We start from the raw sequence: 137089 nt of genomic DNA, 5'->3' as shown, positions 1-137089 counted from the left end.
GTTACGTCCTCAGAGCTGTTTGATCCACTCAAATCACAGCTGATCAAAGGGGCAGTTTACGAGAACAAAACACTGGGTGACTTCCTCCAGTGGTGCCAGAGGCAGCCCTTTGGAGGCGAGATATAAGAAAATAAGAAATTTTTTAACTGCTGAGTGTCTTGGCTCCTCAGAATAGCAGCTTCTGTGGGACAGCCCTGCTACATGGCCCAGGCAAGAGCCCCGTGAGGGAAGCTCCAAAAAAATATAACTGAGATATGTATGCTCTGATAGATAACCTGATTTCTCTTCTAGACACATTTAATAAACTGTGAATTCCTATATTTCAGGCTTGTGAGCCAGCTTGGCTGCTGTAGTAACTCAGAAGTGAAAGCCCTCAATTGCGTATCTACTGAATAAGTGTAGAGCAAAAGTCCAATGGGCCCATCATATTTGGAGTTTGCACATCAGCTGGGAAAGGAAATGGCAGAAAAGTGGTAGCCAGCCATGATAACCCCATTCCCTCTATTTCAATGAATGCTGTGTTTTTTAACATAGGACAATGCTCTCAGGCACATGGTGGGATTCTTGGGGTTGTCCTGGGCAGAGCCTTGGACTTGATGATTCTTGTGGATGACTTCCAACTCAGGATATTGCCTTTGTGATTTAATTATCTTTAATTATCTTCTGCTTGGTCAGCAGAAGAAAGAGATAGATAGTGATGGCTGTCCTGCAGCAATAAGCATGCAGTGGTGACCACACATTGCCATCCTGCTTGAGACATTGAGAGTGTCACCAGGAGGGAAGAAGCTTGTCCCAGGTATGTGCTGTCAGGCTGGACCTTGGCTGTAGACTTCACTGTGTTCCCTGTGCTGGGTGACCCTCCAGAGTTTCTTGATTCTTTTTTTGACCTGTCCAGTGAATTGGGAGGTTTGCTGATAACAGAGATTGTGCTGATCATCATTTCTGGAAGCTGGAGCATCCTCTGGGATGGTTGCACCGACCCTGATGGTCAGGAGTAAGTGGGATAAATGGGCTTTTCAGTGGAATTTTGTGTAGGAGTGACTACCACTCCAAAGGCTGCTCAGGTGGAGCTTAGGGACGTTTCTATGCTGGTCTCTGTGTTCCCAGAACATCAAAGGCTGAAAACTTAATTTCTTGTTGCATGGGAGTGGGAGGAGATGGGCAGAGAGTGGAAAGTCACCCAGGGGTGGGAAGCATTAAAGAGGGCTGGGCAGAGGGGTGCTCCCCACCCAGCCTCCATGCTCTGGAAAAAGCCTGCTGCCCAGGTAGAGGAGGAAACTGGCGGTGATGATGTGCTCCGGATGTCACTGTGCAATCAGGGAGGCTATTTAGAGGTCACTAATTGATTAGGGCAGCCACAGCAGGAGGAAATTACTTCTAGGAGAGACAGAAAACCACACTGCCCAGCCAGCTTTGGAGAGGTCTCAGGGAGAGCAGAAAGTCCTGAAACAATCAAAACACTTTGGAAAGAGGCATTTCTCTGCCATGGTGGTTGACTTGGGATATGGCCTGGAGAGAAGCTGCCCACCTGCCTGTGCTGCTTTTGGGGACCCTGGGGTATGGCAGGGCTGTTGGTCTGGGAAGCCCCCAGAGATGCTGGTGGCTATACTCGGTGCTGGGGCATGAGATGGAGCTTTTGGCTCTCCCTGTAACCATCCCTCAAGAGACTTATTATCTCTTCTAAGCTCCATTTCAGAAACTTCATCCCCAGGAAGGGGGGGGGGGGGGGGTGTCTCAGGATTAATTAATTAAATGCTGATGAGCAGAATGGACTCCAGCTCAGAGAATGCCTTAAATGCCAGTTGATGTCCACCCAGTCAGGATGCTTTTTTTTTGTTTTACTTCTTGAGACACACAGATGCCCTCCAGTCAGAGGCTGACCTCACAGTTGGCCATTGGGCTACTCAAGCCAGAGCATCTCAAATGTAGCTTTTCCTTACAGCCTGGAAGATGCCAAGTTGATCTCAAGAATAAACCTGGGCACTGTCCTGTGCTGTGAGGAGGGAAGAGCATGTTTCCTGGAGGTGGTGAAGGGACATCCCAGTCTGCAGGGGTGAGTAGTGGGGAGCTGGTCCTGCATGCTGGGACTGCCTGAGGCGAGTGTGCTGAGCTGGTGAGAGCTGCAGGAATGCACTGTCTCCGAGTCTGCTCGTTTGGAAATGGTGCTCTTTTCAACGGTTCTGTTATCAGATGGAGCATTTCCTTCATCAGTGTTAATATCCATGTAGTGAAACAATGAAAGGGCTTCCTATCAGTTCCAAATAGGACGTGAAAAGCTCTCAGCGTTAAGAGTAGAGGATGCTGGAATAGGGCAATGGGAAACGCCTGAGTCACTGAAATGCCTCTTTGATTCCATGAGGCTGATATGTTCAAAAGGGAAGAAGAAAAAAAATAAAAAGAGAGAGAGCAGAGCTAGTTAATGATCTACAGGACAGAGAACAGGAAGGGGCAGCAATTGCAGCATGGGCTCTGCAGAGGAGAGTCACAGGGGGATGTCTGGCAAAGGCTTTGGAAAGTAGAGAGTGCAGCAGGGAACTGAGCACACTGAGCTGCCTAGTTTGTTTTCAGAAAGAGGGAAGGCACGATGGAGAAATCCTTTCCCAGCCTAACCCTGTAGCCCTTATCCTGCTGCCACTTGGCCAGTGTGTGCCAGCTCAGTGTGGGATCTATCAACTGCAAAACAAACTTTCAAATCACTGTGATTTAATGGTGCCCAAAGCACTGCAGATTTGGACTAGGGGAAGGAAAATACTGCTTTGCAAAGCATCCAAGGCCATGAACACACTGCTCAGAGGATCTGACACTTTCCATCATCTCTTGTCCCAGCAGGGGGACATGCACAGCTCTTGTGGCAGAGCTGTGCCTGCTATCCTGGGGCAGAAGAGCAGGATATCCCGAGCCCACAGAAATCCCTGGCCTGGAGTAGGGCAGGCAGCCAGGGCAATACACTTTCTGCTCTTTTCTGGAACTGAAGGTCTCCCTGCCTGTCCCCACTGGCCAGGAGTAATCTCAAGGCCACCAAACAAACACAGGGGCTGTGACCTGTGCCAGGTCAGAAGCTGTGGGCAGCATTTTTGTTGTTACAGGAAGAGCTGCAAATATTTCAAACATAACCTGTTTTCTCTCTCTGTTTTGCAAACCAACCCCAGTTGCCTGCAGGCAAACAGCCCACTGGGCATAATGGCAGCTGCCTCACTGTTCTCAGGGGAAATTCCTCAGTGGAATGAATTGGAAATTGTGGAGGTCAGACTTGCTCCTTCATAGTGGTAAGAAGCCTTGGCCATCAAAGGTCAGGAAAGAGCAAACCACACAAAAGCAGGTTTCTCCCCAGCCTGAGAAGCACCACTGTGGCTGTATCCAAGGCTGCTCCCCGTGCGGGATGATGGAGCAGCGCACACCCTAAATCATTCCTCTCCTGGCTGCATGGCCACAGGTGGGATGTGTAGAGCTGTGCAGGAGTTCCTCAGAGCCCACCTTTCAGGGCTGTGTCCCACCCCTATCATGCCTTGCCCAGGAGATTCACCTGTCTCCCTGTTTTCCTCTCTCCACGGGGCACCCAGTCCCAGGGAGACCTGTCTCTGGGTGATGTGCAGCACACACCACCACAGCTCCCATTTCACACAGGACAGGGCTGCCCTTTGTGAAGAGCAAGAGGGAGGTGATGAAAAGCTGGGGGGAGACGCGCAGAGGCTGGAGGGAGCCCAGCACCGGGGCAGGAGCAGCTGAGGAAGGCTCACACACAAAGGGCCTTCACACCTGCAGGGCGGCAGGGCGCTGACAGGGACAATGACACCACTGACAGGGGCTCGTCGAGGTGCTTCAAGTAAAGGCAAGCGTCACGGTGACAGGAGACAGGGGCTTGCATGCAGAGGGGAAGGCAGCTGCTGTGGGCATGGGTGGGGACAGGGACAGGTGGAGGTCGGGCACTTGTCTCTCCTCCTCTGTGTCTGCCTGTTCAAGCCTGGACAGTAATTTGATGTGAATCTACAGCCATGCTGTGCCCTCGGCTTTCTGTGCCATTTACACCCAGGACTGCAGGTGGGGCTGGGTTCTCTGAGAACCAGTGTGCAGAATTCAGGTGAGTGCTCAGCAACGTTTTGTCCCCACCACACATGGGTGAGTTCCAGTATGGAGTTGGGGTGGGCACCCATCACCAGAAGGGGATAAGCCCCAGCTACCAGCCCTTTCCTTGCAGTGTGCACCAAACCTCACCACTTCTAAGCCCAAAATACCAATGTGGCCCAGCTCTTGCTCCCCAGGAACTGGGGGTCTGGTGCTGTGGGATTGCTTCCTCTCACTGGGGTCCTGGGTCCTGCTCCCCTCTGCCTATTGTCACCGGTGTGGGGACGCCTGTGATCACTTCTTACACATTCCCCCGTGCATGGGGTTGAGCAGGGATTAGGGGTGCTGGAGAAAGAGGGTCCTTGCGTTAGAGAGCAGGCTGTAGATATGAACGTCCTTCGTGTGCCTTTGAACAGCTTGGCGTCCCGGCTGCTTTGGGGACAGGCAGGCCGGGGCTGATCCCCGGGAGCGCCAGGCAGCTGGGAAAAGCGGGCGGATGGTGCCCTCCGGCGGCCCCGGGGCCGGGCTCGCCGCCAGCCCGGAGCGCAGCCGCTGCCGGGGACCCCTCAGGCTCTGGGCCAGCGAATCGAGATATTCCTTCTGTTCTTTTAGTCTGTAGGGATGCTTTCCCTCCTCTGATCTCTGCTTTTCCCTGGCTCCCCGTTGCTGAACTCCACTCCCTGTCCCTCGGTCCGGGGAGATGCTGTGCGAGCATCAATCTTCTCCTGTGCTGTGGGGCCAGACCCCTCCCTGGAGAGGAGCCATGGGGTCCCTGCAGCCCCAAGCTCTGAATCGCCCCCAGGATCCTGAGCCTGGTCGGCTCCCACTCAAGGGGTGGTAACAAACCCCAGTCTTTAGGCTCAGGAAATCTGGGAATGATCTGGTTCTGGGTGGGCAGTGAAGGGTCTGTAAAGGGATGGGGTGACCTTGAGAACAGTCTGGTGGGATGGACACCCCCAGCGTGGGCTCTGTTTGGTGTTTGGGTGTCCCCATTGTGGCTGCTAGCACACCCAGCTTGGGCCCTGAGTGGACCCAGAGTGTCTCTTTCCTGTCCCAGCTGGAAAGGGCTGGGTCCCTGACAGTTTTCCTGTTTGGGTTACACCCCACAGTTCCCAAGCAGCCTGTCCCTCACAGGGTGGGTAGGGAGGGCAGCTCCCCTCCTGCTGCACCAGTGCCATGCAACAGACCTCCTACAGAAGGAATGGAGGAATATTTGGGCTGGGCAAATTAGCCCCCTCTGAGGTCTGAGCAGCCCAAGAGCCCATTATGAGGCTTTCTGAGCAAACAGCCCTTGGGTCCCTGTGGAAGGTGCATCGCCAGGTGTACCCTGACACTACCCAGAGGAGGAAGAGCAGACTAGGGCTAAGGCTGGATCAGTGAAGAAAGCCATGGAGCCAGCCATCTTTTGGCAGTTTTGTGTTCCCCTTGGGATGCCTTTTGCAGCAGCAGTGTGCCTGGAGCTCTGGACTCTGTGGTTTTCAAAACCCTAACCCTTGGTGTAACCCTTTCCCAGTGGTGGTTTGGAGGCACCTTTCCCCTCCAGCTGGATTTGCTGCAGCAGGGATTGGTGTGGGGGTGCTGGGTGCCCAGACTCCCCCCCAACAGGCTTTGCTGGCTTGGCCACATGCTCACACCAGGCCAGCGGTGACAGATGTCTCCTGGAGCTGTCACAGGATGACAACAGAGTACAGAGCTCCCTGCCCTGCCCCACAGATGGGCTGAGGCAGGGCCGCCTTCAAAGCAAAGCGTGCATGTTCCTCAGCCTGCTGGGATTACAAAGTTAAGGGCTGGCATTGTTTTCCCAGTTTCAGAGGGGGTGGATAGCAGGCAGGATTAGTCTGGCAAGGCTTACCAATGTGCTCAAAGGGGCACAATAGGACCTTGAAGAGAAGAAGCTGCACTGGTGACAGACAGAGAAGCGTCTCTCAGCAGCCTCTGCCTCCTGATGCAGGCAGGATGTGCTCAGAGCAGGTGCTGCTGCTTTGTGGCTCTGTCTCTGCCAGGACACCCTTCCCGTGTGCCCCAGGACGCCCCAGCACCACTGGTGCTGTGGGCAGGCAAACAGGGCACAGGCCTCTCTGCAGGGGAGAGAAGAGAGGATTGGGAGTGGTGATCTGAGTACCTCTGTGCTGCTGACAGTCCATGAAGCTGCCTGTATTGTAGGCCAGATGTTTGCTTTTCCATTTCTTGTTTTTATAAATTAGATTTGGCTCAAGAGGAACAAAATTCCCTTTTGGACTCGGGGACTCTGACAATATCTTGGAGCAGGGGGAGCCCACCATGGCAACCAGCTTTTTCCCAGAGCATCGGTGTTACACAAGGCCATCAGTGCCATCTAGGAGCTCTGGAGACCCCTGGGATGATGGGACATGTGTGGAGACACCAGGAGAGCCTGGGAAAAGGGGGGACATGCAGGTAAACAGCTTATGTGTGCCTAGGGGTTCTTTATTTTTTTAAAATCATTTGCAATCAGGAGCAATTGGAAATTAAACCCGGAGAGCACAAACCTCCTGTATTCCTTAGCTGCTTCTCCCCTGGGCTTTCCTGCCCAGAGACCCACATCAGCACTGCAAGTGCTGCTCTGTGCTTGGTGCAGCTGTGGAAAGCGTGGTCACAAGGGAATTGGCAGCCTATGCAGGCAGCCAGCACTGAGATAGCACCTTCTGCCTCAAAATAGGTCCTCTGTGGGCGTGGGTAGGGGGCTAGGTCTTCTCAGGGGGCTGGGGGCAGGGGTCAGGCAGACTGGATGCAGCTCCAGGAGTGGGGCTGTAGGGAGGGTATTACGTGCAGGGTATTGTTTCCCTGGGGTGACTGGTGACATCCTGAGCAGGCACTGGGCAGAGGGGAACATGTGTCCCCTGCTCTGTGCAGGCCCTTTTATGCTTGCCCCATGATCTTCCTTCTTACGGGATTTTTGCTGACGTGTCAGTAACCAGCAGCCAAATCTGAGTAGAAACATGTACCTGAACAGAGCTGCAGAGGTCAGCAAAGCAGTGCCAGGGGCATTTACTGCAGCACAAGGAGCTGCTCTTTCAGTCAGCTGCAGTGATTGCCTGGGCTCCTTGCTGAAACCACAGCCTGGCAGCACCAGCTTTTGTTTGTCTGTGATAACTTATTAGCTCTGATAACTCGTTAAGTGGCAGGGAACTTGAGCATGTGCCATCACTTGCCTGGCCCAGCTCTGCCAGCATGGGTCATGCATGGGCTTGGCAGCATCCTGCTCTGGAACAGCCTGTGCCTGCTGAAGGCAGGTGCCACAGGTGCACCCAAACTGTCACCACAGAGCCTCTGCCGTGCTCACGGCCTGCCACCTGCTGGGGCACTCAACACTCATGCTCAACACTCCTCAGGTTTCCTATCCAGGATGACTGTCCTGGAGCAGAGACACCAGACTCAGGCTTGTCTCTCTTTGGGGTGGCTGCAGGGGCTCTGGCTGTCAGCATGGTCCCACGGAGCAGCCGGAGCATCCGTTAGGCTGCGTGGGGCTGACATGCCATGTTTGTGAAACCCAGCACGCCTGCGGTTGACCAGAGCGCTGAAATAAGCCCGTCCGGAATTGGTGCGCTGCTCTGTATCCTGATGTGGTGAGCAGCTCTGACTGGGGAGGGTGGGGGCAGCCCCACGGGGGTGACTGGTGGCAGTGGGACTGCAGGAGCTTGGCAGCACCGGCATGAGGACCACATGCAGGGCCCCGCCGGCACCCGGAAAGCTCAGCCAGGCACTAACGGAACTGTGATAAAAATGAATGTGACCAGGACAGCAGTGCAGGGGAGATTAATGTCAGATTGTCAGAGGGGAGGAAACTCAAGCAGACAGCACTCAAACAGATACTGGAGCACATTCTGGGGGGGCCAAAGGGGGTAGATGCTGCTTTTCTCAGCATTGCTGCATCTGCAGGTCTGCATCCCCCCCTGTAGCCTTTGAGGAGAGAGCAAGGGACAAAAGGTTTACCTGAAGTGTGTCTACCACACTTGTCAGCCCTGTCCTGCAAATCCTCCCACCTCTGCAGGCAGGGGACCTGCCCCTCTGTACCAGCCTGAACATGAATATCAGCACTGCTTGCTGCCTGAGACCTTGATGTACATCTCCTGTGGGCCCTGCCCAGGCTGGGTTTCCTCTGCTGCCTATCAGCAAAGCTTTGACTGTGATGGGGGCACTCCCTGCTGCAAGAAGGTGCTTCTCCGTGGCTCTGTGAGGAGCAAAGCTCCCCTCATCACTGGTATCAGCTGCTCCGGCCTTGCTGGTTGTTCATTGTCTCCCCCACTGCCTGGTCCAGGTATCACCACAGCTTCTTCGGGACCCCACATCTTCCACCCATGCAGCTACAACAGCCTCCAGAGGCCTCCTGTGCTCCTCCACCTTTGGTGCACTGGTTTTCCCCCTGCCCTCCTTGCTGCTCTGTCTGATGACACGCTCTTTCCCACCTGAATGAGACACTCCATGTCCTTACCTAGCCTCCAGTGTCTCACCTTCCTCCCAGTTCCCATCTGTGCCCTGGGCACTGTGTATGTGTCTCCCAAAGAAGTATCCAAGCCCCTTAACACCTGCCCGTGGTATCATGCCAAACAAAAACCTCACTGGGACAAATCAGAGAAGAACAGCCCCAAAGCAAGACTTAAGTAGTTACAGGAGCTGGGGTTCAGTGGGGCTATGTCCACCCTGTTCACAGCTTTGCCCTATCTCCCTCCCTCATCCATCCCATTTCTGCCCTGCATCCCTCTCTGCGTGCCGAGTATGGGGTTCAGCTCCGTGCTGGCTGAGCCAGCAAAACCCCTGGAAACACCAGCCCAGGGTGGGCCGAGGCAGGGGAGTCAGGTTGTCCCTTTGTCCCCGCGGCGGGCGAAGCGCGGGCCTGCAGGGACCCCTGGTGGCAGCCGGGAGCCGGGGGACCTGCGGGGCAGCCCTGCATCCCGCGGGGCTGGGAGCGCCTGCGTCCTGGAGCGGCAACGAGGGCTCCTACCTACAGCATCCCCCGAGCAGCCGCAACTCTTGCTCTTTTGCCGGAGGAAGCAGAAGGGGAACCAAGGACTTTTTTTCTCCCCTGGGCTGGATGAAGAGTCAGGGAGAGGCATTTTCCATCTCAGTACCTTTCTAGTCGGGTTTCCTTCTTCCCTCCTCGCAGGTCTGCGGGGCAGTGGGGAGGAGAGGCTGGCTCAAGCACATGCTCCTACTGCGAAGATGATGCGTGCTCCCGGCTGTGAGGCAGGAGGTGGGCAGTGCCAGAGTGGGAGCTGACAGTCCTGGGCACAGACAGCAGGGCTGGGTGACATAATCTTCTTCCATGACCACTCAAGGGTAAATCATGTAGGAGCAAGGTGTGCAGTGCCTGTCTGGGCTGTCTTGTTCCCTCACTACCTGCATTGGGTATCCGGGGATGCTGAATGCACATGATAAAAATTGAAGTCCACTTCCAAGTCATCAGTGAAGCGTAAGGATAACAAATTTTGGCACTGCCATCCAATAGAATTGTTGCCACTTCATAAAGCTGCCATGTGAAGGCGCCCCGTGGCACAGTAACTGGTGCGTCCCAAAGGTAGCAACAGCTGCTGCCTGTCCTAATTCTCTGGCATGGGAATGTCCCAAGGTGAGTGCAGAGCTGACCTAGGACCCCGCGTGGGCCGTGCAAGCAAAGGCAGGGGGCACTGCGGGCATGGGAGCCAACAGGGCTGGGGTGAGCAGGGAGGGCAGGCAGGGTGCAAGCCCAGCTCACTGCCCCTGGGATGGGCATCCTCCTGTGTTCCTGGCTCCTGCAGCTGCTGCCCATGCTCTGCACCCATTACTCACAGAGCTGGTGCTGTTCACAGGGTACTCTTGGACTGCTGGATGGGATAAAGCCAGGAGGATTTTGGATCCATGCACCTGCTGGAGAGCTGCAGCCTCATTCAGAAGTGAGTGTCATTCATTCATCTGGATGATGAGGAATCTGTCAACCCCTGTAGTTTTGTCTTATGAGCTCCTTTTCAAACAAGCCAGGTGTTATGTATCCCAAATAGCACCCCCTGATATGAAGGATCAATCTCTCAAGGACACTCAGCTAGGATTCTCACTCTGATGCTCTGGTTGTATTATTTCTTTTTAGCCTTAGCACCTCAGTAATTCACCTGCCCAGAATTGGTACTCACTTGGTCCTCCATTCCTCAGCTCACACCCTGTTCCACATCATGTGGATGTGCTCTTTTACACCAGCTTCTCTAAATTCTCCTCATCATCTCTCTCTGAATGCCTTGAGCTTGTATAATCTCCCTGCTTGCCAAAGAGGCACAAGAGACACCACATGAGAAGTGTGTTGGTGTGCACATTGAGCAGCAGAGAAGTGTGGTTTTGGCTGCCTGAGACCCTGAGCAGCTGGATCTGACTGAGGACACCATCCTGCCTTTTAATGGTAACAGCCCTGGGGGCTGGCCCTGAGCTCCTCACTGTCATTTCCTTCACCAGTCCCTATTTCTCTTTGCACAGCAGGTTTACCAAAGAGGTGCCGAGCATCTCCATCACCTTCCCCTGCCTCTTCAGATCCCCTGCCACTGGGATGCTGCTCTGTGGGCAATGAGCATGAACATTTCACCATGGGAGGGTATTTGGTAAGCCAGCATCTCCAGACCTTGGTCCAAGCCCAGCAAGGGGCAGTCAGGACCAGTTCAAGAGTCAGAGGGCAAGAAGTACCCATGGTCCTTTTGCTTGTGTAGCTGGCTGAGACCAAAATGTTGTCCTAACGACAAGTTCAGGCAGAGCCTTGCACAGCCACCCAGTAGCCTTGTACAGTCAGGAACTGTGAAGGACAGGGGCACACCACCAGATTGTGCCTCCAGCAGCTGGATGTGGCAAGGTGTGGTGGTCAGAGGCACAATGACATGGAGGCAACCAGCAGAGCCTTCATGCCTGAGCCAACAACTCCCCTGCTGGAGAGGGACCCAACAGAGTGTGCAGTGTGGCTCCTGCTTCAGCTGTGAGCTCACAGCTTCTCTGCTCTCCACCTCTCAGCTCCTCTCTTTTGAGTGTCCCATGACGTGCTGAACTCAGAGCGGAGGGACACTCTCGGGTCGCTCCTTACCGGGCTCGGCGTTCTGCAGCCCGCGCAGTCGGCTGAGGCAGCTGCCTCCCTGCTGGCCGAGCGAGGCTCTGCACCTCACGGCTGTGCCTCGTGAGCCACCGCCATGCTCAGCCCTCGTGTCCCCATGGCAGAAGGATGCTCCCCATCATGTCCAGAGCCCCTAGCACAGAAGAGGCTTCAGGCTGGGCACTACAGAGAGCCACAGCAGTGACACAAATGGAGGACATCCCCTGACACCACAGCCATCAAAGCTGGCTCTGCCATGGCAGGCAAGGCCCACGCTGACCCTGTGGTGCTCCTCCAGCTTTGGTGTGCGTGGCCGCTGTCCTTGGGAGGAGGACAAAACTCAACAGTGCAAGTTGGAGCCCTGCACAAGATGGCAGTGGGGCTGGGCAGGGAGGATGGGGGTCCCAGTGAGCCCACCATGGCCCCAGTGGGGTGGGCTGCCTTGGCTGTGCCTCCAGACCCTGGAGCAGCCCCAGAGGAGCTCCCTGTGCCCTGAGGACGTTTCCTGTTTGCTGCCCGTGCTGAAGCATCGGCCCTTCAACCGCCACCAGTCCTGTGCTTCCGGCAGGGGCTCCCGCCCGGAGCCCCCCTGCATTATCAGCTCACCAGATGCCTTTTTCAGGATACTGTGGTAAAACTGCGCCGGGCAGGCGCTGTCATTTGGGGTTTTCTCTCATGTCAGCTTTGAAGACAAATTGGACGAGGAGGAGCAAGAAGGGGGGAAAGAAAAAATAATAAATTTAGGCCAAAAAAAAAAAGAAAGAAAGAATGATGGTTGCCACCATCCTAGGCCAGAGCTGGCCCACGTGCCGGCGTGGCAATGGGTCCCCCAAGCGGTGTGGCCAGCAGTGGCCAGGGCCAGGGCAGGTGGGGGTGTCCAGTAGGGCAGTGCCACTCCCCTGGCACTGTCGGCCTCTAGTGGCAGTGGAGGCAGTGAGGTGTCACTGCAGTGCCCTGGGCCTCATGGGCCCCGCCAGCACCACGGGGATCTTCTCCCATCCCTCTGTGCACTGCCGCCCACTGGGACGTGTCCTCATCCCAATGCTGCTGCCTGGTAAGACATGGTCCCCCTCTAGGACACAGAGCACCTTGCAGTGGTGAGGGAGCGGGTGCTGGGAAAGAGGGTATGAGATATCCCTTACCCTCTGCCAGAAACAGCTCAAACTGGCCAAACCAGTCTCTGGGCCTCTGGTCCAAAGCCACCAGATGGTGCTGAGCAGCTGACAGACTGGGTAGACTGGGAACCAGACAGCATTACTGGGGATGGAGGGAGGGAAATGGTGAAACAGGAGATGGGAAGTCTTGTCCTTCCATTTGTGGAGCCTGGCAGGGAATGCTCACCAGGTCCGCCATGGGGATGGGGTACCCAAGGCTGTGGGCCCCACTGCAGGAATGGTCCATGGACAGACCATGGATGCTGCTGACCCTGAGGACTTGCCAAAGCTCCCTGTGCTGGTGCAGGATGTGCACAGCTGTGATGAGGGTTTGCTCCCTGAGGCTGTAATGCAGCAGGCAGCATTAAAGCATGACTGCTTGCATGGCACTTGGCATGTACTCCAGCTCTGCTTCCTGCTGAAATGGCAGGGTCAGGTCAGCTGGAAGAGATAAAACAGGTTTGCTTTTGTAGGTGCTCCCCCAAGGCATACAGGGACAGGGCAGCCCCAGAGCCAGCCACAGACCTGCAGGATTTGCTCTGAGTTAAGCCCAGTGATTTTCTTTTGTTGGATGAAAAATAAATAAAATGTGGTTGGTCCTTGCAGAGCAAAGGGGAGGTGTCAGCATGGGGAGGGGAGAAAGGGTCCATGGTATGAAAATAGTACTGGGCTATCCCCACCCACAGAGGGTGGATGAGGGGCTGGTTAGGGCCACAAGCTGTGGGTGGGAGTTACCAGGCACTTAATATAAAACCTGTTTTTTTTCCAGCCCTTGAGTTTGAACATTCACTGAAAGATGGGTTGGACCTCCTGGGCTGGTCTTCAGGTCTAGATTTTCCCTTGGAAGACTGTAAACAAGAAGTCAAGGAGGGAGAAGCTGTTCTCTGGCTGCCTGGGACCACAGGAGAAGCTGTGGGTATCACCCTGGTGAGCAGGGGAGGTGTAGGAAGGTGGTGGGAGCAGTGAGATGTCTGTGCAAGGCAGGTGGCTGTGCCGTGCTGGGATCTGAAATCATGGCTGCTCGCTTTCACCAGCAAATCTTGCATTTGTGTGGTTTCCTTTTCCTTCTGCTCCGCACACTTTTTTTTCTTCTCTCTTAGTTTTTTTTTTGCTGCAGAGGCAAATTTCAGCCCTTCCAACCTTTTGGCTCCAAACTCTGCACAGGAATACAACTAAACAGGAACTCCCAGACGGGCTCAGCTTTAATTACATGTGAGATATTAATCTGCTGGAGGGTCTCAAGTGCTCCTATATTTGAGGCTTTCCTTCTGCTGTTCTGCAATCCCCCTGGCAGATGCCTCCCAACTCCTAACAACCTCCCCAGGCTATTTTTTCTGAGCAGGATCACAAGTGAACTTTCTAGCTTGGAAAAGCTTCTGTGAAGAGCAGCGGAGACAGTCCTTCAGCAGCTCCCACCTCTCTCTTGAAGGCCTGGCTGTTTTTGAAAGCAGCAGGAAAATGGAGATGGTTCTTTCCACCAGCTTGGGATTCCCCCTGCCCACAGACCTCAGGTTAAATGGCACAAATGTGGGTGAAAGGAACAGGAGCCCTTATGCCTGGATTCCCTGGTGGCAGTGCCTACATCCCTGGCCAGTGTTGACTGTGATGCTTTGGAAACCTGCTGGCACCAGTTCCTCACACTTGATGACCTGCCAAGCCTGGAAAAAATAAAGGATATCCTTGCAAAGCAGCAGCTGGAGTTCAGGGAGATCCCAAAGCCAGGCAAAAATGGTGCCAGCAAGGCCAGCCCTGGCCAGGGACCTGCTGGAGTGGCCCAGGTGGCAGAAGCCAGCATGGTGACAGTGGCTGGAGGAATAAAGCAAGCCCCACCTGAGCCACATGGATGAGAGACTGAGCTCCCTGACAGTTCCATTTGGGCTGCCCTGCAGTAGCTCCTTCCTGTCCTCAGTGGGCACCTTGGGTCACACATTTGGCAAGGAACATTACCTGGGCACATCATAGAGCTGAGCAGGGAGATCATTTGAAAACCTGCTTGGATGTATTTACAGTTTGTAAATCCCAACCATGGGAGAGAGATTTTGAAGCCAGATCCCCCAGAGCTGATGAGGAAACAGCAGATAAACAGGTAACAACTTTCCTAACCCAATAACCCTCATCCCTTGCCCCACCCCATGGGCTGGAACCTGCTCCTTTTAAATTTGGCAGACACAAACAGCTAGAGCCCTAATTGGTCCATTTGCTGCATCAGGTGTTGCTGCTCTGCCTCTCCCCTGGCTCCTGCAGACCCTAAGTTCCCGGTAGGTGCTGTGGTTTTTACTTTTTTTCTCATTTATTCACAGTAGTAAATTTGCAGGAATCTAGAAATGGCCCAGGTTTCTAGGTCACTCAGCTGCAGTGTGTTTGTTAAAAGGTTCCCTGATGTATGTGCTGCTGCAGGAGCAGCACTGGGGCAGAAGGGGCTCAAGGGAGCAGTGTGGGAGGCACATTCCCCCAGGGAGGGCACCAGAAAGGAGCTGTGTGGAGAGCAGTGAGGCATCACTTCTGCACTGTCTGTTTTATTCTCAGCCTTAGGAACTGGGGCAGCTCTCTTTGGGGACCTTTCCAGCTCTCCTTTCTAGCTGGGGCTGCCTGCATTCATCCTGTTTTTAGCTACTGTCTTTGCAGGCGTGATTTCATTAACAAGCAGTATCTGAAGCTGTCCAGTAGCTTTGTAGGCTGAGGTGCATGCTGATTGATCAGATCCCCTTGGGACAGAAGGACACAGGCACTGTCAACCCCACAGAGCTTTCTAACAGGCAGCACAAGCTCCACTGTATCCTCAGGAGTCTGAGCTGTGGCTCCAGCCAGGCAGAAGTGGTATCTTCTGAAGGGTGGCACTACTTTTCCTCTGCTGGGAGAATGGAGAGTTAAGGGTATCTTTGGGATCACCAGTTTGATCCCTCTCCTCATCCTCTGGACCCACCTGCTTTGGCTGGGTGCAAGAGGCCAAAGCCTTGTCTGGCTTTGGATGTCTCTGGTACTCCCTGAGTGTGGTGTGTGCTCTGGCTCGATGGATTAATGACAATTTATTTGATTTTAGCTATTTGCAGCTGGTCAGGCAGGACTCACTGTCTCAGGGTGCCCCATAGCACCTGCACAGGGAGCAGAGAGGCAAGGATTTAGGCTTGCTCACTCTGCTGCCAGGTGAGGTTTGTGGGCATGGCACAGAGCTGGCACCTGGTGGCAATGTGGCAGGTGCCTGGGCTTAGGGCTGCTGCAGAACACACCTGACTAACAAACCACTTTGGAAGCTGTATGGTCTGGGGCAGAGGGCTTTCCAACTAACTGTACAAGGAGAAAAGTATCCCAGGAGAGGATAGAGACAGATTTTATCTCAGATAAAAGAGGCTAGTATGAAGCAGAGACTAGTGTGTCTGTGACAGACCTGGGCTGTGTAGGTCCAGGACAGAGGGGCAGCAGTGCAGGCAGCCTGGCAAAGGGCTGGAAAGTGTCTGCTGCTTGTGCAGATCCAAGCACAGGGCTTGCAGGCAGCACTGAGCCCTAGGAGCTCTATTTGCCTCAAGCCAGTGTGCCACACAGAGTGCAGGTACTGTGGCAAACCTTCACTCCCCAGCACTGCCATATTTGGCAAAGTCTCCTCATGAGCTACTGCTATGTGGGGCAGCCATGTGCTTTGCCTGGACTGCAGGCAACCTCCAGACTCTCTGCAGAGTCTGCTTCCCACAGGGAACTGCAGGTGCCCAGTAGAGAAGGCTACACACCACCTACCACCCCTGCCCTGCACACGCACCCACCCAGGGGCAGCTGCCACCACCTGCAGTTCAGGGCAGAGGGACACAGCCCTTTCTGCCCTTCCGGGCTCTTCTGTATGAGGATCTCTAACTATGCCATGCAAAGGCAGTAGGGGAGAACATCCTGCTGTCCCTGCAGCCATGTCTGGAGTATTCAACAGTGAGCCAAGGCAAAGATGCACAGGAAAAAATCTTAGGAGACCAATATTAGCACGGGATTGCATACACCTCCCAAGGTATCTAAGTGTGAGTAAGGACCTACATGGGCAGCACAAGTGATGCAGGGACTTTTGTCACATGCAGCACACAGTAAGAGGATGGCAGGACAGGTTCTGTTGTTTTCTCCCTGTAAGGGTGTAGGTGCATGCACATCCCTGGGGAACAAGGGCTTGGCCTTCTCCCCTGAGTAGGTCAGGGCTATGTGAGGAGGCAGAGCTCTGACTTCAGGGCACATAGGAGGCAGGAGTGGTCAGGGCTGAACTCTGTTCCACAGGGAACTGCACTCCTGGCCATGGACAGGACAGGGCCACCCAGCCCCTCCACCTCCCCCCAGCCCAGTACAACATGTAGACACAAGGCAGTGACTGTTTTATTTCAAAGTAGAACAAAGGTATCTTTTATTCTTTCCAGAGCTGAGAGATTCAGCTTTGCCATAAGCGTGTCTGTGCTCAGACTGGCTCCTTGTGTGCGTTTACTCAGAGCACATCTATACAGGGCAAACCAAAAGCAGGAGATGTTTCATAACTTGGCTGAGTCTCACCTCTGGTAAAGAAATCCCGTTAGCCAGCCAAACACGCTGGCTTCGTTCCTTGCACAGCACGTGCTGCCGAGCAGACAGGCTCTATAGAAAAATCTAAAAACAAAATGCACTTTCAGACATTCCACATTGTTTCCCCTAATTTTGTTGGGAGTGAATTTTGGCTCCAAGCGTATCACTCTCCTCTCCCTTCACACCTCTGCAGTTGCTAAAGCAGAGTTAGAGCGCATCAAGGATGTTGTCGATTTTGGAGACCAGGTCCTGGCGCTTGTTGGAATGCATCTTCTCGTTCTCGATGTACGTGTCCTTCTTCAGCTTGCCTGCAACCAGCCGCTCCGCCTCCACCGACGACTTCAGCACCAGCTCCTTTACCTGGCCATCCAGCTTCTGAATCTCACTTACCTGGCAGGGTGACAAACCCAGGGAGCATTAGAGGAGACAAAACAGAACAAAACACTCCCTACAGTGAAGCTGGAATAGAAAAGATGGCAGATGATAGCACTGACCTCATCTTTTGCTAAGTAGAAACATCTCCGATCCCTGAATGCTGCTTCTTGAACCATCACATTATGAGGAATATTCCATGAATGAGTAATTAAGGAGTGCAGATAAAAAGGCCTCCAAGGACCCAGGAGCCATAGTGGCAAGAGACCATGAAAGAGTATTTAATGATGGATTTTAAAGGCTTCAAGCTAAATCACAGCTCTGACAGCTGGAAGCTGTGTCCCTACATCTAATGTTCATGGTGTGTGTGAGGTCTGCAATGACAGAGCTACTCTTTGAGTTAAATAACAGATTAACCAAGGTGGCTATTAGCTAAATGGATCTCAGAGACTAAAGTGTCCCTCACCTGGGGTTAAGTGGCTGTTTCAGGTAAGTGTTAAAATACACTGAAAGGAAGGACAGTGGGTGTGTGCTCATTGTGCCGTGGCTTTCAACATGGTAGAGCAAAACACCCCCAGAGGAGCATCATGTTACCAAAATCCTGTCAGCACGAAGTGTACATGTGCAAGAAAATAAGAGATGAGGGAGAAGATTTTGGGTTGACTGGTGTGAGTAGTAGAGTCAGAACTGTTAATTTGTTGATAGTTTCCATTTTTTGCTTAAGTGTCACTGCCATGAGCTTGATGAGAAGTATCAGGACTGTGTTACAAAAGCATTAACCTGTACAAATGCAGCTGGTTCAAGGGCTGCTTAAGAAACAGCACAAGCAACTGTTTACCAGCAACACTTACATGGCTGCATAACTGAGATTACTGCAAAAATAAGTTTTCACATACTCTTGCAGAGATCAAGCCATTTTCAGATGGAAAAACCCAACCTAGACTGGCTGCAGAAACCTCCAATTAAAACTCATGCAGAATACTTGACAGAGCCAAGAACAGGACAGCTTATAAAAGAAATCTTAATTTCTTACTTTATCACATAAGTCAGAGCCCTCTGTCTTCAGTTTAGACTGCAGAGAGGCTATTTCATTAGTCAGGGCCTTGTGCTCCATCTCCAAAGACTTTTTGCCACTGTTGAGGGTGGAGATGTCCCGTGACTGCTTATATTTATTCACTGCTTCATCAAAGTGACGGTACAGCCCAAGCCTCTTGTTCACCAGAGTGAGCACCTGCTCTGTGATGCAGGCAACCTTCATCCTGGCTTCAGCAGCTGGATCCTGCAAGAGGACGGGGGGAAGATCAAAGCAGACATATCTCTGACCAGCATCAAGCCATGTGCAATCTGCCACAGGACTGTTATAAAAACTGTTCCCTCTCCAATTAAGTCAATTGACAGTAATTAAGTGAATGGTGCAAGTGCTGATTAGGGGAAACAACTTTCAGGACTCAGTCAAGCCCAACAAATAGTTTAACAGTGAAAACACTGCAGAGAGAGAACTGCAGACATCCCTTCTTCTCAGGGGGATTCCTTTTTACGCAGCAAGCAAAACTCTAGTTAGCTTTATGACACCAGATCAGCCCTACAGGAATAGGGGTCAGGTTGAACAAAAAACAGGACTTCAAACAACCAGTAAAACACTGGAATGGCAGGAACATTCAGCAAGAATTCCTGGTATGAAAAATCACCATCCAACTGGTGAGAAATCTGCTTATATTCCCACAGGGCTCTTCATCATACAGACCTTGGTGATGGAGAAATCCAGCCTGACATAGACAATCACAGTGAAGAACAGGATGTAAAAGGCTCCAACTACCAAGAGAGGCTCTTGCAGCATCAGGATTTTGTTGAAGGTGTAATGAACCTACAAGAGAAGTTCCAAACTCTGAGCAGTGCCCCATGTTACTGCAGGGTTTACTCCTCTCAGGCAGCAGCAGAATCACCCAAGCAGTCCAGTCAGTGTTTATTTCTTAGGTGCTTTGACTAGCTGCTGAATTTAGAGGAGGTACAACTGCTCAGAGGCCACACTCACCACGATGTCCTGGATGTGCTGTTCCACCAGGTTGCTCTTGTGTGCCACAATAACAGGACGTCCAAAAGTGTCCAAATATGTGTAGTGAAGCTCATCTGAGGCACGATTGATTTCATAGGGGCTGTCCACATGGATATTCCTGTGGGTAAAAGCAGGCAGTCCCATATGACTCTATGGTGTTTGAGATGATGTAACCCAAGACTCGTCTGGGCAGTTGTAGCCTCTAGCACAAGGTAAATTACACAGTTTAAACAATGCTCTACAGGGAAGCAAAGCTGTTTTCCAAGATCTCCTCCATATGCACAGTCATGGTTTTGATTCACTGTCCCCAGGCCATTAGAGCAGACTGGAGAAGTGCAACCAACACAGCACTGTCTGCAGTAACAAACCAGGAGGAATCACACTTACTTGGCTCCTTCTGGAAGGACAATCTTGACAGTCAGAGAGTCTGTAACTTGCTCATCAAACACATGGTCAACAAACCTCATCTTAAGGGCATACTGATCACCTAAAAGTGAAGAACAGAGAGTGGTTACAGTTCCTCAGAGAACCAGGGACAGCCTTGAAACTCAGCTTCCACTGAGGGCAGGAGAAAAATTTGCATGGATAATTGTGCAGCAGGGGGCACTAGCTCACTCAGATATATTTTAACCAGATGTGTACAAAAACCTGAAAGAAGCACAAAAAAGGTAGATTTGCATAGTCTAGAAAAAAATAGCTGGCAACTGTTGTTGCTAAGATCCTGTGTACCACAGCTTTCAAATCTTTTCTGTACAGCAACTACCTTCAAACACACGGGAGGATGTTTTTTATTCCCTCCCCCCTCAGCCACCCACCAAGATTGTAGAGGTATTCGTAGCTTGGCAGGTTATAGCCAATGATGTAATGGGTTTTCCAGCCCCCAAAAAGCGGGAATCGGGGACGGATCTCCATCTCCACAGAGTCATCCAGGACAAGAAGGTGGCTGGTGGAGATGTTCCCAATTTCATCTCTGTAATAGACGTCCTGAGCAGCAGCTGGGAGAATGGTCTGTATGGAGAGAAGCAGCAGTTAGTGCATCAGAGGGGAGTTACTTCCAGTGAAACTGGCAAAACCAATAAAGGCTGGTAAGCATTGAGAAACTGTGCTCCCACATGAGACATGACAAAATGGCCATTCAGCTGCACTGAGTGGTAAAATTGTGCTATTATAAGCAATCCCACAAGTGGCCACCAGCACTAAAATCACTTGGCGTCCAAATGAATGTGCTTTCTCCAGCTGAGTTTCAAACTCCCCAGACAGCAAGGGATCATCATGCCCACCAGGACAGCAATTCCCTTTTCACTCCAACTTGCTGCCCTAGTTGACTGGGCTTGCTAGCTTTACACTCAGCAAAATGACATTTCTGTTTGGCTGCACCACACTAGAGAATTACAGCAATCGATCCTGAAGGCTACAAGCAGTGAGAAAGGTTTTGGTTCAGATGAGAACACATAATACCTTTTACATCTGGCTAGCAGAGCCACAACTTTAATTCCTGTTGAGTGCTTTGTGAGCAAGGAATGAATGGGTGAGTTTCCAATTAATACTGTTCAACATGAGGAGGATATGACAGAGAGGCAACTCTGAAAGTAAGGGGGTGGGGACAGAATGAATGACCCTTGCACGGTGGAAAAGCCAAAACAGAGATCTCAACATTAGGAGTAAGGGATTTAGAGGGTTCCTGAGACTGGAGGAGTGGGAGTGTGGAAAAACACCACATGCCCTGTTACATGCAGTCTGTTAGACCAGCAAATGCAATAAAGTGTATAACCTCTTAATGCTGTTTCCAAAAGCTATTCCTATGCAGCACAAGCTTTCTCTGAAAATAGACCAGAGCTTTAATATTCCCTTATTACTGAGATATGGTTACCAAACAAAAGGCAAAGGACAACTGCAATTTTTTTTTCCTCTTGGGATCTAAGAAAAGGGGAAGTCACAGTTATAAAAATACATGTGCAAAATGTCAACCTTAAAAGACTTGACAGAAGAGATCCCACTGTCTGGCTGTCTCTGGTAGTCATATCTGGAGAAAGGCCCTTTCAGCACTGCTCCCGTGTGCTTTAAATCAACCGTCTCTTCAACAGCAATGTTACCCCAGTGAGACACCTCAATGACTCGTGTCATGCTGGTGATGGTCAAGAAGGGACTGTTATTTTCATAGTGTACCTTCAGAGTGTCCTAACGAGGGAAAAAAGATAAACTGTCAGATCTAAAGTAAGTAGCAAGCTCCCCCTCACAATGATCCACTCCATGTGCCACAGAGAACCCTCCTTGGCAGATGCATGTGTTCCTGGCACACAGTTTAACTCACAGCTGACCAGTGATTTCTATGTGAAAGCCTCTACTTCCCATCCTCCATGTCTGGAAGATGCTCTCTGCAGAGCCACAACCCCTTTGCACAGAAATTCACCTGGCTGTATGGAGGGATGTCCTTGAAGGGGCCATATTCAATCGTGTCCTCAGTGCGGGAAGGGTTGCCCAGCTTGGTGTAACTCTCCACGTTCCTGGAGGCCAGCTTGACACGGGTTGTCTGGGTCTTGGTGACGTATGGTGAGTAAAAATAGTGATTTCCTTCAAAGACCACAAACTGCTTCTCACTTTGGGTGATGTGGGTGGGATAAGGCTGCAAGACGTGTGTGAAAACCATTTCAACAGAGAGACGGACCTTGGCTCCTGGGGCCAAAGGAGACGGCAGCTTCACCGAGAAGAATTTCCCACTGGAAGGGAGAAGAATAGGTATGTCACGTGGGATCGCCCTGGAGAGAGCATTCAAGTCCACCCATTGCAACATCCCCTGGGGACAGGTGACCATGTACTACATGTGTAATGTGTGATTTAGGCAGGTATTTCACTTGCTCCTCCAAGACATAGAGATATCTTGTCCCAGCAGGTGTGATTACTGTGCTGGGGAAGCAGCACAGGCTGAACTGTGTCCAGGCACGGTTACAGTCTTTGCTTCACAAAAAACCACCTAGTTCCCATTTGGGAAGAGGAATGGTGACATACCCCTCCCTAATCCTGCATTTATAAAGCTTCAGCGAGAGTTTTTTTCTATTCTTCTCCAGATGACAGGAATGATCTGCATCAAAGGAAGCATGGGCACAAGTCCACAAGACAGATCACAAGCATCTTAAGCACCTGTTCCCACAAAATCTATTAATTCTCAGATTTTTGCCCACAGGATCTGAAATAAAGGAATGGCCGGAATGGGAACAAGGTTTTCGACTGAGGTTCTACAGAACAGACTGAGACTCCACCAAATCTGTAATGATTTGGACTGGACAGACCGAGGTGATGCCAGAAGCACACATACTTCATGTCATGCGTGGTGGCCCAAGGGCAGGATCACATGAGACATCCAGCCATGTCAGAAGCCAAGGTCTACCCTGGCATCACAGCTACTGTACTCTTCAAACCCAGCTGCACTGTGCTTTTGAGTCACTTTACAGGCACTGCTCACCTCTCAGCTCTCATGGCTCAGGAAACAGCTGCCGCAGCATCTACAGAATATTTCAAACTTGGCAGTACAGAGCCTGATGCAAACAGCAGCATCCTCTCTCCTGGCAGCAGGAGGAGCCTGTGCTGGGCCACGGTACCCAGCACTCTGTGGTGCTCTACACACTGCCACAGAGCACTAAACTCTATGCAGTCACCACTGCCAACCGCCTGAGAGCTCAGAATGGAGGAATGGGTAAGAGCATGACCAAATACTTCTCTCACCTGGTGTCCCAGGGGGCCAAGGCATTACTAAATGCACTGAGTACAAGAGATTGAGCACAGCTGAAGAAGAAAACACTCCTGATCTCTAGGTGCGTGGAACTGGGGGAGTATCTCTGCTTCACTGTGAGGACAATTATGAACCCCTCCATGCATAACTCTAGGTATTTGTCTTTAGAGGGTGATACTCACCTTTTTCCCTTAACTTTGGTCTCTTTCACTTCCAAGGCGTTCTCCTCCTCTTCCTCACCCTTCACCTGTTCCCAAGCAACATATGGGATCAGTGTGCTGTGTGTTCGTGCCCGTGTTCCCTCAGCCTGGTTCCCAAGCTGACACAGTCACCATAAGTTGCACAAATGAGAATATTGATCAAATGCTTTTGTGATTTCCCTTTTGACTGGGGAGCGAGCAGGCCACGGGGAATATGGCTTCACCCATCAAGGTATACTACAGAACTCTGCATACAGATATAGTATAGAGAGCACTGTATGTACCTCTCTCTGCCGTATGTAGAGTTTATCTAAAGTGACAGTACCTCTGGGACTAGGACAGAAGTACTGTCCTACTGCTCCTCCGACCCTCCTGCGGGTAAGGGCCGTGCCCCCCGTCCCCGCGCAGCCTGGGGCTGCCAGCCCTGCTCCGTCCCTGCTGGCGGCGACCCCTGCCCAGCCTGACGGCGTCAATTGCCCCGCTCATCGCCTCCAGGCCTCCCACCTCCGCCCTCACCCCGCGACACGCACCCTCCATTCCCGGCCGGCTGCAGGATCCGGGAGCGGCGCTGAGGACCCGGCAGTGCCGACGTGTCCCTTCGGGCGCAGGGCCGGGCAGCGCCCGCGGGCCCCCCGAGCCGCTCCCCTCGCTCACCTGCACGCCCAGGTGGGCCAGGCGGGGCTCCAGCCCGGGCTCCAGCGCCAGCAGGAAGGTGGAGGCGGCCGCGCCGCCCGGCGCATTGGCGAGGCTGAGCTCGGCCGAGATCTTGGCCAGGTGCGTGCTGAGGTCCAGCGAGCGCCGCACCTCCTCCAGCACTAGATCGGCGCTGGCCCCGGCGGCCGCCAGGCAGAGGAGCAGCAAGCGGCACGGCAACCCCGCCATGGCCGGCACACCGCGCGGGGAGGGAACAAGATGGCGGCGCCCGCGCTGTACGGGCACGGCACAAGATGGCGGCGCCCGGTGGGGGAGGAGGCGCGCGATGGCGGCGCCCACCGGCGCTGGAGGCCCGGCCCCCTCCTCCCCGCCTTCCGCGGTGTCTGAGGTGAGAAGCTGGGCGGGCTCTGCCAGAGTCCCGCGGGTGGTTTCGGCTTCGGCTTCGCGCAGTTCCGGCCCTATCGGTGATCTTGGGTGTGCTCGCGGAGTGCTGGGCCGCTGCCCTTGCTGAGCTCCCAGGCCTGGGCAGGCCTCGAGGCCGGTCAAGCGCTGCTTGTTTTGCCATGCTGGGGTTTCCCATTTCTTTTTCTGCCCTAAGAAGAGCGGAAAAACAACTATAACAAATATTGCGGGGTAGCTCAGGGCTTTCAGGTGCTCCCCAGCCTCCTCTCCTGCCACGGCACAGAGCACTTCTGTTTCTTCATGTTTTTAGCAGTGGCTAGTTCCTGCCAGGGCTTCCAGGGGCCAGAGGTGTCAGTCCTGGTGGAAGGGTTGGGCACAGGGATGGGAAGGCATTGGGAAATGTTGGGCACAGGGATGGCTCAGAGGAGCTGTCGGTGTGGATGGCACTGGGATGTTGCACCGAGCACTGCAAAGGTATGGACTTTGGTAGTTTTGATTATGCTGTTGAATTAATGAGCCTCACATTGGGACAGTTCATCTCACTGGCCTGGCACACATTGTTGCTCTGGAAGGTGAGGTTTAACACAAATACAGTTTAGATGAACCCAAATTTTCTGCTAGAAAAACACAGATAATTGACAGCTAGGTGATGCCGGAGTAGAAGTGCTGCAGGTTGCCAAGGCATGTAACCAGCTCTGCACTGACTTAAGGCAGCTGGGGAAAGCAAAATGTTAGTGGTTTAACACATGACTGGGGAAGAGGTGATTGACACTTTATTCTCAAATATCTAAGGCCGATAAAAGCGAGGAACGGATGTTGTCTGCTGTGATTGCCAGAGCAGGGCTTTTGCCTGTGAGCCCTGTGCAACAGCAGACCTTTCATGTTTGCATAATGTGATCCAGGACTCAATCTTTCTTAAAGATCCTAATACGAGTCACAGAGATAGTTCTTTGATTTGGCCTGAGATTGCCAAGTGTCGGAAGAGGATTTCCTAAATTATGTGTTTGGATACGGAGTCAAACAGCCCCTTGGCAAAGGCTAAATAGAATGGGATGTCTCCTGGTGTGCTATGTTCAAAACAGCATAATTTCTCAGCTAGCCTTCCTTTTCTTCCCTTACCACCCCCCCCTACCCCCAAATTCCTGTCATGGAAATTTTCTTGGCAAATTACTTCAATTTCCCTTTGATTTATGTAGGTAAATACATAAATGCCTGTGAATTTGGCAACTCGCCCTGTAAGCATATCCTAGCACAAGCAGGTAGTTTTGTCACCGTGTTTCTGTGATAGTGGTGTTCTCTTCCAGCAGCACAGCAGGAGATGCCTGCAGGGGTGGGTTCCACCTCCTCAGCCTCATGTTTCCAGCCAGGGAAATATTCCAAGTCCCTCTGCTCTCCAGGAAAAGCCTGTTTATCTTGGCCTTTTCCAAAGAGCTGGGCTTTGGGGCCTGAAGCTGGGTAGGCATGTTCAGGGAGAAGCAACTGTGAAACATGAGAGGCTGAGCAGAACAGCCACCTCTAATTAAAGGCTGGCCAGCAGTGCTGCATCTGGGGACTCCCTCGTTGGGTCTGCAAGTTCCCCTGCTAGAATGGCTGTCACTGTCCTTCCATGTGTCACAGGGAATAAATGAACTCCAGTCAGCCTCTTTAATAACACATGCAGCTCCAGCTCTTATTTCCCTCTTTCCCTTAGGTCAATTTCTCCTGGTAAAGGGAGGGAAAGAAATAAATGCGTATGTCCGTTATGTCTGGAAATAATTGGGCTTCAGTTGTCCTGGGCCAAAAATTTCTCTCCAATGGGTTCATCTCAGAGGCTGGTTTTGACCTCGCTGGCAAATGGCTGTTTCAATATGTGACCCATCCCAGACCCTGGTGAGCTCTAAACCATAGTGTTGTACACTAACCCTGTGTTTTAATCCATTTCTAATTGTGATGATTGAGTCATGCTGAGCCTGTGCATCATCTGTTTCAAGACTTCAACCCTACCACAGACTAAATTTGTCTTTGGGTTGAAAAGGTGCTGCCCTTGGGCTTGTTCAAAGCTGAGTTTGGCTCTGCAGGCCCTTCTTGCCACTGCCCTGTGAGCAGTGCCAGGGTGTTCTTCATGCATGGGGTCAGTCACAGCTGCTGGTGGCCCCTGGCTGGCTGTAATGGTGGCTGGGACAGCTCCAGGGATAGCTCTGGGGACAGCCTGGGGATAGCTTGCAGGCTGTTGTTCAGCAGGGACAGGGTGCAGTGCCTGTGTGTGTATCTGGCTACCCAGGCCTGATGCCAAGTAACAGAGAGAGACAGGAGTTCAGAACTGCTTTTTTTGTCTCTTTATATGTTTTTTTGTTCTCTCATTGCAAGGAATGTCCCCCTCCAGCAGAGAGCTGCAGGTCAGGAAGCAGCATGAGAGAGGTGACCAGCCCCTGCTGCCATGCAGGCACTGGCACAGTGCCAAAGCTCCCCTGTGCTGCGGAGAGGGTGTGTCAGCCCCAGGGCTCGAGCAGTGGGAGGGAACAGCCGGATGGAGCCATCTGCCAGGGCTGAGGGACCATCGTGGTCCAATAAATGCCTCTGGCAGGAGTGGCCATGACCAGAACCGCACCCCAGGAAAGGCCCTGTGTTCCTGTGTTTATACAGGGCTGATGCCAAACTCAGAGCTGTGTCATCTGTCAGAGCAATTTGCTCTCAAGGAGGGAAGGAGAAGTTGTTTTCTAGAAGGAGTGGTTGGCTGTGACCACAGAAGCACACTGCAGCCTGTAGCAGCAGGGAACAGGATTTATTCTGCTGTGATCCTCATGCCAGAGGGGAGCTTAGACCAGGAATATGCAGGGACCACAATACAGTGTGTTGCTCTCTGAGGAGCCCAGGTCAGGGACAGAAGACAGTCAACAGGGCTCTGCATGTGTAGCAGAAGTCATCCTGGCGATGCCTTGAAGATTTTAATACAAACCTATCAGTGATGCTGGAAAAACCTCCCTGCTTCAGATTTTATTGGTGTTTCACCGTTTAACCCTGCGTAGGTAAAATCAGCCTTTTGGCTGCCAGTGGGAGGCAGAGGGTATTTGTCTCTCTTTATTCAGTCTTGAGCAAGGTGTTGGCAGTTGCCAGCCATGAGAGCACAGGTATGAGGTGGCTGAGTGATGGCAGAGTTTGTTTAGCCTTGCTAAGGCCCTCAAAAAGCAGCTGGAGAAAAAGAACAACAACATTCTTCCAGTTTCATTATTTTTACAACCTCATTTTTTAACTTGTCAGCACAACTCACACTGAGCCTCTGCCAAGCAAAACCCACTATTATTCTTATTTGGAGTTTGCCTGTGATTTCCATGGAATGGTGGACTTAGGGGGGCTGGTTGGAGCTTGGTTCCTACTCTTTGTTCAGCTACTCTGGAAACACATTGTGCCTTCACAGAGAAAGTGCTGATGGGGCACTGTCTGTCCGGTGGCTGCTCCTCTGGATTTTTTCAAGTTAATTTAGTTATCTGCAGTAGCCCCTCCCTCTCCACTCCTTATAGTGTTCACCTTTCTTTAAAATATTTTTTTTCCTGGTTTAAAAAAAAAAAAAAATCTCTTTTTCTCTCCTTGCCAGACCACAAGACTCAGGAAAAAATAATGAAAGAAACCTGCCTGTACACAGCAATTGTATGAAGCATTGGGAAACACACAGGGAAAACCTCCTGGAAGAATGTGGGAGAGCATCTGTGAGTCCTGCAAGGGGTGAGACTATTGTGTGATGAGTGTTGTTGAAATAAGGAGAAAAAAAGTTGTGGAAAAGAGGGTATTTCATCATTTTAAAAGTACTTTAAACTCTTCTTAAAGCTTACTAAAAATGTAACTGAAATAGCCATAGGCAGGCGCTGGCAGGCTGTAAATGAAAAAAATCTGTTACACGTGTACAGTTAAAATGGAAAACCTGAGCAAGGTATGTGGTCCACATAAGGAGAGCTGCCTTGGGCTGGGTGGCTCTGGATTTTGTCACAGGATCAGAGCATGTTTTGGAGGGAACAGGGCTGTTTTAACTATATTAAAAAAATGAGAGTGTGATCAGAGCTGCCACTCAAATACTTCACACTTCACATAGGACCTGGCTACACCCACAGCTTGAAAATGCCTTTGCTGGACTGGCATCTGCAAAGCTACAGGAGAAGAGAGGAGGGCAAAAGTGCATATCTTGGAAAGGACAGATGCTGAGAACCAAGGAGGCAGGGAACCTGCTGTCCTTCCAGACTCCAGAGGAGGAGGCTGGGGGTCCTAGCTATGGGCAGAGGGGAGACCTGCTGACTCCTGGGGCAGCAGCTTAATCTCACCCTTGTGCTGCAGATCAGCAAATCTTTGCATGGCCTGACAGAGAATTACACCTCTCCATCTGCTTGTCTGCCCCAGGGCTGCAACCTCCCAGGGCCAGTGATGGAGGCAACAGGAGCCGCGTTTGGCTGAAATCGCCGATATAAATACATTGAAAGAGCCCGCAGCAGATCAGGGTAGGAGCACCTGAGAGGCTGGTGCTGAGATCCGTGACCTGGGCTGGGCGTGCTGCGGTCCTGGCCGGCAGCTGCAGGCAGCGGAGACACTTGTGCCCCGTCCAGACTGGGCGATGGAGCCGGTTCCCAGCTGTGAGGGGTGACAAAAAGACCTGGCCATGTCCCCTCGGCCGCACCCCCGCCATGCCCGCACGTCGCCGCCAGGGGGCACCCGTGGCGCGCCGGAGGGGCGGTGCCGGTGTGGGCGCGGTGAGGAGGCCCCGCCCCTCGGCCCCGCCCCTCGGCCCCGCCCCTCGGCCCCGCCCCTCGGCCCCGCCCGGCGGAGGTTGCCCCGCCCCGATCCCTGCAGCCTCACCTTGGCAACGACAACAAACAATGGCAGGCAGAACCCAGCTCCCTCCCGCAGGATCTCGGCAGCAGCCCCCGGTGAGGCTGTTTGTGATGGGCAAGAGCCGCCCGGACCTGCGGGGCAGTGGGCATCTCGCGCTGCAGGGACCTGTAGGTTTCATTGTGCCTTCCTGCTGCCTGCCAGGCTCTGGGGCGTGCAGTGCCTCTGCTGGGGTCGCTTCAGCAGGTGGTTTGTCCCCGGGGTGAAGGATGGAAGGTGAGGGAAAGGCTGTGCAGTGATGCAGTGCCTGGGTGCCACAAGACTGCCGTGGGATTTAGTGCCCATCTCTCTGAGAAGTACAGCTGCATTTTTCCTTCTGACCCTTTAAGTCTGTCAAACGTGGTGCCAGGACCCAGCTGAGAGCAGTACAGTTCTGTGGTCCATCCATCCTCAGTGGCAATGAAGTCCAGCAAGGAATTGTCACTGGCCACTGCAGAATAAGGGAGTTGCTGTCTTCACATGGAGCAACTCCTCTCAGCTTGTTTTTAGAAAGGGAAGCACATGCTGGTGTATCTACCTAGGAGCCTGTTCTCAGAGAGTTTAAACCTGGATTTTAAAGCTTCAGTTTTACAGGATCTGCCACACACAGCAGGAAGTTGAGGATCCTGCTGACAGAAAACAAGAGGGGGTCATTTACAGATTGGCAATTGTTTTGCTCCCTCCAAGAGCCCTGAGTTCAAGCAGTGAGATAATGCAGATTTCTCACCAGGTTGCTAAATTTTTGAATCTGCTGGCAGGGACCTTCCTGGATCCTGTTCAGTGTTAGCTGGAATTTCCATTTCTCCAGCAAAGGCACCCCTGAGCCCCTGCCTGGCTGGAACAAAACCTCTAACCCAAGCCCAGCTGTTCATGGACCCTGGCATGTGTGGATGTGGTGGTCAGCAGTGGCCCCATCCCAAGAGACAGCCTCATCGTGCCCTGCCAGATGGATGGTGGTGATCCCTTCCCATCACAGGTCTCCCAAAGAGAGGGAGCATTAACCCCTTGTGAACAGCATTGGTCTGCAGCACTGCATGCTGTCACTTTCCTGATAAGAAAAACATTAATGATCAAGGAAAAAAGAAATGTGAGGATATTTTGATAATTTGTTCTTATTTATTTCTCTGAAGGCCTTGGGCTACCCACACAAAGCTCTCCTGCCTGCCTGCTAAGAAATGTTTGATTTGTGTTGTTTGTCTCTGAGTCAGCAAACTGATCTGCTCCAACAGAAAGGATGGCAGCCAGTGGCTCACTTAACCCCACACAGGTCACCCAGAAAGCAGCTAAAAGACAGCCTTAGCCCCCAGAAGGCCAGCCTCAGCTCTGATGTTGGTGTTTGAAGCAACTGGGCAGAATAGATGTTCCTCAGGCTGGCATTGTGCCGGGATAGGTGGGATAATGCATCTTCTGTGGCCTCACTGCTCACAGGTTGGTTGAGAACTTCACTGAAGAAGACAAACCCAGAGAGTTCCTGTTTATCTAAACAAAGTAAGAGGTGTTGATTTCTCTTTGCCAGAAATTTAGGCAGTGATTTGGAGTCAGCTCTGAGTGCTGGAACAGAATAACTGGAGAATAACACCCACTTATAAGCATTTCAATTTAGGATCATGCTTTGCGAGGCATACCTTCAATTTGGTGGCTCAGAGATTTGCAAACAGTGAGTCATAACTCCCTGGGGTCAGAAATGCAGCTGCTGAGATACAAGGCATTGAAAAGTGTTGTCCAAGATAAAAGCAAAGCAAACCTCACTGCCCACACACCCTTATCCTTCAAGGCTGAGTATCTTTGTCACAGTCTTTGAAAACATGTACTCAAAATTATTCAAGCTTCTTGTGGTTACCATTGATACAGGATTTGCTTCTCCTTTTAGAGCAGACAAGAGGGCATTGCGAAAATCTGTCACTTGAAAAGAGCTGAAGCAGAGAGATCTGAAGCTAATATGCAGCATGCTGTGCCTTGTCTGGTGTTTGAGGTGGGAATCCTGCTGTGGGGCATGTCTGTGTCCTTCCCATGGAGGGTCCCAGAGGAACTTCCTAGGCCTCTGCAGACAACCAACCCCTGTCTCTTGGGATCCAGGATGGACCTGCAGACCCAGAGAGTGTGCTGCATTGCAGCCAGATTGGTTCCTGCCCACAGAGAGCTGTCTTTGGGACATCTCTTGGCACTGACTCACTGTTAAGGAAGATGCAACATACAAGTCACCTGTCCCACAAAGTGTCCCACTCACAGAGGTCATGTGGCTCCAGGCTCCTGTCCCATGACTTGTTCTGGGTGCAACAACAGCATGACATGGCCACCTTTGTCACAGAACGCCTGGATGCTGAGCTCACGTGGCGGGTGCACCCCATCGCACAGCACCCATGCAGAGAAGAGCAGTGGCACCTGCAAAGTGTTCCAGGCCCTGCCAGCCACGGGCCTGTCCTGCTTGCCCTCATGCCTTAAAAGCCACTGATGGCATGAGCTGAGAGCTCTCAGGCTCACCAGATCTCCCCTGTGAAGACTTCAGTGCATGTAAGTAACAGTTCATGGAATCTGCTGCTTTGGTAAGTCACTCCTCATTCAAAACCTCGATCCCAACTGCAAAAGCCTGTGCAGTTCTGTGCTGACTGTTCACCTCTCTCTGCACCTATTTTTGTACCATTCCTATGGTTTGAAAAGCCTTTCAGAAATGTCTTTAGCCTTTCAGAATGTGTTTAGAGGGACACAGATCTGACAAAGCAACTGACTCACTCTGGCCTCAGGGAAGTTACTTCAGTCTCTGGATCATCTTCTCCAATTGAGTATGAGAACAATCATATGAAATTACCTGGCATACCTCCCAATGCAGCTGTAAAAAAATTACTATCTGGTATTTAGGACTGGCTGTAAAAGTGGGAAGGTGGTGGTGGTGTTGGAGAACCTCTGTAGATGGGGAGGCAGGGCAGCTGGGAGACCTGCAGGAGGCTCAGGTGATTGCCACTATTTGTGTGACAGCCTCATGGGTTTATGGTTATAAATAGTATGTGGATGCCTCTCTGGCCCCAAGCACAAAGTCTGGGCCATGGAAACATCCCTTCCTCTGTGACTTTTCCATGGGCTTTGGTTTCCACCAGTCTAGGCCCAGATAACTACAGTAAGCACAAAGCCCTGTGGTGCCCACCTCACACCATGACCAGCAGCACAGGCTTGTTTCTCCCTGCCTGTCTTGCCAGGGCCAGCATGGATACTCATCTAAGGATATCCCCTGTGCTCAGCATGTTGTCCACAGCCTCTGAAGGAGGCTGACTCAAGGCAGAGCAGGTGTTTGGACCTTCTCATCTCAGAGAGTGAGCTGGTATCTAAGGGAAGGTGCCAGCATTGCCACCTCCCAGTATCAAAGAGATGACAACTCTGCAGTGGTTTTGTGGCTGTTGCTATTGAACAGGGGGAAGCTGTCAAAAGAGTCCAAAGCCATTTCTTTTATGTGTCTCTTGTGTCTGGTGTGAGGGGACTTGGCACCATCGGGCTTTGCAGCCGATGCAGGTCAGCCCCACCCTCCCTGCGGGGCTCAGGTTTCAATGGCTGCATTTAGACCCTGTACCAGTGCTTTAAGATGTTCATCCTCCAGCAGATGCATTTGTTCAGTGAGCACAGACTAATCCCTGCACTGTGTTCAATGTCCTCTGCACCACAGACTGCAGATCTGCCATGAGATAAAGTGACTGCAGTTGCTTCCTGTAGTTGGTATCTGGTGATCAAGTCTTGTCCAGAGCTACCTTTTTGTTTTCATGTGATGATGCTCTATGACTTGGAAACTATCAGAGGATTGCAAAGGTGAAAGCATTAGTAGATTACCAGAACAGTATTTGTACTGCAGGCAGGGATTAGGGGACAGGGCAGGCAGAAGCCTGGGTCTGTGCTCTTGCCAGTGGAAATGCATACGTGGTAATGCAATAGCAGATTTCCAATGAACAAAATGCCAGCAGAAGCAGGGGGAATCCGCTTTAGACAAGATAAATCAAAGCATGACAAAGCTTGGAGTATCAAAGCAACATTTTGTTCATTTACTGCATTTTAGTTCCCTTTTTAAATTTCCGTATGTTAGAACATGATAATGATAATTTGAGGAAGCTGGTCTGGAGGGCCCAAAGTGGCAAGGGAAAGCTTTGCACAGCCAGCTGAGAGAGGACAGCTATGCACAGGAAGCTCTGGGCAGTCAGTCTTCACTGAGGCACAGCCACCAGAAGCTGGTGCTACATCTTTCTGGGCACAGAGGCAAAGAAAGGCTGTTTCCAGCGATGAGGAGGAGGGGCTGCAGGACTCTGAAGAGCTGAAATATGCTGAACAAATATCAGGGGAATAAGGGGACTCTCCCCAAGCTTTCAATGTCACAGATGGACAGGGGTGGGGTAGATGTGTGTCCACAGAAGAGGGTGAATGCATTGTGGGGAATCTCAGATGCTCTCAACTCATGTCAGGGATCTGTAGGTGCCACAGCTGAGGTGATGTCCACCCTGGGCCTCTCTGCAGGTGTTTTTGTACCACTGTTTACTCCATCATCTCAGAAATGAGAAGGGAAAAGGAGGGGCTCTTTTGGTCCAAGGACAAAAGCAAAGAGGTGGTGTAAGACATATAATGTTTGATTGTCTGTAATTGGATCGGGAAGATTAGCAAATAGAGATTAGGTGACACAAAAGGAAGAAAATCAAAGCAGGAGACAGTCTCACTTCCTGGTTTAGAGGAATGAGTGCATGAAATAGGTTGAGGTTTCTGCACTAGTAAATGTCTAAAGATCTCTTACTGTAACCTCAGAGATACACTCAGCTGTGTGAATGCCCCTTAAGGATCAAGAATGGATTTCTTCAGAGCTCTGTTAGTGATTGGGAATGATTGGCATTTGGTTTCAAACTGATCTGTTTTTATGGGTTTTCATTGGGGTTCTACATTTTATAGTTTCCTTCACAGGCTGCTAAAACTCAGTGTGCAGGGCTGCTCAATGCAGCACACTCTGGTGTCCCCAGGGCACGTATTTATTTTGATGGGGAGGGCAGAGGGGGGCATATCCAGAGCCATAGCTCATTACTTCCATTTGCCACTCCATCCTCCTACTTTCACTCTGTCACTCTGAATGTAGCTCCCATCCTGGATAGCAGGGACCTGTCTGCTGCCCCTGGTCCTCCCCACTGCCAGGATCTGTATGTTCTTAAAGGCAAGCAGGATCTTGCCTCATCAGCTTAAGAAAATGCTGTGTTCCTACCTAGGATTGGAAAGCATCTGTTGGTCTTGTCAAGAGCAAGTGGCACAGGAACTTTTTGTGAAGTTCTGCATCGCAAAGGTCTGTAATAGGTGGTGCCAAGATTGCTCTGCAGTACAGGAGGAAATTTCACTCACAGCTTTTGTTTGCTTTTCATATTGTGTAAAAAAAAAAGTTTAAAAAGGAAACTTTTAAGAAAAGACAGCTGAGGAGTGCCCGCTAATTTGCCATTAATGTCTGCCCATAACAGCCCAGCACATGGGTCTCCTGTTAAAGACAATGGACTGGGACAAGCCAGTGCTCTGCTCCATCAGCTGCTGATGTGTTGAAGGCTTTTCCTTTTTTGTCCAGTCTGCATTTTAACTGATATCAGGTTTTTCTGCAGCTCTTTGCATCTAATGGGGCACCCTAAAAGCACTAATAAACTGTTGCTAAAATTTTCCTTCTCTGGAGTCTGGAGCATCTCTCTTATGAGGAGAGACTGTGGCAGCTGGGCCTGTGTAGTCTGGAGAAGACTGAGAGGGGATCTGTAATCCATACAAATATGTCAAAGATAGCTGCCAAGAGGATGGTGCCAGACTCTTTTTTGGTGGTACCCAGCAACAAGATGAGAATCAAAGGCCATATATGAAAACTGAAGAAATTCCACCTCAACACGAGAAAGACTTTTTTTAGGTTGAGGGTGGCAGAGCCCTGGAACAGCTGCCCAAGGAGGGCGTGGAGTCTCAGGAGACATTCAGGTCCCACCTGGAGGTGTTCCTGTGTCACCTGCTCTGGGTGACCCTGCCTTGGCAGGGGCTGGGCTGGATGATCTCCAGAGGTCCCTTCCAACCCAAACAAATCTGTCATTGTGTGATTTTCTTTTTAATATTGCTGGAATACTGCCTTGGTCCTTTCATTAGATTTAAAAATACTTTTTTTTCCCATGGTGGCTTTCCTGAGTTCATTAGCTAACTAAACCCACAGCAGTCACATGACTTGGATGAGTAATAATATTCAAGTAATTGCTGAGTAACAAAATGAACCTGCTGCCAACAGAGAGTAGAAAATACGGATTTCACTTGTGCCACCAGGATAGTTGTTACCCCATGGATTGAGGTCCAGACACTTCAGAGGGTCCCACTTTAGTTTCCTGCACTATTGATCTTGCTGCTGACAACTGCCTGGTTAATCAATCTGAATGTACATTCAACGGGCAGCTTTTACCTTCTTTCCTGACAAGCGCTGGTGCTACTACCCCACTTTAGATTACAGCTGCGAGAAAAATTTATAAATATTAAACCTATGTAATCTAAAATGTTGCCTCTTTATTTTTAATAGCAATAACGGAGGGGTTTTTTTTCACATAGGAGTTCAATTGCAGAGAACTCCGTGCTAGTTCTTCAATGCTATTTAGAAGACACCAATGAACAGATTTGTGCCTGTGTGTCCCCATCGTTTATTTCTGAAAGCACCAAGGTTTCTTTGGCCCTTTCCGCCTCCCCTCAGCGCAGGGCGCGGTGTTCATTGGAAGCTCGCGGGGGAGGCAGGTCCCTGCCCACCCCTCCCCTCTGTGCGAGCTCCGGCGGTACCACAAACATTTATTTTCCACCAAGACGGGGTTGGGCCCGCGCACGGCGCGGCCTCAGCGCCCCGACATGGCAGGCGGGCCCCGCGGTCACGTGGGCGGCGCGCGGTGACGCCGGGCCCCGTGAGCGGAAGTTGTCGGGGAGGCGGAAGCGAGCGCGGGAGGCGGCGGGGCCCATTAAAGCCGACGAGGCGGGCGGGGGGCGCAGCGATCGGGCTTGGGCCGCGGCGGCAGCACCAGGTGAGCCCGGCGGCGCCGCGTGCTGCCTGCGGGGATGGGGGGTGGCCTCGCCCCGGGCCGGGGGAGCCGCTCGCGGCCCCTCCCCGGCACCGGGGGGCCCGCGGCGGAGGCGGCGCCGTCTCGGTGCTCCCGGCCGGCTTTGCACCGGGCCCGGCTCGTTTGCCCGCCCCGAGGCGGGCTAAGGCGGCCGCGCTGTCGTCGCCGAGCTCCCCGGAGCCGGGCCCGACGCTGGCTCGGGACAATACGGAGGGGTCTCCCCAGGCCCGGGCTCCTCCCCGAGGGCCTTTCCCAGGATGCGCGTTTGGCCGGGCCTTTGTGGAGCCTGCTCTGCGGAGCGGCCCGAGCGGTGCCTCCCGGGCAGGGAGCGCTTTGTCTGTGGCCTGTGGAGCTGCTGTAGCTCCCCGCGAAGCCCGAAGAGGCTTCGGGGCGGCCGAAGGAGGGCCGGGGCTGTGGGCGGACGCTGGGTCGGGACGGTGAAACGCTGCTCGGGGTCGGTGGGGAGCGCTTGTAACGTGAACCTGCAGCCCTGGGAGCAATTAAACTGACCAGAGAGGAGACTGGCAGTTATTGCGAAAGTAGCTGTCGGTGTGTGTAAAGCCTGAGTCAGTTCTAAGAACTATTAGAGTGGATGTTAGAAGTGCTTTTGTCTGTGAGTGTATAATAAGGTAAATTAAGTGATAGATGCGTTATTAGTTTCCATATATATAGGGACTAATAAATATGGAAATGCCTGATGGTTGTACTTAAGACAATTGCGCTCCCTTTAAATAGAGGGCTTATTTTAGTAGCAAAAACGGCTGGCTTCATCTAAAGTAGGATAGATAACCTCAGCATCAAAATGTGTGTCTCACCTAGCACTCTAGGCCCTTTGTTCTCAAAGCTGGAAGTTTCAGCATTATCTCCTGGAAAACTCCGAATGTTTGCTGATAAGCAGGGCTGTTGTGGTCTGTATGAGGTTTTTACATGTAAACTGAGAACACATGACAGAATGAAGTCCCCCCCCCCCAGCTGTAAGCAAGCTGTTCTTTGTTTGACACTTGCCAGTATGGAACCTTCAAAGCTTTCAGTACTTGTCACTGGCTGGCCAGCTCTGTCCTGTGCTTAACAATCTGTGTATACAAATGGGTATTGGGTTTGGGGAAGTGGAGATTCTCTTTTTAGGGGAATGGTGTATAAGTAGCTGTGCCACGGTGTTTGCCTGGCTGTGACTTGAAGGCTGTAGTGGTACCAATGGCGTGTGAGTAGTAGCTGCAGTCTGGCTATGGTTCCAGTAGAACCAGGCTGCTGGAGTCAGTGTACCCTGCTCTCTCAGGAGCTGAATTTGAGGTTAAAGTGGGTGGAGTAATTTGAATATTCCTTGTTAAATAATCAAGGCTTCGTTGCTGTACTTACTCAGGAAGAACAAGTATACTTTTCTTTCCCCCTCTCCCTTGTGACTCCCAACAGCTGACTGAACACATGACTTGCCCTCCATGCACTAATGAGTGGACCCACCATGCCTGCCTGGCCTGAGTCCTCAGAAGTAAAGCAACTCTAATACTGTTAACTTTCAAGCACTGCCTTATTTGTTTGTTTGGGGGCGTGTGTTTGTTTGTTTTGTATTTTTTTTCTTTACTCTTTGTGCTGTTATGTTAATACCCTATGTCTGGTGTAGAAAAGCTGTTATGGGGCTAATCTGACCCCTCAATAAGGAAAACTTCTGAAATCTCATGGCAGTTTCTTGCTCTCCCAACCTGTAGTGTGACGTATAACTGATAAGGTGGAAGGGAGTAGCTGTGTTTAATGTTCTTCTTCCCTTTGGTGTCCTGCAGTGGTCCCTGTCCTCTAACTCCAATACCCTGATAATAGCTCAGCATGGAATCACAGAATATTCCAAGTTGGAAGGGGCACACAAGGATCATAGAAGTTCAGTTCCTGGTCCTGTACAGGACACTCCCATATGTGCCTGAGAGTGTTCAAGTGCTCTTGAGCTCTGGTAGGCTTAGGGCCATGGCCACTTTCCTGGGGAGCTTGTTCCAGTGCCCAGCCACCCTTTGGGTGCAGAACTTTGTATCCAGCCTAAACCTGCTTTGACAAAGCTTCATGCTGTTTTCTTGATCCTGTCACTGGTCACCAGAGTGAAGAGGTGGGGAACAGAACTCCCTGAGTTGTACCTTCAGGGTGACAAGAATTCAAATGACTCTGTTGCAGGGTCTGCACTACAGGCATCCTGGCCCTCCTGTTGAAGCCAGGGAATCCAACTCTTTGAGTAGCACAGACATGTTAGAACATTGATAAGTCCTCAACTGAAAGTGTAAAATGAACAAGCTCTGCTCTGAAGTGACCTGGGAAAGATATGACTTTGCTTAGTTTGCTAATCAAAATGAAAGCTTGTGAGCAGGAGGGTTACCAGATTTATTTTCTGCAGCACCTTCTTAAAGCTCGTGTTTTAAGATACTTGTGTTGGAAGGTTGTGAGAATTACCTGTTGGAGCAAATCTCTGGCAAAGCTTGTCCTTGAGGAAACATGACAATTACCATCAAACCATCTGTGCAAAACTATAAATAGCTCTGTCTCTAACATGTATGGGATTTTGGTCTGACTTCTGTGTGAAAATGAGACTACTTTATGCAGAACTTAACATTTGGCTGTAAACAAAATTGGCTGTGCTTGGTTAGAGTGTGTTTTTAAATGCTGCATTGTGAGAGAAAGTTTGCAGGTACCTGGCTCAAGAATAAGGGCTATGCAATAGGGCACTTGGGTGTTTGCATTCTCTGAAACTGTTGGGTGATGTGGGCTCACAGGTACTTATTGTTGCATGTTCATGCCTTCAGAATACAGCAATTTTGTTAGTAACTGAAGTAAATTGAACCAAGTACAGGACCCTCACCTTGCATGTTGCCAGTGTTTCCTTATATCTTCTGGGCTTCTCCGTGGCTGTGACCTGACCTGCTCTGATGTCCCTGTTACAGCCCTGGTGGACCTAAGATTCCCTTGCAGAGCTGTAGAGTAATTGAAAGATTGTTACCTCTACAGAAGAGAGTCCAGCTAAGGCCTTACCTAAATGCTGAACTTGGTTGGGCATTAGCATGTGCTGCTTGTCTGGCAGCAGTCTTGCATCCTTCAGATGCTGAAGTACTTCATTCTTGCACAGCATTGTCTTGATAATTGCAATTTAATTGCCTCATGAGTTAAGAGTTGAGTTGGCTTCCCTCTGCAGCTTCTTAAAATGATCTTTTGTAGTTGCTGTGTAACAGTCTGCCTTCAGATATAGCTGTGACCAGAGATTGTGAGGATAAATGTCTCTCTCTGCAGCATCAATCCAAACACGAGCTGTGCATCTCAAAACTGAATTAGATATAGATAATTAATTGAATGAGAGTAGTTGATACACCATGCTTATTTGTGCAGCGAGGAGCTTGATTAAAGGTCCCATTTCTCTTTAAATGCACCTTGAATAAAGCTTGCAAATGAATGTCCAAGGTCAGGAGCTACACACGTGTGGCTCAGAAATAGCAGGCGCTGAAGGGATAGCCCTGTGTCACTTGGTTCCCTTTTGGCTCCTGGTGTGCTTGTGGCTTTTGCTCTCTGTTGGTAGGGATGGGTAGGGATGCAGCTCTGGAGCCCAGCGTGCTGTGCTGCTGCATTTTGTGCTGGCGGAGATCTGCCCTGGTGATGTCATCGCTGCTGCGAGCGCTGCTCCTGCTCTTCCTCTCCGGTGCCAGCAACCAGCACTCTGTCTGTGGGGGAAGCTTTGTCAACACTGCTGCTGCTCCCTCATGGTCAGTGACCCTGGGAAGGGAAGCAAGCTCATCAAGGCCACTGAAGTGTGTTGATTTGCAGCTTATCTCCAGTACCCTTGACTTCTCTTGCCAGGAAACCTGTTATTGAGGCCATAGCTGTCTTCATGGGGCAGTGAACCCTCAGGACAGGGTGCACTGCCTTTGAGATGGGATTGAAGTGTAAACTTATGGTACAGATTTTTCTCGATATGATTTAAAGGCACTTGATACAGTGAGTGATTTGCTCTTTCTTCTGCATAACCACTTAAAATGACAATTTAAGGTGACTAATCATGTCTAATTGTACTTGCAAGAGTTTCAGAAATTGTTAATGAAATTAAATGTCAATTAAAAAACCCAGTATTTTTCTTGAGTCTGCCCTATATACTGTAACTTTGGTCATTTGAGAAAGAAGGTGGACTACTGAAGTGGTGGACAAAAGTGGGGGCTGGTAACTGAAGCTGTTTTCAGAGCCAACCTGCCTGAAGTACCTGGACCTTGGTTACTGGGCTGCCAGTTTATCTAACAAGTCTGTGCTGAGCCCTTGAACTCTTTCCAGCTGGAAGCAGAATCCTCTTCAAAGTAACCTGTCTGGTGCTTGTCTCCCTCAAGTGGGCTGAGTCACTCGGCTCCCAGACATGGATAATGATATCTGGAGTCCAAACTGGCACAGTGGTGACATTGTCTCGAGCGTGAGCAGTGAAAGGGTTTTAGCTGAGACATGCCTGGGCCTGAACCTTTTCCCCTGCCTAACAAGATGCCATTTGCCCACAGAGTTCTCTTAACCTCACCATGCGAGTGAGGCTTTTATTGGACCTTTGTGGAGCTTCATCAAGAGAACAGGTGAAGTGGTAAAGTATTGATGCAGGATCTATGCAAGAGGTATGAGGGTATGAAGTATGAGTGTGAAACTGAGTCTCCACAGTACAAATTCCTTGTTAGTCACTGACTCAGCTGTCATGGCAAGCTACCTGTTGCACTCCCATCCTGGTACTGAAATACTTGTCCTTCCTGCTCTGCAAACCACATTAGCATGGTATTGAGTGTGTGTAGGATCAAGGGTTCTAGTCGCAGATCAAGGTGTAGTTCTTAGATTACAACCTGTCCCTAGAAAAAGCTTCCTCTCTAGAAGACTCATTACTGACAACAGGACCTCCTGGCAGGAGGAGTAGTGCTTTTGCCATTAGTGTTGATCTGGTGCTTCCCTACATCTGCTAATAGGATCTCCCATCAGTATTTGTCCTTTCTCCCCTATCAAGCTTCTTATGCTGTAGGAAACACAATATTCACTCTCAGATCTGAGTATCAGGTGTAAGTTGCAGCCTCTGGCAGACCTCCTAAGGGCTGTCATTTGACTTGGTCAAAGTCTCCCTTCAGTCTCTTGTTTCCTGCCCAGCCTCTAGGAATTCTGGCAGCCAGGAGTGGATAAACAAGGCTTGTTTACCACTGACAAGGTCTAAGATCTGTGTTTTGCTTACCACTGCAAAAATTATCTGTGTTTCTGAAACTGAAAGCATCACAGGAATCTGTGAAAACTTAAACTGTAGTCAAAACTAGAAATTAATCTGAGGACTTAAAAATGCTGTCAGATATGGTAAAAATCTAACAACTCAACTGTTTGTCAGTGGCCTGGCTAACTTAGAATATTTTGAATTGGACAGCCTTATCTTCTGGACACATAGATTAAAACTCAGCTGCCTCTGACAGCGTGCTTGTTTGATAGAAAGCAATAAGGGAGTTGTCACTCAGGGTAGGGCCTGATGTGAGAACTGTGCTGGGCTCTTGATATTCATGTCAGGGTTACTAAAACTGTTGGGTGGCTCCACTAGCTGGGTGCTGTGTGCCCAAAGGCCAGCTACCACCACTGGATAAACTGGGCTGTGTGAGCACTATAGCTGTGTTCCAGTTAGTCCAAGATTTATTTTACTGATTGGAAAGCTGTCCACCAAGGAGGCCCTGGTGGTAGAGGCATCATGGAAGCTGTGCTGGTGTAGCTGCAGTGCTGTGCGTAGGCAAGGCCCTTAGTCAAGACACATGGCTTGTTGCCTAGTGTCTCCCAGCAGCCAGCTATGTGCTCAACTCTCCTCCCACATCCTGAGATTGTCTCCCCCAGGGCAGAATAGGGGAAGTTAAGCTTGCTCTGATAAAGGGGGAGGGGTGTTAAAGCAAGCATGCCTTTTCTTGTAACAGCTTTATCCTTGGGGAAAATCTGCTGGGAACTACCTGAAATCCTGTAGGATTCAACAGGGGAACTGCCTCTTACTGGAAGGTAGGGGTACAGCAAGACTGATTCTTGAATGACATGACATTCTTGACATGGTTTGAGCCTTCAAGAGAAGGTAGAAGATCTTGGGACACTTGCTATCCGTCTTTTAGGGTATGTGTGCCCAATCCTGAGAGGATATTTTGTGGTGTAAAGGGCCATTTAGCTGCTGGAGGAATCAGTGGACTAAAACTTCATGACTGGAAATATCCAGCTTTCAGTGAAGCTTCTGGGTTTGTCTTCCTATAAGCAGGAGACTTCCACCTCAGCAGCCCTAGCTTGCTTTCTGGGAATCCTGCTCTTGTTAGTGTGTAGCATTAGCTTCAAAGGGATCTTTGTGGGCTCTTCTCCTACCACAGCTGCAGTCTCCCATACCTGCTACACTCTGTGGAGATGACTAGAATCATCCTCAGGTTGTTGAGGAGCAAAGTGATCCACCCAAGGTGGCTGCCCAGCATAGTTGCATCCCTGGGGACATTTTCTTCACTCCCTTCCTTCCATTGCTTTGCCTTGGTGTGATTATCACCTGGAAGGTCTTACAGGTGCTCCTGTGATCTTAGGCTTAGCAGCAGCCTGGGTGGTGTTGTACTGTTCCTGTAGACAGTAAGAAATGTCCTCTAGACCTTTCCCACTGCTCCTAAGCACACTGTTGGTCTGCTTGAACATGGAGAAACATATACTGTGGTACTGTAAGCAAATGCATTTTCATGCTTGTTCTGCTCCCACTTGCAAACCATGTAGTCAGATCAGCATGATGCCTCCCCATGAGAAGGTGGCTGTTGTGATGTCTAAACCAGTAGAAATCAGGGATCAGTTTTTGGCATTAGGAGTGGAGTCTAGTCCTGTGTAGTTTGGACTTTTTAGGGTAGAGTCATAATTAATTATGGCAGCTTTACAGTCAAAAACTTGTTCAGTTCCATGGGTAGTATTTAAACTTTGTGCAACATAGAACAACTCTCATTTGGAGAAATGCCAGGAGGTGTAACAGGCCTGTGAATCAGTGAGGCTTGGACTGAAGAGCCTGGCTTTGAGAACTTGGGCTTTGAGCCTAACTGATCATATGCATCAATGCCTCTCAGGAATGCAGTGCTCTCCAAATCTCAGCCCTAAGGGAGCCACAGCTGAGCTGAGATCTCAAGCAGGGCAGACCCCTTCTCATGTGCAAGTCCTGCAATGTCTGTGCAGACATAGCTCCTACCAGTGGCATTGCTTCTGCATCCCTGTGTTGTCTGCACTTGGGGAAGCTGGATGTTGGCATGTCTCCTTCCAGTGAGCTCTGTGTCCTTGCCCACACATTGAGGGGATGTCTGAGGCTAGCTAAAACCTTACTGCCACTGATAGGAGTGTCTAACCCAGCACTGGCTCTGGAGCATCCTTGATCACACCAGGAATCTGTTATGCTCAAAACTATTCCAAAGTTTCTGTTTCTCAGCTAGGTTTTCTGCCTGTTTCTCCAAGCTGCATGTTGCCCCATCGTTCTCTTCCTTTAGCACTGAACTGTCTTAAGAGCATGTTACCCATGAACAGGACACAGCAGAATATTTTTGTAGGCCTGGTGTCAGCTCCATCTGGGAGCTACTTCAGACCATGTCCATTGGCTTTTAGCACCTTGTCACACTGGTTTGGTGCCTGTGTTGAAGCAGACAGTGAAAAGAACTTGAAGCCATGCGGTTGTGCTGCTGTTGCTGCTGGTTCCTAAGCTTCGCTCAGTTCTAGAGCAGCTGCTCCAGCACTGGAGGCTGTAACTCTGTCCTCAAAAGGAGGTGGAAACTTACGGCAGACAGATGTAGTCTAAAAAGCTAATTCCTCTGCGATACTGAACCATGTTCTAAGATTCAGTTTTGAACTGAGCCATGTCAGTGTGCTAGCAGGCATCTAAAGCTCCAGGCTGTTCTTCAAGAAGGTGAAGCTTTTGGCATAGGACTCTCAGATGGAGGTGGGATATACTGGACAGTGTATTTACACTGACAGCTTGCAATATAATGTTTTACACAAGGTATCAAAAATTAAGTTGTAGCTGAGGCTTTCAGCTCCATGAACAGAGGTAATTTCTGCCTCACAGGGCTGTCTGGGAAAGGTACCAACTGGACAGAAGCCTGCTCTTGGTGGAGCAGCTCAGCTGCCTGCTGAGCTGCTTCTCTTGAGGAGGGAATGAGGAGCTGTGCTTGAGCTTTTGGCTGTGTACCAGCAGGAGGGAATATATTGGTTAGAACAGCAACAGAAACGCGTTGGGAAGAAGGAGGTGGAAATCAGTTTTTAGATGCTACTGTAGAACAGCAGCTAGAGTGTACCCTTCAGTGAAGCTGTCACAAAAATATCTTGCCAGGTGCTTTTGGTGTGGGCTCTGCTTGAGCTGACTTCTGCTTCATGGTGCATCTGCAAGGCCTGAAGACACCTCTGATTGTATGGACTGTAGAGCCCATTGCCCTCAGAAACAACCTATTTACAGGGAGCAGTTCTTGCAAGTTGTCAGCCCAAATTACAAGATGTTCCTGATTTCCTTTTTAGACACAGCACGTGTCCCCACTAAATGTGAGGCTTTTCTCTATGGTATTTTCCAGTGAACTGGGGAAGCTGAACTCCTGATAGTCCTGTCATGGGAGTAGGAGAGAGTACTGTCCTGCTTGTGCAGCCTTTGTCAGTGCAAGACTCCACCTGCTATTATAACTTCCTATGCCTCTGTAGTAGTGCTCACTGTGAGGATGCTGAATACATGTTCCACCTGTAGAGCACCCAGGTTTGGTAAAGAAAATAGGTAGGCTCTGTAGCAGTCAAAAACATCAAAGGCAGCTGTATTTCTAGTTTCTTCCTTGAAGGCAGCTTGGCATCTCTTAAGCCACATTGATATGAAATTAATAGCCCCTACTGATTGTCTTCTGACTACTGCTGTGCTTTTGCCCAGCTGAAAAGACAGGAGTTGTTGTATCAGTCTTGGGAGAATGCAAGTGTCGTGTTTAGTGTTGGTATCTGTTGGTCTCAGATTTGTGTTGAACTCTTCAGGCAGTCACTTTGTATTGCTTGACACCTTCTTAGCAATATCTGTCTGACTAGCCAGTGGGAGCCAAGCTGATGTTAAATTTTAAGTGGTAAAGCTTGTTCTGTCCCATCTGGGGCTCTGCTGCAGTTGGAGTTTGAGGCTTCAATACAAAGGGTGTCTGGACTGCTCGGACACTGCAACCAGGAACTGTGACTCTGGTTAATTAATGGCAATATTGGGCTATGCCCTTCCCCAGGATGAAGCCTTGCTTTTTCAAAGTAGCTGAAAAATTGGAGCAAATTCATGTATCTACTCAAAGGTTTAGCTAAAGCATTGCAAGGTGCAATGTGACCATGGGGGAAGTGGTATGTGCCAGGCTGTTTGGTGTGCTTGGGGCTCTAGAAACAGGATAAACATTCAGTGACCATCTCATTTCAGTGGCTGAAGATATAAGCAGACATAAGCCCTTGAGATGCCAAATGTGCTAGGGAACTTGATACTTTTGAGAGGGAACTGGTTCAGTCTGACTGAGCTGGTCCTGAATAATATTTCTAGCTTCAGTTTCCTTGAAGAAATGCTGAACCCAGTGAGGGAGGAGAGAGGGAATAAAAATAGCTCTCTGTAGTACAGAGACATCCATGCAAGAGAACAGTGAGTAGAGGTGCTGTTTCTGTGTCAGAAGTGCAGTTGGCTGCATTTTGGGACACACTTCCCACATTTCAGGACAGAAGGTTCTTCCAGAGCACAAGGGTAGCTCTTGTCTGGTCACTGTGGTGAGCATGCTGCTGTGTGTGGTAGCCCCCAAAGAACACCTGATCTGTCCACATCAGCTTGTTCATGGTGGGGTGTTTTTGCTAAAGGTCCTGTGGTATAGTGGGAAAGTGGAAGCTCTGCTTATCAGCCATGGCACCCAGAACAGAGCTGCAGTGATTCAGGTTCAAGTGCACCTTTTTGTGGGATACCTGCTTACTCTTGTGCTGCCTGCTGGGACAGGGAGCAAAACTAGGCATCCATAACTCTGAGTCTAGCTGTGCTCAGTGCCTGCTGCCCTACCACTTTGTGCCTGGTTGGTGTGATGTTAAATATCCCTGGCAGAGGACACAAGGTGAGATGTGCTGTCCAGCATCCTCGCTTCATCTCTGAGCTGATTGCTGAGAAGGTGCAGGTGGCAGGCTGGTAGCTGTAGTAACAGGGAGCTCCTGGTCAAACATTCCAGCTTCTATATAGACATGTTAGGGTTGTGATTCCAACTGTTCAATAGCAAAGCTGAAACAGTAAAGACTGCTCAGCAGCTTCAAAACTGGTATGGGTATGCTGCTGCTTAGGGAGCCTTGTCTTCCAAGGAGGTGAGATTCCCTTAGGGCTGGATGCTTTCACGCTGAAACTGTCCATGAGCTATTAAGAGTATTCCTTTTGCAAGGCCTGCTTCTGTTAAAGCATAGCTAATGTGAGGTCTGGTGAGCCATCAATGCAAACTGCTACTGTTCCTTGCTTGTAGCAACCCAATTAATATTAAAATGCCTACATTGTGACTTGACACATGAACATCTCTAAGGAATTTGTAACCCTCCATTTCTGCTTTGAGTTAAAGCAGCTGTCTTAATATAGCAAGGGAAAGGACAGTTGTAATGTGCTCTGAAGCAACAAGGGAAACCTAATTAGACTTGGCATAGGCTTTATTTGCTCTTGCATCTGAGCTCTAGTGCTATGAAGCTTCATAGGATGGGGTTTGACTCTTCCTTTCAGATTAGCTAAACCAGTGATGCTTGCAGTGTTAGCAGTTTTCCCTTGTTACTTCTGCAGGTGAGCGTTAAAGCTAATAACAGTATTTGGGACAGAGTGTGCTATACCAGCTTAATTTCTTGAGGGTCAGCATATCATTAATGGCTTGTTTGCTTAGAGGATAGGCATTAAAAATGGAGTGGAATGCTTCCTCTCCTGTATTAGAGACAGCTGTGTCATTTCTTTGGCACCGTTAAGCCAGGAGGAGGAATGATTCTGATGACCAGCCCTTGGCTGATGTGGAGTGTCTGGTGGCTCCTGAGCAGGGCTGGCTGGGTGTGCAGCTCTAGGCTGTGTTCTGAGCAATCTGCAGATGACCTCGCTCAAAAAGATTTCATGTAGTGTGAAACAGAGCTGAGTCTTGGATCAAAACTTAACAAACAAGTTTTTCTTCGTGATACCTCTGAAAAAGGAAGTGTTTGTTCAGAAGTGCTCCCAGGACTGGACAGAAGCCCCATGTGAGCTCTCACACTGCCATCTGAAGGGTGTGTGCCTCAACAGGATGCTGCTCTGGAGTAATTGTGTCAAATACCATAAGGCAAGACAAGCTGCATTCTATAGTGCAAACTAATCTTAGTGCTGAGTCACTGGGACCTCTGCCTGTCTCAACTCAACCATTTTCTACAGGACCTGAGGATGTGTTTCCTTGTTGTACTGGGCCAGGAATAACTCCGAAGTGTAGTTCTGTTTACACCTGCAATAGAAGATTATTAAAGGGGGCTTGGCCTGTCAGCTGACTGGGCTTCAAGGCAGTATCAGTCAAGCCTGGTAGAGCAAGGGTGTGAGACTGGGCAGTGTCCACTGCTGGTCCCTGGCAGTTCCTCACTGTCCCATGGCCCACACCAAATACAAAGCTGCAGCAGCTCTTCCTGTGCTATGGCTCACATCCGTTGCATCACCTGGGATGGAAGCCGAGTGTCTCACCTGCCCGGTGTTGCTGGGGCAGTGGCAGCCCTTCACACTGCTGGGTAGCCTGTCAGCTATGACAAGAAGGCAGTGTCAGCTCTGACTCAGCCTGACTTCCTATGTCTGCAGGTGACTGCTCAGCTGAGTTACTTCTAAGGTAATGAATCTTGACAGAGCAGTTTTCCCTCCCCTCATAGTGGAACTTCAGGCTATATTGAACTTGGGAGATAAGCATGCAGTGTGATTTAGTGTTGCAATTTAGGGCTCTGCAAATCCCTCCCTAAGCACGAGAGCTAATGCCAGCTTGTCCAAAGCTGCTTCGAATACCAGGAGGCAGTGAGCTGCCGCAGCAAGTGATATTGGAAACACTCTGAGGAAAATAGAAGCAGTTCCCAGAAGCATACTGGGTTCTGGCACAGCCACTTCTGGGTGAGTTGTTTTCCTCTGTCCTGAGGAAATCAGGTGACTTGCACTGGACCTGAACCTATGCAGATGTTTTTCATGACAGTTCAGTGTACACAGCTGTCTTAAGGCTGTTTAAAGCTCTGTTCATTTGCTTCCTGCTCCATCTGGGCTGCTTATGCTCCACAAGTCTCTGGCTTGGCTGGCAGAAGTGTCACTTGTTATGTGCTTTGTGAACACAGGAGGTGCAGGCTTGAAGGGGCTTCTGTGGTCTGTTCTACCCATGGCTATAGGGGAGACAAGTTATGGTCTGTGCATCTTGGCAAGAGCAGAAGCAGAGCTCAGTGTTGGTGCTGTTGACAACTTTCAGCTGGCTCTGTCTTGGTGAGCATAGCTGGGCTGCCAGTTGGATCAGTGAACAATGCAGTCCACTGGAAAAGAGAGGTGTTGACACTTGGAGAAACTGTCCTCCACACGCTCTCTGGCATTTGCTAACACCCATCTAAGGGTGGCATCAGCCCTGTGGGTGACTTGTCACTGCTGCTCACTGCACAGCCCCTGGCTGTTATCTCCTCAGCACTGACTCCTGTTTAGGTGTATCTCAAGGATCTCATGAGGTTATTCAGGAAAAAAACCCAGAAGGGCCAAAGCCCAACTAGAATTTAATCTGACTACTGCTGTAAAAGATAATAAAAAGTGTTTTTATACATTAGCAACAAAAGAGAGCTGTCCTTTATCAGATGTGGAGGGAAATGGTGACAAAGGATGAGGAAGAGGCCTCCTACATGACTTAGATACACACTCAAGACTCAGTGGCTTTGTGGGTGGGTACTGAGGGAACTGGTGGAAGTACTTCCTGAGCCCCTTTCAATCCAGCAGTCATGGCTCGCTGGGGAGGGCCCAGTGGACTGGAAGTTAGCAAATGAGGTGTCCATCTACAAGAAGGGTCAGAATCAGAAGGAGATCTGTGGAAGGCCTGTTAGTCTGACCCTAGTGTCAGAGAAAGTTATGGAGCAGGTATCTCAAATGCCACCATGCAACATGTACAGGACACCAGGGATCAGACCCAGTGAATATGGGTTTAGGAAGGGCAGGTCCTGCTTGCCCAGCCTTGTCTCCTATGGCAAAGTACCCTGCTTAGTGTATCAGTGACAGGTTGTGGATGTGGTCTGTCTGGATTTTAGTACAGCCTTTGACACTGTTTCCCACAGCATTCTCCTGAAGAAGCAGGCTGCTCATGGCTTGGACAGGTGCACTGTTTGCTGGGTAAAAAACTGGCTGGATGGCTGTGCTCAGGGGTGGTGGGGAGTGGAGTTACATCCAGCTGGCAGCTGGTCACCAGTGCTGTTCCCCTGGGATCAGTGCTAGGGCCAGTCTTGTTTAATGTCTTTATCAATGCTCTGGGTGAGGGCATGGAGGGCACCCTCAGTACATTTGCAGATGACTCCAAGTTAAGTGGGAGTGTTGATCTGCTGGAGGGTAGCAGGGCTCTGCAGAGGGATCTGGACAGGCTGGATCCATGGGCCAAGGCCAGTAGTGTGAGGTTCAACAAGGTAAAGATGGACCCTGCCTTTGGGTCACAACCCCCTGCATCTCCAGGCTGGGGGCAGAGTGGCCAGAAAGCTGCCTGGCAGGAAAAGATCTGGGTTGCTGGTTGGCAGCAGCTGAACATGAGCCCAGGTGGCCAAGAAGGCCAGCAGCAGCCTGGCTGTATCAGCAATAGTGTGGCCAGCAGGACCAGGGCAGTGATTGTCCCCCTGCACTGGGCACTGTTGAGGCCACAGCTCCAATCCTGGGTTCAGTTTGGGCCCCCACTGCACAAAGACATTGAGGGGCTGGAGTGTGTCCAGAGAAGGGCAAGGGGGCTGGGGAAGGGGCTGGAGCACAAACCTCCATGGGACTGGCTGGGATGTTTAGCCTGGAGAAAAGGATGCTCAGGGGGGCGCTTATGGATCTACAGCACCTAAGAGGAAGATATAGCCAGGTTGGGCTCTTCTCCCAGGTAACAAGTGACAAGATAAGGAAACAGCCTCAAGCTATACCTGGGAAGGTTTAGATTGGGTATTAAGGAAAATTTCTTCACCAAAAGCACTGTCAGGCACTGGAATGGGCTGCCTAGGTCAGTGGTGGAATCACCATCCCCAGAGGTGTTTAAAAGCCATGTAGTTGTAGCACTGAGGGACATGAGTTAGTGGTGGTTTCGCAGTGCTGGGCTAATGGTTGGACCCATTAGATGATCCTAGAGGCCTTTCCCAACTTAACCCTGTGAGGTGGGTGCAGTCCAAAAAGGTGTAGCTGTAGGTGCATCACTACAGTGGCTCTAGGGGTGCTCCTTCACCTCTGCAGCATGCACTGACAGCAAAGGCTAAAGCTCTTCATGTCTTCTAACCCTCAAAGCCTGAGATGATTAAGATCTTTTGCAGCTGGACTGCATCTAGTGAGAGGCTTTTACAGCTTGAGGCCTCCTGTAGTAGTGGGGTGAAATGGGTGTAGTTATCTAGCACCTTAGGCTGTTGTGTATCCCAGGAAGCACATAAGGATCAAGCTGCTTAAAGACATAAATCCCTGTTGTAGAAGCAAAGGCCTCCTTAGCTGTGAAAATCAGGAATAGCTCCTGAAGAGTAGGAGTTGTGTGCTGTAATGAGTGTGGTATAGCAGGATGGGAATCTTCAGGTATGCAAGTCCATACATAAGGGCCTAATACCAAGGCCTGTACAGCTATAGCCATCTTGTGGCTCCTCCTGCTGTACTGAACCTGCACGGCTCCTTCAGGGAAGCCAAGTCCTTGTGTTGTGGAGCAGGTCAGTACCAAAACAGGGTCTGTGATCTGATCCAGCACATAAGAGTGGCTGGCCCACCCCCTCCCCAGAGGTGTGGAGAAGGGCCTCAGGGTAGGAAGGGTGTGCTCAGCCACTGGACAGACCCTGTACTTGCTCTCACCATGCTAAAGAATATCCAGAAGTGTATTCAGGCTTGCTGCAGCTGATGAACTTGTAGCTGCCTCACTGGTCTGAAGGAGACTTGGGAGCAGATGAGTGAGGAACTCTGAAGCTCAGCTCTCTCTTTAATTGGATGGACCATTAGTGGCCAGTTTAGAGCTTCCTGCCTATGAAGTTTTTCAGTTGCAGGATGCAACTGAACAAACAAGTCATCATCTGATGGAGTAGATGACCATCAGTGGGCTGAATGTTGAGGTTTCTCCCTGTAACCTTATTGCACCAAAACTGAGGTGGCAGTAGTCAGCTTCCTGTGCCCTCAGAGAAGCCACAGTCTGGTGGCAGTTTGCTTTGTAATTCAGCTGCCCCGTGTGGCTGTTGCAGCTGCTTCAACCACAGCGTGTCCTTGGGATTTGGTTATTTTACAAAGCACAGCTGCTGGAGAAAGCTACCACCTCTCCAAGCTCATGATGGAGGAAATGCTTTTTTTTTTTTTTCTTATTTTTTGCTGGGAAACTACTAACAGCACAAAAAAGCTTGAGTGTGATATTAGAATATTAGATACATACCTGCTTACCCCTCACTTTGTGGCATGTGTAAGAGTTATTAGTCTGTGTTGGGAGCTGGTATGATTTACTGCACTGCTTCAAGTCAAGGGAGATGGCCTGGGCTAGTATATCTCCCATATGGCCTGGAAATGGGATCCAGAAGGGTCTTGGTACAGTAAATGACAAGTGCTCAGCTCATCTACCTCTTGGTATTAAATTGCCACTACTGGTCTGGCATGGCCCAGCCTGTGCAGCGGGCAGACACCTGGGCAGTGCTGAGTCTTGAGTTGGAGTCTGGTTTCAGGAGTGCTGGGCCCTGCCTGTCCCTGGCTCCTTGCTGGGAGTCAGGTTTCTCAGACTCCAAACTTGCTGCTTACTTTCTTGAGGAATGACATACTAACAGTTTGTGATGGGATTGTTCTTCCTTTCTAGTGTGAAAGATGACTTCTAGGAAGAAAGTGTTACTGAAAGTCATCATCCTTGGAGACTCTGGGTAAGTGGAAGAGCCTTTAAGATGCTAATCTGTATCTGGCTAGAGCAGTGCTCTTGACTAGTGGGAGTCTGGATGCACTGTAAGAAATCAGCAGTGCTGGGAGGAGAGATTTTACAGCCCATGATAGCTTTGTTACCTCAGGTCTGAGAACTCTTCACTGTCTTGAGTGTGTCCCTGCAGTTTAGTATCTTGAGGTCCTGCCACAATATTAAATGGGGAAAATGTGGTGGGTAGGCCACTGGAATAGCAGAGTGGAATAACCTTCTGCAAGGAGGACCTGTGCTGTTGGAATGAGTGTTTCACTTAAAAAATAAAATAAAAAAACCCCAAACCACTAGTATGCATTCTTAGGTGACTTCCTAAAGCTCTCTGTCAGAGGCATAAGTCTGTACTGAGCCATCTGCTTTGCTTCTCTGGGCTAGCTGCAGCACACCCCTTGGAGTGAAAGGCTTTGCTCTGTGCTCTCAGCAAGAGTCTGCTCTGCTGTCACAGGTTACTTGCTGTGCAGGCTGTAACCTGATTCCCATGACATAAGGTTTATTTATACTGCTGTCCCCAGCAAGCTGTTATTCAGGGAGTGTTTCTCAGCCACACAGAAGGCATGTGAGCCTCTAAGCTTGCTCTCTGGGGAGGCTCTCCACCTCTGGGTGCCTAGCAGATGTGTTTGTGAGCTGTTGCCATTGAGATTGTCTGGTTTTCCACCTCCTCCTTCTGCAGAGGCTGAAGATTACTGTTTATGATGGGTTTCTCTGAAGCACTTCATCCTCCAAAACTGCCTTCATGGTCATAATGTGATGTCTGTTCCTTACCAAGGATCAGATTAGTGATGGGGAAGTGAGGTTTCACAGGATGTAATCCTTTGCATCCTTGGGTAGCTAATGCTCTTATTCAGCTGGTGCCTCAGCATCTCTTGATGTGGAGGCCCCTACTAGCAGAGGTGGATGCTTTTTCCATGGTTGAAAAGCCAGGAGGTTATGGGCAGTGAAGGGCACTGGAATGTTCTCTTCAGGGTGGTTAACTCAAACATTGTTGTAGAAGAAGCCTACCAAGCCTTTCTCTTTTGTGTTCCTGTGCAGGGTGGGAAAGACATCGCTCATGAACCAGTATGTGAACAAGAAATTCAGTAACCAGTACAAGGCTACGATAGGTGCAGACTTCCTGACAAAAGAGGTGATGGTGGATGACAGGCTAGTGACGATGCAGGTAAGGAGGGACTCTGCTGCCTGCTGCGAGGGGTGCCATCACCCCACTTGTGTGGAAGCATCTGCTCTGGTGTAGCCCAGACTGGTGTAGGGGTCAGTGTACTGGGTATGAGTCTTGTTTGCACTGAATTTCTGTCAGACATAAGTGCTTCTGGGCTTTTCTTCAAATTTTTGCACGGGCTGAACAAGGGAATGCAAAGATTAATCTGGGTTCGGGTAACAGTAGTGTTGCTAGGTCCTGTTTAAAAAACTGGATTTGGCACTGTCAGTAAACTAGATCTTATTAGATTCACTTCCCTAGTGTTCAAGAACTGGAAAGGACTCCCTAGGTCAACCATTTGTGTCCCCCCAAGTCCTATGGGTGTAGTGTTAACCTGCCATCCTGCTTATGTCTCTGGTATCTGCAGCTTTCATCTCTCCATGGTGAAACTGACTGCAAGGCAGCAAAAGCTGCAGCTATCAGAGGAGTATTTGAACTCTGCTGGTATCCAGGTGCATCCAAGCACCGCAGGCAGGTCACCTGCTGACCCTAATACCTATGTCCTGCTAGTCCAGGACAAGGATATGTCCCTGGCTGAGGCTGAACACAAAAAGGGTCAACTATCTTTAGAAGGTGTTTCTGGCTCTTGATGCTTAGTGCCTTCAGAAATCCCCAAGCCTGCAGGTGCTGCTATCTGCCTAGCTGGGGACTGTATATGCCTGGTGGGGAGTTTTGGAATGAATGCCCTAATTGCAGACTGACTGTGTCAGAGTAGAACTGGCTTATCTGCCCTGTCTTTTGCTCCAGATATGGGATACAGCAGGCCAAGAACGATTTCAGTCTCTGGGAGTTGCCTTCTACAGGGGAGCAGATTGCTGTGTGCTGGTATTCGATGTCACGGCTCCCAACACGTTCAAAACCCTAGACAGCTGGAGGGATGAATTCCTCATTCAGGCCAGTCCAAGGGATCCTGAGAATTTTCCTTTTGTTGTGCTGGGAAACAAGATTGACCTAGAAAACAGACAAGTGAGTACTGGGACTTACTAACCTCCTCTTAAGAAACTGCTGGAGTGGGAGACCTTGTAGAAACACAGGAGGGTTACCTGAGAAACGGGAGTGGGAGGTGCCTGAGAGTGGCTCAGATGTTGTCTGCCAGCGGAGAAGGGTTTCTCCTGCCTGGAGAGGTCAGGCCCCTGTGCACAGCATGCTCCTGCCCACTGGTGGAAGGATTGCAGCAGCTTCCAGGGAAGGGAGGTGCAAGGAGAGGAGCTGCTTCTCCTCCCCGAGATGTGCTGAGCAGCTCCTGTGGGAGCAAGCCACTGCTCTGTGGTCTCATTGCCCTTGGGCAGGGTCCTCCTTGCCCTGGGGTTGGGTATGTCAGGTGATGAGAAGTGTTCTGTTTCAAGGCTGTGGCTTGATGAGGTCAGAGCTGCTCAGGTTGGATATGAGGGATCTCTGGCCTCTCCCTGAAAATAAAACCCCTCCCTGCATAGCAGAAGGTAATGATGCTGTTCTCTGTCCACCCAGGTCACCACAAAACGGGCACAAGCCTGGTGCTACAGTAAAAACAACATCCCCTACTTTGAAACCAGTGCCAAGGAGGCCATTAACGTGGAACAGGCTTTCCAGACGATTGCACGAAATGCACTTAAACAGGTAGGGAGGGGGCCAGTGTGCAGCCCTGCCCCAGTGCTGTGGGCAGCCTGGGGCTCACCCCCAGCCTGCCCCAGCTCCTTGCTTGCTGGGAGCTGTCTGCAGAGCTGTGGCATTAACTCCTCCTTCTCTCCCACTAGGAAACCGAAGTGGAACTTTACAATGAATTCCCCGAACCCATCAAACTAGACAAGACTGACCGAGCGAAGGCTTCTGCGGAGAGCTGCAGCTGCTGAGGGGAGTGGGAGGGGTTGAGCACAGTCCTTCACAAACAAATATCACACTTAGGCCTTCAAACACACAGCCCCTCTTCTGTGTTTAAAATGAAATTACAAAAAAAAAAAAAATTGCATCTCCAGCTGCCAAAATCCACCCATCTCTCATGAGCATCTGAGTCCTGCACTTCAGAGCTCAGGTCCCCACACCATCCACATCACACTTCATGGTAACAGACCTTTCTCTTAGTTTAAAATGGAAACTGTTATGTATGTTTGGAACTGAATCTAATTCCAGGTGTCCAATGGAGAGAAACTGTTTACAGGTAATCTGTGTAACAAGTAACATACATTTTTAACTGTCTCGTGTTTTCCCCTGTGAAGGCTGCGATTGGAAAGGCTGATTACCCATAGTTCATTGCAAGCTCAGCACTCAGTCAGACTAGGTTGAGTTTTGTATGTATCTCTGTTAATGCTTGTTACTTTTAACTAATCAGATCTTTTTACAGTATCCATGTATTATGTAATGCTTCTTTAGGAAAAATCTTATAGTACATGTTAATATATGCAACCAATTAAAAATGTATAAATTAGTGTAAAATTCCTGAATTACATGTTCAAGTACTGAAACACAGGTTGTGTAGAAAGTGAGGAGGACACTTGTGACCTGCGGCGTGCTAGCAACACAGAGTCCAGATAGAGGCAGTATTCTGTACAGTAGAGATGAACTATGTAAGCCTTCTTGTTTTGAGGCCAAAGAGGCTTCATCTTCTGGAAAAATCTGTCTGGCTTCCTTGTATCTAAATTCTCAGATTTGCATAACAGCATTGATATGCACACTGGATTATTGGATTTAAAATTAAATACAGCTATGAAATGACCTCATTTGTTCGCCTCCCCTACTGCTTAACTCCTGACATCCTGGAGCGAGCACGAGGAGCCAGAGCTGAGGTGTGCCTGTGGCTCTTTGTGCTGTGGAAGGAGCTCCCACTTGGGGTGTGGTAGCTGTTTCTTGATGAATGACCTGGACTATGAATCTTCCCTTCTTCTTACTGACTGCTAATCTGGATTTTTGGTATGGAAAAACTTGGCAATCTAGTCCCTTTCCTCTCTTCCTTTCTTCCTGGTATTTGTTCTTGCATTTGTAGCTTGCTTAAATGGAGCCCTTCTACCTGTTTTCCAGAGGTCTACATTCTAGTACGTAGGCTGAGCTCTTATGTAAAGAAACAAACATGATGCCAATAAACTTAACAAGAACAAACCTTCTTGTTTACTCCTGTTTCTGGCTCTTTTTTTCCTCCACTAACATGCTTTCTTTCCTCTGTCTAGTCACCATTCCAGCAAGCCAGTGCCTGCTAGCTGAAGGACATTTGTGCTCCTTTCTTACTGTAAAGTTTATGCCTTCCAGCTTGGTTTTTGAGAGAGGGGTGAGCCAGCCCTGCTTGCTTGGCTGGGGCACTGCTAGAGAGTTACCCCTCTGCTTCTCTGGGATCTGCTTGCAGGGGCAGGAATGATGCTGGATCAGATCCCTCAGTGAGCACAGCCCTGTTCTGGGCGTATGTCCTGGACAGTCTGTGTGTTTTGGGACAGGCTGTTAAAGCTCTTGCTGCCCTCCCCTTGGAGGGGTTGTGTGAGCAGAGCAGGCTCAGCCCTTCCTGCTCACCAGCAAGGCTGGCCTGGGGCTCCTTGGAGTGAGTTGAAGGCCTTTCTGTGCTCCAGCCTAGTCAAAGTAAAGCCTTTAATTTCTAAATGCTGGCTGTGACCCTCTGCTTGCACTCACCAAGGCTGAGCTGATGACTGTACCCAAAGGAAGATGGAAAACAGAGTTTAGTGAAATGAGGGCAGTTATTTCAAGAGCTTTCTAACAGTTTTTTTGCTCCATATCCTATTTTATAGTGCTGTCCTGTCGTACTTTTCTCACTCGACTGGGCTTTTGCTGTCCACATCAATCTCAAATAACTGCACTAGCAATGTGTCCTGGTGGGACCACTTTTCTGTCTGCATGCTTTTTGAAAGACTTGGACCTTCTGCTCATCTTCATTTAAAGTGTTGCTCTGCACTTGTTTCCTGTGGACACAGCTGGAATGTGGAGAAAGCCAAACTGGGGAAGGGGGGAACAATAACCCCGACGTTCTTGGGGAAAGGAGATGGTCTGAACTTTGCAGCCCTCTGCCTGGTCTTGAGTGGTGGAGCTGAGGCTGCAAGGGTGGTGGCTGAGCCCTCAAGTGACCCTGTGTTTAATGTCTTTCCAGTCAGCTAAACTGCCAGTAACCCAAGGCAGAGGGGGAGTGCTCCAGATGGGGCAGGACAGCTGTGGGGCTCCTTGCCACAGGATGTTATGGATGCTTAAGGGGAGGATTCCATTTGCCACCTACATATCAATGTTTTTACAGGTGGGAATACACACAAGTGTACAAAAACCAGTACAGAAGGCAAGGAGCATGGGAACTGGTGCCCTGCTGTTACACTCAGGGATGGTGGTGTCACAGATGGGGACTGGTGTTCTGCATGAATCACTGTCATCACTGTGGTCTGGAGAAGTCAGCTGGACTGACTGTCACTGCAGGGAGCACACACACACACTTAAAACCACTCCCTGCACCATTGGAGTCTCATGGCTTTTACTTTTCTGATGACCTCTGTTGCTGCTGCAGTGACAGAGGGTGCAAGGGTGACTTGTTGCTGGGCGAATCCCGGAGGAAACCCGGCCCTGGCGCATGGAGGCAGCTGAGCTCAGGCGTGGCTTTCCTCTTTGCCCAAGTCCTGGCAGGGCAGGAGGAAGAGACCCAGAGAAGGAGCCTGGCTGGACGAGGGGTGGGAAAAGCTACAGCCAGCTCAGGATAGAAGTGGGTGAAGCTGAGCGAGGCGGCGGCAGGGCGGGGTGGGCAGAGCTGGCAGGTGCGGGGCCTGGCGGCAGCGGCTGCTCCCAGCAGGGCTGGAACGGCTCGAAGGCAGCTGTGTTGTGCGATGTGCACACATGAAAGCTGGGGAATCACACAACCACATCTGTGCTGCAGGGGCTGCGAGGGGGAGCAGTGCCAAAGGGAGTCCAGGCCGGCGCTGGCACGGGAAGGGCCGCACGGAGCTGCGGAGCCTGGGGCGGGAGCGCTCCCGCACGCCTTGGCAGCGGCACCTGGCCGGGCTCTGGGGCTGAACCTGCCCGGAGCCCCAGCAGGAGCCCCCCTGCCAGCCCAGGGCCTGCAGCCGCAGCCACAGCAGCGGGCTCGGTGCCAGCCCCTCCCTGCACAGCCGGAGCCCCAAACGGCTGCACCGCCCCAGCCCCAGGTGTGCGGGCCCGCAGGGAAATGTGTGAGACAAACACACAAACATGCTCGGGTTCCTGTAGGGACACCAAAGGGTTTTAGCTGTTTGCACACCCAAACACTACACCAGCAGGAATGCGTGTATGTATTCATTGACCAGGACACATCTTTTGGAGAGCAAAACCGCAGGGGAAGCAGGAGAGCACAAAGAAGGACAGACACGGAGTTGTGTGAGTGTGAGTTGCTGTGGTACACCGGCAAATCTCCCAAGGCTCAGACAGCAGGAGTCATTACAGGTTTCTATTTGAGACACGTGTGGTTGCAGCCTTACTCTATATACTCAGAAAAGGACAAAAAAATATCTCACACATAGATATGGTGACACCCACATCATATACTTTATTTATGTATTTATATAAGAAAATTTAAATATTAATTACATGGATATGCACAAATACAAAGGTGTGTATGTCTGTGTATCAGTTACTGCCCTCACACATGGAGAGACAGAGATGATCACACTCATCATTCAGACACATTTTAAATTATTTTATACATATATGCTTGTATTTTTATGGGTGTGGGTTTTTTCTCTTTGTCTACACACAGAGATTTTTCTTATTCTTTATACACTTCTCTGTGTCTATTATATATATATATTTTTTTTTTTTAATCTACTTGTATATTATTTCTTTATTACTGTCTGGTCTTTATATAAAAGGGTCATTTACATGCAGCTCTATAAGTGTAGTTCAGCTATTTTTATATTTCTTTGAGGAAGAGAGGAGGGGGAGGGAGGCAGAGAAAGAAAATAAAATACAGACACATAAATAAATATCTAATTAAATTGGATGTAGAGGTGGATATGGGAACATTTGTGTATGAATTGGGAGGGGGAATGACTGGCTCCCTCGTGCTTGCTCCATATACACATGCATGCAGACAGAATTTATGTCCAGATCAATACATGCACACACACACACTGAATATGCATCTCAGATATTACATATGGGGGCAGAAGAGAGGGTGGGAGACACCACAGCCTCACACCCACACACAGATACCCCACATGCATTTTTACAGGGGGAGGGATGTGACAGGAGTATTTTTTACCATGCTCTGTGTAGGTCTTCCTCTCCTTCTTGGGGGAAAAAGGAAAAAATGGGAAGAACGGTAGAAAAAAGACAGACACACAATCAGTTACATGTATAAGAATGAGTTACATATATAAATCAATGTTTAAATAAAGTGTGTGTGGCTGGAGACATGGGGAGTGCTCTGTGTGTGTGCTTCAAATTTGTACACATGCACATAGGTATGTGTGTGTAGCAAGAGAAAGCATGAGCAGCTCAATTTCACTGTATGTATATGTACAATTTCACATATATGTATATGTGCATGCAGGGAGAGAAAGGGCATTGTGTGTTTTTAAGGATACAGTGTGTGTGTGGCTATCTCTAATTATGTATGTAATAATACACAGAATTATGTATTCATATGTATGTGGATATATAGCAAAAGAGATTGTGTGTTAGTATGAACAATCTTGGTGAATATCCATATCCATATCCATATAAAGCAGAGAGATGTGAATGAACAGGTCACTCTCTCTGCCCTCCATATATAATATATATGCATATATTTGTGTGTGTGTATATTATAGAAAGGGAAAAGTGTGAGTGTGTGTGTGTGTGTGTGTGTGTGTGTGTGTGTGTGTGTGTGTGTGTGTGTGAGAGAGCAGCTCTCTCTCTGGAGATGCATATATACATATGTGTGTGTATATAAATAAATAAGTATATTTCAGGTGAACTTGCATGCACAGAGCTCTCATCCCTTTCTAAGCACCGATCTGTGTATGTACATGGAGGGAGAGAATTATGCCCATTTGTGAACAGCTCACAGGTCCTTGTTCTATATATGTACATGAGTGTGAACCAGTGCTTTCTCCAGTTATATATGTATATATGCATATATAAAGAGAATTCTCTGTGGGAAGTTTATATATATATATATATATACAAATATATGTATGTATATAGGTCTATCTGTTACAAAAAAAAAAGAGCATTTCATGGGTGAGAACATATGTATAGATAGAGAATATACATCAGAAAGTGTTTGTATGTGAAAACAGTTCTCTGAACAGTTCAGTGCATGTATATATGCACATCTATAAATATATAGCCTATATAACATAGAAATATACTTTATAAATACCATACCTGCTACTTCATCCCTCTAGTATCTATGTGTATATATGTATACATACATGGAGCGTGTGCACATGTGTGTAGCAAGAAAGTTGTGAAACTGTATGAAAGAACAACTGTCTCTCAGGTATATAAATATGTATATCTGTGTGCATGTACAGGAAGAGAACTGTGAGTGTTAACAGCTCTTTAAGTACAATACAGAGTGAGAACTGTGCATGAATCTGTATATATACATATATATGTATCTATATACTCATATATAAGGCAAGAGAGAGTGCTGTGTGTGAGAATGGCTCTTAGTAACTCTACTCATGTGTGTACATATGGAGAGAGAATATCTCAACATATACACATAGATATGCATATATTTATGTATCACAGAGAGTTTATGGGGGGGCAAAGAGAGAGAGAGAGTCATGGAAACTGTGTCTGTGTGTATGAATTGTTCTCACTCATTTTGTTATTTATATATGTCTAAATCTGTAGATATGGCAAGAGAGAGGATATGTGTGAACAGAGACTATTGTTAGGGTGAACTCTTCACACGAGCTGTTGCTGTGTGAGGATCTTTGTGTGTGTATGTGTGCATTTATTTATATATAACAAGAGAGAGTTGTGTGTGTGCTGTCTCCCAAATTACACATGTATAATGTATCATGTATGTATAAATATGTAGAGAATTATGAAGAATTATGTGAGAAAATAGGCTCTCTCTACATATAGAAGTGCATATATATATTTATTTATTTACACACACATATATATACATATACCTATACACACACATATATATCTATATCTACCTATCTATATCTATATCTATCTATCTATCTATCTATCTATCTATCTATCTATCTATCTATCTATCTATCTATCTATTACAGCTTTCTCCCTAAATATATGTATACCCATATAGTGAGCAAATTATGTGTGTGAACAGCTCTCCCCTAACTCTCTATTTCTGTTAGAATTACGTGTGAACATCTGTGTCTATAAGGGGATGTGTATATATATATATATATATATATATATATATATATGCATATACATATCTATACAGGAACAGAAAGGACTGTCATGTGTGAAAACAGCTCAGTATATAGGTATATATGCATATACATGAACAGAGAACAATATGTATAAACAATGCTCTCTCTAATTATATGGTATAAATTAATATATAGATAATTATTAGAGAACACTCTGTAGACCTGTACATTATACACAGCCAGTACTGAGTGAGAAAACCTCTGCTCTCTATAATGTATCACATACTGAGAAATAATTATACAGAGATGATACAATTATATAGGGCAGGGAGAGAGAGTGATAGAAAATGTGAGACAATAGGTCTTGCTCTTTCCCTCAGGTAAATATGCACATGTATTTATAGACAGCAACAGAGAACAATGTGTGTGACCAGCTCTCACTGTGTCTCTATGCATACCTAAATGCATCTATACAGTGAGAGAGAACGGTGTGCATGGATCTGTGTGCACACAGAGAGGGCAGGAGAAAAGACTGTGAGAGCTTATCCCCAGATCAGTATGTTTTGCATGCATTATGTCTGCGTGTGCACAGTGGGAATGTCTGAACAGCACGCCCGCTCTCATCCCCCGTTTCTATAGATGGCAATGTGTGGGTATATACAGGCAGAGAGAGCAGCCTGCGAGCCCCTCACACTGCCTCTGTAGAGATCTATGCACGTACCTACAGGAGAGCCGTGTGCGTGTGAACAAGACTGGCTGTGCCCATACAGTGTGTCTGTGTGTGTGTGTGTGTGTGTGTGTGTGTGTGTGTGTGTATGTCTCTGTGTGTCTGTGCGTGTGCGTGTGTGTGTGTGTGTGCATGGGTGTGTGCGCGCGTGTGTGTATGTATCTGTGTGTGTGTGTGTGCATGGGTGTGTGTGTGTGTATGTGTGTCTGTGTGTGTGCATGGGTGTGTGTATGTATGTGTGCATGGGTTTGTGTCTGTGTGTGTGTGTGTGTGTGTGTGCATGGGTTTGTGCGCGCGTGTGTGTATGTATCTGTGTGTGTGTGTGTGCATGGGTGTGTGTGTGTGTATGTGTGTCTGTGTGTGTGCATGGGTTTGTGTGTCTGTGTGTGTGTGTGTGTGTGTGCATGGGTTTGTGCGCGTGTGTGTGTATGTATCTCTGTGTGTGTGTGTGTGTGCATGGGTGTGTGTGTATGTGTGTGTGTCTCTGTGTGTGCATGGGTGTGTGTCTGTGTGTATGTCTCTGTGTGTGTGCGTGCGTGTGTGTGTGCAGGGGTGTGTGTGCATCTGTGTGCGTGTGTGTGTCTGCGTGGGTGTGTGTGCCTCTGTGTGTGTTTGTGTGCATGTGCATGGGTGTGTGTGTGTCTGTGTGCATCTGTGTGTGTGCGTGCATGCATGTGTGTGTGCAGGGGTGTGTGTGCGTCTGTGTGTGTGTCTGTGTGTGAGTGTGCCTCTGCGTGTATGTCTCTGTGCGTGTGTGTGTGTTTGTGTGTGTGTGTTGGGGCTGTTTTCTCCTATTCTCTGTGATTCCCTCTCACACACAATCAGCCTCCCCCACACATCCTATTCACACACATTTCTCCACGGGTGTGTTCCATTCCCGACCCTGTCCTTGGAGGGGAGGGAGAGGAGCCCTGACTGACAGCCCTGGCTCTCTGGGGCTGGGGGCTGGTGCTGGATCCCTGTGCTGCTCCCAGGCACACAGCCGGGCTGAGATCAGTGCACTCACTGCCCAGCCCTGCTCGCACATCCACCCACCTATACGCATGTATTGTTCTTAAATTTTCATATGTTTATGTCAATATTTTTAAACATATAGCTATGTCTTTATGTGTATGCATGCACTTACGTTTATTTTAAATTTACTGTAGCTATTACATTAAACAACAACTATTAGGTATCACACATCTATAACAGACACAACATACATACAAACCGCACTCTATAGCCGGCTTAGCTGTAAGCTTCCATCGGCTACAGGGTTACATTTACACGTGTACAGGTGTGTGTTTGCATGTTACACACACGTACCCATCATTCACCTCCGCCCGTGACAGCCGTGCAGGCGGTGGGTGCCGTGTCCCGGGCTGGTGCTCGATGCTCCCGGCGCTCCGAGGGGTTCCCGGTGGGGGTTCCCGGGGCCGCCCGCGCTGCCGAGGCCGTCGGTGCCCTCTCTTCGTGCCCGAGCGCCCGGCCGGCCCCCGAGGGCGGGCAGAACTCATCACTGGGGTGCTGGGCACGGCTGCACGGGGGGCAGAGCCGCGCTGTTCCGAGAGCACCCGCTCTCTCCTCGGGGTGGGGACAGGGCACCCGCTTCGCTTCGGGAATGGGTCACACACGCGGCTGGGCAGGATCCGGCACCCCACGGAACCCCGAGACCGCGGGCAGCCGGGACTCGTCCGGCGGGGGCTGCGGCGAGGGAAATGGCGGAGAGAGCCGGGGGATGGGGAGAGGGCGACGAGGAGGAAGGGAGGGCGGCGGGCCTGTGCTGGCTCGGCGTGCGTGGGCAGGGGGCGGGGTGCGACAGCGTGTGCGGGTGTGCCCGTGTGCGTGTATGTGCGTGTGTCCGTACGCCTGTGTGCATTTGTGTGTGTGTGTGCGTGTGTAGGGGTGTGTGCGCAGCCCGGCACGCCCCCGTGCCTGTGCCCGCGTGTCCCGGCCCACCCGCGGGGGTGCCCCCGCGCACTCGCCCTCCCGGCCCACCCGCGGCGAGGGCACACGGATCCCACTCCCAGGAGCGGGGGGAGATGGGCCCCTGCTGGCCCAGCGCCGGGGCTCGGTCAGGGAGGCGTCGGGCACTCCCTTCCCCCCTCAGCCGCGTTTCCCCGGTGGGATGTGGGGAGATGGGGTGAATTATGAGGGATGGGGGGTGCGGTGTTCAGAGCATCGCTGCTGCCCCTTTCCCCCCAGCCCACAGAGAGCTGCGCCTGCAGCGGGGCTCACGCCCCCCGCCCCGCCACCACGGCACGCAGATGCTGCAGGGGCGGACAGGACTCACACACTCCCCCCACGCCCACGGTCTTGAGCCCGGCTGGGAGGCTTCCCGACCCCTCCCCAGCCCTACCCCGGCCCCGCCGCTCTTTTCGCATCCTCCGCTGCGGGACGAAGGCCGTCGGGAGGGAGGGGGGGGTCACACCGGACAAGCAGGGCTCCCCCGGGTGCCTCCCCCCATTGACCAGGGGGGCGAGGGTCGGTGGGGGGATGGCCGCAGTCGCCGGGGCGGGGACCCCCGGCCACGGCGGGGCATCTCCGCGCTGCTGCCGGCGGCCGCGGGAGGGCGCCGCCTGTGTTAGTTCCCTCCGGGGAACCCAGGGCCAGCGCCGCCGCCACCGCCCCCCGGCCCCCGCCGCCTCCCCCCGCCCGCGGCGGCCCCTTTTGGGCAGCGGGCGACGGCGGGGGCGATGGGTGGGGGGGCCGAGGTGGGGCCCCAGTCGCCGCCGTACTGGGCGCCCCCCTCCTCGGTGCAGCCGCCGCGCCGGCCGCGCCCCCAAAATCCGGGCGGGGGTGGTCGGGCGGCGGGCGGCGGGGGGAGCGGGGGCGGCGGCGGGCCCGGGCCAGAGGGGCGCGGGGCGCGGCGGCGCGGGTGGGCCGGGCGGCGGCGCGGGGGCCCCGCGAACGAGCCCCAAGAAGCACAGGCTGGGGCTGGCGGCGGACCAGGCTGTTGTTGTTCTCAACGTGGTCCGCCCCGTGCCCATATAAAAGGCGGCGGCGGCGCCCGCCCCGGCAGAACGCGCACCGAGTGAAGCAGGCACAGCGCGCTTGCCGGGCCCCGCCACGCCGCCGCTGCCCCCACCCGCTCCGGCCCGCGGCCCGCCACTTGCCGAACCATGTCGGTAGACCTAGAAGAAACCGATCTGCCCATGGCCGAGGCAGAGGAAGCGCCGCTCTCCCCGGAGAAGAAAGCGGCTGCTAAGAAGGCGAAAGGAGGCGGCGGCGCCTCGTTGTCGCCATCGAAGAAAAGGAAGAACAACAAGAAGAAGAACCAGCCGGGCAAATACAGCCAGCTAGTGGTGGAGACGATCCGCAAGCTGGGAGAGCGCAATGGCTCCTCACTGGCCAAGATCTATAACGAGGCCAAGAAAGTGGCTTGGTTCGACCAGCAGAACGGCAGGACTTACCTGAAGTACTCCATCAAGGCACTGGTACAGAACGACACGCTGCTCCAGGTCAAGGGCACCGGCGCCAACGGCTCCTTCAAGCTCAACAGGAAGAAGCTGGAAGGCGGCGGGGAGGGGGGCGCGGGCAACAGCGCCCACAAGTCCCTCAAGAAGGCGACAGTCTCCTCGACCCGGAGGGCGGAGAAGCCGGCGGCCAAGAGCAAGAAGCCCGAGAAGAAATCGCACAAAAAGGGAGCCGGCGGTGCGGCGGCGAAGAAGGACAAGGGCAAAGCCAAGAAGGCCACCAAGAAGGGAGCCGCGTCCCCTGGGGGCAAGAAGGTGAAGAAGTCGGCAAAGCCCAAGGCGCTCAAGAGCCGGAAGGCATGAGACCGAGGCGCAGGGAGCCTCCCGCCGCCCTCCGGGCTGAGAGCCCGGCGGCACAGACTGCTCTGAGGACAGACCCCAGGGGACCCGCTTTGTCTTTGTGTTGCTGACTCGCCTCCGCAGCCACCGCCGTGCGCGGTGAGCGGGGCTGCGGCCGCCCCAGCCCCCCCTTCCCCTTCTTGCCGCCTTATTTTGTCCATCCCTTTCCCCCCATCCGATTCCGCGGCTTTTCCCCGATCGCGCCCTTTTGTTTTCGGCCGTGCCCCTCCCCGCCTGTAGACGGTTGCCGGCCCCCACCCCCTCCCCGTCCCCCCGGTTCTTCACGGGGATTTTTCCCGCCCGGTTTCCATAGCAGCCATTTTGCACGGGGCCCCCCCCGCGCCACGTGGGCCGGTCCCGCTCCCGCCGCCCGCGCGCGCCCCGCCTGGCCCCGCCCCTCCCGCCGCGCGCCGTGCCTGCTCGCGGCCGCACCGAAGGGCCACGGCGCGCCCCCTGGCGGCCCGCGGCCCCGCCGCCATGGCAACGACCCGGCGCGCAGGAGTGGCCGCCTCCTGGCGGCCGCCGACCGCACCTGCAATGGCCTTTAATGTTTTTTTATGAGTCTGGGGGAGGGTGGGTTGGGGAGGGTTTGGGTTAGTGGGGTCGTTTTTTGGTTTCTTTTTTTTTTTTTCCTTTTCATTTTATCGTCGTTTCAAATAAATTGGTACAAAACGACTCTCCCGTGTGCTCCCTGCAGGCGTCGGGGATCGGGCAGTAAGGGGGCTGGTCCCAGGGGGGCTTTCCTGCTCTTCGGGATCCGTCCGGGTGCTGATGCGCAGAGCCCACACTCTGCTCCGAGTGGGGCGCAGGAGCAGAGGAAGGAGGAGGCTCCCTCGCCATGGAAGCAGGGGAGGAGCGCGATCGTTGCGCAGCTGAGCTCCCGGAGCAGCGGGGCGGGTGTAGCCCCGGCGGACAGCCGCAGCACACACCCCCCAGCCGGCACCGATCCCCTGCAGCACCCGGGTTGGACAGGGCAGCTCCCGGGGCACAGCCCGAGCCCCCCTCCGGCCGGGAGCGTCCCCAGTCCCCGTCCCCGCAGGCAGGAGCGGCAGCCGGGCAGAGCCGGAGCCCCCCGGCGCTGTCTATTTATAGCGACCGGCGCGGTTGCGTAAATCCCGGCGGGATCTGGGCCATCTTGCTCTGCCTGCTGCGGGAGGCACCGCGGGCCGAGCTCATCGCCCTCCGTGCCCCGGAGCTGCAGCAGAGAGGGACCAGCATGGACAGCCCAGCCCCGAGCTCCCAGCTCCCAGCCCCACAGCACGGCCCTGCCCCGCTGCTGGCCCCAGCCAGGGGGAGTTTCAGCAGCAGCATTGCCCGAGGGCTGCTCCAGCCCTGGCGAGCTGCTGTGCTGGAGCATCGACATGCTCCCCGTGCCTAGGGAACACAGCATGGATCAGGCCCATATCCAGCATCCCCCGGGAGGAGGTGACAGGGACAGCAGGCATTGGGCCTCGGGACTGTCACACCAGGCCATGGCAGGGCCTTTCGGCACTCCTGGGAAAGGCACAGCCCCTTTCTCCAGGGCCCAGTCAGGCCTGCTTTATCCCTTTGTCCGGGAGAAGGGAAGCAAGTTTTACTCCCTGAAGAAATGCCCTCCTTTTGCTACATCCAGAAGAGAAGCCAGCCATGCCCCTGGAAGAGACCAGCCCTGGTGTGTTACAGAGGCTGCTGCAGCCTCCCTCCAGGTCTGTATTTAGAAGCAGCAGTCACCATCCTGCTGGCCCACCCCAAGCCTGGGAGAGATCTGCTGCATTCTGGCACTGACCCACATTGTGTCCTTAGTCAATAGCTGCAGGTTAGGGAGGATCAGAGGGGATGCCCTTACCAGGGGCTGGGACACGGGGGCAGAGGGGCCATCCTGCTCCCCAGCAGGGGAGGTTAAACCAAGCCCATCTCAGGGCTCAGCTCTCCTCGGCACTCATCTGCACAGCAAACTGTAACCACCTCTCCAGGCAGACCTGCAGGCACATTCCTGTGGGCAGATGAAGGCAGAAGGAAGGCAGTGACCCTCCAGCTGCCCAGCACAGGGAAGGCAGCAGGGTGACACTGTGCCAATCTGTCTGGAGCTGCCTGACCTCACAGGCTGAGCCTGCCAGGAGCCATGATGCTGGGGCATCCCTGAGTGAGCTCCCTCAGGTGCTGCCAACCATGAGGACCAGGCTCTGGAGAGAAACCCAAGCCCTGGGGACTTTTAAGAGCCAGTGATTCATCTCATCAAACTGCCAGAGCTGAGGGACACAGCTGGCAGAGATTCTGCTGCACGTGGTGATGCACAGCAGCCTCCCACAGCAGGCAGCTTTCAGCTCCCAGTCAGGACTCACCCCGTCTTCAGGTACCCAAGAGACAAGGGAAGAATCCTGCAGCCTCCCAGCCCTCTCCAAAAGGGAAGCACAGACCAAGAGACACCCTTCCAGCTTCACCTGACCTCTGGGGAAGGCTCTGCTCAAGTCCTTCACAAGAGCTCAGCTGCTCTGGTGCTAGGAAGCATTCAGAAGAGCCAGGACCAATAAAAGCCCTCCAGAAAGAACAAGACCTGTCCCTGAAGCTGCAGGCTTGACAGTGACCATATTTATTCCAGCTTTATAGTAAAGACCAAGACTTCCAAATCTCCTGGTCACAACCATGTTCAGCTGTAGAGTTTATGAGGTGATAAAGGCCAAGCACTTCAGCAATGCTTGCTGAGACAGACACGATTTCCTTCGGTCTGGCTTGCAACATCCCAGCTTTCCCAGCTGAGGCAGTTCAGAACCCAGCTGGAGCTCGGTGTGGAGGGCACTGTGTGTGCCACCAGCACCCAGTCAGAGCAGCCTCCCCACTCCAGCAGCCTCACCAGAGCCACACAACACCCAGGGAGGTGCTGCCAGGAGCTTGGAGGCTGCAAGCTCCTGGCAGCAGCCCCCTGTGCTGGCAGTGCAGCTGGCAGGGCAGCAGGTGACACTGCCCTACAGGGACCTGCCCAGCACCCCCACCTCCTACAGCCCTGCACAGACCAACCCTAACACCACTGGGAGTTATCCAAGCTTCCCACAACCCTTCCTCCCCAGAACCCAAACAGGGTGCAATACTGGTTTGCAGAGTAGCCTCCAGAACAGCCATCTGGGAATGTTCAACAAAGGAGAGAGCATGAGAGTAACAAACAGCCTTGCATCTCCAGCTTCCTTCCTTCCCTTCAGAATCTCTGAAGGGAATTTTCTCATCTCTGCAAGGTCACCCAAAGGCTCCTAGAGCAGCCCATGGGACACCTTCAGCACTGGGGGAAGGTCCTGGGTCCAGCCTCACTCCTCCTCCACTGCACCCAGCCAGGAGCAGCTGAAGCTTCCTAGCACTTGTGACAGAACAAACAGGCAGTGTGGCATTCCCACAGCAGGGAAAAGAACCAGACAACAGTATTATCTTCTCCCAGGGTAGGAAAAGACTCTCTGTCTGAATGAAGGGCAAACACACAGTCTAGCAGTTGTCCTGCCTGGTGTGTTACTAGTCCTTCCCCTTGGAGAGCACAGAGCCCAGACACCAGAGCCTGCCAGATTCCGTGAGTTTGGTGAGGTGACAAGACACAGCACATTTAAGAGCATTCAACAGGGAACCAGTTTAATCAGATATCAGGTTTGCACCATTCTTTTCAGAATCACAAGTTCTGCATTTTTCTAAGAAATACAAAGCACTCTCAGGTTTACAGAATGCTGGTCCTGGAGAAAACAAGAGGGAGAGAACAAGACACTAGGATACAGACACTAGGACACTGGGCAGCAGAAAGGAAACTGCTCATCCCCACCTCGCTGATGGTAACAGCCCTACAGGAGGCAGAGAGACCCCAGGGGGTCTGTGCTGCTGCAGTGGAGCTGTGCCCTGCTGTCCCCACCCACCGAGGTCAGGACACTCCAGTGGAACGGTAGGACACCTCCACACCCCCATCAGCACCATGCCAACGCACACACCACTCCCACACACCCGAATGAAATACTCCTGCATTAAGCCAGCTGACAAGCATCCAGGTTCATCTACTCTAGGTAACATTAAACTCAGATCCAGGGTAAGTTACTTCATCCACAAGATTAACAGCTGATTCAATAGGCTGAACACATGCTACTTACAGCACATAAACAGAAGATACTCTTTTTTTCTGACTTAAAAACCGTGTGATGAAGGTCTAGGTCAGACTGCCTCAACACTGCTGCATGCACACAAGGATCGGCCTCACAGAAGCGGCTGGGCAGCAGGAAAGCTGTCTCTGCATCACCTATTCACGGGGTCACGGGACAGCTATCCTGCCCCCATGCTCAACATTAGCCACACAGCCAGGAAATAAACATGGCACTAGCCAGGAGTGGGCTCTAATACAAACTCTAGTGGTTTTCAAAAGAAATATTAATCCATAAAGGGTTACAGTTAACAGATATCATCATCACTTTATTTCTCAGAGCCAGAAATAGTGCTGAACAAACAAACAACAACAAAAAAGAGACAGAGTATGTAATTTCCAGAAGTGCAACCAGGGTATAGGGTAGCTCTCAGCGAGATGAAGGGCTTCTGCAGCTGGGAGAGGAGGGGAGCCATGGCAGAAGATGGCAGCTCCCGCTCCCGGCAGGCGCCTGACCTTGCGACGCTCTCCGAGGGGATTTGTCACCGCAGCCTCCACCCCACCCTGCTACCGGGACCCACGGCTTGTGGGAACACCGAGTACCCCAGCACCCACCGAGCCAGGGAGCTGCAAGGAGGTGACTTTACAGGGATGTACCCAAAAATAGAGACCTTAAAATAAATAGGACTAAAGCTTCTTTACAGTAGGCAATGCACTAGCTTTACCATGAACAAAACTAAGACTAACAGCCACTTCTTGCCAGTGGAGAAACTTTTTCTCCTCTTCACGTTTTCCAGCCCCCTGCCCTCGCAGCTGCAGTGCGGCCAGGATGGCATTGCTGAGGATGGAGGCGGGGGCACGGCAGCAGCGAGTACACACCGGGGCGAGCAGGGCCAGCCGGGGGGGCCCTGCACAGTCCCAGGGCTGGCGGAGGGGAGAGGCAGCCAGGGGTGCCTGCGTCCATCCCTTTGCCAGCTACAACAATCCTCAGCAGCTACCAGCAGCTCTGCACCGTGACCCAACCGCACGGCTCCAGATGTCACCACTGCCAACAACTGTGATCCAGCTGCCTCCTCCAAACCCACTTATTCCAGAGAGAAGAGAGGCAGAGTGGGGGCACAAACAGGGCCTGACCTCACCCATGCTCACCCAGCACCCTGCCACGGCCCAGGCCAGAGGAGCTAGTGAAGGGCTGGTGGGGTGCTGCCAGGGCTCACCACCCGACCAGGGCTGAGGGGCAGGACGGGGAACCGCAGCCCCACCGGGAGAAGAGGTGAGGCAGGGGTGAGAAGGGAGCTGGGGGCAGGGGGATGGGGGGCAGCGCTCACTTCTTGGAGCTCTGCGTCTTCTTGGGCAGCAGCACGGCCTGGATGTTGGGCAGGACGCCGCCCTGGGCGATGGTCACGCCGCCCAGCAGCTTGTTGAGCTCCTCGTCGTTGCGGATGGCGAGCTGCAGGTGCCGCGGGATGATGCGCGTCTTCTTGTTGTCGCGGGCCGCGTTGCCCGCCAGCTCCAGGATCTCAGCCGATAGGTACTCCAGCACGGCCGCCAGGTACACCGGCGCCCCGGCGCCCACCCGCTCCGCGTAGTTACCCTTCCGCAGCAGCCGGTGCACCCGCCCCACGGGGAACTGCAGCCCGGCCCGCGACGAGCGCGACTTGGCCTTGGCCCGCGCCTTTCCGCCGGACTTCCCCCGGCCCGACATGGCCGGCAGGCAGCGGCCCCTCGCCCTCGCCTCTCAAGCAGCGCCACGCACAGAGGGTCCCGGCGCCTGCGGGGAGACAAACGCCGTTACACCGCGCGGGGGCCGCGCCGTCCCCGCCCGCGCCGCGCCGCCCTTACCGCAAGCGCTTCCGCCGCTCCGCGCTGCGCGCCGCCCGCCGCCGCACTGCCCGACCCGCCGCCGCCGCGCCGCGGATATCACTGCCCGCCCGCCGCACGCCGCGCCCTATTGGCTACCGCCTCTGCCGCCACGGCGCTGATTGGTTATTGTGCCAATCCCTGATTTGCATAGGGCTCCCAACGCCCTGGCTCCTCCACGGGCCGGCTCCCAGGGCGGGCGGCGAGGCCGCTGTGCCAGCGCTCCGGCCGGCCCCGGGTCCCGCCGGGGCTCCCTGCACCCGCTAGCTCTTCTGGCGGTGTCGGGACCCAGGATGGAGGGAGGGGTGCTGGCCCGAGCGCCCGTGGGTGTCTCCGCAGCTGTGCCCGTTTGCCTTGCCCAAACCCACGGCCCCTTCCTCGGCCAGCGGGATGTCTCTCCCGGGAGGACACCAAAGTCTGCGGGCGAGGGCGATGCTATGGGGAAAGAACCCCGATAGGGAGGACAACCCCCAGCAAGTACCACTCTCCCCTGTCTCCTCACGTATCAAAGGGGAAAGTTTCTCCCAAACCAGTTTCTGTGGACAGGCCGGGTTGAATGTGGTCATCGCTGCACCAGGTTAGAGGAACTGCCTCAAATAGCCTTGGGCGAGCAGCCAGACTCCAGTTTAAAGGTGATGTAGCTCAGCAATAACACATCCTCATTAAACACTCAGCGTTTTTGGGGTTTTCTGGGCGATGCTGCTAGTGGTGCTCACAGTCTGAAGGGAGATAACCTGTACCCTGTGCCTTTGCATTGCCCCTGCATCCCCAGGGGAAGGATTATGTTCTCCAGAGCTGGGAAAGTTGAGCATCCCTCCACTCGCGCTCAGCATCTTCACTCCCTCCACAGCAACTAGAGACCTGAAATGAATTTGAGATGAGCTGGTGACCTTTAGAAAAGCTTCATCTGCAGTTAGCACTGACTAGGCAGGGGCAGCTGAGCAGCTCAACCTGGAACAGTGAGGGTCAGGCAGTGAGGGAAACCTCCCATTTTGGCTCCTGCAAGGACAGGCATCAAGGTGACAGTGCCAGCAGCCGAAAGTCTATTCTGCCAGGAGCTGCTAACATGGTGATTCTCTTGCCTCAAGTCACGGTGACAGCAATGAGGAACCAGCTAGCAACAGGCTTTCTGGATAGAAATCCTAATCCCACCCCAGCTTCCTGTAAGTCATGAAACCTGCGCTCAGCTGCCTCCGGAGCACGCGAGGGATTCAGAGGCAGATTTCATTCTGAGAGCACTTGGGTCTCCCCAGGTGTCCATTCTGTGGCTCCTGCCCTGACTCTGCTGTCCCCCCCCAACCCAGGGACATGCCTCAGCTAAAGCCACCCCTTGCAGCTCCCCAGGGACAGCTGACTCTAGAGGAGCCCCAGAATCAACCTCCAGGGACTATTTACCACTGGCAAATGGACATGATCCACCACCATGGCCTTGCAGAGCTCAGACCCTGAGAGCTCAGCAGTGGGTAGGTGGTTTTCTCCTCAGCAGATGGAGAGGAGGGACAAGCTCTGCCTGCAAAACAGGAGCACTGGGGCTGCAGTGGGCAAGAGGGCACAGACATGCACATGGACACGGGCACGGCGCAGCCAACCAGTGAAGCCCATTTTATTGTTTCCGACACAAAGGAAGTACTGAGTTCTAGCAAGGATTTCAGTGTGTAAGGCTTTTGGTCTGTAACATCTGGCTCTGTTTACAAAATCCCTGACCTCAAAAACAAGGGCCCTATGCTGTTCTGTAATGGCACTTAGGTTATCTGGGCTTTAATGACTGGCCTTTTCAAATAAGGCAGAGTGCATCCCTCCCCAGATCAAGGAAATCCTCTCTAAGTCTTCAAATCCCATTAACAAAATGATTGTACAAACAACGTGACAGACACACTGTTCCACAGCAGGGAAACCTAAGCCAAGTTTCTCCAGTTCCTCCCTGTGCCACTTGAACATCTCCATGTTTAGGAGCCATGGATGCACACAGCAATGCTGGTGCAGATCTTCCCAGCCTGGGGTTTCCTCATAATATTCACTGCTTGTTTCTCAGCACTGCAGCCATCTTTTGAAGGCAAGAGCATTGGAAAGGAATTTGTACAGAATCAGTACAAATTAAGTGGAATTAAGTGGGAAAGAGGTATAAGTTTAACACCAAAAAAAGGGAAGAGAAAACCAAACAGAAAGAGATATGAACTATGAACATTGTCAGGAGGCAGAAGCTATTCCTACCCAGCAGGCTTCTCAGGGTTCTCAGAGCTTGCCTCCCTGCATGACTGGCAGGGAGGGAGGCCTCAACAGGTTATATTCACTTCCATCATCACAAGACACAGCCAAAATCTTTACAAACATCAACCTTTAACAAAACACAAAGAAGAGAGACAACAACCTAGAGCAACAGATCAACACCTGAGAGGCTTGGAAAATTTTAACACCAGTCTGCAAAGCCTTCCAAAAATACAATTTCACACTCTGCTTAGGAAAATCAGGGGTAAAAGAGATGGCCAGCCATCTCAGCTGGTGCCTAAGCCTTGTGCTTCTTCGCAGCTGGCTGTCCCTGCTTCCCCAGCCACTGCTGCAGGACATCTGCGCTGGTTTTCTTGGGCGAAGGGCTGTGGATGAACTGACTTGTCCACTTGGGTAAATCGTTTTCTTTCTTCTGGGGAGAGCCCTCTTGGGATCTTTTTAACCAGCCCAGCATCACTTTGTTGCTTGGGGTGGCTTTCACCTCCTGCATAGACAAACGACAGTGTGAGAGAAGTCAGAGGCACAGAGGGAGCAGGGCAGCCAGCCAGCTGCAAGAGCTGCTCCAGAGCAGGATGTGGAGGCTGGAGCAATAGCCCTGCCTGCAACCAGGCACATCTGTGGGAGGTTCCCCAGACTGCTGTGAACAGGCTTGTTCCAAGACCCATTTCACATGGAATTTGCCTCATTTGGCAGCAAAATCCTGGCATGGGCTGACAGTTTTATTTCTGGAAGCAGAGGGAAGAGAATCTGTCCAGGGCTCAGCCCTCCAGCATCAAGCACAGGCATGCTCTGCAGACATTGCCTACTGCCACTCTTCCTGCAGCCTGGCAGCTCTGACCCAGCTCAGAGACATCACCGTGGCTGAGCTCCCCTCTGCCAAGCCCCCACCAGCACTCACCTTCTTGGCTCCCAGCTCGATAGGTGCAACACATTCGGGCGTGTTGTTGCGGATGTTGTTGACAAAGGTGGACACTGGGTGGAAAACAATGTTCTCTGTGGGCTGGATGAGTTTAACAGCTTCTTGGGTTGGCACTTCAGCAAAGTCCAGCCATTTCCTGATTGCTTCATCCCCATCCAGGATGGCTGGCATCCTAAGGGATAAGACAGTTGGAGCCAAAGCTCAGCCGCAATATGTCAGTATGGTGGCAAAAGCCAGACTTGTAAGCTAGCAAGGAGCTGGCATCTTGGGGGAAACAGGGAAAACTGAAGCAGCAGAATGCTCTTCTGTAAGGCAGAGGGTGCATTCACTTCACCCAGGCAGCTGATTTGCTGAAAGAAGCAGAGAGGTTGACTGCCAGGCCCTGGTCAGGCAGAGAGACCAGTTCCAGAAAGTGATCCAATTCCAACTGCCATCCACAGAGCACAAAGATGGTGATTTATGGAAAGGGCATCAGCTGATGGCCCAAAATGAGTCCGTAATGTTGTAGGACATCTGCCCCAGAGCAGGAAGAGGCCGCTGCACTCTGTGCCTGCCTGCTGCCAGACTGGTTTCTAGAGGTGCAGTTCTCCTACTTCATCCCCCTCCACCCTGCAACCCCCTTGCCTGCTCTCACTTGCCTGTGATGGATGAAGCTCACATCCTTGGAGGCATCCACGGTGATGATGGTGTAAGTGTACATCGTTTCTCCTCCCCCTGGTGGCTCCCAGCAGTCGAAAATCCCAGCCATAGTAAGCAACCTCCATCCTTTCCATTCTTCATCTCCCTCCATCTCCTTGTCCTGCAGGAGAGAGGCCCCATTGTCCTGGTCACCATGGTCAGCCAAAGCAGCACAGATCTGCCAGCGCTAAGGCAGGTCAGTGACTCAGATCTGAGTCATGAACAGAACTAATCTGAGGCTCTCCAGGAGTCTGTCTACTGATCTGAGGTGACTCCAGGAGAGGTACCAGGACCCTCATCTTCCCGCAGGCAAGCCAGTGCTCTCCTCCTCATCTGAATATCCCAGCTACTGGTTGGGCCAAATGAAAGAGGTAGTGAAACTCCCAGCCCAGTCCCCTGTGAGCCACATTGCCCATCCATGCAAATATCCGGCACGTGAGGAGCAGTGACCGTGACGGCAGGGACGCTATGTCACCTCTCACAGCCTGGAGACCGCTGCGATGGGGACTGCCAGCCACAGGGGGTGACAGAGTGCCGAGCCAGCACAGAACACAGCCCTACTGGGAAACAGACTCCCAGGGATGGGCAGAGTAGGAGGGAAGTGGGCTTTTCCCAAGGCAGCTGAAGGGAGCAGGGGCCCAGAGCTGGGTGCAAATGCTCAGACACAGCAAGGGACTCCATACCATGGCATCCTTGGTCTGGGGGAAGTAAATGAAATAGGGTTGCTTCCCCCCACTCTGCTGCTGCCACTCGTAGAAGCCATCTGCCAGGACCACGCAGCGCTTGCCCTTGAGGAGAGCACCCTGGGGAGAGAGCACAAGTAAGCAGTGAATAGCAGCCTCAAGCAGCCTGCAATGGAAGAAGGGCTCCTGCAACCACCCAGCCCTCTCACTCCCTTCCAGGACTTTCCTAAATTGCCCCTGGGATGCACAAATGCCACCAGCAGTGCTATGCTGAGCTTTACCAGTAAGTGCCTTTTCAGTTCTTCCATTTAAGTGAAACTCCCAGCTTTGCAGTACAGGGACTTGCTCCCCTGTGCAATTGCAAGTGGCGACCACTACTTGCCCAGCAGATGTTTCTGCCCTGGTTTTGCTGACTACAGGATTTCTTCAAGCAGGACACAAAGGTGGCAGCAGCTCACCTTGTAGGAGGACTTGCTCAGCATGGTATCACTGCGGCAGTTGGAGGTGTTGAACTGCAATTTGGAGGGGTTGTCCTGTTTGAACCAGGAAGGCACCAGGCCCCAGCGCATGTCCATGAGGACCCGCTCGGAGGAGTCAGCATCCTTTTGAACAGAGAAACACCTCAGGTCAGAGCAATGTCACAGAGACCACGAGCATCCCCACAGCTTCAGACAGGTGTTTTGGTAAGTCCTGTGGGAGTAGCTTTGCCCCCTAAAAGTGGGGATCTGGCCAGCATCTCTGCCAAGAGACAAGCTGAGGCTCACTGCCCCTCCAAGCCATGCAAAAATAGCCCCAAATTATAACCCTTTGCATATTCTTAACAGCCTTCATGTAAGAATTAATCTTCAGCAGAAAGCACATGAATATTTTTCAGGAATAAAGAATTTAAGGCTCACTCAGTTCTCTGGAAGAATTAACACAGCTTCTTTTTAGTGGAAATGGTTGGAGACATAAACTCCAGAGCTCTTGAGTAAACAGCCATGTCAGGCTGGTGTCAAAGTCCTTAAAGCCTCCCCTGGTGACACCGAAAATCCCAAAGGGGCAAAAGCCTCATTTTCATTTTAATAATGTGATTTCTGCTGACCTAGTGCCTGTGTTTTGCATATTACCTGCCTTTGGACAATGGAAACAGTTTGTGGCTTTCGATTCTCCCCCAGCTTGCTCTCACTTTCTGCCCACAGCTGCCGGTGCTGGCAGCGCCCGCTGGGCTGTTTGCTCCCAAAGGACTGCAGCAGACAGACACACAAATACACCTACTATAGGTGTGTATGCAGGGACGTCTATGTGTGCAGTTCTGTGAAGTCTTTCAGAGCCTCCCTCAGGGCAGGAGTGGCAAAAAGGGACACCCTGCACAGCACCAGCATCCCAACAACTCGAACAGTGATGGATAACTAAACAAGTGTCTGCCTGTGACCTGTACCACATTCCCTGCCCCATATTCCTCTGCTCCATCAGCTCTAGTGCCTGCTTTTGGGGGGATGTGGGACCCCTAAAGGAGGAAAGGAGGGCATGAGGCTGCTGGCATTGCCCATGGCCCTCCTGAGTGGTCCCACCGAGAGTGCCACCTGATCACCGGTGCCAGTAACGGCAGCAAAGTGCAGCTGCCCCACCAGCTGGGGAGGGAAAGCAGAGCGGGTCCAGATCGGGGTGTTCCGATTGAGCACACCCCGTTTCACCCCGCTGAACGCCAAAGAGCAGCAGCTGGCCGGGCACCCTTTGTGTGTGAAACCAAACGAGCAGCACCAACAGCCGGAGAGGCTGCCCAGGTTGTTCGGGGGAGATTGCGTGAGGCTTAAATTATGCGGGACAACAGTCACCACAGGTGTACAGCTACTGTCCTGCTCCAGAGTTGAGATTTTTTTTTTTCCCCTCTCTACTCTCTCATACTACCAATGTGACCTGGACACACGCCGCAGAGTTACGAAACACAAAAAAGAAAAAAAAAAAAGGTGCCTCAGGAAAGCCAATTCAAACCAGCAGAGTAATTACAGACACTTGCAAAAAATCTCTACTAAGGTTAAGCACTTATACACATTTTCGCAGAAAACATAAACACTGTGGTGGAAACACTGTACCGATTCCCCTCCTCCTTCTGAACATGTAAATATTAACAAGAAGCGACACTTCAGCAATTAGAAAATTCAATACCTGCCACGTACAACAAAGCGAAACAAACAAACCACGGCCGCTCAGAGTGAGTCCCTCACCCCCGGGGAGGCACGGCCTCCCTCCCTCCGCTCCGGTTTGAGCCGCAAGATGCCCAGCACCCACCCCCCGCCGGGATGCGGCCCCGCGGCCCGCGGAGCGAGGGAGAGGGTACCTGCTGGAGGTGGCGGCGGGAGAGCAGCACGGGGCCGCTGGACTGCGGGCCCTTGTTGTAGGAGGGCTGGTACCGCTCCTGCCGCACCCACTCGGGCTGCCGGTGCCGGCCCCGGCGGTCGCGGTAGGCGCAGGCCCGGCGGAGGTTGTCGGCGGCCAGCGAGCAGGCGGTGCGGCCGCACATCCCGCCCGCTCTGCGGGGCACCGGGAGCCGCGCTCCGCTCCCGCCCCCCGCGGGGAGGGGCTGCGGCCGGGGACAGGGCCGGCCCCTGCCGCGGAAACGCCGGTCCCGCCCCCGACACAGCCAGGAAGAGCCACAACACTGCTTTATTGGAACGACAGCGAGAGGAGGACAGGGAGCAGCGGCTACGACGCTGCGACGCGGGGACAGAGCGCGGCGTAGCCAGAGATTAAAAACATGGTGATTTTATAGACAAAGCCCCAAGTACAGCTGTACTGCAGAGAACACAAAAGCTGCTGTAGTGACCGTGATCCTTATTCTGCTGTCGGTGGGGGCTCAGAGTTAGGACAGTCCTAGAAAGGGGGCTTATCCGACGGAGGCCATGATCACATCCACAGGGAGCTCCTCTGCACTGCGGGCCGTGACCTGCATGGTCACCGTGTCAGTGAGAACAAGGCGAGACCGCACCAGGAGGTCATGGCCACCCCGGAACACACCTGCAGAGGACAGGGGGAGGAAGCGGTGAGCACGTTGCAGGCTGCTTTCCTCTGCAAGTCTGAAGATGAACACTACTGCAAAATCTGGCAAGTCCTAGTACTGGGCCAGGAGAGACCCTAAAGCAGCTCAGTTCCCATTCATTGTAACATACCTGGGACTCCTGCTACTGGGAAACCCATGAAACCAAAGTGTAAAATAAACTCCAGGTGAGAAGAGATCCAGGATTGTCTAAGAGCTCCAGTACTCATCTGTCCTGCTGGGCAAGGCTGCTATCTTTTCCACACCAGTCTCACTCCAAAGCAGGATGCCAGAGATCACAAGGACAGCCAATTCCACCCAGCTGAGCCTGGGGCTGATCCCAACATCCCCTCCACCACAGCACCCTCCCTGATCCCAAGACCACTTGCTCTACACTGCAAAGACAGAAATCATGGCAGGAACAAACTTCAAAATCTAACCCAGAGCACAGTGGACTCCGTCAGGAACTCCCGCCCTGATTTTCAATAGGCAGCTCTGTGCAACCTCCCAGAGCTGCTCCTCAAGCAGAACCTCATCCCATAGCTCACCTGCCAGGTACAGTGTGTGAGAGTTCTTGTTATCTGGCACTTTATCTGACCGCTCACAGGGCTGCATCCCCAGGAACTTCACAATATTGCTCACTGCCTCTGTTAGAAAAAAGCAATAAAATGGGCTCTGAGTCACAGATATCTTAACAGGGGCACATAAAGAGCACCTAAAAGTGACTCAAGCTCTCCCTACATGTTAGAGTTCACGTTCCTTGTCCTGAGGGACACAAACCACTGGTCATAATCATGGTTTTGGAGGTTACAAGGACTACAAAGGCGACACACAAAACCCCCACCACCATGGGAGAGTTCTGTTATCTGATGTAGCAAATGTGCAACAGAAAGAAGAGGGGGAGTGAGTCAGACAAAGGCAGGAGGAGAATGCAGCTGGCTGCACTTACTGCACAGCCCTGTCAGCCTGCTCGCTTCTCTGGAGACTTGAAAAGGGAGGAGATGTCTTGCAGGAGACACAGGTCTTCAGGAGAAATATGAAAAGGCCTCAGGGTGAGTATTTCAAACCCCAAGGGGCTGTTCAAGGAAGCACAGAAATGGCTACAGGACAAGGAAACTCTGCAAGGCATCAAAAGAACTGAGTTTTCACAGGCTCGTGAGTAAAATAGAAGGACTCTGATACATGATGAAAGAGAAGAGGGTTTACCCCACCAGCGTGCTCACCAGCCTCATGTCTTCTGATGTTTTCATTTTTTATTACTGGTCTCAAGAAGAATGGTGGGAGTTCATAAGTGAGCTATGGTCTGTCTACTTGGAAGGGTTAAGCACAAGAGCAAAGCAAGATATTCTCTTGCCTCCACAATCCAGCCTGGTCTCTACTGGTCACAAAACACTCACTAGTTTCTTTGAAACCAGAACTAACTTATTATGACAGTAACTGCAGCTCCCTTTTTAACAGCTGTGGTGTAAAGCTTGTGAAGGGTTTTGCCCCATTAGCCTTTCTGTGACAAATCTAAAGTGAGCCAGACTGAGCCTCTGGACTCTGCAAGAGGGAAAATAAGAGTTCTGCTGTGCTTACACACCCTTCCTTACCTTCAAGGGTTTTAATAGCAGATAAAGTAAAGGTTTCTTCCTTTTCAAACTCATCACCCACTTCATCCCAGGCAGCTCCAAAGTTTGGCTTCAGAACTCGCTGGATGTGATCAGCCACTGTGACCTCCAGGTCCTCAAGCTGGTGGTAGAAGAGGTTCAAGTGAAACATGGTTGTTCTTAACCCTGAAATCCTCAGAGTGAACTTTAGATTGGATTCCCTAAGATCAGGTGAATGCAGTAGACTGCCTCCACTTCCACTTCTGGTTTGCTACTGAGCAACTACTAGGCCTGAGAAAGGCACAGTGATGCCATTTCCAGGGCTTACAAACCACGTTCCTGCTCTGAGCACAGCTCTTGGTCTGACAGAGATCAAAGGACTGGACAAATGGCCAAAACAAAGGGAAAAACAAAAGCTTATAAATAACTGCTTGAGCATTTGCTTCCCTGAAATGCATGTAAGCTTGTGTTTTGCCTTTCTGGCTTATCATTTTGTAGGCTGGTACAGTGAGACACTGTCAGACATGTGCCGTCACCTAACGCTGGCACCAGGGTAGCTGAGCAGCTGCTGTGACAGCACCTGTGCAAGGCAGAACCAGGCTTGTCCCTCCAGAATATGTAATGAAGGACAGGCAATGCCCTGAAGGACACCAGCCTGCATTAATTCCAATGATTGCTGCAGAAAAGAATTTCCTCCTGATTCTAGATGAAACACGTTTAAGAGTTTAAGTATCACTCAATTGCCTTGGTGACTGGTAGGAAGCTGAAAGAAGTGTTAACCTTGTATGTTCCATTGTGAAAAACTCTCCCCACTCTTTCTGGGAAGACAGTGACTCACTGCACAGCAGTGCCTCTAATCAGATTCACAGCAGTGACAGGCAACGCACAGAAAACAGTCTCTGGAGCTAACAGGCCAAGCTGAGGCTGTGAACAACATCCCTTCCTCTCCAAGGAAGAGAGGTGCTTCTGCAGCACCACTGCTTTCAGCAGTCTCAGTGCGGGGGAGGGAAGAGCTCCACCTTCCCCAGAATAAGAACGAGGATGGCAACTTTCCTGTGCCAGGCAAGCCTCTAGACAATTAACTGTGCCACCACAGGAGCAACTTGTGGAGAGCAAAAGATGCCTGATAGCCCTCTGTCTCCATAACCCTGAGTGTGCCATTGCTGGAGCCCATAGGGCACAGTCAGCCAAACCTGGAGGATGCACCATGGCCTCTCAAAACACATATCCTGCACAGTCAGATGTCCATCTACAGTGCAACAGGAGAATACTCCAAATGAGACAAAGCAAGCTCTACAAACTCCCCTCTGCATCAGAAACAGCAAGAGCTCCCTCTACATGATGCTGCCCACTTTGGTGATGGTGATCACATCATTGCTTGCAGGGATCTAAGTTCAGATTGCAAAACCCCACAAAATGACAGCAGTTTCCATGATCAGGTACATGCCCAGCTTCTTACCACATACTCATCCTCATAACCCTCGTCGTCCGTCTCGCCCGTGCTGGGATCACAGTCCTTGACAGTGAACTTCATCATGCAGCTGAACGTGCAGGCCACTGGAGACAAGAAAGCAAATGCAGGCAAAGCTCACATTACCACCACATCCACACTCCCCTGAGCTAGAATGGGGTGGGAAGGTTTGGGGCAGCCAGGCTCTCCCCGTCACTGTCAGCTGCACAGGCTTAGCCACTGACCTAGAGAGAGCTCTCCAACAGTTTCTGTCTCTCAAGGACAAGCTATTTATTTATAAAATTAAGCAAACAGTGATAAAGACAGGCTCATGATGGTTGTACAAGACCATAATCCTCAGATAAAGTGCTATTACTAATGAACCTCACATTGTGTTGGGAATACTAACTAAACATGTCCCATAAGCACCTTGTGAAGAGGCAAGATCCACATAGAGGGATCAGTTCCTGCGCCTCTGAAATCAAAGTCCCTTGCACTGCAATGCTGCAGCTCATTAATACCACTCAGCTGGGAGAGGAAGTGATGACTCATCCCTAGAAGATGGGTACTGCTGAGTGAACAGCAGCAACAAGACAGCAGAGCAGTTCCAGAGCACAAACCAGGGAGACCAAAGCATAGGTAAAGCCTGATTCACGTTCTGGACAGTGGCAAACAGGGAGGGGGATGTTCAATTCAAACAGATATCCCATAAATTCTAGCAGTTTGTCTGAAATACCCCTTTGCTACTCAGAGCATCTGGGCACTCTCAGCATTTTACAAGCATCAGCCTCCCCATGTCTAACACAAAGAAAGGCTGAAGGACATGCCAGGGTGCACAAAAGACAACTCATCAGCCAGCTCTCACAGCCCAACTTGGCAGTACTACAGCACAAGGGAACCAGCAGAGGAGAATAAAGGCTTGACACCCCCCAAAACAGCAAAGACAAATCACACTCAGCATCACTCAGGGCTGCACCCATACACAGGCTATAAATATCTAGCTGGGATGTAAGGTAGAATGTGTGAGGATAAGCAATACAGGAAAAAAGAGTGCAGACTGTTTACCTGCTGTTGGATCCTCTTCAGACAGTGCCACCAGCGTGTAGCAGGTACCTGGCTGGTTGTACACCAGGGTTTTGGCAGGTACATAGCCAATGACCTCATACCCCTCTGTTGGCTCCATCTGCACTGTGACATTCTCCAGGATCTGATCATTCAGGGTGTTTGTGCAGTCAAACTAAACAGGAAAGGGGAAAGCAGCAACAGCTTGAAGCTGCTCACTACTCCTTGCAGAGCAGCCTTAGCTGAGGCACAGTGGGAGCGGGGTGTCAGCCCGTGAACCCCCAGCTCTCTGTGCTTCCATGGTGCACCTTGCTATCAGCTGGTTCATGACAGAGCATCTTGACTAAAGAGTGCTCATTTAAATGCTTTAGGGGAGAAACTAAAACCCTGCTGGGGAGTCCAGTGCTCCAGCAAGCTTTTTTTTTAAGGAAACAAGACTTAAAATGAACCAGCACACACCAATCCAAGGTCTGCCCTCTGCAACTCAGGCAGGATCACAAATTCAGTGAGGGCAGGGATGTGTCAGATCTTGCCTGTTTCAGTTCCACCAGTTAGTATGGAATTTTTTCCTCCAATTTCCAGTCATTCCTGGTTAACTCTTTGCTCTACAGAAATGCAAGTACTGTGTTGCCTATGTCATCCCACTTGAAGCTACAGGGACACAGTGCCTTCACAGCAGATGGAAAGATGATTGTTTGCATGGCTTGAACAAGGTACAGCCTGAGCAAGTTTCAGCAGGCTTGAAGTTTTCAGCAAGTCTAAACTTGCTGATTAGATTTTGTTCCAGCTGCAATGCCAAATCTCTTAAGCTCACACAATTGCATCTGGTGGATGGACAATAGAAACAAAGGTCAACCCCTGTGGGGGCAGTGTAAGCAGTTCTGAGCTTTGAGGAAGGAGCTGGCCAAGGACAAAACACTGCTGCTCACAAGCTAGCAAAGGACTCTCTGTGCCTCAGACTCCCTGAAGCCCAGGCAAGGGGACTGGCACATCAATCCTAACATCCCACATATAGCGGCAGTGTGGTACAGCCAAAGCCAGGATGTGCAGAAGAAAGCACCTGTGTACAGGCTAAAACAAAACATAGCAGATGAAGAGCTCTCCCCCACTGGATCCCTTTCTTGGGTACCCTTTTCAGCTTCTCAGATGTAGTAAGCTTCACTCTTTCATGCCCAAACCATAGGCTTGGGTACTCTGAAGAAAGAACACAGATCCCCCTGCCAACTCCTGAGTGAGAACAGTCCCACCTAGTGCTTGCTGGATTTGACTGTACCTGTAAGCATTGCTCAGAGACACCCCCCACCCTTATTAATTTTCTTTGGGGTTCTGCTACCATGGATAAGAAACTAAGGACTACTCATTGCAGTGTCGTGCTTTGAACACAGAGTGTGGGTGCTGCATCTCTGGAAGTGTTCAAGGCCAGGTTGGATGGAGTTCTGAGAAACCTGGTCCAGTGAAAGGTGTCCCTGTCCATGGCAGGGGGGTTGACACTAGATTGCCTTTAAAGTCACTTCCAACTCAGGCCATTCTATGATATCTCTGAGAGCTGTCTTCACAACAAAGCTCTTAGCCAGTCAGGAGCTTATCTTCTGAGAATCCTCAGCAGCACACCCCATAGCTACCCACCTGGAACACCATGTGGTTGACAAAGGTGTGCTTCGTGCAGCGAACCACATACTCTGTCTCCAGCTCTGTCAGGGCCACAGGCTCTGGGGAAGACTTGAAGAGTGGGCCCAGCCCCCGAAACTCTGGGATGGCCCCCAGTTGCTCTGAAATAGAGGACACAAATTACTGCCTTCCTCAAGACACAAGGAGGTGTTAGCAGTGTCAAACCCCTTGTTTCAGCTGCCAGAAGCTGCTACAGCAAGGAACTATCCATCAAATACTCATAAACATTCCCTAGAGACTTTTAAAATGAAAAAGAGTCATCCTTTGCTCATGACTACTGCAAGACAGAAAAAAGAGGACTGCAGGCACCCCAACCCTCCAGGAGTGAACAGCTGACGTGAAGTTGGGAGCTCATGTCACTCACTGCAGGAAGGGAAGAAGAAGCCAGAGGGGCTAAGGCAGGCTCAGCAAGAGGTGGCTACAGAGTTCTCACACATGGACAGAGGAGAGGCCTTGCATCAATTTACCTTGGAATATTTCTTGCCGTGTTGCTGCCACTTTCTCTGGCTGTTTCACTACAGCAACAGGGGCATTTTCTGCAAATGAAAAAGAAATCACTCAAACAAAAACAAACCCAAAAGAGTTGAAGGAGAAGAGTAAGAAATGACTAAACAAGAAAACAGATCAATGTCTGGAAAGGAATTTGACTAAGGAAAGCAAGGGAGCTCATTTCTCATTTCATATAGACTAGACACTCGTACTTGGCTTCCTAAGCAGCTTTAGAACTGCAGCAGCTCCAGTGAGGATTGCCAGCTACTACTATTATTAGCAGTTGGACTAAACTGAAACATTAATGTGAGAGCAACCAGATTTGCAGGCCTTAGTCTTTCCAGGAGATGCAATCCCACAAAATTCAAATAGGATGGAGCCCAGCAATTCTCAGCAAGCCCAAAGCAGGGAATCACTAGCATTCAGGGGACCGATTCCTCACCTGCTCTTTGCTCAATGATAGGAGCTGTTGCCAAAGGAACAGATTTTAAGTCAAAGGGTTTCTCAGAGGGCTCCAGGGTGTACTGATGCAGAGCCCTCTCTAGGCCAGGGATGGACACCGTCAACCCTGGGGACAGAAGGGACAGGTCACTGAAACCACAACAATGCCAGGTCTTTAGTTTAACTCTTGTTAGACCAGAAAGAGGTGCGGACTTGTTTTAAGGCCTTCCTGCAGTACCATTCAGGATGTAGCCAGCATTGAGGGCCTTCTGCTTCTGCTCCAGAACATTCAGGTAGAAGGTGGCTCTGTCTCTCACTTCATTGTCATCATCCATCACACACCTAAGGGGAAAGTGGGAAACTTTCTTCAGAATCCACATGACTAAGAAACATCACAGGGCCAGAAAAAATATGCCATAGGGGAGATCCAGCAAGCTCCTCGTAATTATATTAGAAAAGCAGTAATCTCCCACACATGGCTTCTGTCCACTTTGTGGTGCTGAATGCACTGGTGATCCTATCATAGGATCACAGGTACCCCCTGCACCTTCTCAGACCCACAAGTAGAAGAGACTAGACAAGCTCTCAAGCAAACAGGGTATTTCACCCAGGATGTTGAAAAACTCTGAGGCCCAACTGACCTTCTCAGTAACACCAAGATACTGGGTAACATCTCCTCATTCTGAGCCCCAAACTTGGCAAGGGCACTTACAGCACCTGTAGCAAAAGTCATGAAAACTGAATTAGAAAGCAAAGGAATCAGCTGAAGTTTCCTCCATTTCTTGGCCTTGATCAAACATCATGTCAGAAATACCACACTAGTAAACTGGGTACATTAGTAAAACTGTGACTAGAAAGAAGCAGAGGTGAAATAAAGTGCCTGCAAACCTTTGTCTAGTTTCAGAACCAGTGCATATTCCTTCCCACTTCTCAGCCACAGGCCGCCTCTTCCATCAATACTACTGCAGGATCTTTGCTGTATAAAAGAATCTGCTCAGGCCTAGAGCAAATCACAACCCTCAAAAGCAGAGGCATTCATACACTATGGCTCCCTGAAGATCTGTCCAAGGACAGAGAACTTTCCAGGTCTGTCACTTACCTGCCCGGACTTCTTCGTGCTCCAGAACAACCCTGTTGTAGATGAAGCGAATATATTTGGAGGGGTTGTTGGTTTTGGGCCCTTCCTGCCCCAAGAGGTGGAGGATACGAGTGGCCAGCACAGTGAACTCGCAGTCCTCAATGAATTCACAGAGGTGAGACAGGCCTGTCTCTTTGCTCTCTGAGTTCTCCTCAATAATGCTGATGATGCAGTCCACAATGGCTCTCTTATATTCAAAGCCACCCTGAGGAACAAAAGGGAACTGCTCAGCTGGAAATATCACAGTACTTTAGAGACTGAGCTAGCCAGACAGGAGAAACATTCCTTTGATAGGTCACTCACACTCAGTGCTTTTTAATGTGTGCTTGAAAGGAGGAGGGCAGTAATTTTGCCCTCACTTTTGACCCTCTTTACACCCAGAGGGCCAGCTAATATTCCAGCTCTCTTACGAATGGCTGTACTGGAGAAAAAAAACCCAGAGTCCTAACCCAAGAATAAAAGGATTCATCTGGCTGAAGGGTTTTTATCTCCATCAAAATCCCCTGCTGCTAGAATTAGTGCTTAAAACCAGCCATATGGAAGCAGAAAAAACCCAACCCTCTCTCCTTTAGCACTAGACATCTGAGGATGAATCACAAGAGAAATGTATGAAGGATCCTATCTGCCACAGCAGGACACAGCAAATAGCTCCATTAGTGTGGGATGATAGGCAATCAATACCTCCCCAGGTACAGCCACAACCTGACATGCCAGTGATGCTTGGCAATCTTCAGACATTATTTACTGATGTCCTCAATACACACCAGGGGATTAAACTGCACACTACCCTCTGCCAATTACATGCACAGTGCTGGGAATTTGGATCTTTCTGGAGCTACTTCAGATTAAAAAAGCTTTAAAACAGAATGGTTTGAAGTACAAAACCACATTCAAAATGATACCATCCACCCACAGAAAATATGGGAAAGGAGAATGGTCCATTTCTCACAGGAGCAAAATGAGATGCTCCAGTTTGTTCCAAACTGAGAGGCTGTAATTGGCAGGAAGTGATGTCAGAGCAAGCAGCGGTGCCAGCTGTGCTGCAGGCATGTTGGATCATTTAGAAACAGCCTCAGCAAACCTCTGTAAAGCTGTCTTTTTGTCATTTTTGTCTGACTGAATACAGAGAATGGTTATGGGTACTCGTGATCCCTTCACTGCCAGAGCACAGACACCAGAACAAAAGTGGTCCCGTGTCATCAATAAATAGGTTGCTATCAAATCTTTGTGTACAAGACAAAACTTCTTGGAATTTGCTGTCAAAGTATAAAACAAAGCTGGTTCAAATGTTAAACACACATGGACTGCCAGCAGATCTGCTGTTGCTTCCATTTGCTTTGAGAGTTAATAAACCCCACCCCGCCAAAAAAAAATCACAGAATGAAAACCACACTAAAAATATGCCTGGCAGTATGCTTATAACTATTGTGCACAGCTGGGGGTTTCTGCAAACCTTTTAGAGAGGCTTTCACTGCACAGCCTTATCGGTAAAGCTTGACACTCATAGGGAGTACTGTTCATGCACACAAGCAAGGCAGACACAGCTGTCCTGCCAACTCACCTCCTCCCGAAGCATAGTGAAGAGGAAGTTCATGAGGACGGCGTGCTTGCGAGGGTACTTCTGACACAGAGCATTGATGGCCTGCACCACTACCACCTGCAGGAAAAGGGGGCAAGTAAAAAACAATTCTGTTTCACTCTGCAGGAAAAAATAGCTGAATTGTATCAATTTTCTGCTGGCCTCCCTAGGCTGGAAATCATGTTTTTGTCTTTATTTAGACAACAAATGCAGTTCTAGGAGGTACAATCCTAAGAATTGGAGGAGATAGATCTTTATGCACTGGCCAGCCCTAAAGAAAGCCCACACCCACTGGAAAGAAGGAGGAGATTTGATTCTCAGAAGGCATCTCCCCAGAAGAGGGTTTGTGACTTTGGAGATGTAGAACAGAGGCATGGCTTAGGCAGACAGCCTCAAATACTTTGTCCTCCCTGCAAACATTCTGCTGCTCCTGGAAGCAGCTCCAGCCAGGTTTAGAGCATACACACAAACATGGACAAAGACCATGAAGTTTCTTCAGGAATCTGGGTGTCCCTCCTCCTCCCACTTCCTTACTTTGAACTCGTCTGAGATTTCTGACATGAAAGAGGAGATCTGCTTCATGAGCCGGTCAATGCTGCTCTCACTGCCAGTTTTCAGCAGGGTGGTGATGGCCAGGGTGGCGATGCTGCGGTTGGAGTCTGTCACAAGGTTCTCCAGGTCCAGGTTACAGGCAGTCACAGCAGATGGGTGCTTCATGGCCACCTACAGCAGCCAAGGAAGAATGAAAATCCCTCAAGAGACGCAAAAGGCCCAGTTGGCAAAACCCAGCAAAACTCACTCCTTCCTATAGAAATAAGTGGTATAGACTGCACATGAGAGACATTTCAGACAAACTAATCTGGAGTTAAGGTAACAAGCTCTTTTTTCCTGCAGAATTGCACCCCTTGCTGGAAGAAAAGCAGTAGCAATAAACAGTCTTTTATTATTTTTAACTCTCTGATTTTGCTCTATATAGTAAGAAAAGAAAGCTATGAATTCCCAACAAAAATTTAGCCAGGCTAGCTGTGCAAAACAGTTCTGTAGGCAGAAGCACAGCAGTTACCAGACACTGCCATTCTCTCTTTTTCTTTTATAGTGTTTATAAGGAGAAAGGAAAAGCTGGAGCAAAGACTACCACAGAGCAGGCAAGAAGCATCACCAAGATTTGATCCCTGTTTTACAAGGAGCTTCCTCACCATGGGAAGCTCTGAAGGGAAAGCCATAATACTAAGACTAGTGACATTCTAAGAGACCAGTGAAAATTATCAGGGTTTTTTTTTTTTCTTCTGTAGAGTGTTCTTTGAGGTTTTATTCCAGACAGAAAGCAATGATATGTAAGGCTGTAGCACAAGACAGAGGCTATTCACACAAAATCATCACGTAATCTGACTGCCGCCTTCTGCAGTCTGCACCTCCCTGTACATCAGACACTACTGGAGCTCCCAAGAGACTGGCTCCTACCTTGTTGAGGGTACGGACAGCTGCGTATCTCAGAGCTGCTTTCGGGGAGCTGCAGAACAGCTGCAGAACTGCAAGGTGGGAAAACCAACACAGGCAGATGTTTAGGCACTCTATTATTGAGAAGTATTTCATACCTAAAGCAAGAGCTTCAGCAAAGAGACAGTTGCAAGCATAAGGTAACTAGAAAAATGCTTAAGAAGCAATTGTGCCTTTAACAGATTCCTCCCTTCTTCTTGTCCCCTTTGCCTTTGTCACATCCCTGCTGATGACTAACTGTTACCTACCTCCCTCTTCTTCCACAGTGCTGCTATTCTCTGCTCCTTGTGAAAGCCAAATTCATCACCTTGTTATCTTTCCTATTAAGTAATTTGAACTGCTTTTCTCCATTTCACACAAACCCTGGTCCTTTCCCAGAACAGACCCATGAAGTAACCACACTTGAACACACCAGGAAATCCTTAACAAGAACAAAGCTATTCACACACACCACAGGCTCTCAGCAGCAGCATAAAGCAACAAAGGATAGAGCAGCATAAAAAGCCTGAAACTACACAAGGCCCTTGTTTCTTGGGGCAATCAGCAGGGTCAACACTGGAGGCTCATAATTCCCTCACAGTGACCATAAGCACCACACTTACCTGAGACAGCTGGAGCCAACTCCTTGGCAGTGCAGTTGGGCAGGTTAACAATGGCAGATGCAGCTTCATACACCACCATCTCATGCTTGTTTCTCAGGCAGCTCTCAATGAAATCAAACAGAGGGCTATCGCGGCTAAGGGACAAAAAACCCACAAGATTGAATTAGAGCAAGGTACTAACAGAAATTAAGAATTCAGCAGCAGAAACTGGCAGGTCCCACAGCCCACGGAAAGGCAAAAGCAGCCATAAACCCACTCTGTCCCCAGATTTTGCAGTGATCATACTGTACTTCCAGCATGCTTGACAGTCAGGCTGTCTTCTGAGAAGACACCCTCTGCCTTACAGCCTAAAGGGAATCCCCCTCAACTCTCACACAATAGGAAATGACTGTACACACCACAATTCTTATCCACCAGGAAGCCATACTGCATACATGCTAGATAAACAATTACAGAAGGCAGAGAAAATGAAGAAGTCCAAAGAAACAAGTATTTGATGTGCAAGCAAGACTGATAGAAGTCATCTCAAAACAACCACAAAGACATCCTATATTTTCTCTGCTTTTATCCAACAATAAGAGGGTAGAAGCAGCATGCTGCTCTTCAAAGACAGAAATAATGAGATGGCAAGTGAGCCTGCAAGAGGAGACGAAAGCAGGACCAAAAAGTTCTTTCAGCAGGGCAAAGGAACCTGCTCACCTGCCAGCCTCCTCCTCCAGCAGCTTGCTGGCTATTCGGATCATCAAGCAGTAGGCAAACGGGGACTTGAGGCCATGGCGTGTGAACTTGCTGAGCATCTTGTTGACTGCCAGGCGGTCGTTCTTCCGCACATGGTACAGCAGGCCCAGGGCATGGTACTGTGCAGGGAAAGAGAACGTCACAAACCCACGGTGGGTTCCTTCCCCCTTTGTCCCCTCTGTCGCCCAGAGGTGCCTGGCTGAGCTCCAGCAATTTGCTCTATGCCCAGCTGCTGGTGGCTATTCCCCTGGTGGAGGTGGGTGTCCTACCTGCACCATGATATTGTCACTGGAAGCTGCCTCCTGAGCCTCGTTCACCCAGCGCTTTACCACATCATAACTGGTCTTCAGCAAGTGCTGGAAGGAGATGAAGCCACAACAACCCGTTAGATAAAAATGGAGGAAGCTTTGGGAATTTCAGCTTTTATTAAGAAGCAATGAGCCTTCCCCATGAGTGTGCTGACAGCAGCAATTTATAGAAGAACAAGGGATCAGCATGCAGAGATCTGGCCATGACAGCTGCAGCCTCAGGAGGTTGATGATCTCTAACAAAGTCAGCGCCAGTCCCTCAGTTCACAAAGACAGGAATAACAATAAAATCCTGAAACTCCCAAGATGTCCAGTCCCACCATAGATGACTGCTTCCCTGTTTGATTGTCCCTCAGGCCTGTGCTGCAGGGAGTACATACCAAAGACGATACGAGAGCAGAGCTGGACACACTTGGCACTTTGTCAACAATTGCCTGCTTCATGTAGCGCTCAATGGCCTGCAACATGGTACTCTGCAGGGAGAGGGAAACAATACCGATATGGGAAAGCAGTTCTGAGTGTGAAAGGCATGAAAAGCAAAGTGGAAAGTGGGATGGGGTAAAGTAGGAAAAAGTGAAGGGCACAGAGCTGCCCCATGGGAAAAGCAGCACTTACATCAGTGATCTGACAGAGTGCTCTCACAGCAGGGCCTCGGTAATTGTCATCCTTCCCAGTCATGTCTTTGGTTAAGCTGGGAAAACAGGAAGCTCTCAATATGGCACTCCTGAGCCAGCAGCTCTCAGGTGCACACACAGTGCACACAGAGCAGCAGGCAGCCAGCATCTCGGCTGAATGCCAAGCAGGCAGCTGCAGGTGTCAGGCAAATCCCACTGGGGTGGGAAGGCAGGAGGACTGCTACCACCACCCTAACTAGAAGAGTGTCAGGTTGTATTCTGACTCTGTCAGTGGTTTTCTTTTCTTCTTTTGTATAATTGCATGTATTTTTTTTCACTTTTCCTAATAAATTGTATTTATGTATTACAGAAATGTAAATATCTGACTTGGAGTCTCTCACTGGTTTTGCTTTCAAACCAGAACACATGATCAGCAATTCAGGAATAACTCATAGAGGGGAATTTTGTTGCCTGGTGAAGTCGTATTCAGTGCTGCTACGGGAGAAGTAAATCCTTGTCTACCTGTTGAAAGCCTTGGGATTTATGCCAGAATTCGTCAAACCATTTCAAGGCATTCAGACAGGAGTTAATGAAAAAGCCTTTGCAAAAGGGGAAAAGCCAGCAGTGCTACCATGTCATGTAACCAAGAGACACTCCAGACATCCATGGGCATGGGTTATGGGGACACAGCATATTCTGCATACATCACTATGAGTTTAATGTCTGTATTTTATTGGTCTTTTATAAAGGAAAACTTTTTCCTCACCAAGGGCATTCCCTATTGTTATTACTCCCTGTGTTATTCCCTCATCACCCTGCTCAGGGACCACTTCAAGAAGCTGGACAGACATTACTGAAGAGCATGTCAATATTACAGCAAGAAAAGTGACATGACTGACCTGCTAGTAACAATGATCACATCTTCTGCAATAGAAGACATCTCTTTGATAGTGAGGTAACACATCCTGCGAAGAGTTGGCTGGCAAGGAAATAAGCAAGAACATCATCAGCTGAGGTGATCCCAGATAGGAAGGGATCTCAGTTTTCCCTGCTTACATAATTTTATCATGAAGATCACAAGAACTTGATACCTTCAGAGTGCGTCACTCCCTGAGTGTGAAAGATGTACATAATCCAGACTGATTAACAAAACACCTCTTCCTCTTCTAAATCCCTCAATCTTAGGGTGAGGCCACAGAGATACCAGATTTAGCTGGATCTACAGTTTCATCTTCCACTTGTCATTCATATGAACAAGGAGAAAGCCTTGAAACTATTTGCTGGTTTGGTGGTTTGAAAGCCTTGTGTTGCTCCAAAAGCAAGAAAGCAAACAATTTATATTCCTGAGTCTGGGGATTTCTGCACTGATCTCATGATTTAAAGCCTTGCAGTTTGGGGGACAAGTAATGACAGTGCTACTGCTTTGAGTAGGCACTAACTCTCAGCCTCCTCCAAACACACAATTGTTGACTCTCAGCAGGATATTTTAATGCTAGGCACAAAACACAGTAAAATCCACCTGCCTACCACAATCTCAGAGTTAAATGGCAATTTAAAGAGAGGAATCTCTGCCTCAAGAGCAGTGCATACTTCAGTTAAGCTGCTACAAGATCTGGGAAGGGCTAGAAAGCTGATCACCATTTCTAAACTTTCACCCTACTCTTCCCACTCAGATCAGGTAGCTTCAGACAGGACAGAAAAGCTGATTGTATAAAAATGTGTATCTCAAGGGACAAATTGTCCCACCAAGTAAATACAGAAAACTAAAGGCAGACTTACATCATTGGACTGAAACAGCTTGGTCATAGCAAAGAAGGATTCGGTGGCTTCCATGACACCAAGGTGCTCCCCCTAGTTGTGTGGAAAGAAGAAAGGAAATCCCAATTATCACAACCAGCTTTGGGCCTGATACACGTCTGTATAGATGTGTATTTTTTCTCTCTTACCTGGTTTATGAGATACAAGATCTTGGTGAGGATATGAGCACATTTTCGTGGGTTTATGGGAGTCTCATTAAACACTCGAGCCTGGAAACAAAGCACAGACAAGGACTGACACTGACCCCCCTTGTAAACATTGTCCTGCCTATCCCAACTACACATTGTGAGTGAGGTATGGCAAGATACTTAATGACTTTGTCTCAGATTTCCTTTTAATTACTGTTAAACATGAACCCCTTTAAACAGCTGGTTTTGCAGTCTGGGAATACAAATCCAAGAGCAATAGATGTTTAAAGGCTAAATTCTCATCACATTTTCACCCACACTGGTCTGCACTGTGTGCTAGTTAAAACACCACTCTTCTGACAGACAAGCTTGAGCTTGCTGAGACTACAGGAGCCAACACCATTCCCAACCTCACAAGCAAACAGAGAATGCTGAACCAACAGGGGCTGGGGATTGAGATGTTCACCTGCTCTTGAAAAGAATGGCATTTCTTCAGAGAAAATTCATAAAACTGTTTAATAACCACTCACATCCCTCTCACTAATATTGTCATCCACAAGACATTTGGAGTGTCCAAGGCCACTTTCCCAATCTTCCTGGTCTGGGGTAAGCTTTCCCAGATAATTTTATTCCTTTTATTACTATTTATAGTTCACAGTCTTTAATTTGTTACAGAGACCATTTCAACCGTCTCCCTTCATCTGTCCAGTAATAAAATAAGAACTGTTGCCCATTTCTTTCAGAGCAAGCAGGACTGTAACAAACCCTCATTTTCTTGCTGAAGTTCTCCAGTGACCTACTCAAGAGAGGGAGAGACTCTATCCAGTGGGGTACACAGAGGAGATGGTCTTAAGATTTACCTCTTGCAAGACTGCACTCTTCTCCAGGTGCTGGAATGGGTTGGAATTCCCACCTGCAAAACAAAAAGAATAAAAGTCTCTCCAAGACTAGGGCCACGGGAAAGCAACTTTTTAACCATGCCCATACTTTAAAAGCAGTCTGAGCATTTTGGGATGATTTTCTTCATAACACCAAGCAATGAGAGCATCCTCTTTGAAGTAATATTAACTGGATGTCTTCATGGCAGGCAGGGAAGGCAGAGCAGACAGGATATTCTTCAATTTGCCATCCCCTCCAGAATAACTGACTGTGAGCTGAGGTAGACTGATTACCTGTAAAACAACTGTGCCCCACTATATCCCCAAAGACTATTTCCAGCCTGGGCTGGGAGCTTCCTGGCAGTTAGAGCATCAATAGGACAGGCCTAGCTTAGACAGAAAGAGGTACCGCTTGCCAGACTGGTGAGTCAGGAGTGTTTTATCCCTCCCATATAAACCAAACAAAAATCCACCAGTAAAGTATTTTTGGCTCTGTCACTAATTAAGAGAACAAGACAGCAGACTAGATAGGCTGGACACAAAGTAACTGCCATTGTTCCACTTAACAAAGTAAATTATACTAAATAATTAGAATCCCCCAGCAATTAAGGATGAAATAATCAGAGGGAAAAGCACTAGCATTCTGCATGCTCTCTATTAGATTGCCTCCCAAGCATTTGTGAGCTGCAGCTTTTCAAAAGCTGCTAGTTATTGATAAGCAGGTTTTAATTAGAACCTGTGGTCAGCCTAGCCCTGGGACAGAATGCAGCCTTTTTCAGGGTTGTTCTAGTGTTTGTTCCAAAGCCTGGTCTACTAGAGAGAACATCTCCTGGGCCAAAATCTGACCTGATCCAAGCTTGAAGCATGCTAGGCAGGTGCCAGGAGCCCTTTCTAGAGTAAGCCTTACATACAAAAGCAAACACATCTGCACTCTGGCTCCTTCCGGGTTCATAAAATGCCCTCCTCTGGCTCAGGAGAAGTTTGCAAAGGCAGCAGGTGGCTGAACAAAACACAGACACTTATGTGAGGTAGAAGAGGTAGAAGAAAGCAAGGGGAAAAAGCAAAAATGTCTCTAGTATGAGTATGAACCAAGTTCTAGAATTAGTACGTGAATGTGTTCCAAAAAACCTGCCCAGCAGCCCAGTATTTCCATGGTCCAGCATGTCTACAATCCTTAAATCAGCCATGAACAACACCGCATCACCTCTTTATCCTTCATAGTGCTAAGGATCCTGAAATCCAATGTACATGGGGTCTCAGTCCTCACAGCACCCTGCATCAGTTTTCTTCCATGGAGAGGGAGAAAGTTGCAGGGAGGGCAGAGGTTGTGTGTTCATAAAATTCCTAATATTGGAAAACTATCAACAATTTATTCTGATTTGTAGAGAAACATAATTTTGTGGCCAAAATGACATGTCAAAGGGAGTGGGAGCAGGTCATCCAAGGCGAGCAAAACCACAGATGGAAAGCAAAGAAACAGAAGCCAATTAACTGGATCCGTGCATCTCCTGCCAGCCCTAGCCATTGGTGATGTCAATACCTTGATGGGTGTGGCAAGGTACAAATGAAGAACAGCCCCCAAAATTAAAGCCAAGAGCAATTCCCCTCCAACAGCTGCCTCACTAAATTCTCTGCTTATCAAGATGTCACTAGAGGCCTTGGAAAAGGGAAACAAGGGCAAAGCATTGAATGCCCATTAAGATGAAAAGAAAGCACAGTCACATAGAATAATCACCAAAATGTAAGCTGAATCAATTTGCTTCAGGACACACTGATTTGTTATGCAGAGCAAGATGTGTAAAAAGCTTCATAGGAAGATGAAAAAGATACCACAAAGCTAAACCAAGAAAGGAAACACTGTCTTATGATGCACTGCTTCCACCTGAATTACACATCACATAAAATATCAACCTCTTCCTTACTAATCGGCCTAAAGTTTTGAAAACTCAGGCAATCACTTCATGTTTCCTTGGTGCTCTCAGATTTTCTGATCCATCGAAAGTAGCAGTGATTGTGGAGCCAGAAACGATGAACTGGATTCTACCTGGCTATAGCACCTGGTTCCAGAGCTGGGCAACTGTGAACAGGGCTAAAGTGCTCAACATTTAGTCTCAGGCTCTGCATCTGGTGATGTGGCAGTAACCTCGGTGTGCTGTGCCGATGCAACCCGTTTATCCTCCGGCTGCAGCTGCGAGAAGGAGGCAGCAGACTGCTCTAGTGCTCCCATAGTGCTCCCACAGTGACCCCATAACGCTCCCACAGTGCTCCCCACTGGTTCTATGCACACCAGCAAGCCCCCGCCGCCAAGCTGGCACCGAGCCTCCCCTCCCAGCTCCCTCTGTCCCTCACAGATCCCCATTTCCACTGGAGGGGTCTCTTCCCTCACAGCTCTCCCCGCAGCCACGAAGGGGTCCCCCATCACCGATGCCCTCCGTACCCACAGCGGGGTCTCTCCCCTCACAACGCCCTCGGCCTCCCCTCACCCGACTCCTCGTCCTTCTTGTCGAACTTCTTCAGCATGGTGCTACGGAGCGGCCTGTCGCTGCAGCCCTCCCGTCCCGTGGCAGTGGCAGTCCCAGCCTAGGTCCCGATTTCGATCCTGATCCTGATCCTAGACCTGGTCTCGGCACGGCCCCCGCCCCTTCCTGCCCCCGCCCTTTCCTGCCAGCCTGTCACTGTCACGGCGGCCGCCGCACTGCGCAGGCGCGGAGCCGCCCCCTCGACGTATACAGGGCGTGGCGCGGAGTCGTGACTGACAGGAAAGGGGCGGGGGCAATCGACAGCGGCGCGGTCTGATTGGCGGAGGACGGGGGCGGGGCTGACGGGGCGGGGCTGACGGGGGTCCGGGTCGGGGTCAGCGCTGGAGGGGCGCTGGCACTGCAGGGGACGCTTGGACACTGGGGCTGCAGGGGACACTGGGACACTGCTCGGTACACTGGGGCTGGGAGAGCACAGGGCAGGAGGCACTGGAACCAGGGGAAACACTGGTGATGGGGCCTGGCACTGGGATCCCCGAGCTGGGCAAGGGAAGGGCACTGGGGAGATGAGGGGGCACTAGCGGCAGAGGGGGCTGAAGCATGGGGGCACGCTGAGTCTCGGGGAGGACAGATGAGACACAGGGGCAGAACATGGAAATGAGGAGATCCTCGCAGGCTCAGCGTCCCAGGAACAATTGGGAGTGGCAGGGGAAAACCCCCTTCTGGGAGTTGGACACTTGTCACTCAGGCTGCCTACCCTGGAGTGTCCCACTTGGATGCACCAGCTCTGGAAGGTCTTCCTAGGACCTCTGTCCCCCACTGCTACTGGTACCCTGTCTCTACCCTGGACCCCACACTCTAGGCTCAGCCCCACAGCACACACCCAGTGGGTGCAAGGGGGTATCTCAAGGGCCCAGGCACTGCCCAGGCACCACCTGAGCCTCAGGTCAGGCAGAGATGGCAAAAAACCTTTTACCCACCTTGCCACTTCATCCCAAGCCACCATCTGCTGGCACATCCCTTCCTGAAATCTGTCCCTTCCATGGAATGTGGGGTCACCCCAGTCACTTCTGCCCCTTTCCCAGAGCCAGTGCCCACCCCACAGTGTGAGGGCTCACTCACCCTGCAGCAGGTAGTCATCGAAGAGCATGGCCGTGTCCCCCAGCAGCTCCAGTGGCCCCCCTGCAGGTGTCTCCCGGCCTCAGCCTAGCTTGCACCACCCTGTACTTTGCACGGGGCGGCCGCACTCTGCTCTGCACTGCTCTTATCTCCCAGCTGGGCTGAAAGCAGCAGCTCCAGTGGCACCACATGATTTCCCTGTTGGCCCAGAGCTGCTATGGGCGCCCTGGGCCACGGTCTGGCTCTGCTGTAGGTGCAAGGTCTGACACCCCTCATGTGGAATTTAATGACCTCCTGTGCTGGCCTTGGCCCAGCACATGCCCTCACAGCATCTCTGGGAAAAGGAACACAAAATGTAAGTGTAAAGGGGTGCAGAACAGTTATAAAGCACAAGCTGTATTTGATACCACATTTTATTGTGCACACTAACTCCGGCTTTGAGGCTTGGCCAAGCTTTGTGGAGGATTTTGTGTTCTTCAGTCACCCCGAGAGAAGATGCACCCGGGAAAAGCTGCCTGGCTGGATGCAGCCCCTTTGGAGACATCTAGGTAGTGGATGAGCAGGGAGCAAAGCCAAGCATAGAAATCCCTGTAGTGCCTGAGGCTGGGACCAGCTGTGCTCAAGCACTGGCCAAGATAAACCCAGCTGTGTCTTCTCCAGTGGTGCTGAGATGAGAGTTATTAAACCAAATCCTCCCATGGCTGCTGCCTGTGCCATGAGCACTGGGACCAGGGGGATGAGGTGCCATGTCCAGTCCCCTGCAGACACACCAATGCTGCTCCACACCTCCCTGTGCCAGCCCCACTGCCCTCTCCAGCCCTGCTGGATCCCAGCCAGGGATCCCAGGACAGTTCATCTCCTGCGCCCCAGCCGGGCCATCAGCTCAGCATTGGCAGCTGCTTTGGCCTGTAGTTCCTTCTCTCGGGCCAAGTCAAGCAGGATTTTCAGTAAGTGAGTGTGGACATCGAGTGACAGGGACACCTTCCTCCCCTTTTTCCTGGGAGCCGCTCTCTCTGTGGCTGAGCTCATCAGCCAGGGCAGGGCTTGTCTTTCTGCTCCCTCCAGCAGTGGCAGGCTGGCTTCATCCAGATGAGACCCTGCCCCAGAGCCATCGTCACCCCTCCTCATTTTGGAGAGACCTGGCAGCATCTTGTTGTGGCTGGTGCTTTCCTGTCTCAGCAGCTTGCCTCCATCCACAGCCGGGGGGGCTGGTGAGAGCCACTCACTTCTCGGTCCCTCCCAGGCTCCTGTTGGTGGCCCAAGGAGCAGCAGGCAGGAGAGCAGCATCGTGCCTCGCAGCGTGGCCGGGGGTGCCTGCAGGGAGCATGTGGCTTGGCAATGAACATCACCCCCATCACTCTGTCACTGCCCACAGCCCCCAGGCAGGACACGTCCCCACTAGGGTGTCACCCACAGAACCCCTCCACTCCCTGCACCTGCAGCTGGTGAGGCTTCACCCTCCTTTCAGGAGCCCTTAATGATTCCACCCTGATTTTAACCCTCTTGAACAGGGTGGGGAGTTTTGGGGAGGGTGAAGGGGACGTGGGAAGCAAATCACCTGGGTGTCCTTGTCCTTTCACACAGACCCTGGCAGATGCTGTGCCCCCAATTTCATACCCTTCAGCCCTTTGTCACCCAGGGAAGGAGACAATCCCACTCAGGAGGATGCCTGCCAGGGTACTCTGGCTGCTCCCCAGCCCATTCCTGCCCTTTGGCCAGGGAAATGCCTGGGGTTTCAGGGCTGGGCAGGCAGTGGAGCTTTCTTCTTCCCACGCCTTCCCTGGCAGATGCCATTCCCCACTGTGTTGCTGGGCTCTTTGGGGCAAAAGCCACCCACCAAGGAGGGACACGAGCCACTTGGACCGGCATACACAGAATACTGGGGCAGGAGACTGGCCACAGGTCCTGAGTTGTGTCAAGCCTCAGCAACTTTCTCCAGCCTATCCCTCGCCCTGGTCACAGGGAGGGCCCCAGGGATTACAGGATGCTGTGCTACAGGGTGGGGGTCAGGGTGTTGGGATGTGGGGTGGGGGTCAGAGCAGGTGCAGGGACACTGCTGCACAAATCCTGCTATATAGCTGCCTCTCCCCCAAAGCAGTCACCCAGCAGAGTATCTCTGGGATGAAACCCTTTGGAAAGTACTAGAGTAGGAAGCCAGAGGTGGTTAACTCTCTGCAAAGAGAGGAATGAAAAGCATCTAACCCCCTGCAACCTATTTCCCAGCTAAAAGCCCCTGAAAAAGCACCACTGAGGGCACAGCCTCACCATTTCCAGCAGGTCCTCGTCTCCTCGATGTTCAGCAGTGCTCCCAGGCTGCAGGGACCACAAGCTGGGGATTTGCTCTGCTCCCTGCCAAGCCCTGGCTCTTATCCTGTCCCAGCTCCACCTCTGACCCGCAGAGGGGGTGATGGTGACAGGGGGAAGGTGGGGGGGGCAGTGTGTGGAAATGTTTTTAATACATTTTGCCTAATGGCAGATGAAATCATCCCAGGATGTGGGTGGGTGTGTGCCCCCTTGCAGCTCCACCAGCTGCATTTGGAGGGGATTCTGGGAACCTGGGACAGCTCAGTTGTAATTGTTTCATGTTTGACTTACAAGATGTTTTTTTTCTCCATCTAATTAGGCCTCCCTCCTCCTGTCAGGCTTGGTGATCTCTTAAGGGAAGGAGAGAACAGGCATATTGCTGGGATCATGGGCATTGTGCCTCACAAGGCCCCCTCACAAGGACAGCACCTGGTACCAGTTTGGCACTGTGTCCTGACAGACTCCCTGGCCACATAGAGGACATATCCAGAGACATGTCACCTCCCTGCTGTGCCAAACCCAAGCCCTGCTTTGGCCACTGGTTTGCAGGACACCAGTGGCTTGCAGCTCCCCTTAATGCATTCCAGCTGGGACACCACTGGCTTGCAGGCACCTGCACCAGTCCAGCCTGGCCCAGCTGCCCAAGGTGGGTGGCAGCCTGTAGGCATTGCTGTGGGGAGAGCCCCATACACAAGAATTTTGCTCCAAAGTTGCCCCCTTAGGGAGTGTGGGAGCATCCCAAGGCTCTTAGGCTGGGTGGGCACCACATGAGCTGAGTTGTTGGTGCTCAGCCCCACAGCCAGGGCCAGGAGTCAGGGTGCCCAGGGTTCAGACCACTGGGGCTTTGCCCACCCCCATGGTCTGAACTGCTGGGTGACCCAGCCTATGCCACCCTCCCCAGGAGAGGAGGGAACAGAAATAATGCCAGTTTTGTTCCTCCTTCCAGGGACAGCCAGGAACTCACACCCAGAAGCCAAAATTAGCTGGCAGCACTGATTCACACAGTACATCATGCAGCACCACAGACCCACGTGCTGACACGTCAGGGCCTGCACAGGGGGTCATGGCCTGGCTTGCATCAGCTGGGCATGTGCTGGGCACAGGGATGGGGCACAGGGCTCCCTGGAAGGGGTGAGGAACCCCAGCCAGCACTGCCAGCAGTGGGCAGCTGGAAAGGGCAGCCCAGCTGGCAGGGGCAGGGGGCATGCCTGAGTCAAGAGCTGTCCACAGGCATCTCCAGCAACGTGCCAAGAAGTGTGACATCTCCCTGTGAGCACAGCTTTAATGCACATCCCCCTGCATTAGTACACATAGACATTTGCTGTATATAATATACACAGAGAGCAGCAGGACGTGTGGGGGCCACAAAGCCCACCTGGGGCCCTGGGGCTCTGGGGCAGAGAAGGGCACGTCCCTACTTAGCCCTGGGGATGGGGGGAAGCAGGGGCTGCAACATCACTTTCACAAAGCCTTTGAGAGTAAGTGTGGGCGAGCAGGAGCTGCTTCTAACATAGCACCATCCTCAGGGTTTCCCTGACAGGCCCGGGGGTGCAGGTGAGATCCCCCAGATTAAAGCCAGATGTGCTGCTGGCAGATGTGTGAGCTGGAGGGTAGCACATGGCAAGAGCCTCCATTCTCCCCACAGGTCATTGCCAAACCATTGCAGCCACAAAAGGGGAACTGGGCCCTAGTTGAGGTTAAGGTGAAATTTATTCAGATGGAGCTCATTGCAGGGTGGGGGTGAGGGATGTTGAGCAGGGAGGCACTGCCTGGCACAAGGATGTGGGCAGCTCTCCCAGCATAGAGCGGGGAGCAGAGAGGGAGTTTGGGGGTCTGTGGGGGGCAGGAAAGGAAGGGCACAAGGGTATTAGGGGAGGGGAGGGAGCCCAACTGTGCCAAGTCCTACCTCTGCTTCCAGAGAGAGGGAACAGAGCTAAGAACCCTTCTGTTGGCAAAAAAAATAATTTAAAAATCAATCTGAGAACAGCCCAGTGGGAAAAGGGGTTCAGAGCCTTGGTGGGAGGCAGTTTCCCATTTGACATAAATTTCACCTTAATGACAATAAACTGATATGAAATGAAAAACCCATGAGCAGCATAAAGACAGGTTAAAATAGCACCAGGTTCCTGCTGGGGCTGGTGGGTCCATGGCTGCTGCCCCCACGGGCAGCCCAGCCCCGGCCAGGGCAGCAGCTGGGCCCCAGCTCCAGGCAGCCCTGCCTGCCCAGACACTGCCTGCACCTACACCTTTGGCTGCCCTCCCTCCGTGCTGCCAGCACTGCCGCGGGAATCTGTGGAGAGAAGCGAGGCGCTGTCAGAGCTGAGCGGGGGACCAGCACTGTCCCCCAGCTGTGCATCGCTGAGCCCAGGGCACAGGGTGCTGCTGTGCCCAGCCCTGCCCACCTGCCCCGGGGTGCTGCCCGCAGTGCAGCTCACACTCCTCCTTGCTGTGGAAGCGGTTGGGGTTGCCCTGGCAGCCGCTGTAGACGAAGGGCCGGCACTCGCTGGCTCTTTGGTTGTAGTACCAGCGCAGGGTGTAGCGCTGGCAGCGCCCCTCGTCCAGCGGCAGCCTGCAGGGCTCGGCTGTGGGCAAACGCTGCTGTGAGGGCAGGCAGGGGCTGCCAGACCCACGAGGCAGAGGAGGGAAAAACCCCAGAAGGGAAAGCCTGAGCATGGGAAGGGTTTGGCTGGAGCAGATGTCTCTGTGCTCTGCCCAAATGCTGGAATTGAGGGAAGGAGATGCCACTCTGTTTCCTGGGACAACTCCCAGCAAAGAGTAGGGAGGTAGGTGGCGTGAGGACATGATGGCCACAGCACCCCTTGAAAGGATTATAGAGGGACTCTCCAAAGGCTGCTGCCACTGGGGCTTCCCTGATCTCCTGGGGCCTTTGGGATCTGTCCTGTGGCTCATGACCAGAGCACAGGAAACCTGCCAGGGCAGCAGGTCCCACCAGCCCAGCACACCACCCATCACTGCTGGTGATGGCTTCGGTGAGGGGCATAGAGCACAAGCTCTGCATGGTGTGGGCAGCACAGTGATAGAGAAGGTGCAACCCTCCCAAGTACCAGCAAGAAGGCAGGAAACCCCAAATCCCCCAGACAGATGGCACAGGGACCCACTGCCCAGCTGGATGCAAAGACACCACCCCAGCAAAACCTGGGGCAGCTCCATGGTTTCCCCCAGCAGCTTAGCTCTCACTGCCAGATGGGTGCAGGGAAGCTCACCATCCACTGTGGGCTGCTCCACGCTGTCCATCTCTGGGACCTCCTCGTAGTCATCCTCCTCTCCATCCATGTCATACGCGAGGTCATCGTCGTCGAGCGTGATCTGCCTGTCCTGCCCTGGGAGACAGAACCACACATGAGCAGTCCTCACCACACACATGGAGTGCAGAAAAGGGGGGACAAGGACGAAAAGCACAGGGATGACACACCATTATCCTCCTCAGTGTGTGACAACTTGAGCACAGGGACTACGTGAGTGCTGCCAGCAAGGAACGGCTGAGTGGAGAAGGACCCTGTCAAGGGGACACAGGCATCAGGGAGGAGGCAAAGGAGTCTGGGCTGCTTTCCCCTTATTTCCCAAGGGAAAACCACCCCTTTCAGGTGTGGAGCAGTGCAGCACTGCCCAACCCTGTTGCAGCCTGACAGGGTACATGGACAGGGATGGTGGACCCGGAGATACCCCCTCCCCTGTCTGCACCACAGACCAGGGCTGCCATGGGGGCTTCTGGAGGAGGCACAGCCAGGGGAGGCCCAGAGACAGCACCCACTCAGAGCCCAGCAGGACAGGGACAGGGGAGGGCACGGGGGGCACACAAGCCCATGTCACCAGATCTCACAGATCCTCCAGACTCCCCATCACCTGTTTGGTCATGTTCGTTCTCCTGGCGGACGATTCTTCCTGCTCCCTGGGCAGAGTGGAAGCTGCTCCTGGCCTGAGCCCCCCAGCCTCCTTGGAGAGAAAGCACCCACCTCATCCCAGCCCACCTCTTGCCTCCATCCCTCCAATCCCACTCCTCCAGCCTACCCTTTCCTCCAGCACTGCTGACCCCTGCAAGACCCCTGCCCCAGTTCTGACACCCAAGAATAGATGGGATACAGTTCCTGTGATCCCCTCAGTTGGGCAGACCCTGGCAGCACCCAGACCCCACTGGCACCATCCTGAGCCAGCTGTCCCTGGGATCCCTGTGCCATCACTTCTGCCACACACCATCCCTTCTCCCTGTGCAGGGTCCTGCACCGATGCTGACCCTGACTGAAGGGTCATGGAGGGTGCCAGCCACCTCCAGCTCCCCAAAACCAGTGGCACACCTGGGTGCCAGGGCTCCTTTTGTGCCACATGTGTGGGGCAGGGGGATAGGAAGGAAGAGCTGCAACCTGAGTGCTCACGCGAGTCCTGGTGCCGTGGGAAGTGGCCACCACAGGCTGTGGGAGAGACAGGGTGGGGTCAGGGGCAGTGGGTCCAGACCCCCAGCCCCAGGGCAGCAGTGGGGATGCTCACCACAGTGCTGGCTCATCTCCTGCCTGACGAAGGCACGGATCTCCTCCTCCTGCCAGGCACACGAAGGGCAAGGGTAGTAATGGGGGATGGTGCAATTCAAGAGGAGGAAAAACCCTTTCCCCAGGGTCTAGCAGAGCCCAGAGGTGAGGACAGCCCCTACCTCAGTGGCAGTGGGATGGATCCAGCACCCCTTCCCACCCCAGTGACCCGAGTGCCACAAGCCTGTGCTGGCTCCCTTCTGGCTCCTTACCGTCATGCCCGGCTCCCCCTTCTCCCCACGGAGCCCGTGGGTGCCAGGACTGCCCTGGGGACAGCAGAAAGGACGTGGGAAGCTGGTCCTGGCTGGAGCCCATCCAGGCAGGGCCAGGCACCCAGACACTTACCTGCTCTCCTCTCTCACCAGGGATGCCAGGCATGCCACGTGCACCGGGCACTGACTGTCCAGGGGGGCCTCTCTCCCCCTGCAAAGGACACGTGCTCAGGATCTGGCTGCTGGGTGCTGGAGTCTCTCTGCTCTCCCCTGCACCATGGATGTGCTGCTTTCCCCATGCCTGCACCCCAGGGATGCCAGTGCAGGTGGGGATGGGGATGGGGATGGGGATGGGTCCAGCCCAACTCAGGGACAAGCAGGGTTCCAGACTCCATCCCCTGGGCAGGGGGACACAAGGGAGGAACCCAAAGCCAGCGAGCTGGCAGGGCAGGACAGAGCTGGGACACGACTCCAGATGCCACCCACCCCTCACCCATGAGGGGGACTGGGCCCTCCCATCATCACAGCCCCAGAGGGGAGCAGTCACCTGTGGTGAGGACTTACCTTCTGGCCCTGCATGCCCTCAGGACCTCGTGGGCCAACGCTCCCTGAGGGCCCAGGGGGGCCAGGAGCACCATCACTGCCCCGGGGACCAGGGCCACCCATAACACCTGGGGCACCCTGGAGGAGAGCAGAGGGTGAGGCCAGGGGTATCAGAGCCCCCGATTTCAGAGCAGATGCCATGGACATCCTCTGACCCCACAGCTGGGCATCCCCAAAAAACCAGCACTGGTGCCTCCTTATAAAGAGCAGGGAATTGCTGTCAGTCCTTGTCAGACATAATTTAGAGCAGAACTGAATGACTCTTCTGGGAGCATCAGGCTCTGATGTGCTTCCAACCAAGGCTGTATCCTGGTACAAGCAATGTGGGGCAATGCATCCCATCCCTTTCCAGCCTGCTCACCCGGTCTCCTTTCTCCCCCTGGTCTCCTTTGGCTCCCTGCTGCCCATCAAATCCCCGGTCACCCTGCAAAGAGGAAGAGACAGGCAGCAGGGGACACACAGCGGGGGGCAGGCAGCCAGGGGATGAAGTGCCAGCACAGCTTTTCCCAGCACTGCTCTCACCTACCTTGGGTCCCATGAGCCCTTCCTTTCCAGGAATGCCTGGTGGTCCTGACAGACCCAGTTCTCCCTGGAGGACAAAGCAGATGTCCATCAGCCACCAGCCATGCTTTCCTGTCCCACCCTGCTGTCAGTGAGGTGCTTACCGGCTCTCCTTTCCTCCCTGGCAGTCCCGAGCGCCCTGGGATCCCTGGCTCTCCCTACAGCAGGCAGGAGAGAGGCAGGGCAGTCAGTCCTTCACCCCTCAATGCTCAGCCCAGAGCCACAGGCAGAGGAGGGGACCCCTTGAGCCTGTCACAGGGTCAAGGTCTGGCCTCAGCCATCTCCCCACTCCTGCTGGCTGAGGGAGGGGATCCAAAGGGCCACAGCCCCCAGGCAACATCCAGGCTCCTGCAGCACCCACTCACCTTGTCACCCTTGTCCCCATTGAGGCCACAGGCACCTTTCATGCCCCGGTCACCCTGCAAGGATGGGAAGTCAGAGCCGTGCCAAGCCAGCACTGGAGAGTGCTGGCAGCCAGAGAAGCCAACCCACCTTGAGGCCACGCATGCCCAGGGGTCCCATGTCCCCCTTGTCTCCCCGGGCCCCGGGGATGCCATCACGGCCAGGCTGGCCCTGTGGGAGAGCACACAGCATGACCAGGGTCTGCTCCTGCCCTGCACTGGGGTGGCAGAGGCACAGACACAACTCCTCACCGGCTCGCCAGGCTCTCCCGGTGCTCCAACCTCTCCCTGGGGAAGGCAAAGGCACCAGTCAGGGCAGGTGAGAGGATAGTGCCACCAGCATCTCCCAGCTGAGAGGCTGCCCAGCTTCATACCTTCTGCCCACTAGGGCCACGTGCCCCAGGGAAGCCCATGGAGCCCTTCTCTCCTTGTTCACCCCTTGTGCCCTGCAAACAGAAACCCAGATCAGCACAGGCCAGGAGGGAGAGCTCCAGCCACAGCCATAGCACAGCCACGGTCACGTTCAGGCCATGGTCCCCTTGCACCACATCCCTGTTAGCACCAGCACATAGGGCACAGGGATGCTGTCATGCCCTGCTTCCTCTGTCCCTCGCCCTGTCAATAGCCTTCCATGATCCCCAACCCAGCAGCTCCCAGCCCTGCACAAGTTCCCCCCAGCCCTGTACCTTCTCTCCGAGCATGCCTTGCTCCCCCTTGTCCCCCTTGTCCCCTTCTGTGCCCTTCAGGCCACGCTCTCCCTGCAAAGGAGGAAACACAGGAAGGGGTCAGGGAATGAGGAGAAGCTCAGACATACATCAGGGTGGGGAGGACAGACTTTTGTGGGGGCAGGAACATGGGGGTGGCTGAAGGAGAGGGGACAATACACTCTGCAAGGGAGGGTCCCCCAGCAGGGAAAAGCTCCTCCAGCTCTTCCCAGAGGGACAGGAAGGATGGGGAGAGGGAGGACAGGGACAGCTCTTACCGGCTCCCCCTTGCTGCCCCGTGCTCCTGGCGGCCCCTCCACCACCACAGTATCACCCTGTACACCCACAGCAGAGACAGAGGTGAGGTGAGAAGGGGGGCCAGGGCTGCTGCCTGCCTCCCCACTGCCCCCCACCCCAAGGACTCACCTTGTCTCCTTTGGGTCCTGGGGCCCCAAGGTCTCCCTGTGAGGATGAGGTGAGATGATGCAAAGATGCACAGCAGGGAGCAGGCAGCACCTCCCTGGGCACCCCAGCACCTGGAGGTGCATCACTCTCCCCCCAGCCCACAGAGTCCTTTACCTTGTCCCCACGCTCCCCACGGTTCCCAGGCAAGCCCTGTGTGGGACAAAGATAGGTGTGCTCAGGAAGGGATCACCCAGACCAGGGTGCAGCTGAGGGAGGGGGGTACTTACTGCTGGTCCACGATCCCCTTCTGGCCCTGGGCGCCCATCCTCACCCTGCAAGGAGGAAGGGATATGAGAAGGGAGTTAGGGGCACCCCAGCATCACCCCACCCCAGGGACAGCTGCAGCTCTGGCTCAGAGACCTGTCAGGGCTGGCACCATGAGCCTTTGTGTCCCTGGCTGTGGGGACATGGGGGGACTGTGGCAGTACTTACCCGTGGTCCCGGGTCACCACGTTCACCCCTGGCTCCTGGCAGCCCGGCTCCCGGAGCACCCTGCCAGAGGAAGGCAAGAACTCATCCCCATCCTCACTGCCCACAGCTCCTCCCAGCCCTGCCAGGCACCCCCCATGCCAGGGACACCCCACAGTCCCCACCAGCTCTCTGGGTGCCTGGTGCCATGTGCCACCATCCAGAGTGGGCTCAGCACCCTCAGGGGTGAGCTGGCTGCAGGGACACTCCAGAAGGAAAGCAGCCTCCCACCTCTCATGCTCTAGGGCTGCCCCTGGTCCTACCTTGTCACCCTTCAGGCCAGGGGCCCCTTGTATGCCCTAAAAGAAAGGAGAAGGGTGAGCAAGCCACAGGAGGAAAGCAATGCCAGACACCCTGCAAAACATCTCTGGAGTCCCACCATGGCACTGCACACTCCAGCAACAGCCTGCCCCAGGGCCCAGGGAGGTGCCAGCCGGTCCCTGCCAGCCTGTCTGAGCCAGCAGGGCAGAGCCCACAGCCCCAGGAATGCTGTGCCACCATACTCACGGCCGGCCCTGGGGGCCCCACAGGTCCTGGTGGTCCAGCAGTGCCATCCCTGCCTGGAAAGCCAATCAAACCCTGCAGGGAGAAAGCAGGGAATGGGCAGAGCCTGGGGCTGGGAAGCAGTGAGGCTTGCAGGGACTTCACTGCCACTGCACAAGGGCCCAGGGTCACCAGGACCAGTGATGCCGTGTTCTGGTTGAAGTCTTTACCCTCTCTCCTGGGGGACCTGGAGGGCCAGGCTGTCCATTGTCCCCTCTCAGGCCTGGCTGTCCCGGCATCCCAGCAGGGCCTGCCAAGCCTGGGGGTCCTGGTAAACCTGGCAAGCCAGTGTCACCCTGAAGTAGGGAAGTAAAAGATGAAGCTCCTCAGAAGTGTGCTTTTCCCTCAGCCAGCCAAGCTAGAGCATCACTGGGGCATTAGGGACATGATCAGAGCCAGGGTGACATGGGGACAGGGGTTACCTTCAGACCTGGAGGCCCATCCTGTCCTGGTGGTCCCCGTGCACCAACACCCACTGATCCCTGCAAGGTGGCACAGAGCATGTGGCACATCACCTGGCTGGTGGGCACAGGGGTGCCAGGGCCATCATGCCACCCAGAGCATCCCACAGGGTGGGGGAATCCCCCTGGGGGCAGGGACACGTACCTTCTCCCCTTTGGCTCCAGAGGACCCCTTGGCTCCCTGTGAAGACACCAAGCCCCCAGGAAGACCTGGGCAGTAGGTGGCAGGGGCACAGATCCCAGCCCTCACCAGCATTCACTGTCCCCAGTATCCATCCACCACCCCAATATGCCTCCTACTCACATCTTCCCCAGGATCTCCTGGCTCTCCAAACTTTCCTGGCTCCCCCTGGCAGGGAAAAACAAGGAAAAAGCAGATGTGTGGGATTATGAACTGGGAGAGCAGCTGCAGCTGGATCCCACATGGTGGCCAAGCAGCCAGGGAGCTGAGGACCACAAACCCCTCCCCACTGACCCCCAGGACAGTGCTCACCTTGTCACCCTTGGGGCCTGGCAAGCCTCGGTCACCCTTGGAGCCCTGTCAGGGACAGCAGTGTTAGGGGAGAGGGCAGCCACAGGGCTGGCTTGCCCCTCAGAAGTCAAGGGTGGTGGGAGGGGATGAGGTTATGGTAGGGAAAGGTTATCAACAGGAGATGAGGCTAGTGGGAGTGTCAAGGTGTGTGGGGGTGACTCACGGGCTCTCCCAGCAGCACACCCTCCAGCAGTGCCGGCTCACCCTGCAGGGCACACACGGGTGCTCAGCTGTGCCCACTGTGGATGCCAGGGCCCAGCAGACCCTTGCCCAGCCCAGCCCTCACAGCCTGGCTCCTTACCTTCTCTCCCTTGGCTCCAGGGGGGCCGGTGATGGCCTGGGGCAGAGGACAGAGTGGGCAGGTGAGCAGGGCTGCGCAGGGATGCTCCCCCTCATCCTGACCAAGGCAGCTCTGCACTCACCTGCCCTGGGGCTCCAGCATCCCCTGGCTCTCCCTTGGGACCAGCAGGCCCCGAAGGTCCCGGTAAGCCCTGGCACAAGTGGCACAGCCCTCAGCCTTGGCTGTAGACAAGCCAGGCTGAGCTGAGTGTTGGTCCCCCTGGGATGGGGCAGAGTAAGCACGTACGTACCATCTTCCCGGGCACTCCTGCCTCGCCATCCTTCCCTGGCACACCGTCCCTGCCCGGCACGCCTGGCTTCCCGCTCTCCCCCTGCAGGCAGTGAGAGTGGGGCTGGGCTGTGCAGGCAGCCCCAAGCACCCTCACTGGTGGCAGCCACATGTGGGGGGCCACACACTCACCACTTGTCCCGGCAGCCCGGGGACACCCGGCGGGCCCTGGAATGGAGACGTGAGCAGAAATCAAGCAGCATCCCAGGCACCAGGAGCGCCAAGGGGTGTTTGGGGTGCTGCAAATACCTACCCCTGGGCCAGGGGGCCCAAGGGGTCCTGGCAGGCCCATGTTGCCCTGGGGGCCAGGCAAGCCCTGCAATGGAAACAGCCGCATCAGAGAGGCGATGGCACAGCCAGGACCTTGGCTGCCCCCGTGGGAAGATGTGTTGGGGTAGGACTGGCTGATTCCGGGGAGGCTGGATGGTTTTGGGCTGCCAGGTGGGTACTGGCAGGGAGGGTATGAGTACTCACACGGATGCTGGAGCCAGGTTCCCCTGGATCACCCTGGGAAGAAGATGCTGCATCAGCCTGACCACCCCAACCACCCAGCTACTTTGGGCACAGGCATATCTTCATAGCTGGATCCAGGAGGGGGTCCAGCCAAATGTCCCTCCCTCCAGCCCAAAACTTCCTGAAATGTAGTCCTCCCTCCAGTCCCCAAATCTGGCAAGGCACCTCACCCCTCTGCCAGGCTGGACCTGGCAATGCTGATGCAGATGCCAGTGCTGCTGCCTTACCTTGGCACCAGCTGGGCCCTGGGTCCCTGGGGGGCCAGCACTGCCCTGCAGGGGACAAGGGGACATTATTGGGGTGGTTCTTGCGGGTGGCACAGAACAGGGTGGGGGGGGGCAGCAGGACCACTCAGTGCCAGCAGTGCCACCCCACCTCTGCTCCCTTGGGGAATGCCCACCCTGGCTGACATCACCCTTGTATGACAGTCCCCTGCACGTGGTGCAAGGTGGCTTCTTACCGGAGGTCCTGGGGGTCCTGGGTCTCCCTGATTGCCCTGAAGGGAGGAAGAAATGGGATCACTGCAGAAGCAGGAGCAGGGGGTGTCCCCAGGGAGAGGAGACCCAGACAGTGCCAGCAGCTCTTGTAAGCACCAAGTAAGACAAGCCTGGACAGGTCCTGCTAAGATGCAGGGGCCAAGGACCCAGCCCAGCAGCAGGGTGACCCCCACGGTTTCACCAAGCATTCACAGCCAGGAGCCCCTGGCCATGTGCTGAGGTAGTGGGACACAGGGACATGGGAGACACACAGACACCTACCGGGCGTCCCAGCACGCCAGGAAAGCCTGGCAAGCCCTGCAAAGAACCACATCACAGTCAGGGGACAAGGGGAAACCCAGCACTTCCACACAGCCCCGCCTGCCCCCAGGGATGTTCCCCATTCCCACTGTGTGGTACCCAGCCAGGGCACTTAGGAAGGGCAGAAATAAGAAGAGGCCCCCAAATCCCAGGCCCTGAGTGGGGAGAAGGAGGTGAACAAGGCATAAATGCTCCTGCTGGTGCTGGTGGTGGCTGGTGTGAGACCACAGGAGCTCCCCCAGTCCCAGCCTGCATCTCTCCACCATGTCCCTACTCACCGGCTTCCCCTCAGGGCCTGCCAGCCCTCTCTCACCCGGGAGGCCCTGGAGCAAAGGATGGAGACAGGGGTGGGGTCAGTGCCAGGCAGGGCCGGGGGCAGTGCCAGGCAGGGGAGCAGTGTGGCACTCACCGGGCTGCCGTCCCTGCCCTTCTCGCCAGGCTCCCCTCGGTCACCCCTCAAGCCACCTTCACCCTGCAGTGGGAACAGGCACGAAGTCACAGGATAGGCAGGGACCTTCCCATGACTTCCCAGGGCCTGTCCACACACAAAGACAGGTGTGCCCAGCAGTACCCAGGGCTCTGCTCCCTTCTGACATGGGAGATTTATAACCTCAGACCTTGTCTCCTTTGGGTCCTCGCTCGCCCTCAGCTCCTGGCTCACCCTGTGTTGGGAAGAAGACAGATGCCATCAGCCCTTGCTGCCCATGTGCCCCACCACCATCCTCAGCCCCAGCCCATGGTGTTGGCCCAGCTCAGTTGTCTCTGCTGCCTTCTCCTTTCAGACCAGCCACACACCTTGGCTCCTTTGGGTCCGATGGGGCCGCGCTCTCCTGGGAGGCCCATCAGGCTGCCCTCCACCACGTCCACCTGCGGGCAGGGCACAGTCAGGGCCAGCACTCAGGGCACCTCAGGAAGGATCCCTCAGGGGCAAAGCCCTCCCCGAGCCCCTGAGCCAAGGGACTGGATGTGGCCATCCATTCCCAGAGGGGCAGGCTGGCACCTTGACAATGGTCCCCAGCAGCAGCCATCACCTACCTTGGGCCCTGGGGGCCCTGGGGGTCCAGGCAAGCCATCCCTTCCCTGAGAAGGGCAGAGAAATAGGTTGAGTGTCAAAGGGCATGGGAGAGCAGAGCCTCCCTGGTATGGCCAGGAAGGTATGGAAATGGGCATCTGCCTGACCCACAGGGAGCCCTGCATCCCCTCAAGAGGGGCACAACACCAGAGGGGATGGGGGGCACCATGTCCCTGTCCCAGCTCACCTGCTCACCTCGGTCGCCCTTCTCGCCTCGGTCGCCCTGTGCAAACACCATGGTGGCTGTCACAGGGCTGTCCCCAGGCCCCCAGACCAGGTCCCCCAGACCTCACCTCGTACCTCCACACACACTCACCTTCTCGCCGGACCTCCCGGATTCCCCCAGCTCCCCAGCCCGGCCCGGCACCCCAGGAATGCCTGGCTTGCCAGGCTCCCCTGGCTGCCCAGGCGGGCCCTCGGGACCCCGCTCACCCACGGCCCGGCCCATGGGGCCCTGGGGGCCGGGGGTACCTGGGTCTCCCTTGTCACCTTTGGGTCCTCGCTCACCAGGGAAGCCTAAGGAGCCCTGCAAAACAAAAGCTGCGCTGCCAGAGCCAGCCCTGAGGCGGGGCTGTGAGCCCTCCCCGAGCACCCAGGCTGAGCCGGCTGCATGAACCCCCAGCCAGACCAGAAAGCAGGAGTGGGGCAGAGTGTTGGGGCTTGGCATCGAGCCTGGCTCCACTCACCTCTCGGCCCGGGGGCCCCCTTTCTCCTGGATCCCCCCGACTGCCCTTCTGGCCCCGCAGCCGCTCGACCGCCGGCGGAAACAAGTCTGAGCTCCCATCATAGGCACCCGTGAGCTCCTTCAGGGATGAAACCTGGGAGCAAGGAGAGAGCATAAGTGGAACCCAGCTGCAGCAGCACCCCACAGTCCTGCCAACCCTGTCCTAAATTGCTCGGATCCCCCACCACCTCCCATGCCTTCTTCCTGCTGCCATGTGCCAGGAAAACCCAGCCTGACAGTCAGGAAATACATACCTTGATGCCAAGTGCTTCCAGGCTGCGTTCAATGTTCTGCAATGAAAATACATTAAAAACAAAGTAGGTTCCCACAATAGAGGTTGTGGATGGTCCTCTGTCCCCCAGGGTTGATGCTGCTGTCCCAGCACAGCAGGTCAGGGTAGGGACTCACCACTGTAGTCCCAGGGTCTCCACGTGCTCCAGGGCTGCCAGGTCGCCCCTAGGTTTAGATGAAAAGAAGGAATGAGAAGATGTACAGAGGTGCAGCAAAACGGGTGAGCAGTGCTCTCCCTAGGTAGGTTTCAGAGTTAACACTTTGCTGCCTGGGCAGGGCCTGTGGTTGTGACTGGGGTGCTCGTAGCTTGTCAGGCTCAGTGCTGGGTACTCACCGGCTCCCCTCGCAGTCCAGGCTCCCCTGGGTCCCCCTGAAACACAGCAAAGGGTTCAAGGGGAGCAGTCAGTCTGCCCAGCACCAACTGCAGCACCGGGGCCCAGCCCTGTTATCTTGGGGGTGGGGACTCCTGCCAGGGACTTATTCTCTCTGGCATATGGTTCCCCCCCAGACCTTTGCCTCGGAAGACTGGGGAGCAGGAGCACACTTACCTTTGGCCCAGCCACCCCACGGAGGCCTGGGGAGCCCTAGAATACATAGAGGTGACACAATAGCACCCAGCCCCCATGGACACAGGACAGTGCCCTGAGGGAGCCACGGATGGGGGTCCTGCCTGCCTCACAGCAGTCTGGACTCCAGGGTCTGGTGCTGAGTGGCACCATGGGGTGGAGAACTACACACCTGGCCTGGGGGGCCAACCTGCCCTGGGACGCCGGGGAGGCCAGGGGGGCCGAGGGGGCCTGGCACACCTCTGTCCCCCTGCTCGCCCTTGGCACCGCTGCGACCCTGCCGAGAGAGCAGCATCACCCCAGAGTCTGGGACCCAGCTCTGTGCCTGGTGGGGGCAGGCACCCAGCACGCCCATCACACACTCCTCTTTGGGGAGTACTCACCTCTCTCCCAGGCAGTCCTGTATCACCTTTGTCTCCCTAACCAGGAGAGAAAGCAGCTGGAGGGATGCTGCCCCATCCACTGCCCCAGGATGGTGCTCCTGGTCTGGGCAGGGTGGAGCCACCAGGCTTATGGGAATGACAAGGGGACCACACAGGACCCACCCGCGGATCACCTCCTTACCTTTCTCCCATCCTCTCCTGGTGTCCCATCTTCTCCCTGGGAAAAAAGGCTGCCTGTCAACTCTCTCAACATGGGTACAAATCGGAGGATGGCTCAGAGCATAGGGGTTCCTTGCCTCATCCTCCCCTTGCCTTATGCTATACTGGGATCACTATCCCTCAGCCTCCTGGAAGAGCCCCAAAGTCAAGCCCTGTTTCCCCTACTCACATTCTTGCCATTCAGGCCAGGTTTGCCATCCTCACCGGGTTTGCCCTGGGAGGAAAAGACAGGCAGTGAGGGAGCCCCCCAGGCTCTCCACCAGCCAGGGGTGCCAGGACCCCACTGGAGCCTCAAAGTGCATGGAAGGGGGAGCTGGGCACAGGGGGAGCCCTGCCAGATGGATCCAGCTGGGATCCACAGAGGGCATGGGACAGGATGTGTCCCTAGGGTGCAGCTGGCTGGTACTTACAGGCACACCAGGTGGTCCCAGGGGACCCACGGGGCCAGGTGGTCCCTGCTCCCCACGCAACCCAGGCAGCCCCTGTAGGGAAAGGAGATGGTGGGAGCACAGGGCAGCAGGGCACCCATCTGCCACTGCCACCCTGGGAGCAGGGAGTGTCACCGGCAGTGGCACTCTGCTGGGGACAGGGGAGGCTCTTGCTGCACTGCCCTGGACCAAGAAGCATGGGACAGGACACTGGTCCCTTGCAAGCCTGATGGCCCCAGCAGGAGCACAAACCTGAACCCACCCTCTCCAGAGGTACTTACATCCCGGCCAGGATCTCCCTGCTTCCCCGGGTCCCCCTGCAGACAAGGAGGAGGTGAGGACAGGGACATTGCTACCCTGCCAAAGACCCCCCCACCAGAGCAACCCCAGCCTGGAGCAGAGGGTGTCCAGGGGGACAACTCCTCCCACCCCATCATTCCTCTGTCCCACAGCTCCCACCCGTGGCACCCAGGCACAGAGCTTCCCCCCAGCCTGGACCACACTCACCCTCAGCCCAGCAGGCCCTGGGGGCCCGGGTTTTCCTTCCAGCCCGTTGCGGCCATCCAGCCCTGGCGGGCCACGGTCCCCCTGTGAGAGAGCAGGGAAGGATGGGTGGAGCTTTGGGGTGGGATGGGAGTGCTGTGGGGCAACCCTCAGTCCCCAGTCCTCTCACCTTCTCTCCCGGCAGGCCTCGGTCCCCAGGGTCACCCTACGGGCCAGAAGAGAAGTGAGCATCATCTCCCATTAACAGGAGCTGCACAGGGCATGGTCCCCCTTCAGACCCCCATGGGAAAGGGGACACTCACCCGTGTGCCAGGGGGGCCACGGGGGCCCTCCACACCCTGCAAGAAAGAGACACTCTCAGCAGTGGGGCATGGGGGGAAAGGAGGGATCCTGACTGCTCAGCAGCCTGCATACCAGGTCCCCTGGCTCAGCAGAGCATCAGCCCTCATGCTGCCCCAGTGCCCCCCACATCAGGGGTCCAGCACCCAGCACCTACCCTCTCTCCAGGCACTCCAGGGGAGCCAGCATCACCCCGGGCACCCTTGGCGCCGTCCTCGCCCGGGTCCCCAGGATCCCCCTGCCAGGGAAGTGCACGATGGTCAGAGGCTACTGTGCTGTACCAAGCCTGTGCCAGAGTACACAGCACTGGTGCTGTGTGGTTTAGAGGTGGGGTGAGAGGAACGGTATCAAAAAAAGAGGCACAGGTTGAAAAAGAGGTGGCTGGGCTCAGGGCAGCTCCCGCTGGGGCAGTAGGGGCCAGAGTGTGGCTGCAGAAAAAGGCACCGGGCAGCACTGCTGAGCCAGGAGCCAGCTCAGCCACAGAGCCACAGCTGGGACCGCAGTGCCACCCAGCACAGAGCACAATCTGTGGCCAAAACTGTCCTGAGCCTAAGCTGGGTTGTGCCGTGGGACCCCTGTGGGCCTGGGGAGCCAGGAGCACACCAGCTCCTTTGGAAACCTCAGCCCTACAGGGCCCCCTCCCATCATGGGGCAGGAGTGTCAGCCCCTGTGCCCCTGAGTTCCATGTGCCTCTCAGTCGTGGGGCACATCAGCTGCTCGTGGCAGAGGCTGTTTTGGGCAGGGAGGGCTTGATGAACAATGATGCCAGTGGCCAGGCAGAGCCCAGAGGACAGCAGAGGCTATCCCACCCCAGCATCCCAAGGACTCAGTCATTACCTTCTCACCCTTTCCCCCCACTCCTCCGAGCCCACCATCGACCTGTGGGGGAGAGGAGCTGTTGGAGCACACGGGGCTGGACACCAGCCCATGAGCAAGGAGAAGAGGGAGGCAGAACTTACAGTTCGTCCTGGGGGTCCAGGAGGCCCCTGAAAGAAGGGCAAGGGAAGCAGATTAAGGGGAGCTGGCACAGCCCTGGGGAGGGCACAGCTGGCTCTGGGGTGGGGGGCCACATGTGGCCCTGCCATCACTCACTGGGTCCCCACGGTCACCCTTGCTCCCTGGTGCTCCAGGGCTGCCCTGCAGAAAAGAGGGATGGTGTCAGAGGGGGACGGAAGAGGGGACCGGTGGGGTGTGGGTCCTGTGGGATGGGGGGGTACCCCTGGGGTAAGGGTGGGTGTGGGGCAGTGAGCTGTGAGGGGTGGTGGGTGTCCGTGGAGCAGTGGGCACATGCAAGGGGCTACTCACATTCCTGCCTTCAGGTCCTGGGTCCCCCAAGTCACCCTTCTCCCCGGGGGGGCCACGGTAGCCAGGAAGGCCCTGGGTGGGGGGCAAAGGGAAGATGTGCATTAGCAGGAGCCACCCCGAGGCCACGAGGCTCTCTCCTGCCCAGGGTGCCCGGCAGCCACCCTGCACTTACCCGGGGACCCCTGTCTCCAGGCTTGCCAGGCAGGCCCGATTCTCCCTGTGGGGAAAGAAGGGGTGAGTGGGGGGCAGTAGGAACAGGGGCAGAGGCAAGTGGGGCAGTGGTCCTGGGGACCCTCACGTACCGGGGTGCCTTCGTCACCTTTCTCTCCTTGCTCTCCCTGAGGCACAAATCAGTGGGCACCGGCCAGGAGAGAGAAGTACAAGTCACCAGCATGCCCCTGCTCCCTGCCAGCCCCACTCTGCTCAGGGCCACAGTGCCCCATAGCCCCTTGTCCCACACTACCTCCTTGCCTCGCGGCCCCATCTGCCCAGGGGTGCCCGCTCGGCCCGGCTCCCCCTTCTCCCCTGGCTCTCCTGGGTCACCCTAGGCAAGGGAAGGGGCAGCAGTCAGGGCAGAGTCTGGGCAGCTGGGGAGAGAAGGGGCACAGCCTGCAGGAACAGGCTGTGCCCCCTCTAGAGCCAGCCAGACAGACAGATGGACGGACAGACGAATGGAAGGGCAGTGACATCACCTTTGGGCCACTCCTGCCTGTGAGGCCAACGATGCCCTGGTTGTTGGAGAGGAAGAGCAGGTGTCACTGGGAACCTCGGTGACCCCTTGCCATGGGAGGTCCCCCAGGGTGCCCCCAGACTCACCCGATCGCCCTGCTCGCCTTTGGGGCCAGCTGGCCCGGGGATGCTCAGGCCAGGGGGACCCTAGACAAGGAAGGACACAGCATGGAACAACAGCACAGGCACCATGAGTCTGGGGAGGGCTGTGCCATGTGCCCTGTGCTTCCTACCCTCAAGGCAGTACTCACACGGGCACCTTTATCTCCTGTGTCACCCTTGGGGCCAGGAGGTCCTTCTGGTCCTGGGAAACCTCTGTCACCCTGGAGCACACAAAATCAGCACCCCAAACCACCCATTTTCCCCCCCACTGCAGCTGTGGACCAGGCTTAGGACCAGGATGAATCCAACTGTGCAATCCCCTTCCCCAGCCCTCAGCCATGCCCAGAGGGTGGAGGGCACAGCTGGGCCAGGGTTACCTTCTCTCCAACACCAGCCACACTGGGAGCCTGGGGGGGGGAAGCAGAGGAGACCATGCTGGGCACTGCCCATGGCTCCCTGTCCTGGGGCTGGGGGCAGGCAGAGCTGGAGCTGCTGGGCAGCATCACTTACAGGCCTGCCAGGTGGTCCTGGATCGCCCTGCAGAGAGACAGGTGTCACTGCCAGCCCCTTCCCCAAGAGACCCCTGCATCCCCACTGGGACCCCCCCTTTGCCCTCACCTTCTCCCCCCGGGGACCAGTCGGTCCTGGAGCTCCCTGTGGCAAGATTAGAGACCTCAGGGGGCTGGCAGTGCCTGGGAACCACGCAGGGCATGGCAGCTCCTGGCTCCACAGCACCACCCCCACTACCCTGACTCACCTCTCTGCCTGATGGCCCCGGGTGCCCTGGGGCTCCCATCTCACCCTGAGGGAGAGGAGGAAGAGGAAGGTGTGGGGGCATCCTGCCACCCCCTGCCAGCGTGGCTGCTCCAGGGCAGAGTAGGCATCACTCCACCATGCCACAGCTGCACCTACCTTCTCACCCTCTGGGCCTGGCACACCACGGTCTCCCTGCAGAGCAAAGCAGAGGAGGGTTCCAGGGAGCCTTCCTCCCTCTACATCACACAGCCCCCACCCCACACACTGCCCCAGAGCTCTTCACGAGTCAGCCCTGAATCCCACCCAAGACCACTGGGTTGTGACAGCCATCCCCAGGCACTGCCACCACATGTCTCAGGGACACCAGGGCCGGGCAGTGCCACTCTGCCTTGGCACTCTCTCACCTTCTCGCCTGTCTCTCCCAGCTCGCCTGGCGCACCACGGTCTCCCTGGTATAGGAGGAACAAAGGTCAGCAGGACCTTTGGGGACATCCTGGGTCCTGGCACAGAGCCCAGAACCCCCTTCTCTCTGCCAAAGGCACAGCAAGCGTGTCCCTCGGTCCCTGCACTGCTCACCTTCCTGCCCTGCTCCCCCGGCGGTCCCCGAGGACCCTGCAGAGGAGAATGGAGATGTTGTCACCTTTGGTGTGACAAGGCAAATGCTCAAAGCAAGAGGGCTCAAGCGTGCCCTCAGGCTTGGCTCTCAGCATGGCCAGCTCCTGCCTGCCTTACCTTCTCTCAGGAAACTCACCCTGTCTCCTGGGTCCCCAGGACGGCCAGGTGGCCCTGGGAAACCTTCTGTGCCATCACCCTGGGGATTTGGAAAGGTGATAGCCATGCTCATGACACAGGATGCCCATTAGATGGGAATCCTCGCTGGAGAGTGGTGTGAGGTCCAGCCACAGTGGGGAGCATCCCTGCCACCTTCTTACCTTCTCTCCCTTCAGCCCAGGGGGCCCAGCAGGTCCCCGAGGCCCAGGGTCCCCAGGGAGGCCCTGCAAGAGAGAAAATCTCAGCCCCTGGGGACGTGACTCAGCCCTGGGCACACACAGCCACTGCAGCCCTGATCCCCTCTGCCAGCCCTGTTGGCCTGGGGGCTCAACTCACTGGGGGTCCAGGGTCCCCTCGAGGTACTGCCCCATCTACGAATCCAGGGGGGCCCTACAGAAAGAAGGGTCAGCTCATGTGTGGTTGCCCTGAGGGCTCAGTCCTCTCCAGCACCCTGAGGGGGCTGCATGCCCTTGGACACTCAAGGGGCCTCCATCCAGTAGGGTAGAGGAGCACAGCTACTCACCCTTTCGCCTCGGTCACCCTTCTCTCCCTGCAAGGGTGAAAAAAACAAATTAGGGCAGTTCTGGGCTGTTGCCATGCCCTCCTTGAATAGGAGAGGAACATGCTGGGTAGAGCCCATCATCAGTGGCATTAGGGTATGTGCATGCCAAGGGCCTCTCCCCACGCTGCCCAGTGCCAGCAACAGCTCAGGCAAGAGCATCTGTGTGCAGGCACAGCTGGTGAGGGCACACCCCACAAGCAGGGACAGGAGGAGTCCACAGGGAGCAGCTCCAAGCAGCTGGCGGCTCCTCCATCCCTCTGCCCACACATCCCCCAGCCATGCCCATGTAGGATTGGGGGATGTACCTTCACAAACTCTCCAGGAGGTCCTGGTAGCCCCATGTGTCCAAGTGGACCAGGGGGGCCTGGATCACCAAGAGGCCCCCGTGGGCCAGGGATCCCAGGTGAGCCAGGGCTGCCCTGGAGGAGAGAGGGGCTCCATCAGCTGAGGCTGAGGGGTGGGCTGGGGGTCTGGCAGAGACTCCTTCACATCCATATTCCCACACCTACCGGCACACCTGGCTCCCCTTTCTGGCCTGGCAGCCCCTGCTCTCCATCCGTGATCACCCTGGGCTCTCCCTGCACGAGAAGGGGGAGGAAAAATCAGTGAGCACACATGCCACGTGTGCCCTGCTGTGGCCACAGTGCCACACGGCCAGGGGTCTGGCTGGGAGATGGGGAGGCCTGGGGCCAGGAGATGCCAGGCACCAAGCTGTGCCCATCAGGGTCCCAGTGCTCCCCAGGGAGCCCTGTGGGGCAGCCCCCTGCCCATCACCTACCGGTTCACCTTTCTCCCCCTTTGGGCCAGTGAGTCCCACAGGCCCACGCGAACCCTGGGAAGGAAAGATGAGAATGAGAGGGGCTGTTGGGTGTGAGAAGGGTTGGGGAGGGTTAGGGCCATACTCACAGGATCCCCTCGAGGACCAGGGATGCCCTGGATGCCCTAGAAAACAACAGCTCAGGAGGAGAACACATCCCTGCCAGCCATGGGAGTGAGGATGGGATGAGATGGAATGGGGTGGCATGGCCTGGCATGGCATGGCATGCCCAGCCAAAGCAAGGCTAGACAGTACACTTTGCCTGGGATACACACACAGGAGACAGCAGTGACCCTGCCAGCTGCAGAGACTCCCCCAGCACAGGGAGCAGGGAAGCAGAGGCTGGCTCAGGGAGCAGGCAGGGTGATGGAGAGGCCATTGTGCAGCAGCAAAGCCAAGAGACACCCTTACTCACTGGCTGCCCAGGTGATCCAGGATTCCCAGGGCGTCCAGGGCTTCCTGGTGCTCCATCGGCTCCAGGAAATCCCTGCAGGACAGAGGAGCATCATGCCAGCATCTGGTGTACCCCAGCACTGCCAGAGTCCTTCAGTGCCCCAGGCACTGCTGGTCCCAGCCCTGGGAGCTCAGGGCAGCCCCAAGGCAGAGTTGGCTTCCAGGGGGCCTTTCCCCATGTGCTGAGCTGGGGTGTGAGAGTGCAGCATGGGGCTGGGCTGGGATTCTTCAGAGGGATTTCCCCTCCAGGACAGGTGTGGAAAACAAAGGAACAAGGGGCAGTGAGAGGTCCCATAGAGCCAGGCCACTGTGTCCAGGGATCCTGGGGTGCCTAGGTGAGGGGCCAGAGGTACTCACCCTGTCCCCCTTCTTGCCCAGACCCTCAGCACTCTCTCCTGGTGGACCCTGTGGCCCTGGTGGTCCTGGAGAGCCAGGAAGCCCGTGGCGACCCTGCAGTCACAGGGGAAAGGACAGGCTGGGTGGCAGGTGGTGGTCAAGAGATGTTGCCTGTCTACCCCTGTAGCAAGGGCTGGACAGCTCCTTGCCCCACACCCACCCACTGGCAGGACAAAGGGACAAAGGAACATGAGGACATGGGGACCATGACACTGCCCTCTCCAGACAACTGTCCTTCTTATGCCCCCCTCCATCAGGTTATTACCGGCTGCCCAGGGAGACCTGGTGGTCCCATACGTCCTTGCAGTCCCTGCAGAGACAAAGCCAGTAATGAGCATTCCCTGTGAGCTGATGTTAGCATGGTTTGGGAGATGCAAACCTCCCAAAGCCACCAGCTGGGGGCGGGGTGTCACCAAAGCACTCACTGCCTCACCGCGGTCTCCCTTCTCGCCCTGCAGGGGGACAGAGGGAAAGGGTTAGGGGCTGGCACTCTTGTGCTTAGCTCCCCACTGGGCTTCTGCTGTCAGCAACTAGGGGTCCATGACCGATGCTGAGCACCTGTGGCACAGCATGGCACAGCCTTGAGAAGCTCACCTTGGGGCACTTCACAGTGCAGGGCTTTGGCTTTGGCACCGGCTGGCAAGAAAAGACAAGCCTGTGTGAACCCAGGGATCGGACCTTACATGGGGCTGCTCCCCCTCCACATCCCCCGAGGTAGTCTGGCCCTTACCCTGGTGGAGATGATGGTGCAGAGGTCATCAGTGAGCTCTCCCTCCAGCTCTGCCAGATCGCTGCCATGGTAGATGTACCGTGGGTCCTCACTGGTGACCATGCGCCGGAGCTGCTCCCGGTCTGCCCCCTCCATGCCCACTGCCAGCACCTGGACCCCTGAGCAGAGAGCACCCTCAGCACCCCACAGAAGTCCCTACACACCCTGATGAGACCCTATTAATCCTCACCCCCAGCCTTGACATCCCTGGCCACAGTGATGGCATCATCCCCAGAGGGGCCATCAGCCAGAACCACCAGCACTGCTGGCACCCCGGGACGGCGCCCTGCACCAGGACTCAGCAGGTAGGTCCTGGCAAAGGTCATGGCTGCCCCTAGAGGGGGAGAAGGAAGAAGGGACAGTCAGCAGGATCCCAGAAACCACTGCCCCAGCTCTTAGAGCCGCCCCTCACCGATGGCGTTGCCGCTGGGCTCCTCGTAGCGCATGGCACGGATCTGCTCCAGCACGGTGGGCAGGTCACTGGAGCGGTTGAGGAGCAGCCAGGGTAGGCTGCGGTAGCTGTATGTGGCCAGGGCCACCTGCAAGGGTGCAGGGGAGCAGTGGGCACCACAGCTCACCCACGACCACCCCATGCCCCCAGTGCTGTGGCAGCAGCCTACCTGTGTGCCCTCAGGGCCCAGGCGCCCCAGGGCAGACACGGTGTTGGAGAGGAGGGTACGGACAGCGTTGGCACCAGAGGAGCTGTTGCGGGTGCCATGTACTAGAAAGACCACGTCACCGAGGGCATCCCTGCAGACTGCAGGATGGGAAGGGGTGAAACCACTACCAGAGTGGAGACAAGCCCAGCCCACCCTGCAGGGACCCCCCAGTACCTGTGCGCTCACTGACGGACACCTCGGCACCCGGTGTGCTCCCCAGGAGTGGCCGGAGGGTGAAGGTGTAGCGCTGGCCCAGGCGCAGCCCAGAGACCTGCTGGGAGCTGGCAGTGCTGGGCAGCGTCCGCCCCTTCTCCCCACCAGCTGCCGCCCAGGGGACAGTCAGAGGGATCAGCAAGCCCCTGCGGGGAAGCTGCCCACTGTCCTGGGGCCACCCACTCGTCTCACCTGCAGGCGGGCTCCAGGAGAGGACATAGCCAGAGGCACCAGGGACTGGGGTCCAGGTGAGAGTCACCAAATCCCTCTGCACTTCCGTCACCCGCAGGCTGGTGATGCGGCTTGGAGCAGCTACCAAGGGGGAGGAAGGGGTGTCCCAGCTTCATGGGGCAGCCCCCAACATGCTCCCTCCCCAGCCCAATGCTGGGACAGTTCAGTCCCTGGGTGCCCCTCTGGGCTCAAGCCATGTGTCAGGGGCCTCATGCTGCTTTGGCCCCAGGCAGTCCCTTACTGGTGATGGCAGTGATGGTGGCTGGCTCGCTCTCCCGGCTGCCAGCCAGGCTGGTGATGCTGATGTGGTAGTGCCGGCCCGGTTCCAGTCCCGACAGAGCATAAGAGCTGGAGGTGGCTGGGAGCTGCTGGCTATGCTGGGGCCCCCCTGGCAGGGGCAGAGAAGGGTGAGGGGGTGTGGGTGGGAGCTGGCAGGGATGCAGGAGCTCTAGCCAGCTATGCTTACCTTCAGCCAGGCGCCAGAACAGACGGTACCCGGTGCTGCCAGCCACTGGCAGCCAGGTCAGGAGCAGGCGGTGCTCCGAGGCCTCGGTCACCTGGAAGCCGCTGACAGGGCGTGGGGGGACTGCCTCCGCTGTGGGGCAGAGGGACAGGCATCAGGGGCAGGAGTGCCCAGTGCCACCCTGGGGTGATGCCCCCTGCCTCAGCACTCACGGGTGGTGACGACAATGGAGACAGGATTGCCTTCCCGGTTGCCAATGAGTGCCGTCACCTTCACAGTGTAGGAGACGCCTCCCTCCAGGTTAGGGATGTCAAAGGAGTTGGTGTGGCCAGGAACTCGCCGGCTATTCTCCGAACCCCCTGCCAAGGACTGTGGCATCAGGCCCCCCACCCTGCTGCCCTCACAGCCCACCCCCATCCCCACCCCACAGTACCATCCCTGCGGCTCCACACCACACGGTAGGCAGTGGCTCCTGGCACACCAACCCAAGTGACACGGGCAACATTGCTCCTGGATGCCTGCACCTCCAGCTGGGTCACCTTCCCCACCTGCTCTGGCACTGTGACACCAAGAGGGCCACTGTCATCCTGGGTCACAGCCAATGGCAGCAGACAGCACTGTCAGGCAGGGGTTACCTCACCTATCCGTCCTGTGGCAGTGACAGGGCTGCCCTCACGGCCATCCACAATGGCTGAGACACTGACGGTGTAGACGATGTTGGCATGCAGCCCATCGATGGTGAAGGTGGTGGGGTCAGCAGGGAGGAAGCGAGATTTCTTCATACCTAAGAGATGGCTGGGATAGGAAGGGCTCCAGCACTGCTGCCACAGCATCCCATGTTCCATACACTCACCATCACTGCCTTGCCACGTCAGCAGGTAGCCCCCAGCACCTGGTAGCCCTCTCCAGGTGACCCGCAGCTGGCTGGGACCGGCTTCCATCACCCGCAGATCCGAAATGCTGCCCACCTCTGGATACTCTGCACCACCCCATAACACCACAGCATCACCATGGGGAGTCCAAAGGGACCCCACAGCCAAGCTGCCATTCCAAGGGGTTGCAGGGGGATAGAGACAGCCGCATGCCAGTGTGGGAACATGCAGTACCAGGACTCCTGGCACCAAACCCTACGTGGACTTACTGAGGCGGACGGTAAGCGTGGCAGCACTGCCCTCCCGGCCGCCTGCCAGTGCCGAGACACGCACCAGGTAGGGGATGCCCTCCCGGAGGTCACCGAGCTCCAGCCCCGTCTGGCTGCCTGGGATGCGCCTCGTCCTCTCCGTGCCATCTGTCAGGACGAGGGCAGTGCAGTGTCTCGGTGTCAGCTGGTCAGGATGCCCCGGGCGCCACCCTGGCCCTGCCCACAGACTCACCCTGATTGTTGCGCACCACCACTTTGTACTCGGTGGCACCGGGGACACCGGTCCAGCTCAGCCGTACCCACCTGCCCGATTCCTCAATGAGCCGCAGGTCTGACACAGCACCCACGGGTGCCTCCACGCCTGTGAGGGGACACGTGAGGCACAGCTGGAGTGGCACAGCCTGGACAGCACAACCCCCATACTCATCCTGGGCTGTGACCAGACAGCTGGGGGTTCTCACGGCCAAGGCAGTCCTCAGGCTGAGCAATGCCCATTGGGACATCCCTCCATGCCAAAGGCTTGGGACGCTGGAGGACAGCTCAGGGGACCCACAGCAGCACTGACCTGTCTGAAAGGTGGTGACAGGGGTGGCCACCTCCCCACCATCATAGAGCGTGTAGAGGGTAATGCGGTACTCGGTGCCCGGCTTCAGCCCCGTCAGCTGGTAAGTATTGGTGCTGCTGGGGAGAGACACTGTTCTGGGGGGCTCTGGTCCTGCGGGAAGGGAAGGATCACAGCCAGCTGCTGGCATGGAGGGCCCACAGGGGCAACAGGCACCTCGAGCCTACCTGTGGCTCTCTTCCACTCCAGACGGTAGCCACGAGCATCACGGGCACTGGTCCAGAGCACTTGGATGGATGTGGGGCCCAGGATGTTGGTCTGCAGCATCTGGTCTGTACCTGCCTCTGCAAGAGGGACCCCATGGGCCAGAGTACCTTGTGCCACTCTGCTGCCAGCCACCCAGACCATGTCTGTGGTCCCGCACACAGCAAGGATAGGGGCTATGAGGGCTGGTCCCTGCCCCCTCCCATGCACAGCAACAGGATGGCATCACCTGTACCCAACACCTACCTGTCCTCTGCCGCACAGTGGCTGTGGGCCCCTCCAGCTGCCTGAAGAGTGGGGCCACCGTCACCACATAGTCAGTGTTGGGCTGCAGCCCCACCAATGCATGTGACCTCTGCCCGGCATCCAGGTCCACCCTGTGCCTGTCCTGCCCTGTGGGAGCCAGTGCAGCAAGCCCATGGGGAGTTCAGCCAGCAGGTGCCACCAGCTCCCTCCTGTCCTTCTTCAGGGGCCACCAGCAGAAGGGGCACAAGCTCTGGGAGAGGCACCTACCTGTGCGGGTTGCCCAGGAGAGCCGGTAGCCGGTCGCACCACTGACAGGCTGCCAGGCCAGCAGCATGCTCTGTGCTGACACGTTGTGGACAGTCAAGTGCTGCACGCCCACCAGGTGCCCTGTGGAAGTGAGGTGACTGTCCATCTCCCACATGGGAATGGGGCAGGGGGCAGTGGGAAGCACCTTCACCTGCAAACTGCTGTCTCCAGGAAGCCCCCTTGCCCCTGCTCATGGATGCTAACCACACTGAGGTCACTGAGTGCAGCCCGTGCTCAGGCGGCTCCTTCAAAGCATCAAACTGTGCAAAATGGAGCTCAAATGTCTTCCTCTTAATGCCTTAAATACTTTCTGTGGGTTAAGACTGCCTGGGGCAGCTGAAGGAATTGGTTTGCCAAAATCTGGTGTTTGCAAAGGTGCTGCCCTGGGGCCTCACCCCGACTCCTACCCGGAGATGCTTTCCAACAGCCTCTGCCCTGGTGGAAACCACACTTTCCTCTCACAGAGCCCTGTACTCAAACCCTGCATTTTTTCGGTCAACATTTTTTATGTCATGGGAAGAAAGCTCTGGTGGAAACAGTACCAGAAGTCTGCAAAGGAAACTGGGAGCACACAGTGCTCCATCCTGCCCTGGGAGCAACTTTTGGGACCCAGAGCATCACCTTGTAGCCATGCTCACCTGCATCCCCATCCCAACCCCACCGGCAGCCATGGGCCAGGCAGCCCCATCCCAACTGGGGCTCAGCGATTGGAGGGGGGCATCCCTGTGCTGGGAACTCATTCCTAACTCTGGCTGGGCCAGGGCTGGGCACAGTACTTACGTGTCCGGGCGGTGAGGGTGGCAGGGACAGCAGGCTGCTGTGCATAGTGGGACTGGAGCATCACCACGTACTCAGTATCGGGCTGCAGGTTGCTGAGTGTGGCTGACTGTGAGCTGGCCGTCAGGCTCTTCTCCTCTCTTTGAGGTGCTCCTGGACGGGTGTGGGGGCACAGGGACATAGCACACACCAGGCCCAGCAGGGAAGGGGTGTCTGTGGGCCTGCACCCTGCCCTGAGGATGCCAGTCAGTGCCAGGGGTGGGGAGCACTGAGAAGAGACTGGGACGTGGGCCAGGGCAGGGGCACCCCCTGGAGTGCCTGAGGCCAGGGTGAGGCTGCCAGGTGTGTGGCTCCATCCAGCCCCATCCCTGGCTGGGACGGGGGTCTGCTGCCTGCCCCCCATGTGCAGCAGCCATGGGGGCACACGCCAGGCCCCCAGCCATTGTGCACACCCAAGCACACACCCTGAACCTTGTGCATGAAGCCTTGGGGTGTAAGCATACACAGGCTGCCTCCACACCTCTGCACACACACGCGCCCCACGCCCAGCGCACGCGTGCCGGCTGCCGTGGGGAGGGTGGGTGGATACACACTCACAGCACCCCGGGCACATATCCCTGCATTCACGCTCATCCGTGCATCCCTCTGCCCAGGGGGATGCACAAAAGCAGGATGCCCAGGCAGCACCGACCCTCACAGGGACCATGCCCTCACCTTGCACAGCATAGCTGAGGCTGTAGCCCTGGGGGAGCTCGGGGCCAGGCTGCCAGGCCAGCCGCAAAAAGGTTGGTCCAGCCTCCACCACGCGAAAATCCAGCACGGAGCCAGCACGGCTTTCTGGAGGCACACAGAAGCAGAGATGAGTCCTCAGGCCCATGTGCTGGGGTACCCAATGCCTGCACTCACCCGTCCCTATGGACATGGACACTCACGGGTTCGTGCCCGGCCAGACACTGACTCGCCGATGCTGTTGGCGTACTGGGCGGTGACAGTGACCAGGTACTCTGTCCCAACACGCAGTCCCCGTAGCACAGTGTTTGTCTCCCGTGGCCCCACGCTCACCTGGGCAGGAACAATGTCACCCCCTCATCTTTCCCAGGTCGCACATGGAGCCACCAGGAACCCCCAGGAACTCTGAGCAGTCAGGTGGGAGCACTCACCTCCTGCCTCTCTGCCATGATGGGCTGCCCTAGCCCTGTCAGTGGCACATACTGCACCCGGTAGCCAGTGATGGGACCACTGGCTGCTCTCCAGCGGATCCGCAGATGGTCAAGACCCCGCTCCAGGACCTCCAGGTTGGAGGGGCCAGTGTGGCTTGGCCCATCTGTGGGATAGCACAGGGCCTGTTGGCTCCGCAGTGCATGAAGCAGAGAGGAGATCTTGCTGTGGCTGCTCAGATGTGTGCCCGATGGGCTGGGATGGCCAGGAGGTCATTTTGGGGGTGGGATGGATGCTAAGGATGCACAGTCTGGCACCCAGCACTGTCAGCACCTGTGCCCCTCAGGGAGGACGATGGGGGCCCATACCCAGCAGGCGCAGGGTGCCCCCAACAGTGGTGCACACCCTTCGTGTTATCAGTGGCAGCAGCGTGTCCAGCAGCTTGAAATCACCGACGTAGAAGAAGAAGGCGTCAGTAGGCATTGAGGCCACACGGATCAGCTCCTTGCGGTCAGCATTCTTAATACCTGGGACAGAGGGAGATGAATGAGGGAGGAACCTGAACCAAGAAGATTCTTTCACCTGGTGCAGAAGCCTCACTCACCCACGGCAAAGACCTTGATGCCCTGGCTCTTCAGCTTCGCTGCCGGCCCCTCAGCATCATCCTGGGACTTGCCATCCGTGATGAGAATGCAGATCTGCAGGGCCAGGAAAGAACTGTGGGATCCAGCATGAGGTCCATGGACCTGACACTGCTCCCCATGTTGCCAGAGTCACTGCTCTGCACATACCTGGGGGACCCCAGGCCGGCGCTGCGTGGGGCCGAAGAAGTTGTCAGCAATGTAGCGGAAGCCAGCACCTGTGCGTGTGTTGCCACCCTTGTAGCTCAGCTGCTGGATGGCCCTCCGGACACTTGTGCCATCAGTGTGCTGGGAGAATGAGAACTCCACCCTAGGGAGTGCAGGGGGACACTGTCACTTCCCAGCCCTGCCTCCCTGCACCCCACATGCCCCCTCCCTTGGGCTCACCTTGGGTCATCACTGTACTGTGCCATGGCAAAGCGCACTGCCTTCTCACCCACCACCTGCACAAACGGCCCCACCAGCTCCTCCATGAAGGTGCGGACAGCACGGAAGTTGTTCCTTCCGATGCTGGATGAGCCATCCACCAGGAAGGCGATGTCAGCCTCCAGCACATCCTCACACACTGCTGTGGAGCAGTGACAGCACTCAGGGCACAGACTGGCACTGTGGCACATGGGTGCTGAAGCCCTTTACTGTGCCACCCACCGTGTGGACCCCAGTGCTCAGCACCTACCTTGGCTCCTCTTCTGTGCCATGGCAGCTGGAGGACGCAGGAGCGCCGGGAGCACAGCCAGGAGCAGGAGTTGGCTGCTCATCGTGGGAGCCTGCAGGATAGGATGCTGCCACCATGGTCTCACACCAGTCCCAAGCTTTGGGGACAGCAGTTCGGGAGGTTCCCAGCACCACCCGTGTCAGAACGCCTGGCTGCGTTGGGAGGGCAGGGTGCCAGTGCCCCCCCAGGCACCCCACGGCGCGGGGAGAGCCCCGCTTCGGGCCGAGACAGGAGGGCGGTAGCTGGCCCGTGAACAGCCGGTGGGGCTGTCCGCGGTGCGGGGCATACAGAGAGCCCCGGCCCGGCTACAGCCCGGCTCCTGCCTCCGCCACCCCTTCCCCTGCCCCACGCCATGGCATCGGCAGCGGCGCACTTGGCCCCCCGCCCGCAGGGGCTCCTCCCGCCCCAGGAAGGTGCTCTAGGGCAGCGGGGAGCCAGAGCGGCCAGCCCTGCCTGCAGCCCCCTGCCCTCCGCTTCCACTCCCGCGGCGGCGGAGGGCACCTGGCCCGGTACCCCCGCGATGGCTCCGCCGGGTCCCAGCCCCAGCTCAGCCCGGCCCGGGCGGTGCCAGCCCCGCCGCGGAGCGCGGCCGAGTGCCCACGGGTGCCCGCGCGGCGGCTCGGACCTGCCCCGCAGTGCCCCCCACACGCGGCGGGACCCCTGCCACAGCTCCAGGCTCACCCACCGCCCCCGCGGGGCCGCTCCGTCCCGCACCGCTCCGAGCCGTTCCGTGCCGAGCCGTGCCGGGCGCAGGCGGTGCCGGCGCGCACCGGCCCCCGGCGCTCCCGCCCCTTTATGGAGGGCGGCCCGGAGCACGGGCCGGGGGGGAGCGGAGCGGAGCGGCCCCCGCCCAGCCCGGCCTCCCAAACGGCTTTTCCCACCCGCTCCCCTGAGAGAGAAGGAAGGAAAGAAAGCAGCTCCTCAGGCTCTTCCCGCTCCAGTGCCACCCGGGCTGCCCCGCGGCTGCACGGCGCGCAGCGGCTTCGGGATGGGGATGGAGCCGGAGAGGGCTGGACACCCGGGAACGGCTGCTGCTGGATTTGCCACCGAGACCTCCGTGAGGAGCTGAGTGGGCTCCAGTAAGTCTCAAGGCAGTTTTCCCTCCAGCAACTGCATCTTTCAGGAGGATGAGCAGCTCTGGCACCTGCCAGCCAGGAGCTGGCCACCCACTTCTACCCACTTCCATCCATCCATCCATCCATCCATCCATCCATCCATCCATCCATCCATCCATCCATCCATCCATCTCAGGGGAATGTGTCCTGAAGACCTGGGGCCTGGATCCAGGCAGACCTGGATGGAGCTGCCACAGGTACCTGAGTCTGTGGCACCATCTGGGTTAAAGCCTGGCTCTGAGCACTAGCCCTGGGAAAGGCACTGGTGGTGAAGGGCTGCTCCCCATGCCAGCACAGCTCCCATGAGGCTGCAGGACAGCCAGGCCTCGTCCAGGATCCTTCCTGCACACACGGCTGGGGGTACCCAGCATGTGGGGCCCTGGCACCCATGGTTCTAGTACGGGGACTGCACTGGAGTCAGCTGTGGGAACATCATCCTGCCCTGCTCAAAACACCATCTCACAACAGACTTGTGGCTGAGACTTAACCTAGAGCTGGAGAAACTTGCTGGAAAGCCACTGGTGATGTGGCTGCAGTTGCTGGGAGGAGGAGAAGGAGAAGATGCCCAGCAAGGCAGGCAGGGACCTCGTGTTGCCCTGGTCTCACTTCCTGCCCATCCTGTGACTGGTGGAACAGTCCCCTGAGGCTCCTCCTCAGCCCAGGGTGTGCCCTTGACCCTCAGGGTGCTCCTCACCCCCAGGCCACCTGTGGGACCACAGTGCTCCTTGGGGCACATCACACAGCACCTCATCCTCCCCACTGGTGCCTGTGCACACCTGGAGTTGACCCTGGCTCAAGGAACCTGCCATGCACCCATGCCACCTACCCTCTGTCCCCTTGGTCAGCCCGCATTCCCTGTCCCCAGCACCCCACGTACCTGTCCCCTCCTGGTCACTGCTCCAGGGGCTCCCCTCCGGCTCCTGGCAGGGCAATGGACAGACAGGTCCAGGGGCATCTTCTTGTGGGCAGCAAGAGGAGCAACAGTGGGGATCTCTGGGGCCCAGGGCCACCTCACAGCTGGGGGCCGGGGGCAGGGCCACCGGCCACCGAGCAAAGATGCTCCAGGGTCGGCTGCAGGCAACTTTCCCAGGCACAAGCTGTTCCCAGGCAGGGGAGGAGCGGCGATGCCCTCGCTCTTCTTAAAGGTACAGCAAGCAGTGCATCCCCTCCTCTTCATTAGCCTTCCTCTCCTTAGACCTCAGCCCTGGCCCCCAAGGCTGGCGGGCAGGTTCCGAAGCTCGCCGTGCCCGCAGGTTTGCCCCTGCCTGCCCCAGCCCTGCGGGTCCGGCCCTGAGTCCAGCATCCTCAGGTCAGGACCATCCCTAATCACTCCTCCCGCCAGAGCCCGTTTAATGAAGACAGGGCGGCCTGTCCCAATTAGACCAGGGGCTTCGTTAAACAGGGAGCGGAGGGGCCTGCCAAGGGCTCTGTGGCTGGCCCCGGGCCCGGAGCTGGTGGAGCAGCCCCACGGCGCGGTGCCGGCGGCAGGGCACGGGCGGCTGGGGGTCACCCCGGCGAGCGGGGGCAGCGCGGGGCCGAACATCGCCCAGCGGGCACCCTAGGCAGCGGCACCGGGGCAGCGACAGTTCACAGACGTGCCAGGGGCTCTGCCCACCACCTGGGTCCCCAGGACTGCGGCATGCACTGGTTTGGGGTGGTCCCCAAACCCCAGTTGCCCACGGAGAGCCCGGCAGCATCTTGACCGTCTTGCCAGCAGCATTCCCCTTACATGTGCACTGGAGTGGGGCACGCAGGGCTGCTGGATCCCCAAAACCAGAGTGTCTCCGCCTCCGCGGTGTTTCCCAGCTTCCCTCCGCATACCAGGACCAGGGAAGGAATCTGCGGCCCCCGGCGCGGGACGGTCCTGCCTCTGCAGATGGAGAGCACCAGGTGTGAGTGACTCACGGGCACCCCCGCGCCGCTGCACGCCAACCCCTCCGGGGACATCCTGAAAGGCTGAAAACCCTTCTCAAAGCCTAGAAGGCTGGCAGCCCAGCCACTAGTCATTCGCACAGCCCAGACCTGGGGTTCCCCATCTCCCAGCCAGCTCAGCCCCAGAGCACGATGATTCCTCTACACAGACACTGAACAAAATTTGTAGGGCTGACCCTGACCCCAGCTCCTCACCTGTGCATGCCAACCTGGTTCCCAAATGACACTCAACAGCTGGCCACATCATGAGACATTCCATGACACCTCCACAGGTGGTCTTGGCAGGGCACTGCCCAGGCAAGCACTAACCCTGAGCCTCACAGGGGTCACGCTACCCCTGGGAAGGGGACCCCCTGGTTTGAGAGTGTGCACAAGGGAAGCACAGGAGCTGAGCTTCTCCCTGCCCCTGCTTGCCAGGCATGAGGCCTCACTGTTGCTTTAGTGGGAAAAACGAAGAAAATCTACAGCCCCAGGTGAAGTTTCAGCTCTCTGGGATGGGATGAGTCACACACCATGGTGAGGTACAGAGCCTGCTGCATTTGTGCTGCTGTGGGGATTGCTGGCCCCATCCTCTGCCCACCCTCTCCACGCTGCAGCCACTGCCTCTGGTGTTGATCTGACATGGGCTGGGATTCAGCTCAACCCTTGCAGGATTTGTTTTCTGGCCCTGCTGTGTTCCTGCAGCACTCATCACTCCAGCACAACACCAGCATTCCCAGCCAGTGGGGTTGCATGGCACAGTTCTGGGGCTGCTGGGAGGGAGAAGCCACCTCTCCCAGCACTTTTACACTGGGGAGGGGAGCAGAAGGGGGCTAGTGCCGAGGCAGGGGAGGGTGGAGGAGCTGGCCAGAGCTTGGAGGGGGAAGGAACCTTGTCTGCCACAGAGGCCAGTTGAGACATGCTCCAGGAATGTCTTCCAGCACCAGCCACCGCCAGCTCCATGATGTGGCACCCAGCCACCCAGCCCAGCACCCTGGGAAAGGGGCCCATAACCTCTGGCTATCACCAGTCAACTCGGGGAGAGTCCAGAGGGCCAGGGTGACACTCACAGTGCAGCCTTGGGGAATGCTTGTGTCACCCCATGGGACAACCCAGCAACCCAAGAGACCACAAAATAGACCAGAGTGAGAAATGATCAGCCCTTACCACCTGCTGAACTACCCTGATGGGTCTGGGGTGGGAAAAAGCCATGCCAGCCCTCCAGGCTGCAGCTTCACAAGGGAAACAGACAAAAGCCTCCCAGCTCCTCTGTGCCAGAGCGCCCTCCATCCTGCTGCTGCCCAAGGCCATATCCCTGTGGCAAAAGGAAACAAAGTATGACATCAGGATGAAGTCATGACCAATGAGCTTCCCTCTCTGCCCAGCAGCTCTTGGGATGTCCAAAGTGAAGGGGATGCTCCCGTTTTTGGGGGACCTAAGCTACTGTGGAGGCAGCAGCAGGCTGGTGATGGAATGATGATGGAGGCAAGTGGTCCCACTGTAGCCAAGCTTGGGGTCAGGCTGAGCCTGCTGTGCCCCCCCACCAGGGCTCCCCATGGGGTGGGTGCATGTCCTGGCTCTCCCACAACTGCTGTGGAGGGATGGAAAGTTTTTCCTGCCTGTAAACTGTTGTGTCTGGAGGCTGCTGCCAGCACAGCTGCACATCAGCATCGCACGAACCTGTGCTGGACTGTGGCCAGGCCCCACTGGCCGTGCAAAATGGGCTCAGGAAGGAATGGTGACACCACGGGGATGTGACCCTCCCCTTGGCCAAGTGGTGCAGGAGGAGGCAGCCCTGGTCAGTGTGACCACAGTGGCCAGGCTGCTTCTCAGGGACAGCAAGTGAGGGGAGGGCCAGGCACCACCAGGGCTCTGCCAAGGGCTGGCAGTGCTTTGCAATGGCATGGGGCCAGCATGCCAGAAAGGGAAGGTGACAATGGGGATGATGGAAGCAGGATAAGGAGCCAGCAGCAGTGAATGGGGCTCTAGAATCCCTAGTTAAAAAGTTGCCTTCAGCTGCATCCTGTGGCTGGGCTTTGGGTGATGCTGAGGATACCCAGAGCGGCTGGAGCTGGGTGTCAGGGACCCAGGGGGAGGCAGGGGGAAGGTGTAAGCAGAATGCAGGCAGGGGCTGAAGTACCCCATGCTGCAGGTGGCCACACATACAGCCTGGCTCTTCAGCAAGAATCCAGCTGCTCGGCTGACTGAGGCACGAGCTGCTGCCCTTCACTTCTGACCCTGCAGTCCCCACTTGCAGCTGGGTCTGGGCTCAGTAAAATCAACCTACCTTGCCCTTGAGAAGGGGCATGTAGGAGGTGGCAGAAATGCAGGGCCCAGGTGCAGCAAAGCTCCCCCAGCACCTCTGCATGGGGCCAGTGCTGTCTTTTCCTCAAGCTGACAGTCCCATGGGGTACTTATGCCCCAGAGATGCCCCAGCCAGCCCAGCACATGCAGTTGTGGAAAAGAAACTCCTGCTTCTTTGTAGGGGCAGATAAAGATTCCCTGCCTTGGGAAGGGAATTGAGGTGCTGCCAGCCCAGTCCTGGCTGCAGGGTTTGC

At 53.9% G+C, this 137089-nt stretch overlaps 7 protein-coding genes across 19 annotated transcripts; 2 read left to right on the top strand and 5 right to left on the bottom strand.

Moving 5' to 3' along the window:
- Positions 1-16609: 16609 nt before the first annotated feature.
- RPN1 (ribophorin I) lies at positions 16610-24096 on the bottom strand. Its single transcript, XM_059856517.1, has 10 exons — positions 23798-24096; positions 23126-23190; positions 21627-21933; positions 21185-21394; positions 20032-20224; positions 19604-19703; positions 19196-19334; positions 18908-19027; positions 18197-18442; positions 16610-17181 (listed from the first exon to the last, which is right to left on the bottom strand). The coding sequence occupies exons 1-10, from the start codon at positions 24023-24025 to the stop codon at positions 16999-17001; spliced, it is 1791 nt and encodes a 596-aa protein (XP_059712500.1). The 5' UTR covers positions 24026-24096; the 3' UTR covers positions 16610-16998.
- An 11824-nt stretch (positions 24097-35920) lies between these two features.
- On the top strand, positions 35921-56046 carry RAB7A (RAB7A, member RAS oncogene family). Its single transcript, XM_059856518.1, has 6 exons — positions 35921-36048; positions 52056-52116; positions 53193-53319; positions 54106-54324; positions 54826-54954; positions 55092-56046. The coding sequence occupies exons 2-6, from the start codon at positions 52064-52066 to the stop codon at positions 55185-55187; spliced, it is 624 nt and encodes a 207-aa protein (XP_059712501.1). The 5' UTR covers positions 35921-36048; positions 52056-52063; the 3' UTR covers positions 55188-56046.
- A 9285-nt stretch (positions 56047-65331) lies between these two features.
- LOC132332325 (histone H1.10) lies at positions 65332-66828 on the top strand. The gene has a single exon (XM_059856516.1). The coding sequence runs from the start codon at positions 65463-65465 to the stop codon at positions 66117-66119; it is 657 nt and encodes a 218-aa protein (XP_059712499.1). The 5' UTR covers positions 65332-65462; the 3' UTR covers positions 66120-66828.
- A 2888-nt stretch (positions 66829-69716) lies between these two features.
- LOC132332324 (histone H2A type 2-B) lies at positions 69717-72143 on the bottom strand. Its single transcript, XM_059856515.1, has 2 exons — positions 72076-72143; positions 69717-72004 (listed from the first exon to the last, which is right to left on the bottom strand). Exon 2 carries the CDS (start codon positions 71936-71938, stop codon positions 71558-71560), a length of 381 nt encoding a protein of 126 aa, XP_059712498.1. The 5' UTR covers positions 71939-72004; positions 72076-72143; the 3' UTR covers positions 69717-71557.
- Positions 72144-73676: 1533 nt separating this feature from the next.
- Positions 73677-79181, bottom strand: HMCES (5-hydroxymethylcytosine binding, ES cell specific). Its single transcript, XM_059856513.1, has 6 exons — positions 78920-79181; positions 77058-77201; positions 76600-76719; positions 75877-76037; positions 75218-75410; positions 73677-74803 (listed from the first exon to the last, which is right to left on the bottom strand). Exons 1-6 carry the CDS (start codon positions 79100-79102, stop codon positions 74597-74599), a joined length of 1008 nt encoding a protein of 335 aa, XP_059712496.1. The 5' UTR covers positions 79103-79181; the 3' UTR covers positions 73677-74596.
- Positions 79182-79328: 147 nt separating this feature from the next.
- On the bottom strand, positions 79329-98264 carry COPG1 (COPI coat complex subunit gamma 1). Its single transcript, XM_059856512.1, has 24 exons — positions 98098-98264; positions 95597-95649; positions 94737-94817; positions 94570-94641; positions 93690-93769; positions 92792-92867; positions 92557-92649; positions 92138-92224; positions 91830-91987; positions 91131-91264; positions 90493-90560; positions 89566-89754; positions 89014-89109; positions 87414-87657; positions 86956-87031; positions 86553-86656; positions 86316-86441; positions 85852-85920; positions 85343-85485; positions 83720-83891; positions 82664-82761; positions 81208-81346; positions 80164-80262; positions 79329-79596 (listed from the first exon to the last, which is right to left on the bottom strand). The coding sequence occupies exons 1-24, from the start codon at positions 98132-98134 to the stop codon at positions 79466-79468; spliced, it is 2625 nt and encodes an 874-aa protein (XP_059712495.1). The 5' UTR covers positions 98135-98264; the 3' UTR covers positions 79329-79465.
- Positions 98265-102778: 4514 nt separating this feature from the next.
- Positions 102779-132277, bottom strand: COL7A1 (collagen type VII alpha 1 chain). 13 transcript variants are annotated; one of them, XM_059856501.1, is made up of 120 exons: positions 132187-132277; positions 131467-131557; positions 131178-131358; positions 130941-131100; positions 130754-130847; positions 130518-130676; positions 130152-130315; positions 129924-130053; positions 129706-129828; positions 128995-129144; positions 128176-128295; positions 127909-128055; positions 127626-127742; positions 127402-127551; positions 127069-127197; positions 126837-126983; positions 126549-126674; positions 126336-126479; positions 126129-126254; positions 125908-126054; positions 125699-125827; positions 125474-125620; positions 125194-125313; positions 124963-125109; positions 124750-124886; positions 124542-124668; positions 124320-124463; positions 124091-124248; positions 123955-123996; positions 123786-123812; positions 123626-123670; positions 123322-123414; positions 122927-122998; positions 122601-122636; positions 122473-122526; positions 122204-122272; positions 122000-122113; positions 121656-121682; positions 121469-121522; positions 121294-121356; positions 121113-121172; positions 120938-120973; positions 120766-120810; positions 120518-120553; positions 120363-120407; positions 120224-120259; positions 120116-120142; positions 119983-120012; positions 119755-119826; positions 119591-119650; positions 119467-119502; positions 119238-119318; positions 119077-119112; positions 118947-118991; positions 118775-118846; positions 118562-118606; positions 118429-118455; positions 118307-118348; positions 117627-117707; positions 117433-117468; positions 117300-117335; positions 117134-117214; positions 116908-116943; positions 116609-116680; positions 116368-116412; positions 116161-116196; positions 115980-116015; positions 115769-115873; positions 115579-115614; positions 115365-115400; positions 115148-115195; positions 114994-115029; positions 114702-114833; positions 114332-114541; positions 114203-114238; positions 113979-114023; positions 113739-113810; positions 113561-113605; positions 113353-113415; positions 113222-113266; positions 112905-112940; positions 112607-112642; positions 112374-112418; positions 112108-112140; positions 111887-111949; positions 111766-111801; positions 111596-111676; positions 111428-111496; positions 111307-111342; positions 111169-111210; positions 110967-111011; positions 110778-110822; positions 110619-110654; positions 110435-110494; positions 110183-110308; positions 109977-110048; positions 109733-109768; positions 109434-109493; positions 109229-109273; positions 109116-109151; positions 108963-108998; positions 108815-108871; positions 108519-108590; positions 108207-108278; positions 108085-108120; positions 107924-108004; positions 107797-107850; positions 107536-107589; positions 107397-107459; positions 107232-107294; positions 106832-106948; positions 106401-106478; positions 106268-106321; positions 106018-106066; positions 105828-105941; positions 105379-105468; positions 104948-105031; positions 104739-104855; positions 103917-104096; positions 102779-103804 (listed from the first exon to the last, which is right to left on the bottom strand). In XM_059856501.1, exons 2-120 carry the CDS (start codon positions 131546-131548, stop codon positions 103755-103757), a joined length of 9159 nt encoding a protein of 3052 aa, XP_059712484.1. In that variant the 5' UTR covers positions 131549-131557; positions 132187-132277; the 3' UTR covers positions 102779-103754. The 13 variants fall into 13 exon arrangements, 11 of the variants coding, with proteins under 11 accessions (XP_059712484.1, XP_059712487.1, XP_059712483.1 ...); XM_059856504.1 differs by having other exon boundaries at positions 131178-131355; XM_059856500.1 differs by having other exon boundaries at positions 132191-132262.
- Positions 132278-137089: the final 4812 nt, after the last annotated feature.

This window comes from Haemorhous mexicanus, chromosome 11 (assembly GCF_027477595.1).
Source record: "Haemorhous mexicanus isolate bHaeMex1 chromosome 11, bHaeMex1.pri, whole genome shotgun sequence".
NCBI classification, from domain to species: domain Eukaryota; kingdom Metazoa; phylum Chordata; class Aves; order Passeriformes; family Fringillidae; genus Haemorhous; species Haemorhous mexicanus.
This window is presented reverse-complemented; position numbering and strand designations above follow the sequence as displayed.

Bases quoted from the DNA above. Each gene is read 5' to 3' on its own strand.
- RPN1 (XM_059856517.1), bottom strand. From the start codon at position 24,025: ATGGCGGGGTTGCCGTGCCGCTTGCTGCTCCTCTGCCTGGCGGCCGCC. The intron at 19,704-20,031 runs GTGGGTGGCTGA...CTTCACTTTTAG, and splicing joins CGAATACCTCTACAATCTTG to GTGATCAGTATGCCCTTAAG. The intron at 17,182-18,196 runs GTAAGAAATTAA...TCACCCTGCCAG, and splicing joins GCTCTGACTTATGTGATAAA to GTAAGTGAGATTCAGAAGCT.
- RAB7A (XM_059856518.1), top strand. From the start codon at position 52,064: ATGACTTCTAGGAAGAAAGTGTTACTGAAAGTCATCATCCTTGGAGAC. The intron at 53,320-54,105 runs GTAAGGAGGGAC...CTTTTGCTCCAG, and splicing joins ACAGGCTAGTGACGATGCAG to ATATGGGATACAGCAGGCCA. The intron at 54,955-55,091 runs GTAGGGAGGGGG...CTCTCCCACTAG, and splicing joins CACGAAATGCACTTAAACAG to GAAACCGAAGTGGAACTTTA.
- LOC132332325 (XM_059856516.1), top strand. From the start codon at position 65,463: ATGTCGGTAGACCTAGAAGAAACCGATCTGCCCATGGCCGAGGCAGAG.
- LOC132332324 (XM_059856515.1), bottom strand. From the start codon at position 71,938: ATGTCGGGCCGGGGGAAGTCCGGCGGAAAGGCGCGGGCCAAGGCCAAG.
- HMCES (XM_059856513.1), bottom strand. From the start codon at position 79,102: ATGTGCGGCCGCACCGCCTGCTCGCTGGCCGCCGACAACCTCCGCCGG. The intron at 76,038-76,599 runs GTATGGAGTCCC...TCTCTCCTGCAG, and splicing joins CCCAGACCAAGGATGCCATG to GACAAGGAGATGGAGGGAGA. The intron at 75,411-75,876 runs GCAAGTGAGAGC...CTTATCCCTTAG, and splicing joins GTGAGCTTCATCCATCACAG to GATGCCAGCCATCCTGGATG.
- COPG1 (XM_059856512.1), bottom strand. From the start codon at position 98,134: ATGCTGAAGAAGTTCGACAAGAAGGACGAGGAGTCGG. The intron at 92,868-93,689 runs GTCAGTCATGTC...CTGTTTTCCCAG, and splicing joins GTGATCATTGTTACTAGCAG to CTTAACCAAAGACATGACTG. The intron at 80,263-81,207 runs GTAAGGAAGGGT...TTTTTCTAACAG, and splicing joins TGCTATTAAAACCCTTGAAG to AGGCAGTGAGCAATATTGTG.
- COL7A1 (XM_059856501.1), bottom strand. From the start codon at position 131,548: ATGAGCAGCCAACTCCTGCTCCTGGCTGTGCTCCCGGCGCTCCTGCGT. The intron at 124,887-124,962 runs GTACTGGGGGGT...CCCATCCTGCAG, and splicing joins GTCCGTCAGTGAGCGCACAG to TCTGCAGGGATGCCCTCGGT. The intron at 121,683-121,999 runs GTACATCCCCCA...TCACCCTTGCAG, and splicing joins CTCCTGGAGAGTTTGTGAAG to GGAGAGAAGGGTGACCGAGG.